This window comes from Denticeps clupeoides, chromosome 12 (genome assembly GCF_900700375.1).
Source record: "Denticeps clupeoides chromosome 12, fDenClu1.1, whole genome shotgun sequence".
Classification (NCBI taxonomy): Eukaryota; Metazoa; Chordata; class Actinopteri; order Clupeiformes; family Denticipitidae; genus Denticeps; species Denticeps clupeoides.
Genome location: NC_041718.1, coordinates 16,102,879 through 16,247,057, shown reverse-complemented (window position 1 = coordinate 16,247,057; position 144,179 = coordinate 16,102,879). Strand labels below are relative to the sequence as shown.

Genomic DNA, 144,179 nt, shown 5'->3' with positions numbered 1-144,179 from the left:
GAAAAGTCAGACGGGACTTCCTGCATGGTTCTGTTCTCCGTGTATGGAGCTGCTATGCAAATGCCTCCCCACAGCCTATGGGCCAGCGAGGAGTGTTAGATGTAATCTGTGCTTTAGTCTAAAAAAAGCAAACCATCCTTTATTCCCATGATCCTAAGTTGGGATGAAAAGACAACAAAATAAAATTTCCCTAAGAAAATGGAATTCCCAACGCAAACAGGAAAGACGTGACATCGGAACTGTACAGAACCGTTATTTATTTTCTTTATGCTATTCCTGTTTGCACGCGGTGTCCTGTGAATTTGGGCCTGTCCGCCGCCACCAAGGCCTGCTGCTGTATAAATATGATAATTGTTAGTGTAAGTAGGCTAATGTGAGCTGTCAGCGCCGGCCACGGCCAACTCCACATGGAACTAATGAGAATGAGACGTCGCCTTGCAAGTTATTTGGGCCCCTAAAAACATTTTTAAATGTCGCAGCGTTCTGAAAACGCACTGTTTGTGTGCCGTTACCATAACGTCTTCATAATTTACCTCATCCGCCATTTCATTCGGCCATTTTTAGCACTTTTGTTGAGGATTGCGCTCTGAGAGAAAGAAGCTGGCAAATCGTACCCCCCTGCTCTTTTTTTTTTTTTTTTTTTTTTTAAATGATTTACTCCACAATCGTGTGGTTAAGCCTCCTGTGACCTTTATCCCCCATGCTCAGGTCCAGAGAGGTGTGGGTGGGACAACATGTTTTTCGCTCTATGTTCCTAAAAGTGGTCAGGGGTCATCCGTGGCACTCTGTTAATTGTGGTCTGGAGAAGACGGGAGAATAAGGGCCTTTACTCTGAGATTTGCAGAGGGGAGACTCACGTCTAGCTATTGTGACGATAAAATACACCAGAATCCACCTTCAGGCACTTTTACGAGGTAGCCTGGTGGCCTCATTTTTGCAAATGAGAAATAGGTGAGATATTAATTTCTCTGATTGTTTTTTTTAATGTGGAGCAAATGTAAATTATTTAAGAATCGAAAATTTTGGGATACATTTGCAGGAATAAGTCTTCAATGTATCATTAAAACCCACATTACATTTTTTTTCGTCTTTTAAAAAATTTATTGAAATCCAAATTGTCATTTTACAATGATAATACTTCAGCGAAAGCTTTCAAACATTATAGGGGAACTGGGTTCTAAATCAGGTTCTCCGATGAAGTTAGCACGCTGTTAAAAGACTGAATGATGATTGCGTTATTCCTGTTCAGTGTTCTGACTTAACTGAGACAGAAACGTCTCTGAGGAACCATGTTGAATATTTCACTACAATAACTTTTTTTAGCCACGCCGAGCATGTGTTTGAGAGTTATATAATGTGGTTTGTGACACTGAGAGAGGGGGGGGGGGCGGGTCCAGCGTAAGGCGGCACACAGTCCTGCCAAATGGAAACACCACAGGCAGACGAGGTGTTCAAAGCACGGTAAAACCATGAGAGAAGCCATGCAAATGGTTTTGGTGGAGAAACAGCTTTTACAGTGTTTTCCTTTAACCTACTCGCTGAGGGCTCATTACAGCAACAGCAATACTTGTTTAAATCATCAATATTATTGCAGGTATAAACACCAAGCTGGAACTGAGATGCCATTTTCCACCAGCATCAACAAAATGCTAAACCAACAGTGGAATCTCTCAATGGCGCGTGGTGCGCTGTTTGTGCCAAGGCACACTTGTCGGGCCATTTTATTGTGTATTGTGTTGAGTGTGGGTAGGTGTATATCTGATTACCAGCCCCTTTTAAAGGACCGTCTGAGGTGTGCTTCAAATGTGCCATTAAACTTGAGGGCCAGGGTGTCAGCGTGCAGTTTGGCCTGTAAAAATTGTCAGCTGTCCACAGTCCAGTTGTAAATTTCCCTTGCAGACATATTATTCCTCAGTAACGTCCTCAGTAAAATTCTATAAACCAAATGTCAAAATGAGTAGAGATGAAAAATTCTAATTATTCTCGAAATGCCAGGAACCCCATTTTCCAATGGACACATTTAAGGGCAAATTGTGCCCATGTGGTGTACAAATGGGCACATTTTTAAAGTAGCGATTACTTTAAATGACTACTTTTGCGAAAGAAAATTGTGTAGAACATGTCTGACAGTAAATTAATGAAATGAATGAAACTGATCAACGTTTATGGAAATAAATGATTGATAAATTGATATAAACTGGTAAAGAAACATTTTGGCTTACTTTTCTTTATTTCTATGGCTGCCTCAAAACAAACTGCACACATTTGGACCAAAACAGGACTGGCTTTGTTGTTTCAGTCAGAAGATTAGAAGTTTTTGGTTTGCACTCTGCTGCAGAAATTATGCAAAACACTTTTTTTTGCCTTTTGTTTTTTTCCACGAGGAGCTGCACGTTTATAATAATAATTTTTGTGGCCAGCTTTTCCAGGATGAGTTTGCCATTATACGTGAGTCATCCCGAGAACTCCACCCCACTGTGTGCCACAAGCCTGCATGTATGGGCAGATCTGTCCAGCAGAAAAGGCGGAGAGATGCAGGGAGATTTTTCCTCTTGCATTTAAAATATATTACTTGTTATTGTATTTGTTACGGTTTAGTTCCGTTTGCGTTTACAGAATGAAATACTACGTTCTGAAATGCAAACAAACAGATTATTTCATCTGATGTCAGTATTAGGAGGGACAAAATCTGTCGATACCCTTTGTTTCTATTGCATCAAGCTGACCACGTAAACCTGTGTGAGAAACTCCTTTCTTTTTTAGAGCCGAAAACAAAGGCAGGAACTGAAAGCAATTTTCTCCAGACAGCAGTAATGTTAAAACACTTAGACAGTACATTTTCTCTTCTGCTTTAAAAAATCTTTACATTGTACTTTTGAGTTTTTCTTTTTTTATTATTTCTAAACATGTCATGATCACAGGGAATTTGTGGTGTCATCATTATCACAAACAACAAATTAATTTTTAATTTTCTTATCTGAAATTCCCACAGCTGATTGGTATTAGAATGATAGCAGCTATAAATTCCCTGATTATTTCTGTCCGTTTAACTCGTGTTCATATTTTGACCAGAAAAGGTTAATTGAGGTTTACAGACATACTTTTATACATTGTGAATAATATTTATATATACAGTTTAGCAACAGCTTTCAAAATTTACACTGTTATAACTATGAATAAATATGTTATACATATATTTTTTATTTCATACTGCCATTGAAAAAAGTAATAGACTTGTAGTTTCTTAGTTTCAATGAGATCTTCAGGAATAAATTATATCACATTTAATGCTGCATTAAATTCTGTTTGGTATCCTGATGCAACATCAGAATAACAAACAGAATTTAAAAAGAATGAGTGCGTGTGTAATACAGAGAATAGACAGACGAGTGTGTGGTCTGTGTACCAGGGGTGGATGAAACCTCCTGTGGCTTATTGAAAACTTAATAAACTGAAGTGTTCCCAATTCGTCTAGGTGCAAGTGGCTAATTTTCGCGGTAAGAGCAGACTGCCGTGCGTCGAGGAGGCTCTATGTAATCATGTCCCCAACACACATACATCTCGTGTTAAGGGGCTCAATTATAAGACATAACACGTGGGTCATGTTTGCTATCATCAGAAATAAACAAATATAGACAATAAATTACTTTTTGTGAGTATGGAATTATTTGTGACACACAGAAGATAAACTTAAAAGAGATTTTTTATGAACTTGGTTGAAGTGGGAGGAGCCAGTGGGGATGATTGACAGCTCTTTTCTCATTCTGAACACTCCTCATGCACTACAGCTTATATAGCATCAGGAAAATCACCCTCGAGATCTTAACAGCGCTCTAGTGCACTCTGGCTGTATCGATACTTATCGACTGTTGTAATCTGTTGCAGTGATGTCACTACCGATGTCACCGCCTAGACCTGTGGAGGGGTGAGGGCTGCTAGTATGAGAACGTCACGTCAGTATTGACGGGCGGAACTGATCCTAGGCTGCAAATCATGAACATTTCTGTAATATTGGTAATAATTTAGTGTGCATTAATGGAGTCTTAAATCACTCGGACCTGCGGGACAGAAGTACGGGCCTAAATCAACTCTCTGAAACACAAACCGCTCCTTTCTCCGTCGCTGCCTGCTGGCTGTTCCCACCATGGCAGCTGACGGCCCATCGGCTCTTTATTTCAGTTTTTTTGGCGACTTGCTGGAAAGGAGCGGGAAGCCGAGAAGATGCTTCGAATTAAACAGCGAGAGCGTGTTTACGGGGACGCCAGTCTTGTGGCGACGCGCTTCTTCCTTAAAAAGGCCGCACTTGGGTGAAACAGATACCAGCATCTCAGCACGGCCCAATTCCATCCTCCCTGGAATGAGGGGCTTTCCCGTTTCCTTGCATTTTTGGCCCGCTTTCCATCTCCCTTATGTCCATACAGCCCACATAAGCTGCCTGAATCACCAGTGCTGGCCAACACAGGAGAGCAGGAAGCCCGGGACTTAGCATCTGCAAGCTAATGTCTTTAGTCCAGGATTATTACCGTGGACAGGGCCAAGTTGTAAATCTCTTCACAATCTCTTATCACTCACTCACTCACTCACTCACTCACTCCACCTCTCTCTCTCTCTCTCTTTTTCTGCAGTGATGGAGACTGCTGTAAGCACTTCGTCTCAGGCTCAGGATGAGTTTGATCGCAACGTCCCGCGCATCTGCGGGGTGTGCGGGGACAAAGCTACTGGCTTCCACTTCAACGCCATGACTTGTGAAGGCTGCAAAGGCTTCTTCAGGTAGACTGTCACGCTCACACACCCGCCCTCCTGCCACCCTGCCAGTGCTCTTCTTTAAGACACGTCTCAAGGGCATGGTTCCTGTCTCGGTGCCGTGTGCTGTCTTGGTGCCAGCTGCCTTTCAGTGTACGTAGGCAGCGTTTTAACCCAAGTGGAGTTTTAGAAGACCAAGGCAAGCCGACAAAGTCACGTTTTCCAAATCTTGCTCTTTAGGAACTGTATAGATTAGGTGGTTAAAAACCACAATCAAAACCGTTCATGACCTGACTCACATGCCCCAACATGAGACTCAGGATGTGCAGGCAATATGAGTTCTACGAATAGATCAATTTGACCTATTTTCAATAAAGTTTTTTTCCATAAAAATTTCAAAAGCATGTATCTGCAAACCGAGTAAACATCATTATGCTAAAAAGAAAAAGAGTAATTTGGCCATATTGAGTACATCATGTAATTCATGGGAATGGAAGTTTTTAAACCGAATTGTCCTATTCATTTTGTATCCAAGATGGTTGCATCCGGACAAACCACAAACAAGTATTCCACATTATACCGAAGTGAAATGACATTGAATATGAATCATCTATATTTTAGCAGTATAGCAGAATTATCTTTAGTCACATGCACAGGTCAGGCCTGTATGATAAGTTATGGCTCATTCTGGACTTATTATTTCCTTTATCTTTAAAGTGTGATTCACTTGCCAGATGTTTTAACAATCACTTTTTCTGATGTCAACAAATAATTCGGAATTGATTTATTATTGGAAACTGATGAACATAGACATTTTGTGCTTCTTATCCTGCTGTTTCTTTGCTCTGTGTTGTAACCCGTGTGTAAATCACTGCTGCCAAATGCTTTCTGTTCATGTTTTGGTTGAAGATTGGTGGGGTTGCACTGGTCTTATCTTCATTTTTATCCGCGGTTTTGTAATGGAAGTGGTTGCTGGCAGCTTCGCACATTTAATTACTCGCTTCCTCTGGTCCTGAAAAATGAAACCCCACGTTCCGCCTCCCCTTGTGATTGATAAACAAAAAAAGTAAAGAGACGGACGGGCAGACAGCCAGTTGACCGCATCTAATCCAGCTGTTGTAACCATTTACACACTTCATCTGCTTGCCCAACAGTTTGCTCCATGTTTTAAGGCAGATGAACTCCGAGCCACCCAAAAAGGGCTGAGGCGCAACTCACTTATCAAATGATAGAGCATGTGTTAATTACATCCCTCACTGCTGCTTCACAAGCTAATTTAGTGTAAGCTCCTACCCCAGATCAGCCGCTGACTGAGCTGTGGGCGTGCCGGAGACCCAGTGAGACCCAACTGAATGTTTTTTTTTTTTTCAATGGACAACATGGGCATGTTCATACAGGTCATGTGATGTAATTAGCACAATTCCATAACTTTTGTGGGCCAACATTTCACAGGCTTTTTTTGAAATTGTTGCGTTCTACACTGTTGGGTCTGCAGCAGCCTTCTAAAACATTGCAAAGCATGTTTTAGGTATCTTTTGCAGGGGAAATTGCCATGTAATATCACTGTAATTAACTTCTCACTGTAATTCATTAAAAGCCATCTTATTTCAAGCAGAATAAAACAGCATTTAGCAGAATGTTTTGTGACTGCCCATGTATCAAGAACATCAATATAAGTGGAAACATATTTAATACTGTATGTAATAATATGTCCATGATATGTTGTTTAACTGAAAAGCCATTAGACTATTTCAATAAAGCTTTTGCCAATGGGAGAGAAAATACACCACCATAATGAAATGTGTTGTTATTGCACACTTCAGCTTTAATTGGATTTACATCCAAATCAGGTGAATGGGGAACAGTTTGTTTTTCAATTGAAGTCTGGACATCACCAGCCTCTGGGTTACATCCCCAGTGATGCTCTGCAGATTCAGATCAGGTGACTGACCTGACCTTTGCATAACATTCCACATTTTTGCCTTAAACACTTGCTTTCACAGTATGCCTCAGGTCGTTGTTCATCTGCACTGTGAAGCTCCATCCAATGAGTTCCGATGCATTTGGCTGAATATGAGCAGATAATATTTCCCGAAACATTTCAGAATTCTTTTCAGCAGTCACATTATCAATAAGTAGAAGGGAACCAGTTCCTTTGGCAGCCATACCAGCCCGTGCCATGACACAACCACCACCATGCTTAACTGATGAGGAATTATCCTTCTTACCTCTTCTCTTCCTATCATTCTGGTATTGAAGTTGATGTTCGTCTCTTCCGTCCATAGGATGAACTGTAAAGGCTTTTTTAGATGTTTGACCAACTCTAATCTGATGCTTTCCTATGGCAAACTCTCTGAATCACAATCTCATGATTGTTGACTTTGACACACATGCACCCACCTCCCGGAGAGTGTTCTTGATCTGGACAACTGTTGTGAAGGGGTTTTTCTTCACTTTGGTCATCAACCACAGATGTTTTCTGTGGTCCTCTGGGTCTTTTGGTGTTGCTGAGCTCAACAGTGTTTCCTTTCTTTTTAAGAATGTTCCAAACAGTTGATTTGGCCACACCTAATGCTATCTCTCTGGTTTCATTTTTCAGCCTAATGATGGCTTGCTTCACTGATCGTGACAGCTCTTTTGATCTCATATTGAGAGTTGACAGCAACAGACCTTTTTTAAAGGGATAATGAGCAAATAACACATATAGCTGAGCAGCCAATTGTCCTGTTACTTTTCATCCCTTAAAAAGGGGGAAGCACATATACAAACTTCCTACACCATTCACCTGATTTGGATGTAAATATCAAATTAAAATTGAAATTATGCAGTTAAATGTCCCAATTTTTCTGAACCTGACCGTATGAGCTAGTTAATGGTGTCACATTTGTGGCAGAACTTCAGTAGTGACAGCAGCTACGATTGGAAAAACTCATGAGCGACGTATCCTATTGGTCAAATGAGCTGGAAGGTTGAAATAGTGAAGTTGTGCTGAATGCTTGGGGGTTGGTCGACACACTAACACAATTCACAACCTCTTAAAACCAGACCAGGCCAGTTTTGAATGCAGGGTGTGTGCGCACACACATACACACGTACACACACGCTTACACACACGTACACACAGATAGTGCTTTTTGTTGTAAATGTCTTACACTGACAGATGTGGGTGTTTGCTCATTGGGGTTGAGTGGAGTGTGTATTTTTGCTCACTGTGACCTTTCCCCCTCAATTGCTGACACTGTTACCAACCTCTCCCTCTCTCTCGCTCCTCTCGCTTTCCTCCCCCAGGCGGAGCATGAAGCGGAAAGCTAGTTTTACCTGCCCCTTTAATGGCAACTGCACCATCACCAAGGACAACCGTCGTCACTGCCAGGCCTGCCGCCTCAAACGCTGCGTGGACATCGGCATGATGAAAGAGTGTAAATATTTCACTGTCTTTACTCTTACTCTATCCCACTTCCACTGCTGGTTTAGCATTTGAACGCAACATTAACCCCCGTATGTTATAGGTGCACAATAAAATATATGTTATTTCCCTTCCCACTTTATTCCTTGACCTTGTCTTGATCCACTTTTTCCTCTCTCCTCCCTACCTCTGCTATTTCAGCTCTCTACTGACCTAGCCAGGCTGTTCTCAATCCATAAACTCCTAAAGCCTGATTGTGTCTGTGTGTGTGTGTGTGTGTGTGTGTGTGTGTGAGACAGATATGTAAGCTCTTTACGCTCTTCACCTTTCACCTAAGACACCTGCTGGTGGTTTGGCAGGACTTCAGTCTGTTCCGTTTGCTTTCTCCCAGCCTTTGTAAACAGAAGGCGCTATTTGTCTTTTCTTCCCCCCCCCCCTGAATCCGGACATTGTCCCTTTGTCGGGTGCATGTGTTGCGTGTGTGTGTGTGTGTTTGTGCGTGCTTGTTGAATTCCTGAGCTGGTCCACGTGCGCGCTGCAGGAATAACGTGAGGCAGGCCGTAAAACGCTGTTGTTTTTCCATTGATTCAGTCGCACTCGGCCGGCAGCTCCTGCAGGAGAGGGAGCGCGAGGGGAGCAGCGCTGCCGTCGCCACAACAACAGCGCGTCTGTAGGAACAGTGTGCCCCTCTGTTCACAACGGGGGGTCAGCAGCACAACAATTAGATACATTTTACTGCCGTCCTGATAAAGACTGTTGATCTTTAATTCTTCATGTGTGGTTAAACGTGTACACACACACACAGCATCCACGCCCACAGAACCATTTCTCAGAGCGGTGCTCATGTGTTGCTCCAATATAATGCCTGCCGTAATTCATACCAGTCAGTGGGCTTAAAAAACATTCACTGGAACCCCGTGGGTAACGGCGGGTAACTCATTTTCCACTTGTCCCGCGTCTCAGTTATCTTGACAGATGAGGAGGTGCAGAGGAAGAAGGATCTGATTCAGAAGCGGAAGGATGAGGAGGCCATGAAGGAGGCGCAGAGGCCTCGCCTGACCGAGGAGCAGCAGAACATCATTGCCCTGTTGGTGGAGGCGCATCACAAGACCTACGACGACTCCTACTCTGACTTCTCGCGCTTCAGGGTCCGTCGCCTCACTCAAATTTTTGTTATGATTGGCGCTGCGTTTCAAAATTCTATGACAGAATGAAAGATGTAAAGAGTGTGACGTCTAGAAGGAAGAAATTATAAAATGATATGTATGATCAGTATTCCTTCTATTTTTTCTTTCTTTCTGTGCAAGACTGATTTCAATTGGAGCTTCTCACTGGTATCGAAACATAAAAACAAGCTTACAAAAAAATGCTTTATGTTCCCGACTCTTGGAGAGACACGAAAATGATTCATAGAATTTATTATTCAGGCCTTGCTTATCTTGGATATGCATAATATTTCATTTTTTGTGGTTTCCAAAATAATTTTTCCAAGAAGTAATTGTTTTTGCAAGGTCTAACTACTCTCTGTATCATTGTGTTTTACTATAATGTGTATTTGTTCATAGTATTTTTCCCATCAGATAACATTGTGCGACCCAATGAGAATACAGTTTTACATTTTTTTTGTTCAGTACTGTAGAGGAAAACACATTTTGATAATAGCGATTACTCTGCACACTAAAACATCTGGATCGTAAATGATTGCTGCTGTTGACTGCTCTTGTGGTGACCAGTTTTGTTCACCAGTTATCATTTTTTCACTTAGCTGAAAACTAAATGTTCTCATGTACGGCTGTCGCCACTCTGTGTCTGAGTAAGAGATGCTCCTTGGTGAAAGGACCCTCCACTGATAACAAAACCTTTCTAAAATACGCATACAGTCTCTACTATAAAGAAAAACATGTGTGTTTGTGTGTGTGTGTGTGTGTGTGTCTTTAGCCTCCAGTAAGAGAGGGACCAGTGACACGCAGTGCCAGCCGTGCTGCTTCCCTCCACTCACTGTCCGATGCTTCTTCAGACTCCTTTAGCCACTCTCCAGGTAAACCCACACACACAGAGGTACTCACTCACTCACGAACCACTTTTAGACAGTCACGACCACTCCAGTTGTTGTTATGTATGAAAGCATGCCAGACTTGGAATGCTGGAAAATTTTATCAGGCAATTGTCTGGGGCCAGGAACGTTTCCGCATGCACGCGAATGTAAATGGAGAGTTTGAAGGAGATGATGCCCCAGCGGTAGAAGAAGAGCATGAAGCAGTTTTCACTTGACTTCATTTTGCATCCAGAGAAACTGAACTTGTTCTGAAAAGAAGTTGTTCTTTTATTCACTAAAAAAAAACCCTCATTTATCCAGTGATACGAATGAACAGTGAATCATTGCCATCTAAGAACACACTGAATCTTCCCTTCTTTGTCAAGATGAAAGGTTGTTCTGATGCAGGCTGAAGTGAGGAAGAACGCCTTTGCTTTTGTTTACCGGCGTGGTGGAGGCTGCGTCTGCATTTAGTCATAGGGCGCGGTACCTGGAAGCCGGAGGGATTCTCTGTACCAACAGCAAGCGCTCGGTTAATCATAGTAATGGTTATGATGTGCTCTGGGAACAGGAGATACTCATGTTTTTTTTTTCAGCCCACTTTGTTTTTGAGCGGAGTCCGCGTGCGTGAGTGTGTGCATGCGCGTCTGCGCATCCCACTGCTGTGTCGGTATTAGTCCCTGTTATGGCCAGGGAACATTAGTCTCTGACATGGGTGTATTTGGAGCCCCAAATTTAGGAGCTAAAAGCTTTTGATACGTGCGAGTGTGTTTTGATCAGAATGATGTTCTTGTTGGAAGAGGGATGGAATGGCCTGTAATTGATGTTCTTGTCTTCTCCTCTTTTATTCCTGCTCTTTCTGCGACTCTCTGCCCTTCCCAAAAGACTCTGGGGACAGTAAAATGAATCTGGGCAGCCTGTTGATGATGTACCAGGAGCAGGGCTCCAGCCCAGACTCCGCTGATGATGAGAACTCGCGCCTCTCCATGCTGCCTCACCTGGCCGACCTCGTCAGCTACAGCATCCAGAAGGTCATCGGCTTTGCCAAGATGATCCCCGGCTTCAGGTACATTCATTATTATTGATCATATTAAACCCGCCAGTAGGTTTAACAGGTATCGCATGAGACGGGCGGCCAATATACTGAATATCAACAGGTGCCGGCACAGCCCTACATATGATATTACATTTTACAAAACACACAATGTCTTCTTTCCCTCTGAAATTTCAGACAAATGCTTGCTAAGCAACACCGAGGAATGTAACTGTTTACAGACGCACCTGTAAAGCAGGCTGATATCTGTTTACCCAAGTAAAAATAAGTTTGCTTTAGTACAGTTAATTAAAGTTTAATTAGCTTATTATACGTCAATGTACTCATTATTACACTTCTAAATATATTTACACTTAAATATATTTAAGTACAACTGAGACTGAAACATGCTTGTTATTAGTATGTTTTTATACTATATTTAAAAAAAAAACTTGGTAGTACATGGTAGTACATGAAAATCCACAAAGCACTCAAAGTACACGGTTATTAGTATATTACAGTGTATTTGAATGCACTAACTTGATTTAAGCATTTGTGTAATTAGTGTACTTACCTGTAAAAGTGCTGAGACAGAAATATACTTGCAATTAGTGCATTTGTAATATATAAACATTTAACACATTTACTACAATTTTACTTCATAAGCTTAGGTACATTTTTAGAACATTAAAATATTTTTTTAATACTAGATAAACTCTGTTTTCACGGTTCTTAAACTCACTGTACAATACTTAGATTTCTTTCTTTCTTTTTTTTACGATCGCATTATGGGGGGTCTGTGTGAAACAGTATTTTAATACATTGTATACTGTGTTGTACTGACAATAAATCTCTTTTAAATCTTGAATCTTGTTTGGGGCACCTTATAAAAGGAATATGTGGTCTCTGGTGAAATAATTAAGTAAAGACAATAATAATAATAATTGATAAAAACGATTTACTGGTTTAGTCCTTTGTAGATGTGTTTCTTCATTTGTTTTGAGAAAAAGTGTAGTATTTGCATAGTATGTTAATTTAGACCGTAAACACCATTTTATCACCATTCTTTTTCTTGGAAAAGGAATTGTGGGAATGTTGTTGTGGTCAGGTGTGCAGTTAGAGGATCTGTGTGCTTTCATTATGCTGCTGGTCTGGTAAAATGGTTGTTTACATGTTCCTACTTGACTTACTTAACTCACTGCGTTGCCACGTCATCCTTTTGCGCATGATGGTGTTAAAGTTGTCACGGCAACCATAGGAGTGAGGTCTTTGTCGAACAGTTTGCCCATCATCCACCCCCAGATACCCAGAAGCTGGGGGTGGGGAGGTTGGAGCAATAGTGTGAATGAGACAGGAAGGGACAGCAGGAAGGGGAACGTAAAGCGATGGAGATGTTCGCAGAAAGTTTCCCATAGGTCTTCCGTCCACCATATATCGTATTTCTTTCCTAGGAACATTTTTTTTTTCTTCTATATAGGCTAAAATATGCAATTATCCATAAAAAACAATGCAAAAATGTAAAAATACTGCACCATGTAAAATTGTTGAATAAATCTGCATCATTTACAATAAAAACCTAATTCAAAATAAAAAAAGCAGAAGCAGAAATGAACACTGATGATAGTTTGAATAATATAAGAATTAATCAGGTTTCTTTGTCTAGGTCTGTGTAGAATAAATCTGCATCATTTACAATAAAAACTAATAAAAAAAAAAAAAAGCAGAAGCAGAAATGAACATTAATTATAGTTGAAATATTAGAACGAATCATGTTTCTATGTTTAGGTCTGTGTTTGTGTGTGCCTGAATGTGTGTGTGTGTGTGTGTGTGTGTGTGTGTGTGTGTGTTTGTGTGTGTGTGTACGTGCTGGCTAACACCATTCTCTGTGTGTAGAGATTTGACTGCTGAAGACCAGATTGCATTGCTGAAGTCCAGCGCCATTGAGGTGATCATGCTGAGGTCCAACCAGTCGTTCAGTCTGGAGGACATGTCCTGGAGCTGCGGAGGGCCTGACTTCAAGTACTGTGTCAACGATGTGACCAAAGGTAAACCTCCTTGTCTTCTCTCACCTGGAATTTACCTGAATGATTTTGTCAGGGTTGAAACCTGTAAGATCGACTTGATAAGCATCTGCCGCGTCTCGGCACATTTGCTCATTTCCTGATGCTGGGTGTGTTGGCGAGCGGCACTGCTGTTTTTTTAAAGGTTTGTGAGATTGTGATGGTTTCGGGTCATAATTCTGCCTGGAAGATTATTTCCCTCCTTCAAGTCCCCAAAGAAGAGCCGTGACCCCAGGAGCACCGTGACTTTTGTCATCCTGCACTTCTTGGATAATTTTGTGCGTAAGTGGAACATGTAGCAGGTGACTCATAGAGCTTTTTTTCCATTTCACTGTCCCTCACGTCTTCTCAGAAAAAAAAAAAAACTGCGTCCAAACCAGTCTCCCCAACTAAAATGAATTCCAGCTTAAACAGATTGTGGCTGGCCAAGGGATGGAGCTGGCCAATGGAAGCAGGCCGGCGGTGACCCCGCCTGCCTCGGCTCAGGCCACGACTTGGCTGTAGTGACAATTTCTTGCACTGGGTGTCTTCTTTTTTTACTGTTTACTTATTTTTTCTTCCACATTTTCCTCTGCGCTGCTTATGCTGGTGGGTTTGACCTCCGCCCAGATGGTGCCTTCTGAGAAGTCACGCTTTTTTTAGCACAGTTTACAATTAAAATAATATTCTGCGTACATGCTGTGCGTACATACATTGACCTCGTGCTGCAGGTCAGTACAGCCGTGCCGATATCGACCAGTATATTACAACCACAAGCTTGTTATTGCTATCGAAGTACAGCTTAATAGTTAATGTTTAATATGCATGATAATGCCGGTATAGATTCTGAAATAACAAATCAGACTGCCTATCTCTTCTCTGCGGCATTTTGTGTCTTGTCCAAAGCTTTAGTGAGCTTACAAATGGCCAAGATGTGCATGTTTTTGCGAGTAAATAGCCAAAAACTGTTGCAGTTAAATGCGTCTGCAGTGATTTGGCTGAAATAGAGCTGCGAGCGGAACTAAAAACGTGCCGAGACGGTCTGTATAGTCAGTGTTCCCACCTACGTCCGTTTTTTTTTTTCCTTCCTCGTTGATCTAAGCTCCTTTCTCCCAGCTGTCGCCATTCTTTTGGTATGGAGGCCGTGTTTATATACATCTCAGTATTTATGAGGGAGCAGGCTGGGGTTTTTTTGTTCTGCACGTGCTTTTTGGTGGCCCTCCTGATTTACTGTCTGTTTTTAAAGAGCGGCTCATTCGCGCCCGCTCAGTTTAATTACGACGATGGACTTGCGGTGCACTGCAGGGAGCCGGCGTGCCTGCAGAGACACCCGTGGCAGAAGCGGCCCAGTCGCCGGCCTTGTGCCTATCCTGACCACTGGAGTGCCATTGAGGTCTCATCAGCGTGAAGTGCCCACTCCAATGCCTGCGGGGATTTGGCAAAGCCTGGCACTGGCCTCGCTCAATGACCGCTTTCTCTCACAAACTGGTCCAAATAACCAGTCGGCTTGGCCGCGGCACCTCATCACTGATTGGAGCTTTATTTCCCTAACAGTGTTAAGTGGTGTGCTTTTTTACTTCCTGAAAATATTTATTTTGCACTAATTGCCTTATTTGCAAAAAGTCAGCCAGTGGCCATTTGTCAGTTGTTTGTAGGACCCTTGGCAGTGGAAAGCGGACGCTTTTCTCACACAGGTTACTCATTTTTACAGCCCCTATGGGCAAAAGGGCAACAGGGGAGTTACTCAGGAATATGATTAACTTTATTGGGATTATTATTTTTGCCCTTTCAAATGGACACAAGCACAATATGACATGGTTGCTTTTAAAAGAAATGATAGTTTATTAAGTTGCGAAATGGAATGACACACCTCATCAATCCTGAACAGCAGCCATAGTGGAAGGACATTAAGGACATTTCTCTGTCAAACGATAAGACATAAAATATTAATTTATATGAACATTAATTAATAAAATCGAATGTACAATGAAGCATTTTAGAAATAGAATGAAAATGTTAATTATTATTTGCATTTTATTAGTTTAATTATAATTATTAAAATATTTGTCAGTATTTTATCAGGCATGTAGCTTTTCCACAATATATGCAAGCTGCAAAGTGCAAAATGCACAGTGTAAAGCAAGCTAATGACCATACATGTTAGCAGGAAGCCCTAAATATATCAGATGTCCACAGTCTTGTATCGAGGCTCCAGGAGATTGCTTAAATTTTCATTTCACAATCATTTCTATTACACATGTAAATAATGAAATCAGAATTCCGCATAGTTATTATAGTAAATATTAAGTAAATATTCTAGCTTTTTTAAAAAAATAATATCTCAATAATATATTGTTGCTTCTGTTAAATTGGTGGTGCTGTTGAGCATTTTCTTTAGTGAGGTCAGTAGAGATGAGAATCAGCGTGCGACTACAACCTCCACTCCTGTAGATGGTGCTGCACCATTTGATAATTTGAATTATTGCTAGGCATTTCAGGCAGAGTGACATTGGAAAACATGACAGACAGATAACAGAACCTTGTATTTCAGCTCTGTTACATTTTGAGTGAACTATCGCAGTATGTACAGTGACACACTACACACCCCTATTGTTCACCATACTTGTTTCTGACACGGGACACAAATGTTTGAACTGCTCCGACATGGAAAGTTCTGAAAACAAGTGGTAGTAATGGATAGAAAGCCTGAGGGATGAAGCGACGATGACTGTGATAATGAGTGCTTATGAAATCACCACAGTCATAAAGTGTATACACAAGGAAACTCATCAGGACAACGCCTGTGCTTGGCTATTCATAAAACATAACAAATATGTTCCCCTGAAATTCCTTAATTGCCAGTAAACGTACAGTTTATAAGACGGTGGCATAGATGTAGAGGATGTGGTATATAAAACACAGATGTTGTGTTGTGCAAATTGTCCACCTCAGGGAAGACTTTGAATGTATGATTTTCTCATGCATTTCCATGCATTGACAAACAGAACATGAGGTTAACTGTCATATTATCACATTTTCAGATTAAATAGCATAGCTCTTCCATTCTTGAAAGCTTATTTCAGTATCATGTAAGGAAGCACCACTAGATGGAGCTGTTTGAATGAATTTTCATTTAAGATCCCATATTTTGCTTTTATTTTTTGCTTTTATATTGGTCTTAGTGGTTCCCTAATACTATATCTGAAGCCTTGGTGCAGAATTACAGGCACTTTTAGCCAGTCCCACAATGAGATTTCCCCAGAAGGCGTTGTTTTGGTATTTGTAGCTTTAAATGCAAATTGAGGAGGAGAGAGGCGAGACGAGGACGGAACTTCTTCCGAGTCTTGTGTGACAGAACTAAAAATAATATGCTCATTTTTACACCGAATCACCAAGCAACTGCAATGCTTTGCACATTTGGAAGCCATGATGGTGGAGTTCCTTTTTTCGGGGAGGGGTAGGAAATTCTTTGGGCGGACGAAGCATGAGAAGGGGGAGGTAACCTTTCCCCTTATAGCGACATAAGGGGACAAATTCCAGAGCCAACTGTCTGAGCTGGTGCTCTCTGAACATCACAATTTCTAGCCACTGCAGAACCACAGACAGGCTATGGGGATCACATATTAATAGTAAATAATCTCACAGAGAGATATTTTTATAAAAGGGGACCTTTATGTTTCATTAAGTTCATTTAATTTTTTGTCTAATTTCAATATGTTATTACCCATAACATATCTGTACAAATGTAACTGTATGAGAGATTGGCATTAAGCACTATTACATTAAACATGTGATATGGTTGTGGTTTTTCTAATTTATTTAATGAGGTATCACATGCTGAAGCCCAACACAGCTCGCTGTTTTGTGTGTCTGTGTTTATCTTTTCACTTTGTCCACAATGCATCATGCATTTTTTGGGGTTCTGTTTCCCCCAGAGGCCTGGCTGAATGGTGTGTGTGTTCTTTTATTCTCGCTGGTGGGTCATCAGTTCAGCCTCTTAATAACACATCCCTAGTACACAGCCCCCACAAACCACAAATGAATGAAAAGAAAAAGAAAAATAAGTACTTTTGCAAAATGGCGTTATATTTTCGAGCAATGCATTCAAAGTTTCCTTTCATGCTGCTGCCAGACATGAAACTGCAGTTGTAATTGTAATTGTATCAGTTTATTAGTGTTGCATTAGAGATACAGACAGGGGCACAATGTATCTCTAATAACAAACGATAAAGTAATCTTTGTTTAATTTCAACTGAGCAGGTTTGTATGTATTCTTCTAATCTTTTGCCTTCCAGAAGATTGTGCACATATGAAGTCAGGATGACCCTTCCTTCGGTTGTCTTTTGGGAATTACAAACTCTTTTCTTTTTCTTTTTTACCTCCCGTCAGCCGGCCACACTCTGGAGCTGCTGGAGCCGCTGGTGAAGTTTCAGGTGGGGCTCAAAAAGCTCAACCTCCATGAGGAGGAGCATGTGCTGCTGATGGCGATCTGCCTGCTCTCTCCAGGTGAGTGTGTGTGTGTGTGTGTGTGAGAGTGCGTGATTATATATAATCAATGTAGAGCTGCCTGACATTTTGTTGCTAAGCGGTGTGCAGTGAAAACCTACAGGAGCATTAGATTCTGTGTGAGTTGTAGGCTTGGGTTCAATACATTGACATGGCATGGCATGTGTTGTTATTAAACTGGTGACCCCTGGGTTGAAAAGTATGGACTCATACCCAGCAGTATTGCATGCAGCTCTGATTACACAAAAGAAGATTTTCACAATAAAAGATCTGTTATGTGATGCTCGTGTGTCGAACCTGCTACACTTTATCTGAAGGAGAAAAGAGTGTGATGCACCGAAATGTGTTGCATCCTGTCCTCTGAGCTGTGATATGAGCTGAGTGGTACAGCAAGTGGCAGCACGGTGCAAGTGTGTGTGAGCGGGAGAGAAATAGAGGGGGGGGGGGACACTGAAATATTTATGAACTGCATATCATAGTGGCCCGTGAATGATAAAAGCCTGGACCGATTCGTAGGGTGTTTGCGCAGCTCCTGAAGAGAGACGTTCTCTTGTTGTTCGTAGCCGTGGTTACAGCTGACCAACCGGGGGGAGAAAATTTGAAAGATGAGGATGTAGGTCGAAATGTACAGCAGGGGCGATCCAGTTGAGGGTGTTAGGTTTCAGTTTGCGTCGCAAGTTGCGTCAGAGTGTGACCCCTGACCCCTGAGAGCTGTGCTAATATGATCCATCACAGAAGCAAGGGCGGGGCCTTACTGGGACATCACAACATGTTGACTGCACCAGTCAAGACAAAAACCAACAAATAATGAAGATGGGATTTGTTTTGTTGCACAACACCACATTTTCCAAAACTCTGCTTCTGTTCTCAGCCTATTAGTTATTATTACTTATTATTGTTCATTAATAAGGATTATACACTTCTTCACCCAGTGTTTATAGACCGAAGCCACAACCTTAGCACTGACATGCAAAGTGATTCTCTGGCTCCAGTGGCACCTCGCAGTGAACATGGTGTTCTTGAAGTCGATGTGATGGAAGCATTAAAAAATTGTCATGAAGGAGTCACTAAAGCTGAAATAGCTGGAAACGTTAATGCGGGTCATTATACAGCGTAGGGGTGTGTATTGGCAAGGCAAGGATCTCACGATACGATATGTGTCACAATATATTGTGATACTGTATTCAATGCAATAGTACAATGAAACTGTAAAAAGCGCTGAAATACGAGATGCTGTGTTCGGTCCGTCATGATTCCTGCGATTTCGCTCTGTCTGAAACGGGAGGCAGTAAATCAAAGTACCGAACTGTACAGCACCATCTACAGGAGTGGAGGTTCATAGTCGCACACGGATTCTCGTCCTTGCTGACCTCACTAACGAAAACGCTCGACAGCACCACCCAGTGGACTAAATTTGCATGCAAAAAATATCGATATTTCATGTCCCTTTAGCGAAACAATATCACCACGTAAGATATCGCGATGTACTGCTGTATTGATATTTTCTAACACCCCTAATACAGTGCATCACAGTTTGTTGGGTATGAGGCTGCAGTGCTGCAGATCAGTCGGGATGCCCATGCTGACCTTGTTTTTTCTATTTATTGATGTAAATCCTGAGCCCTACACTAGCAAACAAGCCCCACAATTTATTGCCAGGTTACAAAGAGCACTGTAAGTGTTAATGGTGTGTTTTTGTGTTCAGACCGGCCCGGCATTCAGGACCACGCGAAGGTAGAGGTTCTGCAGGACAGGCTGTCCGAGATTCTGCAGGCCTACATCCGCATCAACCACCCCGGCGGGAGGCTCCTCTACGCCAAGATGATCCAGAAACTGGCCGACCTGCGCAGCCTGAACGAGGAGCACTCCAAGCAGTACCGCTCGCTGTCCTTCCAGCCCGAGCACAGCATGCAGCTCACCCCTCTGGTTCTGGAGGTGTTCGGGGGACAGGTCACCTAGCAACTGCGTCTCCATGGCAGAGGTTATGGGGTTAGAGGAGGGAGTGGCGCGGAAGGTGGCGTTGGGGAAGGATTGAATGTATGGACAATCTCTCAAAACAACAGTATATCTCGCAAACTAATACAACACAACAAAACAAGGATTTTTCAGGCTGGGATTAGATGTGTGTATGTGCGTATGTGTCCCTGTCTACCTTTGTTGGAGTGTGCGTGTGCGTGCATGTGTCTTCAAAAAGCTGGGAAAGAATAGGAAAAGTACCCCTTCCCAGTGGGAGGTGGGTGTTTCTGATGAGAATGGAAACATTAGTCAGGGAATTGAAGAATGTATAACTGTACATACCTTCTTTACACACGGAGCAGAACGTAAACTAGCGTACGCTCGCAAGGGCAGTCCCGCTCCTCTCCTGCGCTCCCGTACCCAAAGTGTCTGTTCACTTCCTGCAACTCTCAGTACACACACGTCATGCCTTTAGACTAACAGGTTTCCTCCTGGAAAGCGCTGCTGGTGTTTTTTTTGTTTGTTTTTTTTAAATATATATATATATATATATATAATTTTTTTAAAAAATCAACAGCCAATCAGCTATCAGTTCAGTTTTTCCTGGGCATTTTTTCTGGGTTGACCCACGCCTCTCGGCTTTTGCTACTGCTGAGCTCTTAGCTGTTTCTGGAGTATGGGGACTGCAATATCTCTAAGCTATCCTACATGTATGTGTGCGAGTGTGTGCGTGCGTGCGTGTGTATGTATGTATATATATTAATCTATAAGCTCTCTAAATGATAGCATAAACTGTAAATTTGGTATAAGCTCTTTTATAGCACACTTTTTGTGCTGTTTGCCAATACTGCATTGCCATATCTGTTGAAATCAGGCTGGCCACAGCAGCCTGGTTCATGTTCGTGTACTATAACCACAAACCAACCATAAGCTGCCGTACAATTCTAAGAATTGGTTATTGATTGTATGGATTTCCTCTGCTATAGCACTTCTAGCCTTGCAGTTTATAGTTTTCTTTTTTTTGTTTTTTATTTTTCCCGTACAATTCCATGAATTGTCTTGTGGGGGTTGAGGAGTACAGGTCATATTTAGATCTCCTTTGTAATCTGCTTTAAATCTCACCTCCTCGGAAGCTGAAAAAGATGATGATGATGATGATGATGATAATAATTTGAGTGAAAGACTCATAGAGGACGTAGAACTATATCCTCTCTTTCGCTCTCTCTCTCTCTCTCTATCTCTATCTCTCTCTATCTCTTCTCTCTCATTCTCATACTATTTCTGAGTTTCACCTCTTTACTTGCTACCTCTTGCGTTTGGCTCTGCACACTGTAGATTAGATCTCCTTTTCTGTGTTGCCCTCTTGTGGCAAGCATCTGTAAATACTGTTATCTCGATGTCGCTGTACATAGGGCTGATTTTAGATCAACTAACTAATACCAAGAAAATCCTGGAAAATATATATGCAAATATGATACAGATTTATTTTGAGTTATTTTATCAACACTATGCTTAGTGACCTGTATCTGTGTATTTACAGTTTATATAGAAACACTTACCTTGAGGGTGATCTCAAGTAGCCATTCAGAAGCCTTCACATTGTCGCATAACATACGTGTCATAATAAGAGTTTAATTCCAGCGTTAATGTGTCCTAACACCTATTTTATGCATGCCACAGCATGGTTATAAGGCTTCAAACGAACCAGTGTAAGCATGACTCTGCTGCTCTCCTAGCATTTATTGTTTTAACCTTTCTGAACATGTGTATGGCAGTGCTCCCGAGCACACGGAGAACATTTCAAGAAGGCTTATTGGATGGCTACGCAGACCGGCGCTCGGCGCCAACGGCAGGTCAGTGTGTGTTGTGTGTGAGTGCGCGTACGGAAGAATGAGAATGGTGTACATTTTTCCCAGAATGCCAGGGCTCAGGTTTGGTGTAGTTATTCATGTGGGTTCTTCCCTTGCAGTGTGATTTTAATTTTTTTTTTTATTTTTAATTTTTTTATAGGAGAGTTGAGAGGAGGGCACGAGGTTGCTTGTATGCTTGCTATAATATGACTAGATAATTAAAATAACTACCTGAAACGTGGCGGACGCGACTCACTCTGATGTACACGTGTGCCGTGTGCATGTGCACAGGAACACTGACGTACTGCTAGCGCTGACGCTGTGTTCTTGGAGGGCTGGAGCGTACTCCTTCCTGATGGCAATGTGTTTCTGTTTTTCAAAGAAATACATCATCAGTATATTAAAATGGCCAGTTAAAAATATATATACATATTTTTTTCAAATCACCCCGTTTTTATATAGAGGGTCCATGGGGAAGAAAGAGCATCCCACCCAGAACCCATAATGTCGCGTTACTGCTTATGGTGGGGACAGGATGAGGGGCGGGGCAATATGGCCTAAAATTAAATCTGTTTCATATTATTACCTCAGCGTGTAGAAAAAACAAACATGTAAATGGTTCTTAAATAAAAAAAATAATAACAACATAAATGTTTATATATGTTATGCTCACAACTTTCTGTAGAAATGTTAAGTACATTTTATGTCTTCACTTTAATGATCCATATTGACCAAAACGGGTCATTTTTGACTTAACAAATTTTGCCTGTGATAAAGTGGGCTGCTGTTATGTGGTAAATTTGCTGAAGCAAAAAATCAAACCAAATGCAGCCAGATCAGTAATTTCAAATACGATATAAATGAATAAATGATCTCCAGTTGTCGAGTTGTTCCTTGGTGTCAATGTGAACTTTGGGGTCAGGGCATTTTGACTTTATTTTCACATTAAATTTTTTTCCATTGGAAAAAGAATTGACTAGCTCAGTAACTATCTGCCTAGACTGACCTTCACAAGGTTTTAACAGAAATAAAAGTCCTCCTCACTGGTAAGGCATGGCACGGGAAATTATGGCTGTGGGGTGGAATTTCTCTTTGTTTACCGGGACGGCAAAATTACGATGACTACCTGCTAGGTTCCCTGCCCCTCCCCTCCCTTGTGACATCACTGTGCATCAGAGAGTGGGCGGTCCCATCTGCCATTCTCCAGAGGTTCCGGCTTCCTCCCGTTCTTTGACCTGATTTGGCGCGTGAAATTCGCATTGCTTGTAGGCTCTCATACGGTTATGCTGGTCAGGACAGGTTATCACAGAGGAAGTTTTCCAATTATGAGAATCCAGATGGGACTGGGTTGTAAAAACAACACCAAAAAAGGCAGAAAAAAAGATAAAGCATGTTTTTTCCTGTTTTTTTTTTGTTTTTTTTTGGCGTTTAGATACGTTTTACACAGATACTCACACTCCCATGTGTACACTCAAAAAGAGAGAGGGAGAGGGATGAAGACTAGTGCTGGTCAGCGGGTCGTGTTGCAGCAGTCGGACAGCCCACAGTAGACTTATAGTTTACTACAATAGTACTATTGAACTACAATAGTTTCAGTTCAACAAGGAGGATGTTTGTGACAAAGGATCTGATATAAGATGTGGGTACTTAGTGTTCTTCGTTAATGTTGAAATCCATTTATTTGATGCTGGGTGATTTGATTAGTTTAGAACTTTTCAGTGTCTCTCCCCCTGCTCTCCCTCTCTCTTGACACTGACACCAGTCTGTTATCATTCATCCTTTCCCAGTTCTCGTCTCGTTCCGTCTCCATCCTGTATTTATTGTCTCCTCCTGTCTTTTTTTCCCTCTCAGGTTTGCACAAATTTAGCTGCTTAGTGTTTTTTTGTCTCTATAGGGTTTTTATTTGATTCAGAAACTGGAAGAAAAAAGACAAAAAGTTGAGTGATTTTTAAAAAAAAAAGGATTTTTGGCATGAAAAAAATATTTAGATATGAACCGAGCATTACCTGGAACTTTAATGTAATTAAGAAATTAATGTAAACAAAAAAATATCTATATATTTTTTTGTGTTTTTAATTTTGTTGTGTTTTTCATTTGATCTGTGAATAGTTATACATGGAGTAATTTTTTTTTTGCATCCTACAGTACACCAGCAACCTTACAAAATTTGTTTATTTTTTACAATTTCTATAAAGCAAAAATAAAGGCCTCTCAGTTTAAAAAAAAACATGAAAGTGTTCAAATGAGAACCTAAAGTTGATCTCTTTTAGGAGTCCAAAATGGAACCATAACAAACTACCTCTCTGGTCTACAGACAAGCTTCAGCAAGAAGCTTTTTTTTATTTTTTTATTTTTCTATTATTTCTAATTCACATGTATTTATTGATGTCCTGTGAGAAACACGGATGAATACAGTACCTCATATGTTATCATATATGATAAACCTGCAAATTGGGAGGTTCCACATGAAGTCTGTTTTTTCCAGTTTTTTCTTTCTTTTTTTTTTTTTTTTCTTTTTGAAACACTTTTTGGTGTGCTTCAGATTTTCTAGCGCACAGTTACAGGAGCTTCCCGTAGTGTGCCTGATGAAAAACACTGAAGCCTGTGTTTTGGTATTATCACTGTTTAGTATTACACAGTGTTGCTGCTTGGGTGAGACCCACGATTCAGGTTTGACTCCTCTTTTGATAGAGACCGTTTGATTAGTGATAGTGGTTTTTAGCTGCTCAGCAAACTTTCCCTTTTTCCTCCTCATGCTCAGATTTCAGACATGGTTATTGTTTTTTTTTTATGTATTGCAAATTGCGTAAAATCATTGTCCCTTTTGTCTCCAAATGCTAAATGCTTCTTATCTGAATCATATTGACTGTAAATGCTGTAGGATTACCGTTGTGCCTTTTTTTTAAAAAGAAGGTTCAAATGGACGTTCAAGAAAAGACATGAACTCAGCTTCAATGTTAATATGGATAATTTTCTACATTATGCATAACAAAGCAGCTATACCACAAACCTCCTGAACAGGACCTCACATCGTATGGCTTACTGTGAGTATCAGAAGCCTAATGGTGGCCTGACCTTTTCCTTTACTTTCTGATGTGCATATCAGCTTCTGAAGAACTACTACAGGGAAAAGGTCCTTAAAAATTCAAGAACTAATGTAGTGTAGGCAAGACACGTTAACTCTCAACTAACAATAATCCTTATGTCATGTACTGGTACAGGATGTGTGACTGGGATTGAGCCCAGTTCTGCGTAGGCCAATGAGGGTGCACCTTCTCGCTTCAGCCCACAACCTCTTTGGTTCGATTAGTCACACCGGGCCTCCAAAGTTGAATTTTTTTTACCTGCACAGGTCTTAAAAGCTCATTTTGTGACCACCTTCCTCAGTAAACCATTAGCAGTTTTGAGCATGAAACGTGGGAGTACAGTGAGTCTAAGCAATGATGTATTTAATCAGGTGAGCTGAAACAGAAAAATCTGTAAATATTGTAGCCCTTCCATACCAGGACGGACCTGTAAAGACACCAAATCTGATCACTTTATTTAAATGTTGAAATCCTACCCCCCAGAGATAAAAAAAAATAAGTACTTAACTGAGAACACAGTGATTAAAAAGAACATCTGCCATGGATGTGAGATCCACACGCAGGCTTGCTTCCTTGTGCTTGCCGGCCAATATGAGGATATTGCTGCAATTATGTATGTAATTGTTCATTGACTAAAAATTACTGCTTTTTTCCTTTTCCTTTTTTCCTTCTTCTTCAAAGAAATGTATTGTAAATTCATGTGTCCAGAATAATGTAATGATATGTTTGTCCAATGTTTTACAAATCAAATAATAAACCGCTGTATATAGAACTGCTTTTTTGGCATCTTATCATCATTGTTTCATTTCAATTTTTTCTAATTACTTTTAATAAATATTTTAATAAACACATTCTAAATAATACAATGAATTGTATGTATCATATGGGAACCTTGAGCTTTTTAGTAATTAAACTACAAAAAAAATTTGCCTTTTTTTCACAAAATTCAATTATTTTGAGTCTTTGTTTTGGTGCAGGGCTAATTTTGTCCAGTTGATGGCGCTCTTTGTCCACTGATCATTAACCACACATGCTATTGTGTTATTTATGCAGTACAGGAGACCTACACAGACACACGCACACACACACACACACACAGACAGGAAGTTCCGTTCTCTACACAGCTTTTAGAAGACGCCTCTGCTCAGAGCAAATGTTGTCATCATCACTCCTCCGATTCCTCCAGCTTGTACTGTAGGGGTGCAGATGGAAGTTGACACTGGTGATGTCAAGACGTTTACAGAAAAGTGTACTCTATTTGGTCTGGTGCAAATTCTGAGGAGTTCTGCATCCTCAAATAAGAGCCTGATGTTCGTCCAAACATCAGCTACAGGGTTAAAGCTGCATTTGACTCTTCAGTCAGCATGTGCTTCACGTAATCGGCCATAAAATTACAACTACCAATAAAATATTGAATAGCATGCCTTGCTTTGTCCAGACAGCTCCAACTTATCAAGGCAGCAGAATTTTCAAGTGTGAGGTGGAGCTCCTTCCTAGGATCCCACACATGCTCAGTCAGACTGAGATCCGTAGGCCAAATAATCATCTTAAACTCTTTCTCATGTTCCTCTAACCTGTTCTGAGACTTTTTTACCCAAATTAAATTCTGAAACAGACCTCTCTCATCAGGGAATGCCACTGCAATAAATGTGAAGTAGCACGGTCTGTAGCACCCGTGGGGACAAGTAGCATCCACATGAATGCGGGACCCAAAAATGATCCTGATGCTCTCATCCAGAGAGGCTTACACTGATCAGTAATTTGAGGGTGCAGTGAATCTTGTTAAAATGGCACCTGGAAGTAGGTGAGATCATTAAGATCATAAGCAATTTGCACGTTTTTCTCCCTGAAGCTGATGTGTTAGAAGCAGTAAGCAGTGGGGCAGTGGTGGCCTAGCGGTTAAGGAAGCGGCCCCGTAATCGGAAGGTTGGAGGTTCAAAATCCTGGTCCCCCACGGTGCCACTGAGCAAAGCACTGTCCCTACACACTGCAGCCTGGGCGCCTTTATTATCACTTTATTATTAAAATGGCCATGTGTGAGGATTTGGGTAACTTTGAAAAGTTGTGCATGGTTAGATGGATGCGTCACAGCATCGCCAATCTCGAGAGGATGCAAGGTTTGAAGGCCAGTGGCACACAGAGTCAGTGTGATGCTTCTACTGGGTCCGTCGTGCATGTAGATGTTACTTTGACGCTGAAACATCCCTCCTAAACATTGTTGCCAACCAAGTACACCCCTTCATGGAAACATGGCAGCGCCACACACACACACACACACACACACACAAAAGAATTGTGGGGCTCCACAGAAAAGTGTGTTCTGGTTCTAGTTGCTGTGGTTTCCCATAGAAAAACACAAACATGCTTTTGTCAAAAATGCCCCCAATATTTTACTATAGGATAAATATATTTAAATCAAGTATGCTTATTGTACCCTTGTATTTCCAGATCAGTTATTTTTTAATTATTTACAGATTACTTGACTTAGTTAACACTGACTCAACACACACACACACACGGGTGATGTGTGTTATTTACGTCACCTGAAGGTTGTTCTAATGATATGGTTGACAGATGTAATTGGTGTCTCGCTCTCTCTCTTGCTCTTTTCTGTTATTTTTCTTCCTCTGTGCTCTACAGATGAGCATTTAATCAGCAGCTCTCGTATGACCGGAAGCGGCACACTGTTTGCTGCAGAAATGTGATGTTGCTGCAAGATCTAATTTGCCTCTTTGGACGGTCAGATTTGCCCTGTGGTATCTCGGTGCTCAGAACGGGGCCCGAGGTTTTATCAGGGCATCCAGTCGGCGTCGAGCCGTTAGCGCTGTGTCCTGCGCCTCGTGGTGTTGCGTAAGAGGACAGATAAGCGGGCATCCGTGTTACAGGAGCGCACTTGGCCGCTCCCCAGAGACCCCGAGGTGCCACCAGTAGGCTGAGAAAATAGATGTATATATTTTTCTTTGCGCAGAATCAGTAAAATGCGAGTCCCATGATGTCAGATCTGTGATGGATGTCAGATCTGTGACTAGATGGAAGGGCGCAAGGTCAAAACAGTGCCGCCCAATAAAAGGCAGAAAAAGTTTATCGCACTAAATGCGACTCTCTGTGGCACAACAAGCTTTTCTGTTTGTCAGCCAATAAATGAGGCCAACTGGTGCCGGAGAGGGAAAGAAATCTGCTGGTTCTGCATCATGCCATTAACTGTTGACAGATGGTTTATAACGTCTGGGGAATAAAATGAAGCCTGGTTTTACTGGAAGTTCATTCTCTGATATGCATGAAGCGCTGTTGTTGTTGTTGCTAAGCAAGATCATCGAATGAAGAGCAAGGAGGGTAACAGATGCTGGTCCCGTCAGAATGTTCAGAATGGCTGGCTGAATGCTTAATGTGCAGTATCAGAACTCCTAAAAGGCCTCTCAACCAATCATAGCGCTCGATTTGATCTTACGATGATCTAACATTGGAAGGTTTATTGTCGCAATGCACAGAAATTCTTACTCTACAGTTGCAGATGAGGGCAGAGTAGTGCAAAGGATCATAATGTGCAAAAATAAGACAAGTAATCACAATGGGTGGGGACGTCATCCAAGCGTTTAAAGTCCCATAACTATAAACCATCTCATTTCATTTTTCTCTCACATTGCTATTTATGCAAGTGTGCTTGTGTAAAACACCCCTGATTCTTCAGTAAATTACTGATAACACTTAAAAGCACATATTAAACATGTCATCATGCTGTTGAAAGTGGTCAAGGAAGACAAAAGTTTAACTGATCAATCATGATAGAACAGCCATTATAAAAATTAAATAGATTTAAAAAAAAAAAAATAGGGAGTAGTCTTTATTAATTTTTTCAGTAGCTGGGGCCTAATTCAAGTGGATTAAATCGGTCCCCAAATATTAACTTCTTATCACAATAGCAGTGGTTTAGCTGGAATCTATTATTATATATTTTGACGTGATTCATGAATTTTTCCTTTGACTTCAGCAGGAACACTAGAAGAAGTAGTGGTCCAGAAAGCCGTAGCCGTATTTATTTTTTCCCCCGGAGGGAAATATCCAGGCGTCTGTTTTGCCTGTGCATTCCTCAAAACCAAATCAAGCCATCCTGTCACCAGGGGCGACTGCAGCTTATAAGGAAACTTAACATTTTTATCATATTTTTCAGAGGAGTCTTCCAAGTAATTGTAAATCCAGCGGCCACAGGCCGAGGCAAATATTAACTAGGGAAGAATTCGGATTGTTTTATATAGGAGAGCTGGTCCCAGATGTGGAGAATCAGCCAAATCCAGGATGATGTGTGGAGCCACGTGAAGGAAGCAGCTGGGTGTGATCCGTCCACCGGGCCTTGGTTTCTTCATGCAGACCTGTAGCCTTAGCTGTCTGGATGTGGATTTTGTGTATGTGTGTGTGAGTGAGAGAAAAGAACTGTCTTATTTTGCTAACAGGGTGGTGCCCCACTCCACCGAGTTCCTCGGGTTCACACTGGGACGGACCATAGGAGGAGGGGTGTAGGGGCCATCGTGAAGGATGAGCCGGACGGAGCGCCTGCGTGCGTACGTGCTTGTGTTTGGGTGAGGAGGGGTGGAAGTGTGTTAAGTGCAAGTGATAAAGTACCCTCGTGCGGATTCGGGCGTGGCCGCTGCCTGACGTTGGGTTATTTCTGTGCACCGTGACGCCACTCGCTGATAGTGCGCAGCTCGTGGCCATCCTGATAGTGGGGGCTCCCCCCCCCTCCAGAATCAACTGTAAGCTTTACCCGGAATCCTGCTGGCTTAATAACAACCTCAGGCTCTTGGTATCGCCCCGAGCGACGTGAGCCACGGCCCAGGGTTCCGCGCATAGCGCTGAGAAAACACCACGGATCAAGTGCAGGGTGTGGTGCTATTCTTTTTACACAGACCAGCGACAGCAATGCAGCAGTGAGTTCTATGAACTCCCTACACCGTGCATTAAACTTGGTGCATTGGGCCTATGAATAAAAGTCAATTAATGCAATGAACTAACTTGCATTTTATTTACTGCCTGTGTGGTGTCCAATTAATGACACAGATTCATCCTAGACATAGACAATGCCTACACAAAGTTGGCGATGAGCAGTGAAGGAGATTTGGGGTCCATTTCACATTGTTTTCTAATGGAGGCACGTGGCTGCCAAGGCGCTCGAACATGGGAGAGGTGCTTGAGGTGTGTCTTCTTTTACAGGCACCAAGAGAGTGGAAATCCAGAACATATCTAAACTTGTTGTGCGCAATAATCAGGCCTTAGGTGGAAATAATATAAAATCTATTAAGGTGTATTTGTAATACACGTGGTACACATGTTACCATGGTACTCACAAACATGTAAAAAAACAGACTTGCATTCTGAAGCAGCAGAATTAGGGTAAATTTGATTCCTGCGCTCTCTGTATTGATTCCTTGTGCGCCGGTTCGGACTTTTCCGAGTCTGTAGTCCCTAATGTAAGTCACTCCCATGTGATTAGTGTGGGAGCAGCGTGTGTGTTGGAATGGGGGAATCTCTGGAACGTGTTTATTCCGCCCGGGCCCGCCGACTTAGACTGTATGGGGCAGAAGCGCACATGAAATCCCTTTACTGGCCTTGCCAAGCTCTTGCATCAGTAGCCAGAGCCGCCTTTCTCTCCATGGCAGCATTTTATTAAACAAGTAATAGCATAAACATGCAATTATCCACCCTCCCATCCCCCTGTCTTTGTGTGTTTACATGTTTCTGTGAGTTTGGTTTGGTTTTCTGAACTGGTGTGGAAACCACCTACCCTGTGGGCAATTTTCCCAGCTCTACTTCATGCTTTACATGAAACTTTGGTTTGGGTCAGTATTACATTTAGGGTCAGGAAGAATATGGTAACGCATAGATGACAAGCTCCAAATACCTGCTCTGTTGGTCTGTAATGGCTCAGTATTGATTCTAGAATCTGCTGTATTTTAGTTAATTACACAAACGATGACAACCCCACCCTCACATGCTGATGTGCACGGTGTGCGGGCGGCTTGGCTGCTATTTTGCAGAAGTGAAATGTGACCGAATAAAATATAACTCTGGCGTTTTATGGAAAATACAGTCTGTTGTGAATGCACTAGATGTTTTAGGTCAGAAACACGTTGTGCCCAGCAATGCTTCTGGTTCTGCACACATCGTGACATTTTTGAAAACGTAATATCAATCACGATAGTAAAGATCTTGGTTTATGGGTGCGTTTTAAGGGGCATGGGAAAAAATAAAAGCAGCAGGATAAATGCAGGCCTCCTAACATGAACACAGTTTCAGGGCAGCTGAATTTTTCATACAGATTCATGACGGATTGATAGTAGAAGTGGTTAAATCGCTACCAGGTACATAAATAAATGTCAAAAACGGTTATTTTGCCGGTAGCTTAGTAAAAACATTGTTAAGGAAGCATGTTTCCTTGGGAATGGAGACTTTAAAACATTAATCAATGCTAAGTTTAATGCAACCAATAAAATGATGACTTGATCTAAAGAGGACTGGATGGGGGTTCATTTCTTTCTCACAGTCCTTCTATCTCCCTCACTGCCCCTGGCTCTCACCACCCCTCCTCCTTAATCTCCCTCTTGCCCCACATTGTTTCAAAGAAAGGAAAGAAAAACAGCTAGACTTCCTCCTTATTGGGCTCTTACTTTCCAAGTTGGAGTTGGAGGCCAGGAGAAGGAGGAAAAGGATGCATTGTGTGTGTGTGTGTGTGTGTGTGTGTGTGTGTGTGTGTGTGTGTGTGTGTGCGCGCGTGCACATCCGCGTGCATGCGTTGCTGGGTGGGGATCCCAGCAGACAAATAGTGTTAGAAAGACAACAGTCGCAGCCAAAATATTTCCTGATTTTTTTTTTGTGATTTTTGACCCTTTGGCCTACGTGGCATGAACAGCATCAGTCATCAGTGTGCAGAAACTGATTTGCACAAAGACTGGCCAAGTGCCCAACACAAATACTGCTGTCCATCTAAGTACATTTACATTTACGGCATTCATCAGATGCCCTTATCCAGAGCGACTTACAATCAGTAGTTACAGGGAAAGTCCCCCCCCGGAGCAACTTAGGGTTAAGTGTCTTGCTCAGGGACACGATGGTAGAGAGTGTGATTTGAACCTGGGTCTTCTGGTTCATAGGTGAGTGTGTTACCCACTAGGCTACTACCACCCCTAAGTATTTGTATCTAAGTATTTTGTATCTAAGTATTTGAGTGTGAACACAGGGCAACCCTATTGTAGTTGTTAGACATTTGGGGGTCCAAGCATGGAATCATTTGTATTTGTTAGAATTTTTTAAAGCCATAAATCCAAACAAAGCAACATACCCTCTACAGGCCACCCTAAGGTCAGTGCAGTGTTTTGATCCAGGAGTCATGAACAGTAAATTAGTTTTCCCCATATCGGTTGCTTTTTTTTAAACGTTTTTTAGGTATTTTGCATAAATAGAAAGACTCCTTCAAAGACATGCCACAAAAATTGGTATTTGCCGTCTTGGGGCCATGTAGACGAAAATGATCTGTGTAATTTATACCAGGCAATATAATCATCCAAGAAGGGCCCCAAAAAAACCCCAAAAGGTAAATGTCCTAGAGCCATAAAATGTGGTGTTATGTTATGTAATATTTCCGCCATTCATGATAGCAAAGTGACACATGTTCATAGACCCTGTTGCCTAAGCAGTTAACCTGGCCATATAGCCACCTGCGGCTGTATTTACTAAGGTGCTTATGTAAACTGTGAGCTAGTTACGGTATGAAAGGATGATATAAGCAGTTGCACAGCGGTTTTTGTTGCTGCACTGTAATACTGCAAACACATGGAGCCTGGAACACATGCACAACCGGGCGAGGTGAGGTGTAAAGATCATGTACGAAATAACGACTGGAAGAAGACGAGTGGAAAATATGTCGAATTCTTTAGTTATGATCTAAATCTGCACTGCATTTGCTGTAAACCTCAGCTATAATAAACCATTGTGCTCACTGTGGCCTCATTCTCCCTTCCAAATTTAGTTCAGTGTTGTTTGCTTGCATAGTGGCTATAAAAAGGATGGGATATTTCCCCCCCCACAGTTTATTGCAGTGCGTCGCAGCATAGAATCAAGGGTAAATTACAGATTTTGGGTACTGAAGTTCTCATGCCTGATGAGTTAGAACTTGGTTACAGCTGGGAGTCTATTTGAGTGAATTTCTCCCACAGAGTGGTTTGGTTCTGGCACTGAAATCCAGGTTCACTCCACTGCATTTAGTCATCGCTGTAAGATGAATAGGGCGCACATAGGACAACTGACTGACCACTGAATCACAAAAAAAAGAATTCTGCCGTGCTGGACAGTTCACTATTATATCAACCAGGTGAACTTTATCACGTTTTGACCTGTGTTGCCCTGTATCTTCTGCCAAAAAATAGGCGTGTGAGCGTCAGAACCTGGTCATGGAAGAAGGTGACCCAGTCTGATGGAAGATGTTCAGTCCATGTGCATTGCTGAACTAGACATGATACAAGGAAGCGCTCTGGGAAGAAGGGAAGGCAGCATGTGACGATTTTGGCAATGATCTGCTGGGGAAGACTGGGTCCTGCATTCCTGACACGTACCACCAAACTACCTACATTGAGCAGCCGCGCTTATCCAGAACAACAAGGGAAAGTCGCCCTGGAGCAACTCATGGTCTTGCTCAGGGACACAATGGTAGTAAGTGGCCAAAAAAAAAAATGCTGTTTCTTAATTCCCCACCCATCCATCATGTGTGAGAAGTTAGTGTCATGCTGCACACATGGCTGGCTCACAAGGTTTAAGGCTTAATATTATTGTTATTATATGGCTGTCAACTCCAGGAAAGAGTGGCAGGAGTATGTTCACTGAATAATAAAAATGCATCTGTTGTGCATTTCAGGAGAGAGAGATATTCTCGGACCCAGTGCTTCAAGAAATAAATCGCCAACGTGTTGTGTTTGGTGCTACTCTCCTGGAGCCTCAACACCACCTCCACCGCCTCCTGCCCAGCAACGTCTGTACTTCCTCAGGAAGCTGAAGAAGGCCAACCTCCCTCCTCCCATCCTCACATCGTTCTGCCGAGGGACCATTGAGAGTGTTCGCTGCTGCTACATCACCGCCTGGTACGCGAACTGCACTGTCGCTGAGCAGAAGGCCCTGCAGCGGACAGTGAAGACAGCAGAGCGCATCATCTGGGTTCCACTTCTACCCATCTCCCAGCTCTACGAGAAACACCTCATCCGTCGTGCTCGGAACATAAGGAAGGAGTCTCACCACCCCTCACATGCCCTGTTCCCCCTCCTACCGTCTGGCAGACGGTTCTGCAGAACTGTAACTGCCAGACAACTTCCCCCAAGCAGTCAGAGCTCTCAATACACTGGCATCACCAAAAACTGATAAACTCAACAACTATACACTTCCAGCTTTATGCACCTGATCTTTGCACATTTCTGCTCTTTTTGCACATTCTTGCACATTTTTCACACGTTTGTCTTGTCTTGTGTGTCCTGTTTGAAATATGCAACATTTCCACTAACAAGCATCCTACATGGTGTTGTCCAGTTATGTCCTGTTCGACCTGTTCATTGTACAGAAAAGTTTTACTTTTCTCCTTTAGAGATACTGTACAGTATTTAGGTTTTAGTTTTAGTTAGCATAGTTTATATACATATATATTTTTCTTTTATGATTGCACTATGGGGGCGGTCTGTGTGAAACATTATTTCAACACACGGTATACTGTGTATACTGACAATAAACCAATCTTGAGTCTTGAATCTTGTAAGTGGATCTGTAACTCCCAGCTCTCCTTGTTTGGCATCTAGTTCACCTCAGCGGTGAGTTAAACATGTTGTTGTTCTCTTGTCTTTTTATTAGGAATGTGCACTGTAGAGAGGATTTATTGTAGTTGCTTTATGAGGTTTTTTTATTGTATGTACGACACGTTTGGGGTTATACGAGGTTGGGCTGATACGTCAGTTTTTTCACAAAATGTTGCTGTCCACACTAATCACTCTGGAACCCGTTTTAGTAAAATAACGGATCAGGGTCCCCTGTGTGGAGCCAGATCAGACGTTCTCATGTGGACAGGGCCTAGATTATTTGCATCATTATGAATCACGCATCACTCTTTGAAATCTTATTCCTTATCCAGATGGTGTAAAGGTTTTTTTGGGTAAAAATCTTGTAAAATGCACATGTATCAATTCAGAGGTCAAAAGGCCACCTGAGGTCTATCTGTGCAAGTTCCCCACCTGCCCCCAGGGACCATTTTTGACTTGTAGAGTAGCAACTCTAGCCTCAAGACTTCAGCAATTAGAAGTCAAAGGGCAGTCAGAGAAGTGCAGTAATTACAGACGTTACCTGTACCTGCAGGGTTTTTTTGGATGGTGGGGTATATGTGCTCTGAATTTTTGGGAGGGGAAACCCCTGGGTTTGTTTGGTTTTTGTTTGCATGCACTGGTCGCACTTTAATGGTGATCTGGCCTCGGAACTACATGAGTACAAGCTAAGCTCTCTCTGCATGGCCGTGTTGTGGTGGTGACCTGCACCTGTGCATCTGGGTTTGTGAGACAGTCTGCCGGGTGTCCGGTGGCACAAGACGCAAGAGAGTTTGCACGGAGAGAAGCATAAAAGCTGTTTCTGAGAAAAGCCACATAGGCTTGCCCGCCTTCACAGCTGTGGACACCTGGGCCGTTTTTTTTTTTTATGTCTGTGTGTGTGCTGCAGGGAAAGAGAAAGAGAAAGGTAGAAAGCATTTTTAAAGGCCTGTGGTCACACAGCGACCTAGTTAAATAAGAGACTTAAAAGGAAATGTAAGAGTAAAGAGACCAATGAAGACAAAGATAAAGAGATTGTGGCATGCACACAGGCAGAGCATGTACAATCTCCTCAATAAAGGAACAGCAAGGTTTGTGTTTGTATGTTTGTGTTTGTTTCTGAGTAAGAAAAAGTTTAAGCGAAAGGTGCAACCATGACGTGACTTTGTGTGTCATTGCACATGGGAATGGGAGTGAAAGCATTCCAGGTCTCAAGGCAGGCTTGTGTACCTCCAAAGGCCCACAAGTCGCCCCAAAATATTCATTCTGTGGGATGATAACCTCTGAAGACCTTTATGAGATTATGTTACAATATTAATATTACTTAGAATTAAATACTTCTCTACATGATTTCAATTGGAATTATCAGTTTTGGCATCAGAGTCCACAAGAATATCTTCTCTGCAGGAGGCTTCAGAGATAAAATTCTATTGTTCAACATTAAATAACTATCTTTGTTCCTATCATTCGCTTACTACTATGCTATAATAACAATAATATTATCACTATTATTATTATTATTAACATTAAAAATAAGACATACATACATAAGGGCCAAAGGGCTATTTGACCAAGAAGGAGAGTGATGGAGTGCTGCGGCAGATGACCTGGCCTTCACAGTCACCAGACTTGAACCCAATCGAGATGGTTTGGGGTGAGCTGGACCGCAGAGTGAAGGTAAAGGGGCCAACAAGTGCTAAACACCTCTGGGAACTCCTTCAAGACTGTTGGAAAACCATTTCAGGTGACGACCTCTTGAAGCTCATTGAGAGAATACCAAGAGTGTGCAAAGCAGTAATCAGAGAAAAGGGCGGCTATTTTGAAGAAACTAGAATATAAAACATATTTTCAGTTATTTCACCTTTTTTTGTTAAGTACATAACTCCACATGTGTTCATTCATAGTTTTGATGCCTTCAGTGAAAATCTACCAACGTAAATGGTCATGAAAATAAAGAAAACACATTAAATGAGAAGGTGTGTCCAAACTTTTGGCCTGTACTGTACATATCTACTGTACATATCTACTTTTAAGTATTGCATGGGTTGATGACCATTTTTACTGAACATCAATAGAAACTTGCACTCAAAATAGGTGGTCTTGTCACCATCACTGCATCATGTTATGATGCTCAAAAAATCGGGGGTGGGAGACGGTGAAAATTCACACATTCTACACAAGTGTTTAAATTTAAGTTCATATATATATTTAAATGTAAAAATCTGAAATGCTGCCAAGTGAAGGCCAGAACAGCCATTTGTGGGCAAAGCAAACTGGACATAATGTCCCATTTACAAAGCTGTGTTGCAGTAGAAACTTTATTTAATAGCTGATTAATATATTCAGGATGCAAAAACATTACACAGAGCACAAGATAATAACAATAGAGAGAGGATTGTTGCGAAAGGGAAGAAGCTCTAGTTGCCATTGACTGCGTTATACATGCCAATGCTTCAAGGCCTAAATGTGTTACATTAACACAGGTGCCTTGTCTTGCGGCATGTGCAAAGACTGACACACCAGTAGGATTCACATTTCTTTGTTTTAAAGGTTTCCTCTCATGCCCCATCTAAATGGTCTTGAAGTCTAAAAATTACCCTCCAATAGACAGCGTTACTCAAATTAAGTGAAACTGGAGCATCGAGCTTGTTTTGAAAATGTAAGGTGTGTAAAGTACAGATATTCATATTAAAAATGGTTAGCAGCAAAGTAAATATACAGTTTTTGCACTTAAATTAATCTCTGCTTAAGGGACCAATGAAATGCTCAAAGTGAAATATTTAACAAGTCAATTAAAAACAGGCAGCCTAAGGCCTCTCGTCGTTTTTGTAGAGCGAAGTAAAGTAAGTTAATGTCACTTGATCTGCCAGAGAGTCAGGTGACTGTGAATACAGCACAGTGAGAGAAGAAAGGAAGGAGTTGGGAGCATGATGTTTGCGTCTGAGACGAGCGCGTATGGGTTCTGGGACGATGCAGGTGTGTTGCCCCCCTGCTCTCCCCCCTCCCTCGAACCACACTCACCACATGCACACACCGACACACACACACTCGCACATGAATTCGTATGACATCGCCAACTCGGCAGTCCCATCTGCAAAGGGCCGAACTCTCTCACTCAATCTCTGTGTCCTTAAAGTGCATCTACTTATTTTGGACATGCATGCACATGGATGTCATGACTTCACAGGGTGGAGGTGGCCAGAGCAGGAAAAGTGCATGCAAAGTGCTTGTGCAATCTTTTCCTTCTATATCCATAGTCCAGAGCAGGGTGGTTGGCTGCGGCACTAATGCTAAAGCATCCAGGTGGGAAAAAATACATGCTAGCTGCGTCCTCCCACGGCCCGTACCTTGGTTAGAAGCGATTGTATTTCTGCTGGAAGACCTCTGAGGTAAAGAGCTCCCTGCTGTTTCCAAGAAGAGTGCGTGTTACATGCTATTGCCTCTGCAGTGTTGAGATATAAGAGCCTGAAACCACATACAGGTGCTACCTGACAGTCTACCCTATATCCTCCACACACACACACACACACACACACAGAAACACACACCACACAAATAACACACAAACCGTTCTGCCAGGTTATACTGTGCTTTGTCTCTCTTTCAAAATGCATTCTACCCTAATTCAGCTGCTTTCAGTTCAGTAGGTGTACACAGTACAAATATGAAATGTGTTTAATCAAAAAGTGGAATAGGAGAGACAGAAAAGTTTTAGATAAGATGGTACTATACAGTATATATTTAATTATAGTATTTTTATGTATATTTGTTAATTGATAGTCTAAAATGACTTAAACGTCATTTACATTCCTTTGCAAATTGTTCCTTTTTTCTGCAATAGATGCAATGGATGTTTTGTATTTTTCAGCAATAAATGTTTTTTCATTATTATTACTATTAATATTATTATTCCAATGATCTGTACGAACAGGCCAAATCCATGCTCTCTGTCACATGATAAATAACTGAATGCTCCATTATGTTAAAGATCAGTTCGACAGTGAAAACGTGTTCAAACCAAACAATATAATTTTTGTTGCATATTGTAAAAAGGCCCATTTAACACAACAGGCAGACTCTTTTTGTTTATCTTCATATATCAAAATGCCCAGTCATATGATTCTGTTCTAAATTGAATTTCAGACGAACCAGTTCATATATCCTCAAGGGTCGATATCACACTTCATCACACATTTTTTAATCTTGTGACAGAAAAGGATTGTGTCATGTTTATTATTACAAATGGGATGGGCCTACTTAATATTGTGACGCCAAAACAGTCCTGACCTGGGAGAGGTCAGGAGGCTATTTCTTGTCACATTGTTGTGATTTAATGTGATTATATTACATTACATTATGTTCATTTAGTTGACACTTTAATCAAACAGGTCAAGCATCAGGGCAGTGGGAGACAGAAATGTGTTAAAATGGTGGAGTTCAAAAGAAAGAGTTATGTCTTCTTGCAGTGCTATTTCTTGTTAATGCTGGGTGTGTGTGCATTAATTCTCTGGGGAAGATATGGAAAAGAATCAAAGACAGCGATGCTCTGGCCAGTGTTCTTCTGGATGACCTTTGTGGATCTACTGATGTGAACCTACTGATTGTACCAGTACCCCTTCATGGCTTATTTCAGCTGGATCATGCACTCTCCAACACTGCATAGGTCGTTCAGGGGTGGTTCGAGGAACATGACAGTGAGGTCAAAGTGTTGACTTGACCTCCAAATTCCCAAGATCTCAATCTGATCAAGCATCTGTGGGATGATCTGGGAAATGCAGCTTACTGAGAACTATATAACTTGCTGACTTAACTCTGCAGCCTCTGATCTGTTGCGGGGTCTTGTGGAGTCCATTTTGTCTGTTAGACAGGTGGTTGGATGGGGGTGGTGGTGGCATTGCGGGTAAGAAAATGGGCCCCAACCAAAAAGGTTGCCGGTTCAAATCCCAAACTGCCAAGGTGCCACTGAGCAAAGCACCGTCCCCAAACACTGCTCCCCGGGCGCCTGACATTGCTGCCCACTCAGGGGCAGTGGTGGCCTAGTGGTTAAGGAAGCGGCCCCGTAATCAGAAGGTTACTGGTTCGAATCCCGATCCTCCAAGGTGCCACTGAGGTGCCACTGAGCAAAGCACCGTCCCCACACACTGCTCCCCGGGCGCCTGTCATGGCTGCCCACTGCTCACTGAGGGTGATGGGTTAAATGCAGAGGACAAATTTCACTGTGTGCACCGTGTGCTGTGCTGCTGTGTATCACATGTGACAATCACTTCACTTCTCACTGCTCATCAAGGGTGATGGTTACACTGTAACCTGCAGTGTTTCACAATGACAACCACTTCACTTTCACTAATAGACTAAACCACAATATTCATGTAGTTTCACAAGAAGACTGTCAACACAGGTTTTCTTCAGGGTAAATATTTTTTGGTCAGATATTTTTTCTCCAATGCTATCTATATGTTCACGTATAAATCATATTCTTAAAGAATCTCCTGAATCATTTAATTTGAATTGTCATGAGTTGATTATGAGTGTTTTGTCCACTTTTGTTCCCTTTGTTGTATAATGCATGAGTGTCTCATATCTTGTGTCTTGTGATGTGCAATGCAAAATCATAAGTCAGCACTGGACTTTTTTTTTTTCTGAAATCCTTTATCGAGTTAAATTTACTTTTGCTGATTATTTCAGGCCCCGGATACGATGAATGTTTCTCTCCCTGGTTTTAGGGTTTCCACAACACTGCTGATTACTTTTTGGAACTTGTGAGTGTTGTTTAGGAGTCCATTCTCCCCTTTTCTTCCCCCACTCGCTCACTCCACCCATCTCTCTTTCTCTCTCTCCAGCTGTTTCTTCTCCTCATGGTTCACATTTTTTGGAGTTCTGGAAGTCAGGGACCTATTACTCTATTTCCTGTTGTGTGTGTGTGTGTGTGTGTGTGTGTGTGGGTGGGTGTGTGAGAGAGTAGTGGAGAAAGAAGAGAGAAAGTGTGTGTGTGTACTGAGGAATCTATGCAGCAGTGTGTTTATATTCCAACAAATAGATAATTGTGCAACTGTGCATGTTTACTTGTGCATATATTTGTGCATTAGTGTGTGTTTGTGCACTTATGCATTTCTCTGTGTGTGTGCACATGCATTAAAACCCATCTATGTGGTTGGTCTTGTGTGTTATTAGTTAGGGTGTCCAGAGGGTTATAAGTTCTGATAGACAGACAACAGCTGCATGTGCATGCATGCACACACACACACACACAATTCCCTTAAGCTATTTTTCTAGGTCCATTGCTGTGATATCCACTCCCTCCCCTTCGGAACCCCCCTGCCCCCTCGTGCCTCTCCATGCTCGGTCTATTTATAGCTTCATCCCAACCAGAGAGCAACAGGGAGGATGGCCTTTCTGGAGTTAATTAACACTGGAACCGCTGGAACAGGCAGCGCATTCTCTCCCTCATTCTTTTCACCTTCCTTTACTTCCCTTCGCTCTGCTGTTTGGATACCTTGTGGGAATTCCATTATCTAGTTTCCCCCAAAACGTTTCCCTCCCTGCCTCCCACGCACAGCGGCGCACACACATATAGGTGTGCACATCGCACTGAAGTAATTAGCATGTGTTTTGTCTGGCTAAATTTGGTTACTGACCGAGCAGGAAATCCTCTATACACTTCCTGTCCCTGGTGAAGTGTTTTTCTCTCGCTACCTCCCTCTCTTTCTGACTTTCTTCCTTTCTCCAACACGCAAACGCTCGTACACGAACCAACATGGCAAACGCAGAGTCCCTCACAAAGACAAGCTTCGCGTTAACTAACGGAACCGGCGTGGGGCGAGCTAAAGTGTTTCGGTGACCTGACAGGAAAACCAACATTCATTTCCTTCCCAGGCACACACTCACTAAATCTGTTTTCAGCCCCACGACTTGCTGCTTTATTTACTGCGTCGGATACAGAGCAATGTGTCACAAATGAGCTGAACATATCAAAATGTGGCCATTAAGCAGATTAAAATGAGATGGAGCAGTCCGTTTTCCTGGTCACTTACATTTGGGAAAATCCACACTGTGGGTGATGTTTTTTTTTTTTTTTTTTTTTGTCTAACATACTAAAATTCCCCAAGCACAGCTAAAGAAATGACTCACGGCATGATGAAAAACAGAGATTTCTGTTGAATCTGGCGTTAGACGGACGTGTGTGTGCTGGCAGTGGAGGAGGGGGGATCGCCGCGAGCGGCAGCTTGGACTCCTGCCCCAGTTCTAAGGCCCTTATCGTCCAGTTCTTCCTGTTTTTGTGTCCTGCGAGATGGGGGTTCCTGTAGGAGCATCCAGCTATGCGGTTCAGTGCGTCACAAGCGTCCTGCTAGCCCACTACTACATTATCCAGGAGCAACATCCCATCTAAATGGGTTTTGGACTGTACTTAACCTTTTTTTTTGGTTTCAAACATTTTAAACACCACTACTACTGTGGTACTAGTGGACAGTGTAAATTGTGTAAAGTGGCTTTATTTCCATTGTACACATGCCAGGCATAAGCACTCCACAAGTGAGGGTTTATAAAACACAAGCATAAAAACCATAATTATAGTACGACAGTTACAAAATACACCAAAAATCTTGTACTATTTGTGAAAAGGATTCCAGAAAAACTCACATTTATTTAGGAATGTATGGTGAACTGTCAGTGCTTGTATGTATTATAACATGTGCATGCCTATGAGTGTTGAATTCATTATTTTGCCTGAGCCATCTCTGCAGAATCGACTATAGGTAGCTTGAGGTATACATGCTGCGTGCATCTGTGGTTGGCTCTGCATGTGCATGTGATCAGATTACACCCCACTTTCTCATCTGCTTCTCCAATATTTCGTCATTCCTCCACCTCTTCATCCTCCACCTCTTCATCCACTGGATCCTGTAATGGCCTTGGTTAACTGCAGATTTCCAGATGATTCCAGAAGCTTCTGTGTTGGTGTGTTCCTCCCACTCGGGCTTCACAATAGCGCTGACATCTCTCTTCCCCTTCCATGATTTCCTCCCGAAAAGAAGGACTTTCTGCCAAAAACATATTGCCTGCGAGTCTATGTGTGTGTATGTGTGCAAATTATCTGTAGATTGAGTATGTTCACCATTAAGGTGCTAACAGCTGAGTATGTAAGGGAACAGACATGCACATACATGCATACACACAAAGTAATGAAGCTACTTTGACCATTTGGTCCAACTCGGTCCATTCATTAGTCTCAGACAGATTAGTAAACATATCTGATTTCGACTCATGGCCTTTTTACACCATAAATACTGTTGCATGACTATTTTTCTTGTTGGCCCTTTAAAGGTCTCTATGTCTGTCTCCACTTCCTGTGAAAAGAAAGGAAAAACATCTGGGAATGAATGAGAAATATTTCCCCGAGAATGCAAGACCAGCACAAGACCAAGTGATAATGCAGGACAAATGTGTATCGAATTGTTGCTTTTTTCCTTCCTATTTTTCCCAACAGCAGTTGAACTCCTCCTTTCTGTGTTGGCCAGCAGTGTGTATTCAACTAAATTCAATTAAAGTGGCCATATTCCTGCAACTTAAGGTTTCTTATAAGACACTTTAAAAAGTATGAAAGTATGAAGTACTGAAGCAACTTCAGTAGACACATTATTGAGTTTGATTGTGTCATACAGTATGTGAGATTACTGACTTATGCTCTATTAGTCAACTGTTTTGAGCAAATTGGGACTTTTTCTAAAATGCAAGTGTCTAATTTTAGAATCGGAAAAAATGAAGAGACGGCAGCAACATTTTCTCTTGAACGGTCTTGTCCTGTTAGGATGAAACAGGAGGGTTAAGTCCAAGTCAGCGGTTTCAAAACTTTCCTTGTTTGGTGAGAGCTGGTTGATCTGATCAACTAATTTGATTTGGTGCTGAAATTCAACATGGACATGGAATGGCCGCCATAGAAACCATAAGGCACTTATTTTAAAGTGGTCAGTTGCTCCCTTAGCAAGGAAGTTTTTGTCTGGAAGTAGGGTGGATATTTTTACATCATTAAACTGCAAATGTCCTAATAATCTTTGCCCACAGATTAGGATTACTTGGAAAATGGCCGCCCCTATTGATTTTCCCGTACAAAACAAAAAAAGGTACTAAATGACAACAAAGAGATAGAACGGCTGACTGTCACGTTTATAAAAGTGAAAGTAGATTGAGCATGAAAATACGGGCCAGCAGACATTGTTCAGAGAAGTTGTTGGATGGCTGTCTCTGGCCATTTGTTTCAAAATGAGTCCTTATTCAAAAAGCTGTTTGGCTAAATATGCCATTTAGCATTGAGTGTGTATAGATAATGTTGTCGTATTGAGAAATATTTAGCAGAACTGCCATCAGCTGTGGCCTCTCCAACACCGACTTGTCTAAAGGGCACGGAACAATGATGCAGACTTAAGACGTCGGTCCCTGGGAATTTTATTTTAAGATCGACTACACAGATACATGTCGTTTTTTGAAGTGGGTAAGAGGTGGTTATGGCCCGAAATCATGGGTTGCCTTTTGTAGGTTTGTTGCCATAAAGGGCTGAGTGGAATTTGGTGTGGTTATTGGAGGAACGCGGCCAACTAGACCACACCGCAGACAAAGTTAGCCAGAAGCTTCATTTCCTCAGCGTCTCGCTACCTCTCCTATCGCTCTCCTGAAACAGCGTCGGCTCACTAACGCGGCAAGTGCCAAAAATCCAAAACACGAACTCAATTCGTGCTGGCTGTACTTTACTGGTGCCATTTAAAACACTCAAGGCTAAGGGTCTTGCTCAGGGACACAGTGTAGTTAGTGGGGTTTGAACCTGTGACTTTTGTGTTCTTATGGATTAAGTGAAATTTACTCCAAAAAAGTGTTTATTAGCTGTAGCTGGGAGCCTGGTTATACAGAATCCCCTGTTATTAGCGATACAATCATGCCAGGCAATTGATCTGCTAACCAAGTCAATCCACATTTTTACAAATTCAGTTGTCATCATTAAACCATCCAGGTATTCATCATGTAATTAATGATCACAAGTCACTTAGAATAAATGGATAAATGTAAACGGTCAAATGTTTGACGGCCACCACCCAACAGTGGGCTAGAACCAAAGGGGATGTATTCTGGAGATGCCATGTAAGACCCATTGGATTGGGAGTGGTTGTAAATCGGAATTGCATTCATTGGCCCAGTATGTGAGCGAACAGATACAAGGAGTTTGATTCCGGTAGATTGTGTATCTCAAACACACCAGTATAAAACAACAACTATATACAAAAAAGGCAAAATCTTACATGCAGAAAGATACAAGGACTACATAAATAATACCATAGGTGCACATAAAGTGCAATTGCAATGTGTTTGACAATTCAGCTATTTTGGAGGGTGACGGGGAGTTGAGGGGATGGTCACATTCACAAGAATTAAAGTGCTCAGATTTTACAGTGTGTATTTTAAAGTGTATTATGGCCAAAGAATATTCAGGAGGAAGGTAAGAGACTTTGCATTGGGCTTTATCGATGGGACAGCTTTTGTTTATTAAAAAAAACACTAATACAACTAAAGGAACTGATTGGGTAGTTAGTTCTTTCTCTCCAACACACAGATACAAGCAGTCATTTCTAGATCATACGAAGACAAACTCGTGACATTAGCAAACACTCCCCATGCACAGTTTACATCATAACACCAAACTGTGCTTGATGTCTAAACTTCACACAGCATCAGGGCAACATTTTGTAACAGGAACCATCCAGTGCTGTACTTTTCTCTACAGGTTTTGGGAACAAAATGAGGTCTTTGACAGGAAGTGGAAAGGTTACGGCGATGGTCTCAACAGCCCCCCCCAAACGGCGTCATTCTGAAAGCTGGCACCCCCGTTGCACGTTCGTTCCTCTCGCTCTCATTCCATTCTCCATTCATTCTTCGTTCTACTGCACCAAGAAGAAAAAATCGTGGGTCCTGAAATTTAATTACCCATGTGAAATATGGCTCCTTGTGTATGCAATTAGACGGTGGCAAGAAAGCCTCCCTTGTGTGAAGGTATAAGCGTCCAGCGGCGCAGCGTCCTCCATAAATCCCATGCTGTGCTGTGTATTTTGAGAATTGCTGCAGAGACGCATTTTGTTTTGTTATTTATATTTTGAGACTTGGCGTCCTGGTACAGTTCCTGCCATTGTGTGAGACTGCCTTCAGCTGTACCGAGACACCAACTTTCTCTCTCTCTCTCTCTCTCTCTCTCTCTCTCTCTGACTTTTGCTCAGGTTTTTTTTTTTTTCTTCCTTTTCCTCTGTTCAGCGTTCGCTGGCTCAGGCTACCGAGGTTACAGAAGTGTCTCAGCTGGGATAGAAGCAACCCGTGTGTGGGAAAGGCAGAGTTTTTCTTTTATTTTTTAACAGCGGCCGTACAAGTGCATGTATTTAATTTCTACCCCCTCCCTCCATCCCCAGACAACACGGTGGACTCTTAATTCGCGCGCGCGCACACACACACACACACACACACACACACACACACACACTCACTCAGCCTGCAGAGAATACAGCTCTCTATTACTCGGGCACAGGAGCTCTCAAAGCCTGGATGATCAAAAGAACAACAGGTAAGACACACTGGCTTTATTCTGCGCTGCGGGGCATCTTTCAGTCTCGGATGTTCACTTTTCACTGGCTCGTAATTTCGCCTGGCAGCGTTGCAGTGGCTCTGATGGCCGAATCCCTGTTGTGCTCTTGATTTCTTCTGCTTGGGACTGTTTGACATTTTGCACAAGTGCCTGTATACCGTAGATGCTCGGCACTTTCCTAATATAGTTCTGAATTCACTCTGGCCTGAATAGATACCGGCTACACACAGGCACTTTAAAAAGGGTCCAATTTAACCTGCGATTTGAGGAAGAGTATTTCATTTTTTTTTTTTTTACATTTCTGCCGTTGTAACCAGGATGTTGAATTATTGTGCAAAGTAACACATGGTCTCCTAAATGACGAGGAGCCATGACAGGCCGTAAAAAGAATGTTTCTTACATAAATAATCTTGGGCCTGCTAAACGGTGCATGTTGTGAGATGCTGGGTATGGTCATTTTCCCATGCAACCCACCCACTGCTGCCGCATGCTTCCAGCTATTGCTCACCGCAAGTATAAAGTCATGGTTTTCTTTACACTGGCGGAGAAAATTAAGCAAAATTTTGAAAGCTAAGTAGGTGGCAAGAGCAAAAGAAAACCCTTTTTTTTTTACAATAAGGCGCACCGAAGTCATGCATGTTACGCCAGCTGTACGCCTGTGCATGGGACGCCAGTGAAGTTGTAAACTCCGCAGACATGCTGGCTGTCATCACCACCAGCTCCTATTTCGTGAACTCATTAGGGCGGCTGAATCCTTCTTCCTCATTCTTTCTGCACTGATGTAGAAAGAATGAGAAAAGGGTATTATTACTTACTAATTGCATATGTCCTGTTTGCACAGTCCTATTTCAAAGAATAAAGCATTTCGCATTGCACTGAATTGAAAACGTACATATTTGTGTTCGGTGGTAAAGGTCACTTCCTGAATGCATTAGACCAGTGGAGTAATATGCAGTGCCTATGGTGATTGCATTTAACATGCATCCTATTGCATCATTGCTAAGGGATGTTCTCCTACTAAACCTCCACGTTCATTTGATTTTTTTTTTTTCTCACCCCGCCCGCTCCATGTCTGACCGTGCCACTCCAGATCCTGCCGAGTGAATAAACAAGCGACACAAAGGACAATTGTGTGGAAGTCAGGAGTTTTTCATGAGTCGTGCTTAAGCAAAGAAGCTGTTTATACGTATGCTTTGGACTTGCCCCCGTTTTTTTATTTTACCGTGTGCGACTCTCTTGATTTGGACCGAAGCGTGAGGGGGGGAGAGAGAGAGAAAAGGGGAGAGGAGAAAATGAGAAACATGTCCACCACCCCTGTGATCTCGGAAAGTTAGTCATTCAACAGGAGTGGCCCTTCTGGTCCAGGGAACATAAACAGGCCAACAGAGCCTCGCATATGAAAAGGGAGCGAGAGCGTCATGACGGCGGATGAATTGTGACAGAAAGGACGTCAGTCCACGGGCCAAATAACCTGATGCATACGTAAAAGCCTGCAAATCAGATTTGTTTAGGTAATAAGTCACATTTTCCCAGATATTTTTTTTGTCAGGTTGACAGAAGTCTGGGTAATGGGGAATTTTATGGCTCACGGTGACAGAAAATAAGCCTCGGAGCAGACAGATGTTGTTGCTTCAGGGGCAACAGCGAGGCGGTGATTGAGCTTACAAATGTCCACGACTGAATTCATTCTGGAGGTATTTAATCAACCGAGGCATTTTCCACTCTCCCGCTGATAGGATGTTTTAGTGCTGACCTATGCTGGTGACCATTAAAAAAAGGCAAATCCAGGTCTGTTCAGCACGGTCGTCAGAATCGGCAACGTCCCACATTATCTGTCCTTTTGGAAATTTAGGGTAAAGAGGTTTATTTTGGGACATGCCAATTATCTTGTGCTTTCTCCCACAGTCCATCCTCCAGTCCATCTGTCCTGAGTCATAAATGACCTTCTCAGTAAAGTCAGAGATTTTTCGTAGACGTGAAGAACGTGTCATTTGAAACCAGTGCTTCATGGCGACATTTTCACAGTTTTTAGTGTCCATAATTGGGTGGTTGACGCTAATTACAGCTGATGGTGCACATCCATACCAGGCAACTCCAGGGCACCAACTGCTGCATGTCGCTAAGCCTCAGTTGACCGAGGCATTGTGGGAAGGTTGGTTTACCAGAAAAAGTTATTGTGAGATCAACTGAACAAGCGCCAAGGCCCAAACAGGTTTTAGAGCTTTTATTAGACACGAGAATAGCCAGACTCTGTGTGATATTGATCAAATGCAGAAATAACGGTTGTAAAATTAAAACCCGCCGGCCACCAACAGGCTGTTAACACCAGTCCAGCGTCTGGGCCGTTTGTGTCCAGTTCAGCTTCTGAGCACTTCTATTTGTACCAGTAAAACTCGATGCAGTGTGACAGTGTGTGGCACACACGAGCGGCAGATTTAAAAGAGCAGCGGTGCGCTGACTGAGTGGAACATTGGACAAATTCTCCATTTTCTGTTTTTTGTGACATCACCTCATTCTTTCCAGTGGAAGCCATCGCAGCGGCACATCTCAGCTCTTTATGCACATGTTTGTCTTGTCTTGTGTGTCCTGTTTGAAATATCCAACATGTCCACTCACAAGCATCCTACATGATGTTGTCCAGTTATGTCCTGTTTGACCTGTTGATTGTACAGAAAAGTTTTACTTTTCTCTTATAGCGATGACCTGTACAGTATTTAAGTTTTAGTTGGCATAGTTTTACTTTAGTGTGTATATAAATATATATTTTTCTTTTATGATTGCACTATGTGGGGTTGGGGGGTCTGTGTGAAACATATTTCAACACACAGTATACTGTGTATACTGTTGTACTCGTAATAAACCAATCTTGAATCTTGAATTTTGAAAGAGCCCTGTGTCTTGTGGGAATGTCCTGGTCGTGGACATTCGTTCCACACAGTTCCTCGTTAGTCCTGGTCCACTTAACACTCTGTATGGGTTGTTCCGTTCATAATAGGCCTTCTAGTACTTCATCAGCTTTTATCTACTGGTGAGGCACTGCAGGTTCACAGTGAACTAAAAGTGACTGCAAATACAGAGGGTTTTTAAAGGTCCGGGAATCTATATTTGAACAAGAAATTACATACTAAGCTATTTAGTCTGTTTATGACATGTCATATTATAAGGAAATTGAATTTAAAACCATTTAAACCATTTTCTGTCATACCATGTGCAGATGCACTGGACTTTCAGCTGCACTTATCTGATCCACCCATCACCCATCCACAAGATGGAGATAGACAATAAAATCAACAATAAAATCCACAGCACCTACAAAAAGATGATATTGTTATTTTAAGATACTCCATTAAAAATAATGCGCAATATACGAATCTCATTTGTATACTGAATGCATTCAAATGCCTTCTGTCTGTTTAATAACCCCGTGAACAGCGCTGCAGCCACGATCGCCGGACGCAGGTTGTTGTTTGAGATGGTGGGCATTCCTACTAATAGCCACGAAGCTGTAAACGAAGTGAAAATGAGACCGTATGACTACCATAACCACCGAGGGGGAACCCCTCCAACACAGAGACAAATCTTTCCCGTCCTGTCTTCTCGTTACTTTTCCACCGCCCACCGCTTCTCAGATTTTTTATATATATGTATGTATGTATGTATTATTGTTTTCTTTAATGCCTGAGAATGAAAGAGCTGTTAATAAAAGAGGCCGCCCTCCCTCCTTCTCTGGGTGTTTGTGAAACTGTGTTTTTAAAGGGATGCACCCTCGCCTCTCCACCCTCTTCTGGTAATTTGAGAGGAAGTTTATAATGCCTCTTCTGTGAACCACTCTGTTCTCAGGCATGGCCGGAGCCATGCGATTCTGCAGATGATCTTGTTGTGAAGTGTGAACCTGGTTAGCCTCAACCCCACTAACCCAAAGTCTCTTGGTCTCAAGCGTTTTTATTTTAAGGCTTCTTTGTTATCATTACATGAGATCTCCAGATATCTTTTGCTCAATCTTCCACTCCCTCCGAGTTCCCGGCTTTTACATTTTTTTTCTTTCTAATTTCCAATTTGGTTTCACTCCCTGTGTGAAAAGTCCTCCGTCCCTCCCTGACATTTTCTCTCTGACCACTCTCTCACTCCCTTCCCCTCCTCCTGACCTGCAGAACAACGGAGCCAAACAGCCCGAGACCACAGGGATTATCTGGTCAAATGTAGAAGAGTTCTGTTTTCCAGGTTAAAACCAATTTCTTGTGAGGCCGATAAGGGAAACACGGGGCGAGTTTGTTATCCTGCTGCTCTTTAGTGAGACACTGATGAGGTTGAATGATATAATGAGGTATGAAATCCAATCAGGAAGCCGTTTTTTTTTTTTTTTTTTTTTGCCCCGCTGGCCCCCGCGTGACGTTTCTGGCGTTCCACAAGAGGCTGAAACCCATAATTAAAAGACAGCATGAACGGTCCAGGCCAGTAAATCCCACAGCAGGCATTCGGGGTCTTTCGCCGAAGCCGCCTCCCTCTCTGCAGACATCGGTGAAGACCCCTGTCCACCTGCCCGGGTCCGTCTCGCGCCACCTCAGGCCAGGCTGTCTGCTTCCTCAGTCATTTATCTTCCAACTCCTGCGATTCTCCTCTTTCACAGCCTTATCTCGCCCCTGCACCGTCTGTGCCACCAGTTAACAGGGGGACGCTCTAATGTGTGTGTGTGTCTGTTAACGTTGGACATTGGCGGTTGCTTCACATCATGATTCGGTGTTACTTTGGAAAAATGCCTTTAAACTAAAAAAAAAAAAAAAAAAAAACGTCTATAGGTGCGGCGTATGACCCGACCTTTCATCTTCATTTAAGTGTGTGCGCAAGCATATGGAGATGGTTTCGTTTCAAAGTTCATGAACGAATATCACACCATTCACACAAAAATATTTCTAGATTCAGCAACAAATGTAACAAGATTCACAGATATAATGTACGACTTACAAGTGTATGTGACACTGTTCACAAATGCATTTCTTGACTCCTGCATTTACAAACCACTGTATATATTTGTGAGTACCCTTACATTCATTTCTGGATTTTTTAAACTTCCCGACGGCGCTCAATATTGACAACATTGCGCTACTTTTGCACATTCTCGCGGCCTCTTGGAAGGAGTTGCGACAGTTTTATAAAACGAATCGGGACAAAAGTCGCAAATATGACGCAAATCCAGTGTTTCTGCTGAATTTGAATGAAAATTTCCCCGCTCGCTCATCTCAAGCGTTGGTCACATGTCAGCCTGGTGTCTGGACACACCCTGGACAGAAGAAGGCGATCTGACATTCTCTCAACAGGTTACAACCCAATGAAACCACTTCATGCTGCGTGTATTCGCGTCTGAATGCGCAGGGTGACCACGGGCGTGTCCCAATAGACCATAACCAGCAGGTAAACGCGCAGCGGGACTCGTCCACATCACGCAGGCTTGCTTGATTCCTTTTCGGCGAGTCTGTGGCACAGCGTGATGAATCGTGCTAAAGCCCCAGGTTCAAATCCCACTTACTACCATTGTGTCCCTGAGCAAGACACTTAACCCTGAGTTGCTCCAGGGGGGACTGTCCCTGTAACTAATGGTTGTAAGTCGCTCTGGATAAGGGCGTCTGATAAATGCTGTAAATGTAAATGTAAATGATAAACTTTGGAGACGTTTGATATGTCTAACTTTTGAAAAAACACATTTGTGAATCGAACGCTGTCAGGGAAGTTTCAAAAATTCACAAATAAATGTGAGGGTATTCACAAATATATACAGGGGTTTGTAAGTGCAGGTTTGTGAATAAATGTGACCACACATCTGTGCGTCGTGTAAACCTTTTTTTTTTTTGAGTCAAGAAATATTATATTTTTATGAACGGTGTGATTTTTCTTTAAGAAATTTGAAACTAAACTGTCCCCATTCAAGCACAATGTATGAAACTTTCTAGAAATGTTTGCGGCCCAATAACTTGATATCCCTGATCCCTTTGGTCTAAAACAATGGCGGCGGGAATGCACTCACAAATCTCTATTATTGCATTGTATTGCATTGTATTGCAATGTATTATTTTACCTTGTGGGGCTAAACACCACCGACACCCCTGCGAGTAAAGCGCCTCTATTTTAATCTTCCACCGGACGTGATTCAGACACGGGGTTGTGCAACTCGCAGTAAACTCAGTCATATGAACACAGCACGTCGGCTCGGTCAAGTGGCTCGACTTTTCAAAAGAAGCTGTTTATAACGTTGTTACGCATTATAAGTAGCGGTAGTAAGAGTAGTAATAGTAGTAGTGATACGCATGCATACTAGCTTGGTGTGTGCAAATCTGAAGTCGGCAGGTGGAGCCACGCCCGTTTGTGTGTAACAATGTAAAAGAGAGAGAGGGAGAGAGAGAGAGAGAGAGAGAGAGAGAGAGAGGGAGAGAGAGAGGGGGGGGGGACGGGACGTAACTTTGCTCTTCGGATGATGTCAAAGCGGCCGCTCGTTTTCTCGTCACCTTCCGCAGAAGCGACTTTCCGGGCGATCGTCTGGAGGTTTTAACGCCGGGCGACGGCCCCGGAGCGGAGTTCTTTTCCCGGGAGCGACCGGTGCTTTCTGTGTGTGTGCGTGTGCGCGACTTGCGTGATTTCTGCTGAAACCGCGTGTGCAACCGAAGCTTTTTTTCCCCCCTCTTCGCCCGGGACGCTGTTCCGCAAGCATATGATCCGCGCGTCGTGAATCACCCCGGAGAGAGGAACGGAAAACGGCCGCTGTTGGGCAACTTGGCCGCAGCGACCACCGCCCTCCTGCTGCTGACGCCCGAGGCGATGTTCTGCTGAAAGCCCCGTCCTGCGCCGCCGACCCGCTCACCTGAAAGCATCACCTTCCTGACGCGCCCGTTCCCGTACTTCGTGCGTGACGTCACGGAATGAAGCCCCGTTCGGAGGAGTGACGCGTCCGGGGAAAGGCGAGCAGTAAGTGTGTTCCCCTCCATCCGAGCGCTCCGTCACAAGATGCTTTAAAACCGTCCGATGCGGGTATCGAGAGTTCAGGTAAACGTGCACGTTCCTGTACCGCTAATGTACGTGCTGCAGTAACAATTTGTAATGCGTGTTTGATTAAAGTCAGTATACCTTTCTTATACCTTTCTAAAGACCTAGATATTTACATTTACAGCATTTATCAGACGCCCTTATCCAGAGCGACTGTAGTTACAGGGACAGTCCCCCCCTGGAGCAACTTAGGGTTAAGTGTCTTGCTCAGGGACACAATGGTAGTAAGTGGGATTTGAACCTGGGTCCTCGAGTGTGTTACCCACTAGGCTACTACCACCCTTGCACCCTATATTCTGTGTGTGTGTGTGTGTGTATATATATATATATATATATATATATATATTTACTTTACTTTACTTTATTTAGCAGACGCTTTTATCCAAAGCGACTTACAAGAGGAAGACACCAGCAATTCTCCTTCGATTTCTATAGGACATTGAGTTTACAAACTAAGAGCCCTGATAAGGCTCAACTTGTCATGCTCAGAGATTGTTAGGTGCTAGACGAAGAAAAATTATAATGTATTCATACATTTTTGTATTGTTTGTGCAATGTGTACGCATGTGCGTGTGTAAGTGTTAGATTTGTCTATATATATAACTGAACAGGGGAAGTCTAAACATCCCTCACATACACTTATACACACCCTATAACACATTTCTAGATACGCTCTATATGACGTGTATGCGGCTGCCATCAGCTCGGTAAAAGGATGCTTTAAATAACTGACGAGTAGTAAAGTGCATTGTCGAGGATAACTTGTCGCTGAATTGGAGCTCCGGCGTCAGTGACAACAGTTGTGCGCTGGACGCAGCCACCGACGATTGGAACTCGCTGCCAGTATTGTCCATGCCGATGCCACCCGGAGCAGCGGGGCGGACTCGAGTTGCGTCAGATAGAGTTACACTGCGTCTCGCAGGGTGTACCGAGTGAGGTCATGGAAGTTGAAGAGTTTAGGGTTTCGTGTTTGAAGATAGAGTGGGTGTTATGATCCCCTGTTTGTCTCCCCCCTCCTCTGGTCAGGCTGTAAACGTGGCCTTTTAGTGGCTTTGTGTCTGCATGCGGTTGGAAGTCAGCTCTGTTTTCTTCGGCGGGGTCCTCCGTCCCGCGGCCGATGTGCTCAGATTAGATCCTGAAGCCTTGCGGGGTTACGTGGAGTAAAACCATAAAATCCTGGTCTGATGCCGAGAGCTGGGTTATGCCCCGCGGCAGAATGTGTGGTCCCACGCCAGGCCGAGTTGTAACTCCTCGCTTTGAATATGCAGTGTTTACAGCGATCCACAGGCCTAGTGCATTGTAAAGGTGTACGGTTAACTCAGATAAAAGAGTTCCGTGCGGATTGTGACGCTGCCGCTTCGAACGCGGAAGTGTGGAGCCTACTGTAAATAACGACGGCGGCGGCGTGACGGGAGGGGTGGGCACGGTGCACCTCACTCCTCGCACACCTGCAGGGCGGCCGCAAACACCGGAATTCCAGGAGCGGGATCCGTGGCATTCCTGATGTGCTTCGAGTTGCTTTTTTCAGCAACAGCCGTTTGTTATTTAAATTTTTTTTTTTTTCAATCCTAAAACACAAAGGTAATAATTAAGTGTCCGAGCCGAAACCATATGTTCTAAAAATACTCCTCTACGCATTGATCTTTAGTCACACGCGCGCCACTCAAAGACGCCTTATATCCGACAGCAGGTTGCATATGCTGAACATGTATTTATAGGCACAGATTCCCATTCACGTACACAAGCGATGCGAAGGAGAGCACACGCGTGCGCCGCACTCACAAGTGTTCGCTTGACAGGCCGGCACTATTAATAGGGCACACAAACACGCGCTGCATTCACACGCGCACGCCATGCCGTGCCACAGGTGTGTGCACGGGACAGCGCTACGATCATCGCGCCAAACACACCACGTTACACAGAAACGACACATGCGCAAGTCACTATAAATATGGCAAGCTGGCAAAGGCAGGCACACACATGCTGGCTCTCGCTGCCTCACACACACAGATGCTGTAAGGAAAGGGATGGCTTATCCAGCTGTTCGGAAGCAGAGGGACTGAATGTCCCTGACAGCTGTGGATTCCTGCGTTATGAAGAGGGTGGGATTGGGAGGAAAGCAGCGTGTGTGTGTGTGTGTGTGTGTGCGCGTGCATATCGAAGAGTTCCATAAGAGTTTTCAGGCTCTCGAGGGTGGAGACGGACAGACAGTTGAGAGGGGTGTATACGGCCAGTTTAGCATTTCGCGGCTGAGCGCAGTGCTGAGGAACAGATGTAGCCTCGGTAAGGTGTATGCATGGTGGTGTGTTTTGGGGTGGGGCTGATGCTGTGGGCCCATCCTCTTCTTTTCTGTTAAATAATTATCAGCACATACTTATTGCGTTAGATAAATGTTAGTATTTTGGTAACGTTTATGCAACGTTATTTCAATGCTGCAAAATTGTTGTTTCAAAGGTCACCTCAGTTCTAACTGACATATAACAAACCTGGGACATTGCCAGCCAAAAATTTCCAAAGACCTACTCATCTTTTGGGCCTTTTCTTCTAACTATTCTTACTTAGAGACAAAAAAATGACAAATTAACACGAAATTTGATTGTTCTGTTAATGAAAAATAACAAGGCAAAACGCCTCTATGTTGAGAACAGGTTGCATGCTTCTTTTTTCACAAATACACACATTAACTTTACAGAGCAAGGAAAAGACAGGTAAAGTAAAGACTCTATTAAAAAAATTCTATTTTTCCAGTATTTGATTCTTTTAAAAAGCCATATTCAATAAAGGTTGTTGATTGGAATAAGATGCTATAAAAATTTCAAATATAAAATATTTGAACGAAAATGTTTACAGCTTTCACAATTTATGTTAAAATCACATTAAAGTTGTCTAAAGTTTATTGAAATACTGAAATTATGCCTTAATGTTCCAAATGACAACTTACTTGATTGTTATACTGCAATTACGTCTGCTTTTTCTATAATAATTCTAATCTATTAAAATACTCTTCTCCAAAGGAACACTTAAATAACACAGTGTAACTCCAAGTCAATCACACGTCTGTGAAATCAAACTGTCCACTTAGGAAGCAACACTGATTGGCAATTAATTTCACAGGCAGTTGTGCAAATGGAATAGACAACAGGTGGAAATTATAGGCAATTAGCAAGACGTCCCCAATAAAAGGCGTGGTCCTGCAGGTGGTGACCACAGACCACTTCTCAGTTCCTATGCTTTCTGACTGATGTTTTGGTCACTATTGAATGCTGCCAGTGCTTTCGCTCTGATGGTAGCATGAGACGGAGTCTCAGGATGGAACCTCAATGCGAGGTGTCCAGAGCATGGAGGCGCTACCAGGAGACAGGCCAGACATGGAGGAGGCCGTAGGAGGGCAACAACCCAGAAGCAGGACCACTAACTCCACTTTTGTACAACGAGGAACAGGAAGAGCACAGCCAGAGCCCTGCAAAATGACCTCCAGCAGGCCACAAATGTTCATGTGTCTGCTCAAATTGTCAGAAACCATGAACCAAACTCCATGAAGGTGGTATGAGGGCCTGACATTCACAGTTGGGGGTTGTGCTTACAGCCCAACACCGTGCGGCACGTTTGGCATTTGCCAGAGAACAAGATTGGCGAATTTGCCACTGGCGCACAGTGCTCTTCACAGATGAAAGCAGGTTTACACTGAGCACGTGTGATGGATGTAATAGTGTCTGGAGATGCCGTGGAGAACATTCTGCTGCCTGCAGCATCATCCAGCATGACAAGTTTGGCAGTGGGTCAGTAACAGTGTGGGGTGACATTTCATTGGGGGGGGTTGCACAGCCCTCCATGTGCTCGCCAGACGTAGCCTGAGACATTAGGTACCAAGATGAGATCCTCAGACCCCTTGTAAGACCATATGCTGGCCCTGGGTTCCTCCTAATGCATGACGATGCTAGACCTCATGTGGCTGGAGTGTGTCAGCAGTTCCTGCAAGATGAAGACACTGATGCTATGGACTGGCCGCCCGTTCCCCAGACCCGACTCCAATTGAGCACATCTGGGACATCATGTCTCACCATCCTCCAACGGCACTTTGCACCACAGGCAGTCCAGGAGTTGACAGATGCTTTAGTTCAGGTCTGGGAGGAGATCCCTCAGGAGACCATCCGCCACCTCATCAGGAGCATGACCAGGCATTGTAGGGAGGTCATACAGGCACAAAGAGGCCACACACACTACTGAACCTCATTTTGACTGGATCAGCCTGTAGTGTGTTCTTTCACTTTAATTTTGAGCATGATCCACACTCCTAATCCAGACCTCCATGGGTTGGTCAATTTGATTTCCATCGATAATTTTTGTGTGATTTTGTTGTCAGCACATGTAAAGAACATTTAATTAAACCAGATCTAGGATCTTGTTTTTTTAAAGCATGCACGTCGTCGTTTATTACGCAGTCGAAACCGCATATTTTACACTTGATGGTAAATTTGCATCTTAATTTTAAAATGAAACAAAAGAGCCTCCCCGGAACGGGTCGGGGAACTCGGGGCGACGGAAATAGCAGAGCGCGCTTGCGTAAATCGACCAAAACGAGACAAACACGAGGCTAACTTTAGCAACAGGAAGCGGCCGCTCTCCTCCCCCCCCATCGCGCGTGTATTTTAGTCGAGCACTTCCTGGTTAGCAGCGCGGTCGCCATGGCGACCCGCCCCGGTTTCGGCGCGTGGAGGGGAGACCGGAACGGTAACACGCGACTTCTGCTTTTTTTTTTCTTTCTGCCCGAAATTTAAAGATCTGATCTATAAGGTTTGATTCTTTTTTTTTTCTTTCTGGAGGGTGGCGGGCGGGTAGACAGGAAACCAGCCAGGGATCTTTTTTTGTTTTTCGTGTTTTTTTGTTTTTTTTTTTCAAACCCTTTTGCAGAACAGAAATGACAGATGACAGAGATAAAGGAACACTCATAAAACCTGGTGGCTATATTTAAGCTGCAGGAGTTCCTGTTAAAAAGCTCTGGCCAGCAGTGGCACGCTGATGAAATGTGTCTGTGGTGTGATGGTTTCGACTCAGGCCCTTATGTGGCCATGCGCCTTGCTGCAAACAGGAGATTTAGTGCCTTCCATTTTCCACCCGACAGTGTGTGTGTGTGTGTGTGTGTGTGTGTGTGTGTTTTTTTTTTGTCCTGTGTGGGTGACCTGGCCCACCGATGCACCGTCCCCTGTGATGTGAGAGTGTGGCGCGGGCAAGCGAAGGGTTATCTCATTCGGAACCGGTTGTGTGCCATGTAAAGTACCCACGCTGATTTGTTTTTTGCCGGCGGTAAAAGGATCGGGAAGGAGCGGGGTCTGTTTTCCGAGACTCTTGTTGCTGGAGGGACGAGGAAATCGAAAACCACTGTTCAATACATAATGTGCTTTTCTCTTTGACTGGAGGGGGCGGGGTCATGTGACCCTCAGATTTGGCTGTCACTCTTTCTCATGTGTACGAGCCGCCCGATGCTGTGCGTGACTTGAACCCTCCTCGGTGGCTGGCGTGCCCTGGCACACTGCTGTGAATTATTGAACGGTTTAACAGGGACCTAATCAAGTTAGCGTCTAATCACAGACGCCTGGCCGCATGTGATGTAAGTAATGCACTGACGTCCAGCCGCCGGCCTCGTTCTTGTGGAAAAAGAAAGAGATCAGCGGGAAATAAGGACGAGAAGAGAGGGGGATACCAGACTGGGAGGAATATTTCCGTCTGTCAGATGATCTGCCTGAGTAAATAGCCGTGTTTGCTGTTGTGCATACCGACTTCTGAAGGAAAAGTTGCTCCGGGACTTGCCTGTTTAGAGGATATAGACCCACGAAGACAAGTCTAGTTGTTTACCTCTTTTTACATTCTCAAATCTATATTACCATAGGTTTTCTACAATTAAATAAAAAAAATTGTTCCCTGGCTAAGGTACATTATAGCAATATATGCTGATATTTTGAATGCCAATCCCTGTAAATAAGGAAAGGGCCCTGTCAAAGCCCACTAATGATTTAGGCATTTTAGGCTCTACTGTTATTGAAAGTAGAACTGGAACCTTTGGTTCCGCCGGGTTCTGTAGTCGTGGTGATCCCCTCTGTTCGCGCTGCAGAAAGAATGGAGGGATTTCTTTTGTCTCCCCCCCCACCAACCCTCGTCCGTTTCCAGTCAGCCAGCTTGGCTTACAGTAAAGTTGAGGTTTATTTCTCCGCTGGGATTTGAATAATTTTACACTCTGTTGGCATCACGATGGTACATTTCCTCCGCCGGCCTTCTCGCCGTCTTTGTGCCAGGCGCTCTCTTTCTCTTTCTCTTCATATCCTGATTAAAAAAAAAAAAAAAAAAGAGCCGTAGAGGCAGGCGGCAAAACCAGTCCTTAAATGCTGACTACGCTCAACCATAACAAGCCGAGTTTGTGAATCATTCGCCAGCATTCACTACCACACACATGTAAAAGAGTCGTAATCATTCGTCTGGTGACGGGACGTTTCGGGTCCCCGCTGAGTCACGGCCGATTTGTGAACGAGTTTTGTATTAATTGTGGGAGAGGCCGACCGATTTGACCTGAACCTCCCCAACTTGCCGCATTTTGCCCGTACGTGAGGGAGTCGGTGGTGGTTGGTGGCGGGTTTAGTCTAAATTTAGCAGCGTTCTTGCAAGAAAGAAAAGAGAGAAGAAAAAAAAAACTTGATAAGTGAAAGATTCATGGCTCTGACCCCAATTCCTCGCGCTTTTTCTAATCCCCTCGTTCCACCCCCTTCACTTCCTTCATTCTTCTTTTCACACTCCTCCTTTCTCCCACACTTCACTTTGGTAACGCCGCTTTTGCTGTTCGTTGGCCGGTACTTGTTGTTCCCCGGCTTTGGACCCGTTCCAGTGTTTCTTTAAACAGGAGGATGGCGAGCAGAGTGTTGATCGCAAGCTAACGCACACGCACACACACACACACACGCACACACACACACCTTTATTTGGGTTGTTTTTATTGGCCCGCACACTTGTTAGGTACTTTACAAAGACTTCATGCACAGTATTTGGTTCCGTTTAGAATTTATCGCAAAGGCGCGGTCATATGAACATCCTTGTTATTAATTTAGGTTGCCCCCTGAAGATCTGGCCTGGCGCCCTGGTCTTGGCTTTCATTATCCCCACACATATTTTCCATGAAATGATACCCCCCCCCCCCCCCCCCCCCCCCCCCCCCACCCCCCCCTAGCTGCGTGTTTGCATCCTGTAGTTCTCCATCTCGGAATATTTCCTGAATGGGACTGGCGTAACCGTATAAGCCGAGGTGTCTGTAGTGTACAGTGGCCCCTGCCACGACACAGCGCAGTGATACCTGAAGCGGGTCACCTGATAGGCCCCTGAGAAAGTGGCCAATCGGGGGCCGGCCTGAGATCAGCCCGGAGAGGCGGGCTGACTGACAGATGAAGCGGGTTAAGGTTTTGTTATGGGAATGTTAGGGGAATATTACCAGGGGGTAATAAAAGAGAATGTAGGAATGAACGCTAACTACTCACTGCTTCCCTCCCCTCCCTCTCGCAGTGGATGTTGAAGTGGGCAGCGGCAGCGTGTTCCAGGTAAGACAGGCCTCGTCACCCATGGACCTGCGCGTGGGACAGCGGCGAACCGGCAGCGAGGCGGCCATGTTGTCTCCTCACCCTATCTTCTATGGACCCTTTAACGGCCAAGTCTGCTCCCAGTACTCCCAACAGCATATACAGGTACTGGCAGCAACACGCACACACTGCATCACACACAGCCACTACCAATCTGGTTACTAAGCCGTTACCCTGACACGTAACATGTTGAATTTAACACACTGAGTTTTTTTCTGAAGTGACCCATACATACAGTACAGTACGGGCCAAAAGTTTGGACACACCTCCTCATTCAATGTGTTTTCTTTATTTTCATGACCATTTACACTGGTAGATTCTCACTGAAGGCATCAAAACTATGATTTATGTACAACTATGATGCTCCATTTTGACCTTCAGCCTTGGTTTTTGCACTGCATTATATTTGATGTTCATCATAGCTTCTGTCAGTTAGAACGTCCACTGGTACAGCACCTCAGCCAGTATTGTGCAAGTAAAGTCCGTCTTCGGTCAAGCAACAAAATGCGAGCTACTCGTTGTTGACAGTGACCTCAAAATGATGGTTATGCATGTCATAACATCATGTAAAAAGACCACAAACCCCATTTTCCGGTAATAAAGACAAAGCAGGAAGTAGTGACGCTGGAAGAAGTGTAGTGACGCTGCTCTTTTCAGCTCTTGGTAGCACGGTACCGTTGTGGTTTTCAGCAGCATCTGAATGTTTGATTGGCTTTTTGCTAATTTTTTTTGCTTTTATATCGGTCTTAGTGTAAAACTGTATCTGAAGTCTCTTTCCAAAATTCAGCCATGTTACAGAATTACAGCCACTTTGATCGAGTCCCACAATGAGATTTCCCCCAATTGCATTTCGTCTTTAAGCGAGTGTACCTTTAAGTGCAAGTGAAAGTGAAGTGATTGTCATCGTGGAACACTGCAGCACAGCACACAGTGCACAACGAAATGTGTCCTCTGCTTTTAACACCCTTAGTGAGCAGTGGGCACCCATGACAGGCGCCGAGGGAGCAGTGTGTGGGGACGGTGCTTTTGCTCAGTGGCACCTTGGCGGATCGGGATTCGAACATTTTGATTACGGGGCCTCTTCCTTAACCGCTAGGCCACCAATGCTCCATGAATGAGGAGGAGAGCAACAGGACCAGGAGGAGAACGGTCTATAGAATTTGAGGGGTTTTTCAAGGAAATCCACACCGTTTACCAAACACTATGTTTAGCACAGACAGAAAGTTGTGTGTGTGAGTTTTTTCCAGAAAAAAAAATCGAATTGATCTAATTTTCTTCAAAGTGTTACCTGATGGAACTAAAAAATACATTTGTACATCCAATCATTTTCACATTTAATCCTCCACCAACTGTAATGCTTTGCATGTTTGGAAGCCATGACGGTTGGTGGGAGGGGTGAGAAATTCTCTGGGTGGAAAAAGCATGAGAAAGGGGAGGTAACCTTTCCTCTTATGACGACATAAGGGGACAAATTCCAGATTCGACCGTCTGCTGTGCTGCTCTCTGAACGGCGAAGCAGAATGGCCAAAACACTCTTTACACTTATCTCCATTTCTAGCCACTGCAGAACCAGAGACAGGCTATGGAAACTCATATTAATGTTAACCTCACAAATTTTATGATAGGGGACCTTTAATGTACAGTAACATGCATGAATTATAATTACTTGTTAACATGACTTTTTAATTATGTAAAAATAGAAAAAACACCAAGAGTGCCAATCTCATATTATCTTAGATTTTTCCCTCTCCGTTAAACATAGGTCACAAATGTGGAAGGTCACAAATATAATGTTTACTATTCTGAAGGTGTGGCCAATTTGTTTGACTTCCTCCGTTCACACCTTGTCCTTGTTCTGTAGTCTGTGTTTTAATGTCAAAACTGTGCACAATGTTTTTAAAAAATCATGTATTTCAGTTCGCCAGGCAACAGAAATGGATGGAGCGGGAGAAAGAGAGGGAACAGGAGAAAGAAAAGGAACTACAGCAGTTGTGGCACAAAGACAAGAGCAAGCAGAGTACGTCACACCGACACCTAGTGATTCGGAATACAGAAATCTATCTGTCTGTCTGCTAACTCGCTGTCTCTCTGTTGAAAGTAAACCATCACATTTGCTTTTTTTAAAACTCTGTTGAGGCAGAGGAAAGCACTGGAACGGAAGAAAAAAAGGCCAGCTCTTATTTTGACACCTGAACTCCACTCATCCAGCTTTAGTGGGGAATTCCTGGCTGCGTGTAATGACTGTGATTCCATGGAAGTGTACATCCAAAACAGGGAAGCAGACAACAAGCCAACAACAACATTTTCTTTTTCTCCTCCTCCTTTTTTTTTTGGCCCCTAGCTTTTTTTTTGCTTCTTTAAGTATCTCAAGTGTCACAGATACTGAACATATAAATATCTGAGAGGAAGAGGGTTATTGTGGAAGAATGCTGCTGAAGAGAACTTCAAACCAACAAGCCAAATTCCCTTCAGACCTCAGTCACGCGAACCGGCCCTGCATTCCCACCCTCTCTCTGCCTCGCTGCGGTTTCCATGCAAGAGGCGTTCGGAATTACACAGCCCTGAGTTGCCCCGTTCCATTGTCTGCTCCATGTCCCAAAACATCCCATCTCCAGAGATATCTTTAGCTGCAGCTTTGGTCCTCTCATATTCGACGCATGTTGTCATTTCAATGCTGCATATGTATGAATGTTTTATTGATGACTTTTCATTAGCTGTGTCTGCGTTTTTTGTATTGTCTGATTTTTTGGAATGCTTTGTTATACTGTGAAATGATGCAGTTATTGTAATAGATGTGAAAGGTTTGTGAACAACAGACATTTTTTGTTGTTTCTGCACTCTGTAGCTGTGCTGTAGTTGGGCCTTCATCTCAGACTCTGTTCTGATTGACAGGTGCAGTAGCCAGTGCGGCAGTAAAGCAGAAGCTGCAGCGGGTTCTACTGAAGAAAAGAGAGCAGGCCGCTCTGGAGAGGACCACCTCTGCCCCTCTGAGCACCCCGCCCCGTGGTTACAGGTCAGAATTAACACAGTTCTGCTCAACCTCACTATACCATCATGCCATGGTTGATGGAAGAAATGGAATGGTGGAATGGTATAATGTACCAGCTTCATCTGATGTAACTCCAGAGGACCTGAACCAGAAGATAGTGTACCGAGTTCACACTGGATTACACTCTGTTCTAGAATCAGTTTGAAAACATTGATGCTGGTTTATAAATCTACAAATGGATGAGGGTCTGGTTACCTCACAGAGATGTTAAATGGATGTCATGTGGTTTTAACTGGATCCTATCATCTAATTTCATCACGCTTCTATGACCAGATTTGTTTATTTTGTGTTATTTTTCCATTTCATATTTTTAAAGCACTTTGAATTGTCCCTGTGTATGAATAATTATACATACCTCGCCATGAGGAGCCATAAATGCTCTTAATTACTCAGTTATTCAGACATTGCTGTAGGTAGATGCACTTGTAAATTGTATGCATGGTGTGTGTCTGTTTCAGGGATCTGGGCTCTGACCCAGACAGACTACCCAAGTGCCCTGTGGTCAGCCCGCCCACCCCCCTACACAGTGAGGAGAGGAAGGACAGACCCCTGAGGAGGACAGGTGAGACGCTTTGAAAACACATGTAGACACGCACAGCAGATACACATTTTTTTTGCCTATTATAATTAAATATAGCTTAACACACACAAAAAAACACACATCCTTGTGGAGTCTGACTCTTAGATCCTGCGACTGATAGAGCTAGCAGTGTAAACTCAGGAAGCCAAACCCATTTATAAATCGTCACTGCCTGCCGGACAGAGCAAGACACTAATAGAAAGGGAACAGAAGAGTTACATAACACTGGTGTTAAAATGGACCTGATGAGAACAATGTGGCCTATGTGTAATACCAGGGCTCTATGTGTATGTGTGTGTGACTGTCTGAGCTGGTTTCTGTCACATGTGGTATTTCTGCTATCTCATTGTTTGCCAGCTCAAGTCTTGCACTCTCAGAACCCTTAACACAGACACACACACACACACACACACACCCTGTTCTTTGTGCCTGACGGCTGGTAACAATGCATGGGTGTCAAGCCTGCTTGTGTCCCGCTCAGGTTACGTCTGATTAATGTCTTTGTGAAGCCGTGTGAGCGCTTGACAGAATAAACACATGAATGAACTTGGTCGCCATGCACTGATATCTGGACCAAGTATCTGATATGATTTCATAATGATTTACTAATTGCCTGCAAATGACCCTATTACTGATATTTTTGTTCTCATTCTCGTAGCTTAGTGAGTCATCAAATGTCCTCACAGAGACTGGGAGACCATGAATTTTAGTGACAGTGGGGACATTTTTCTGTTAAAAACCGGAAAAGGATCAGAGTGACTTTACTCTGCTTAGTATGTTGCATGCAGAAGGAATTTTTATTTGTGTTATTAGCACACATTTATGACTTGTAACATACTAAACAAGCCAGACAGGTACACTCATGCATGCACAAATACAGACTGTACGTATGAGATAATGGGATGAATATGTAGCCTAGAATAATAGTACATAAAAGGCACTTAAGAGATCTCTGGGGTTAAGTGTTGGAGAAGGTTTAGGCATCAATAAATATTGTTATGTAGCAGTAGTTACACACTTATGACACCTGTGTAATGCATTTTGTACTTTGGCCTCCACTGTGACAAATGTTTCTTTTTCTTTTATTTCAGCATCCGAGCCCATTTTGAAAGTGAAGACGAAACTGAGGAAGGGCAGCAGCCGGCAGAATCCACTGCGCTCCAAACACAGACACACAGATGCAATGGGTACACACATCATCTCACAACACCCATGCTTACCTGGTGACTCATTACCATGGAAACGCTCCTATTCAAATTTTGACCTTATCCCCCGTCTGTGTGTGAATGTTTGTGTGTGTGTGTGTGTTACAGCTGACTCCTCTCCCAGCAGCAGCAGCACTCCTGTCTCTGATTGCAGCTCTTCCAACGACAGCCTGCCACTAGATAGTGGCGTGCTGCCCCTCCCTACCACCCTGCCACATGAGGTTAGAGCCTCTTCTGTAATATTTTCCATGCCCGGCGTAATATGAAACAGCATGAGCGTTGTTTATGGTCAGTGCCAAGGCTCTTATGTTTAATCAGAGACATTTGATAAAGGCGGTTCAGCCCGAGGGGCCCATGGCGCACGTCATTTAATCAGCGCGTGGGTAATTTAAACATTAAGCGAACTTAATCACTATGACTGAACCCTATGCTTCGTCCCCTGTGGCCCTGCAGGAACTGGCCGGCTTTCTGTCCTCCCGGTTACAGCCAGTGCTCATCCTGGAGCCGTCCGGCCTGCTTCACACACAGATCCTCACAGGTTAGACTCATGCCAATTGACACTTTTCATGTGCTATACTGCCCCCTGCAACTGTGCTTAGAAATGACAGCTCCTACAGGACCGGATTGGTTTGTGCCAAATGTCCTCACGTCCTACATTTCTTTCATTCCAACCTTCTGCGTTTTCAGCATGCCACATCAGTCTACTAACACCACACAGTGCCACACGCAGCGCGATAATGATCACCTGAGCCCGATTCCAGCATGAGACTGGACAGCGAAGCGCTGAGGAATGGGGCTGAAATTACAGCTTATCTTTAACCCTGCAGTGTTGAAAGAATTTATGGAATATTTTCAGACTGTGGATATCTGACACTCCAATAATGAACCAAACAAACACATACACACACATATATAATGATTCTTACAGATTTGTGTAATTTAAGGATATGTAAAGCTCATAAAGATATATTATAGTATATAATTTCCAATTCTTTCAGTTGTCCTTCCATTTAATTTAGTGTGGAATAATAGCGTTAAGATGCACCCTGCACACTTTTTGTAAATTACATTGAAGATTTAAGTTAAGGATTTGTATATTTATTTACATATTTATTAGTGCTGCACGATTTATCTAATCGCAATCGTAATCGCGATGTCAGTCTGTGCGATTACATGAACGCAAAAAGCTGCGATTTAAATTATTAGAACATGGATTGGATTGGCAACATATCACTCATTCTCTCAAAGTTTGCGAGCTGACTGAAGTCTCACTTCAGTCGAATCTGACTTGTTCGGTCACATGACTTTCGATTCAGTTCAATGGAGACCTCAGATTCGTGACTCGCATAGACATCTGGGTAGATGTCTATGCGAGTGCCATATGCCATATTGCGATAGGCTCTGCTGTGGCGTGAAGCATATACATGTCTATGGAGAGAAGTGCATAAAAATGCCTCACTCTTGTGCTGCTTGGGGCTGTACAAACCGCTGTACGCTCCAAACCAGATCCTGGGGGATTACATTTCATAGATAAGGCTGGACAATTGTTTTGAATATACTTGGCCATTATAAAATCCCGTTTTGTAAGTCTTAACCTTAGCTAAGCTAGGCTAAGCTAGCGAAGCTATGCATTCCTGTGTTCAAGTCAGCCTCCAAACAACGTTTTGGCTAAACGTAGGCATTAACTATGTAGACTTTTCTTAGCTGTTTAGTTAACTCTTCTCAAACTTTGAAGGTTTCCTAAAGAAATTCACCTCAGTTTACAAATCTTAACCTTAGCTAAGCTAGAAAAGCTATGCATCCCTGTGTTCAAGTCAGCCTCCAAAAAACGTTTTGGTTAAACGTAAGAACTATAATACAGGATTTTATAATGGCCAAATATAATCAAAACAGTTGTTTAGCCTTACCAGGGTTTGTCGTTCGACAGTAATATAAAGAGTTTTTTGTGATTATTTAATTTAGTAGAATATTGTATTTTGAAAGCACTGGGCATTTCAAGTTGTTATATGTAGTTTTTATGTTTCACTTTGAAATGAAACCTTTCACTATTAGTAATTTGTATGCGACTTTTCATTGATATACAAGCAAGTGTCCTTTATCATATCGCAATATTGATCTCAATAATTGCAATATGTCTTTTTCCCCAAATCGTGCAGCCCTAATATTTATTTGTTTTTCCCTTTTATCCCCATTGATGGGCTTCTGCATACTCATTCTTTGTTAAACTACTGATCACATTTGAATCACAAATCTAATTGTCATCAGAAACATATAACTAATAAGGGTAGTACCCACAAATAAATTATGTCATAATAATAAAACTTCCCAAATAAAGGGAAATGAATAAATGCCAATCTGATTATTTCATCAGCAGCTTCATCATGTTGAAATTTAACAGATAATCAGATGGCTGACACAAAAGTGTCAGCCTAAATCCAACCCCTGTTCATCACTTGTCAGACTTTATTGGGCTCTGTGTGAAGCACTAATGTGTAAATAAAACACCATGTTTGTGCTCCAGTGCCCAGCCTGGCCTCAGTGCCCATGCAGTACCCAGCTCTGATGGACCGGCTGGTGTCCACCACAGCTCACAAACCCCTGAGCCGAACCCGATCCGAGCCCCTGCCCCCCACACACGCAACCCCCACACAGCTCACGCTGCAACAGCATCACACACGGCCGCTGGATAGACTGACGCAACACGCCCCCCTCAGCCAGGTACTGAAAACACACGCCTACAGAACTAGCCGTACACGACAGAATCTGTCACATGACCTAATCCTTCTTCTGATTTCCGTCTCTCCTTGTCAGATGGCCGGTAAGCCCAGGTTGGGCCAGATCCTGTCTGAAGATATGGACCCAGAAGAGGAAAGTGCCGACAGTGAGGCGAGGGAGAGAGACACCGACCGAGAGAGGGAGAAGGAGAGGGAGAGAGATCGAGAGAGAGATAGGGAGAGAGGACTCCGCAGAGTCGACCCGCCCAGCATCACCATGAAGGAGAGCCAGAGAGAGCACATCAGCCTTCAGCAGTCCATAATGGTACGGAACATCTAACCCTTAAAGGAGATCCATATTCAAATAAATCATGTCCTGGAGAAACACAATTTACACCGTGTTTCATTAGGGAAAGAGAACCTGTAATTACTTAGATAAATGGAGCTGTAATTTCAGGAAAGTAGAGTGCATTTTACACCACAAGAGGGCGGCAAAGCATCAACAGATAAGAAGGTAGAAGCCGGAATACATGATTTGTAAAGGAATTCTAATCCCTTTTAACACTTTTGGTTTAGGAAAAATGCATTTTGAATGTTTTAGATCTGTGACTAAGCAAGTGCCAAATGCCAAAATTAGAATTTTGGTTAAACTGTCAAAATTTTCACTCACCTCATGGTCCCTTCTTTGGTGGTTATTCTTTTTCAGAGGCAAAGGCAGCTTTCTCAGGCGATCACCATGCCAGTCCCCATTATTTTCAGCAGCACCCACCGACCCCTGGGTCGTGCTCAGTCGTCCCCTGCATCTACATCTTACCCGGTCCCAGACACCACTGTCCCAAGTCCAGTTACCACTGAGATGACCAGCAAACTGAGGTTCACTACAGGTGAGAAAAGGGGCCGGTCAGGCTGGGGTGTGTTGTGGCGTGTGTGTTGGTACTCACCCAGCATATTGACCTACACTTGTGTTCGGTGTGTGTGTATTTGCACAGGACTGGTTTATGACTCTCAGATGCTGAAGCACCAGTGCACCTGCGGTGATAACAGCTCTCACCCTGAGCATGCTGGGAGAATCCAGAGTATCTGGTCCAGGCTGCAGGAGCGCGGCCTCAGGTCCCAGTGTGAGGTACAGCACCCCGACCACCAGGCAAATTACAGAGCAGACCTTTCTAAATACTAACTGTTTATAAAGTAAAAGAATTTATGTTCTGCAAAACCAACAGTAAACCACATGATTGTTACAAGAAAATAGATTTCACCCCTTCACAAACAATCTTCTTATCTTTGTGTTTGAACTTTAAAAAGCAAGAGAGATTAGGGTACACTAACATATGTTTAAAAAAACTGGACGCAGTGAAAAGATGAAACACAATGTAACCTGTAGATGAAAACTGGTGAATCGAAAATCACCAAACTTAAGGACTGAAACACCAAGAATGTCTTTTCACTTGTAAATGAAATGTAGGTTTGTTTTTACCTTCTGGTGATAACATGCATGCAGGCTGCATGCCAGCTACCTATCAGTAATGCTAACCCTGACATTTCGTGTGTGTGGACTACTGTTAAACACTTAGTAAATCATCTTTAAACTGTCAGCCCCATCACTGATGCTCATGAAAAAATGTTTTCACCAATTTCACAGTAACACTACAACAGATGTTACCAGAAAAAGTGTTACTGGACATAGAGCTGAACAATGTACATGTCCCTGATGTATTTTTGCAGAGCTACACAGACATACAGTTTATATGTTACTGTGTGTGTGTGTGTTGTTTAGACTATCCGTGGAAGAAAGGCCACGTTAGAGGAGCTTCAGTCGGTTCACTCTGAGAAACATGTGCTTCTCTTCGGCACCAACCCCCTCAACCGTCTTAAAATTGACAGGTGCAAAATCACAGGTATGTAGGGGCCCCTGACACACACACACACACACATACACACACCAACAGGCAAATACACCACTAAGACCTAGTTTGATTATTGAGCTTAATTTGTTTCATATTTAGGACTTTTATCACAGAGGATGTTTGTGATGCTGCCTTGTGGAGGACTGGGGGTGAGTACACACACTCACACACATACACACACATAAATCATCACTGCATCAGATTTTGGATGGTAAAGAACCTTCATTCAAGTTATAATTGCAGTAAATGAAATAATATGATTCTTCATCATTTAAATATTTGGGGAACTGTTTGGGAACGGCATAGTTGATGGAACAATTGGCTGTGTCTCCCAGTTCCAAGAAGGGGAAAAAAAGAGGGAAGGAGTAGAATGCTCGATGAAGAAAGCATGACAGAACCCTGGCTCCTGCTTGGCTTGCTCATTCCTGATTGGCTCTTTGCGGCTGATTGACAGGTGGACAGTGACACGGTCTGGAACGAGATGCACACATCGACGGCCTCACGCATGGCAGCGGGCAGCGTCACAGACCTGGCACTCAAAGTAGCACAAGGAGAGCTTCGGGTGAGGCTCATTGGACCACACTGCAGTGCTTTGCTGTAGAACGATATCGTGACTTTTCAGCATTTTTGAGGAATTTGCTTAAATGGTGTGATGTTCTCCATTTCACAGAATGGATTTGCAGTGGTAAGGCCTCCTGGGCACCACGCAACACACTCTCAACCAATGTGAGTTGTCTTATACACACACTCACACACCCACATCATGCTCCTACTCACGAATATAGCCACACTTGCATGTAAAAATGATAAATAAATACATAAACAACAGAATGGGGTGGATCTTGATCTTGAAATGTGTATGTGTGTGTGTGTGTGTGTGTGTGTGTGTGTCACTAGTGTTTATTTATGATCTAGTAATTGTCGATTATGGAAACAAAACAGCTGTGTGATTTATATCTCTTGAGGTCACAGAGTTGATTTGGATCCGTCTGTGATGACTTTGCACTCGTTTGCACGATTGTGTGTTTGCACGATAAGTAAGTGTACGTGCATATTTTTTGCCATTTTGGGCGTGTGACTTTTCTGGATGCTGATCTTGTGATTTATTGTCACTGTCAGTCTGTTGGAATGGGCAGTGTGAGTGTGTGTTTGTGGTTTAATGGATTGTGTGATTTATATAGCATATTCACAGGTTTTATAAGAGTTGGAAGGATTGATGAATTCGCTGTTTTAACACACACGCATTTTTGACATTTTGTATGTGCATCATCAATCTGTTGCTTATTCTCTCACCTCACAGTCAATTTAGAAAAGAGATAACAGGCCCTGTGTGCTTCTTTCATGCAGGGGCTTCTGCTTCTTCAACTCTGTGGCTATAGCAGCAAAGCAGCTCCAGCAGAAACTCAACGTCAGTAAGATCCTCATTGTGGACTGGGTAAGAGAACGTGTGCCGACACACACCCGCATTCTACCCGATAGCCCTTCTTCTGCCCACCTGCTCCATTTCCTCCACACTCAGGACGTTCACCATGGCAACGGAACCCAGGAGGTCTTCTACGACGACCCAAGCATTCTGTACATTTCCCTCCATCGCTACGACGATGGCACCTTCTTCCCCGGGACCGGCGGGCCGGAAGAGGTAACCCTCTTCTCACCCTCCGGGTTTCACCTTAGGCCCAGCGTCCACCTACAGGAAACTTGCTATCAGGCTTTTGTTTATGAAAACGACGCCCACGCCGGGTTCTCTTGTTTGGCTGGAAAATACCCTGGCGGCCCGCGCCCGTGTTGTTTTCCTGACGGCCCCCTCATTCTTTCAGTTTCGTGATATTGCGGGTTGAAAATAGCGCTCGTACGGGCCGCGCCGGGCGGACAGTCATTCTGAAAGCGTGTTCTCCACTCAGAGCACGCCCTCAATTAGTCACACCAACCGCAGGAACGAAGACTGGAGGGAAATTAGCGTTTGGTTCTGAGTAATATGCAGACATGACTGAAGTTCACGTCTCTTGATCCAGATAAACTTTACAGATAGACGCACGCACGAACAGACAGCGGATCGGTGGCCTGCGATGATCGCTATGCATTTATATTGCTCTTTTTTTCAATGATTGACGGATATTTCAATTGGAAAAATGGAAGTCATTATTTCATTAATTAGCAGCTGCCATTAATTTTGAAAATCTTCAAATCTACGTGCCAGAGCTGAAACCTAATTAAGTAACCGGACAATTACAGCATTCGAATTCGAATGAAAGCTTGTCGAGATGATTAAAGAAATTGCTGGGAATTCTCCAAGTCTGAACTCACAGTCGCAGCTGGTCTCGTATGAACAAAAAGTCCAGGCTTGAAACATTTTTCAGGTTCGTCGCATGTTCATTTTGCAGTTTGGGGGAAAAAAAAAAAAGACCTTGACTTTCGGTATTTACAGGAAGTTGCTGTTTGAGCACATTTGATCTGGGCGCCGTGTGTGTTTGTGTATTCGTGTGTGTGTTTATGCGTGTGAACATGTGTGCCCTTGCCTGAGCCTGTAAGTATGTTTGTGCAAAAGTGTGTGTTTATCTGCGTGAACATGCAATATGGGCCTTGGTAACCATGTGTGAGTGTGTGTATGAGAGTGTGTGTGCCACCATATGTGGTTTTGCGTGTGAGCAATGCTGTATGATTTCTGTACTCCATCTACTCCATCTCTCTTAATGCATTTGATTGAGTTTATACGTTCGAAAGTACGTGTGTATAAGACGTGTGTTGCTTCCGGTCTTGCAGGTGGGCATCGGTGCTGGTGTAGGATTTAACGTGAACATGGCGTGGACAGGAGGCCTCAACCCACCCATGGGAGACGCTGAGTACCTGGCCGCGTTCAGGTACCGGAACACATCCAACCCACTCACGTCCTGATAGCGGTTCTTGCTGCAGTCTTCAGGTTTCGTAATGAAGCACTCTGCTCTAATCGACCCTCATCTCCTCCATGATGATGTCGACTACTTCCTGTGCCTGGTTACATGCGAGGGTGGGTGTTTTGGGTGGGTGGTGCAGCAGTGTGGTGCTCTGGCTCGGCCTCAGCCTGTTAAAGCTCCATGTGAGGTCTGAGCAGCACAGATGCTTACTGGGTGGGCCGCTGTCACATACAAGCTCGATATTTCATAAAGCCAAAGATTAAAAAGTGCACACATATATGACACACACACACACACACACACTTCAAAACTGCAGATTTCTATAGTTATGCTCTGATAACGCTTTAATTGCATTAGTTCACTGTCTATGCGACTGTGTTGGAATTCCTCTATCGATGGAATTCACTCATGTTCTGGTTGGTGGAAACAGTCTCAAAAGTTGCACAAAAATCTGTGCAAACTAAACTGGCTGCTGTGCATAAGAACCTATAGGACCGGTTCTTGCTGTGTAGACCCTCATTACAGACCAAACCTTTTGTGGGTGTTCATGACTGTTCCAGCACGTTGGGTAGGGAAGGAATAACTGCACACACAGCCAGTAATGGCAATGCTGGTGAAGAAGCAAATATGTTTTGGGGGAGACTGGGGGTGGTGGGGGTGCTGCATGTTTTGAGGCGCGCAGACAGCAGGCTACGACGAGGGGGGGGGGATAGGTATGAAAGTAGGGGTGCACTCGGCAAAAGCAGAGGCTCAGTAATGAACCCAAATGGATCCCAGATGGAGGCTGTCAGTGACGTGCGAAGAGAGACGAGCCGAAAATGGGAACCAGACGCCGGGAGACGCTTTGAACTCCAGGAGAGAAAGAAAGAAGCGAGACTGACAGAGAGAGACAGAGTGAGAGGGAAAGAAACGCAAACTCCGGCGCTCAACGGGCAGGTCGGTGGCTGCTGTACTGCAGACCTACACAGGCCACTATACACAGGGTCACACTTCCCTCGACCTCCGACCCCACGGTAGTCTTTCAGGGGCCGGCCGCCATGTGAACACCTTCTGTTCAGGCTGCACCAATTAATTCTTCAAATAAGCTACGTGGAGTGGAAACCATTTACAGTACAGAACGCCTCTGTGGAAAATGTGTATTATGACCGCTGAGTTTCATTCACGTTCCTTTGAACTTCTCAGTTTAATTTTATTTTTTCTTTATAAAACATTCTTTAATATCTACCATTACTCATAAGGTTAACCGTATCAAGCCTTATGCACTAATGTTCTATAAAGGAAATATTAAAGTTAAGAAATTTGATCTTTTCATTATGATATATAAGACATGGGGCATTGAGAGTTTTCACGTTTCAATCGTTCACTTGAATTGTTGAATTAAATGCAGGACTGATCTATCTGCTTGCTTGGTGTGGTTTGTTAGCAGATATGGTCTCAAGAAGATTGTAACACCGATCATGTATCAGGAGAGAGATCTGACCCTCTGGGTTTCAGAAATTCTGTTTCGGAAATTATTACACGTTATTACACATTATTACACATGAACATATTGTTTACACATGTAAGTTTTGTCTGTTTATCCAGAGCGACTTCCAATCAGTAGTTACAGGGACAGTCCCCCCTGGAGCAACTTAGGGTTAAGTGTCACATAATGGTAGTAAGTGGGATTTGTATTACCCACTAGGCTACTACAACACCTTAAATCCTGCAGACATACTGCAAACACATTCCGCAATTCCAATCCATCTAAAATTGGTTTTACATAAATTGTCTACATATTGAGTACTGTTTCCTTGCCAGTCATTGCAGCTTGGATCATTGTCTTGTTTATCACATGCATACTACCTGTTTATGCCCTCTAGGACGGTCGTGATGCCCATTGCCCATGAGTTCTCCCCTGATGTTGTGTTGGTGTCTTCTGGCTTTGACGCCGTGGAGGGACATTCAGAAGCTTTGGGGGGCTACAGAGTGTCGGCTAAATGTAAGTTCTCCCTCATGACAGTACATACCGTACAGAGCAAATGAACTTGGAACGTGGCCCTCAGTTGCAGCTTGTAGGTCCGCCTCCCCGCTAACCCCCAAATGCATTGTATGTAAGGATGCATGCTTTGCACAACTCAATAATATATTCATAATATGTATATATTGTGAGATCTCTGCGGTCAGTTGTGAAATTGCATTGTAGCCAATTTTCATATCTCTGCTATGCATTCTGGGAACTCGGCTTTGCTCTTGCGATTTTTTTTCATAAAAAAAAGCTGAACTTTGTCCAATGGGATGAATAGCTGGTGCTTAAACAGGCTTCGGCATGTCTGAAATGTGGTCAGAACTTGTGAGTGTGTGTGACAGATTGTTGCATCTTGCTTCAATAGGATTTATTCGCTCACAAGGACCCAATCTGTCCTCAGCACAAATTATCCAAAAATTTTCATTTGTCTCCAAAGACTTTAAAATGGTTTGCATCATGCCATTGTATGGTGCGTTTCACACGGCAATAAAAGCCACAAAAACTTTGTCAAAACTCAGTTCTTTTAAAAAACTATTCCAAAAAGTTTTATTTATTTGCCTGTGAAATCTGATGAGGGAAATTTAGTAGTCATGATATGTGTTTGGTATCAGATATCCCTCAGGCTACACAGGAAGTCCTTACTGATCTGCTCTCCTTCTCACCCTCATATTTACACATGACCAGGCTTTGGTTTCCTGACCCGGAAGTTGATGGAGTTGGCCGGGGGTCGGCTGATCTTGGCTCTGGAGGGGGGTCACGACCTCACAGCCATCTGCGATGCATCTGAGGTCTGCGTCAGCACCCTGCTCGGCAAAGAGGTTGGAGCCCCGCACGCCCACCATCTTACCAACACACATGTAGATCAACTGTTGCCAACATTCAGCGTCAAATTGGTCAAATACATTTTTCTGACTCATAAATACATTTAATAGTAGAATTAGCTGAAGCGGTTAAAAGGTTGGGAAAGTTGCTCTGCACATCTGGGCGCCGAGCCCCGATGGACGGGCACAGATGAAGAGGCATTTTTAATCCCCGCCGCAGATTCTCCGTTGGAAGGGGTTTAGAGCCCTTGCCTGATTGACCACAGACCGTTCCCTTGCCGTTTTGAAGTCGCTCCAGCATGGATGTGCCGTGTCTCGGGTCATTGTCCCGGTGGAAGATGAATCTCATCACAGGCCCGGAGTTTGCATCTCATGATGACAGCAGCACTCTGTACCATGATAGCTGGTTGCAGCCAGACCACACGTGGGCATAATATTAGTTTTCAAGGGAAAAGCCTGGAAAAGGTGCAGGTAGTTTTCCTTTCTTTGTATTTAACAGTAGTTTGCTAAAACACCAGGGTTCAAGACACTACTGGATCTACAGCTCGATGTACCACACTTTCATATGGAGGACATGGTGCAAACATCTTGTAGTTTTCTTGTTGTATTATGAAAAATAACTAATTAATGGGTATGGATTTTAATACCTGGGATACTGCTGGCATGAGCATGAACGAAAAAGTGCATTTTTAAAATAATGTCGGAAGCATAACTACAAGAGAACTGTGAATTGTATGTTTCTATTCAATCATCCCATGTGTGGCCCTTGGCTTTCTTGGCCCTCTGAAAAAAAATATTGTCCCCACCTGCACATCGTCGTTTTTCATGCATATTCAATACAGTCCAGATTTTTTGTCTGGTCTTGATAAATTATTGATTATTGAGATATTAAGGTGAAATTAAAACATGCAATATACAGCACTTTTTTAAAAAACTAGATAGCTAGATAAATAGACTGATAGATATTTTCTCTTCCCCCCCCCCCATTCTCAGTTGGAACCGCTTTCTCAGGAGGTGTTGCAGCAGAGGCCGTGTGCGAATGCAGTTTGTTCCTTACGTCGCGTGATCCAGGTTCAGAGTAAGCGTGTTCACGTTCCTCTTTCATTCCGCTTGCTGCATTCGTTATTTGCCATGCTGATGTTTGACCTTCTCCCTGCAATGTTCTCCATCTTGCAGCCTCTCGCTCGCTCTCGCTCTCTCTCTGCCTGCCCCCACACTCTCCTGCATCTAATTAACTTCAAACCTTCCTCTGGTTTTTAACCTCCACAACATCCTCCTCCTGATTGCGCACAAATGTCAGCCCAGTGCGCTTCAATTAATTACAAATATTTGCAAAGCCGCAAGAATTTTAAGCTCTTGGTTTGGGGGGGCAGGAGCGAAAAGACTTCAGTCGCATGTTCACCCAACACACATTTCCACACTTTTTGCGCCGAACACACAGTTGAGCTACAGTACACATGCAGGTATCCCGTCTGTCAGCCAGCTCACTGCTGCGTGTGTGTCTGTGTGTGTGTGTGTGTGTGTGTGTGTGCTTCAGGTCAATACTGGCGCTCTGTGAGTGTGTTAGCTCACACTGTGGATCAGTCGTACCTGCAGGCCCAGAGACGGGATTCGGCCAGTGATGCGGTGTCTGCCCTGGCTTCACTGTCTGTGGCCGTGCTGAACACCAATAGGTAAATATATATAAAAATAACTAAAAGAAATATAGGTTTCCAGCCTGGATATTTAGGACCCACCCACAGAGCATTGGGAACCATGCAGACTTGTCCTTAATGGCCGGTTTCTTTCGATAACCAACTTGCTGAATTAGTGTGGATGGTTTTAATTATACGCCATGTTTGTTTGTTTTTCTCTCCTCTATGTTCAGTTCCCCCCGTAATGAGTACATGGGATATGTCCGAGACCATCCCATGTGAGCCAGTGATCTCTGGGCTCACCAGTGCACTCATTCATTTCCCTCCTCACCAGAAGACAAGGCCACTTGACTTCATGGGTGCGGAACCTCCTTCAGTGCCTCCCCATAAGCTTTAATCCAGCGCTGAGACACAATTTCATTTCCTATTTTGAATCTATGAAGGACTTTTCTGAAGAACTTTTCTATGCTTTTATTCCACCCTCTCCACGGGGTCTCTTTGGACCCGGGTGCTCAAGGTTTCTGAGCCGTTGAGCATGGTGTGACGTGCTGTTTGTCTCTCTACCACAGTCCCGGGGTTGCAGTAGGTCTGGGGGCCAGACGTTGACTGTATTTCTGCAAGGTGCTGCGCTGGGGAAGTGGCGCACGCTGAAACGTCTCCGAGAGGAAGGAAAGAAAAAAAAAAAAGAAAAACCTCACAAGCTGCAAAAGTCATGGAAGCCAACTGGCCGCTAGTGATTATGGCATTAACGTGATCGCACCAGTTCAGAAGTAGCGAAGGAAGAGCCAGTATTGTGCACTAGCATTTTTCCATAGTGCCTTCCCCACTGTGAAGTTCACAAAAGTGTGTTTATTTCAGTCAAACAATCCTTTATTGTGTTTTTTGCGTCTTATTGAGCTGTCCTGGGGCCGCTCCATAAAGCTCAGCATTGTTTCAGACATGAAAGCCTTTTGTTATAAAGAGAATTTCCATAATACTTTTCAGGAAGCACTAGTCTTGTAGGGCTTTTTTTTCTCCGCTTCGTCATTCCTTTTTGCTTTTAGGAGAGTTTTTGAAATCAAAAATTTAATTTGACTTCTTACATTATTCAAATCGATTTTCCTTCCTTTTTAATGATTTATTGTGATACTGTTGCCAATGATATCCATACTATGAGGCAAAAGGAAAAAAAAAGTCCGATATTGAACCAAAAGGAGTTGCGTTGAAACGGCACGCTGCACTAAGAGCAGCGTTGCAACCTGTGGATGTATAAACTGTATGTATCTGTTTTAGGCTGCATTCCTTTTTTCCCATTTTACTTGGGATTTTTTATCCTCTGAAGAGACCAGTGAGCATTTTTAGCTTCACAGATTACATGTGCAAGTAAATTGTTCTGAATATTTATGTCATTTTTTCCCACTGATGGACCAATGTGTGATTTTCATACTGTTGCATTTTTTTGTGGTGTTTTTTTCCCATTTGCATGTTGCTGTGTTGGGTTTGGTGATTTTATTCTTTATTTAACATACGTAGTCTTTAATACCTAACTGACAACGTTCATTGGACATTAATTGGATGTTGTTACCATGACCCTCAACATTTTTTTTTCTACTTAATCTGGAGACATTCCTGATCTATGGAAACAAACCTATGTCAGTTCTCAGTAGGCAGGGGTTAAAAATTAATTCTAACATTCATTTACAGCCACGTACTCCGTTCAGTTGGTGAGAACACAAGGACTTCCTCCAGTGAGATGGACCCCAGTGGTGGCCATAATCCCACCTACCTGAATGTAGCTTGAACTTCCACACAATTTTTTCCTCAGACCCCTGTGCTCTCCATGTGTGATGATTCACGTTACATTAGCCATTTAAATAAGATCCTTTATAAGGTGAAGGGCTTCTAGTAGTTCGTATGAATCTGTAAACAAATTAATTAATTACAGTTGTAATGAAATGGAAGTATTTTTAGGTCCCATTCTGTAGCTGTGCATACGCGATGGTGATTTTGTCCAAGCGCACGAGCAGGTCGTGTAGCTTTACATTCAAACAGTCTGATGAATTTAGGGAGACTATTTTTTTTTGGTTTAGTTTTTTTGGTGTTATTCAGAAATTGCCATTGTCCAATATATTTTAATGCAGGATCCCCCAAAACGATAGTGATCATACTGAATATTTAAAAAAAAAGAATGAAAAAAAACTATTTTAAATAACTGCATAATCTATTTACACATCAATGCACCCAAGGACACTGAAATATGTTTTGAAGAGGAAACCTAGCACTTTTGAGTTGTGATGCCACATCTGGGTGTGCTCAGTGTACAGAACATTTGTAGCGCTGAAGTGTTGTACAGGTCGGTATACAAAACCCAGACCAATTCTGCAGAGCTGTTTTTCACCCGTTTCGGCCATGTCTTAATTACACTTTCGTCTCTTGTTCTTCATATTAAGCTCGGATTGTTTGTCGTGATTTTCTTATCTGATGAGTTGTTAAAATGATTCCTAGCTATGGAGACCAAAAGCACCAGAAAGTGCCTTAAAAGAAGCTGACAAGCCTGTGTACAGGTAGCCTTAAAACTGGAAATGGAAAAAAAAATTGAAGAATATCTTTTAATAGTTTTCCATGTCATTGGATTTCATCACTGTATTTGTACAGACGAGATTGACTGTATTTTATACTGTTTTTCTACTATATTTCTTGATTAAAAAGAAAATACATGTCTGCCCTTTAATTGTTGAGTCCCTATGTTTTTTTTCAGTTCAGAATTCCCTTCTGTTTCTGCTCTCTGTTAATCTGTAATGATTATAAAAATGTATGAAAAATGTTTAATTTGAAACATGCAACATTCAGTCCCAGATGAGAATAATCGTGTCAAAGTTCATATGTTACACACACATTGTTTTTGAAAACGTCTTGGAAAAATTATTTTATAATCCATGTTAGACAAAGAATTAAGATTATCGTAACAACATAGATGAACATAATTTTCCTCTAATAACGAAACGAAAGAAATTTTGAACAACGTGCCTACCAGCATGCCTAAAGAATAAAGTTTATAGAAATATTCACACACGTATTTTACATCATGTCTGTTTAGCAGTGGTAGCTTTCATTTCAAACACACCAACACATTCATAATTTATCATAAGGTGTCAGATATGAGGAGTATGCATGTACTGCAATGTTCATACATTACTGGCAACCAAACCTGTTGGCTGCCAGGAAAAACATCAACTAAAGAAAGAAAGGAGAGGATCAGTCCATAGAACACGGGGCCAATCATCGCTGCTTTTCTACAAATAGCAATACACGTCCCTCCTGTGTCCCCTTTCTAAGTCTAAGGAGGGGCCCAGCTGGGACAGTGATAAAGTCCAGTCTCCAGGTCGAGAGTTTGAGGGGCTCAGGGTCCCACCTGCCGTTCAGAAACACAGAAAGGAGAAAAGGACAGAGGAATCGGTCACTGGCAGCAGTGAAAAGGTACATTTCCTGACGTGTGCAGGAGGGTGGATAATCACTGAAAAAAAAATTTTTTTTTAAATAAAAAATAAAAAAAGTCATTTCTATATCCAATCAATATCAAAAATATCATGAAGGTTTAAATATTGAAAATATTCAGAAGTGCGTAAACAAAGTATGGGCACCAACAAATAAAATGTTTATTTTCCATGATGATTAATATTATTATACATTTGCTCAGAAACAAATGCATTCAGGAATGAAGAATGGAAAAAAATGCAAGAATTCAGTCTGTGCCTCTGAATCAGAAATTGTGTACGTTCGCCTAACGTTTGCACAATGCTGCTCTCTTATCGAAGAGTTCATGATCACGGCAGAATTAGATGTGCATACATAGGTACGCCACACATTACCATGTGGGCCTGGAGCAAGGAACATTTTACTTTTTAATACGTGACATATGCATTGTGAGCATAAACACACCAGTGCGCCCGCTGCACACGGAAACTCGTTTAACGCCACACAACTGGTTTTAATCTAGCGGTTCCTGGTTGTCTGGGCCTAGCAGGAACTCAGAGCTGAGACCACATGAAGACTTACAAAGAGGGGTCAGGGCTTTTCTCTTATTTCGTTTAAAGGGAATTTCTGAAATCGTCTGAACTGTATCGTGATGTATTTTTAAATCTTCATTATATTTCCTGAAGATTTTTGTTTACAATGACACCTACAGAAAACTGCATTTAAATTAGATTTAATATTGTTTTAATTCACGTAATTTTTAATTCACAAAAATTATCCTGAAAAATGTTAAGGAATGCTTAGAATTATTTCCCTAGATGGTATACTGTGTATAAGGTAAAAATCTGAATATTAAAATATATATTGTAAATAACTACAAAAGTCCCCAGATTGAAAATCTGCTGGTTTGCTGGTAATAAAAGAGTAATAATACTACTACATCTGCTGGAAATGTGCCTAATTCATGTAAGAAGACCCATTGGAGATCAGAGTCCATACCTCGATGTGTGCTGCTGGTGTGGCGGGTTTCTTCTGGACGACTGAGGGGTAAGTTGGGCTGAAGCTGGTATAGTCTCTCTCGCTCAGGCCTGTGTGACCAGCCAGGTGGTGGGGAAAAAAAAAAAGTTTATGGAGAAATTTAGGGGTTCGGGACATAAAACGCACAGGAGATTGTTTGATGCTTGGAGGAGATGTGGCTTCAGCTACACTCCCTCACGGAGCGCAGAAAAAAAAAACAGCGGAAGTAAGCAGAGTAATTGCAGCCTGGCAAGCTTGGGGTGTGAAGTCCAGGAGGGTTGGGGTTGTTAGAAGCAGGTTATGGGATGGGGAGCAGGGGTACGGGCGGGAGTAATTAGTGCCCTGAGGACATGGACCAGGCCCCCTCCATCCTCCAGACGGAGAAGGCGTAGCTGAGGCGCTCGTGGGCCAGGTAGTTGCAGCTGGCCAGCTTGCTGTCCATCTCGTCGCTCTGCAGCACCTGGTAGAGGAAGTCGATGTAGCGCGAGGCCAGCTTCAGGATCTGGATCTTGCTCAGCTTGTCCGAGGGCAGCGTGGGGATGATCTTGCGCAGCGAGGCGAAGGCGTCGTTCAGCGACTGGGTCCGCTGGCGCTCGCGCACGTTGGCGATGACGCGCTGCGTGTGGAGTTCCTCCAGGGGGGCCTCGGGGCCTTGGCCCGAGCCCGAGCCTGTTATGACCGTCGCTATGGAAACAGTTCCCATGGCCGCGGATGCTGATGCCACTGCAGGGCTCTTTTTGAGCCTCTTAGGCCCAGATGGGATGAGGCTGGTGGGACTGGCTGAGTCTTTCTCTTCACCCCGCTCACCCAGACTGCAGGGTTTCTTGGGGTAGGGCAACCTTTTCCTGCCCAAGCTGCACTTTTTGGAAGCTCGCTCCAGCTCTTCCTCACTGGCCCCAAGACCACCTTCTGGAGATTCGGTACGAGACACCTCCTCCCTCATCTCCTCAGTCGCTCTGTAGCCCGCACAGACGCTCTTTTAAATTCTCTCTCCGTTTGACTCAATCGTCTACGGCCAGATAGCCCGATTTTCCGAAATCGGTCAGATGAAGCCGTAATTTGAGAAACCGGTGCGTGAGGAGCAGCGGAGATCCATACCAAACTGCAGAACTTTCACGTTTCTTCGTGTCCTGTCCCCCCTGTAGCTCTGGTACAACCTCCTCACTTCCAGCCTCCAGTCCCAAACTGAGGACAAAACAAACCTGGCCGGTGCCTCATGTGCCTTTATACTGCTGAAGCACAGCATTCTTGGATTGGCCAGATCCCCTTTCTAGGAGGGGTTTGGAGAAAAGCGCGAATCAGGAAGTGGATTTGGATTGGTGGTAAGTGGGAGGGGTGTCAGTGGGAGAAAAAACAACCAATCAGGGCAAGCGGTGGTAAGTATACAGAAGTTGTCAGACCTTTATAAGTTCCAGATTTCTCCCATGGCACTTTGGTATCCCAGTCCCACTTATCTCCCCCTCCCCACCCAACTCAACTCAACCCAACCCAAGCCGCAACCCGCGGCTGTCTGAAGGTCTGAGGTCAAATATTCTCGGTGGAAATGTTATATGCAACGTCATCGCATTAATGTCATCAAAATTTTCAGCATTTGTAAATATCCAAAAATATATATGGACATCTGTCACTACCAACGAATTCAGGGCGTGTTTGTTCGTGTGTTAGCACAACTCAGATTCTAGCCGGAAAAACGTGTTTGTGTGATATGTGTCAGACGAGACGCTTGGTGAACTTCATGCACCTTCCCAGATGACCAAATGGCGTTAAGCAAACAAAGCCTGGTCTGAGATCAGCTCCGGCAGATCATTTCCAGTCTTGCACTTCATGGCTAATGCGGCGTGCATCACATTTTAATGTGATTACATCTTAATGCTTGAACAAATATGCACTGGAGAAAATTATGATGGTCATCAATTAATCCCACATGTGATGGTACAATAGCACTCTGTTAATATGTTTTAATTACTGCCGTTATTGCTTTAGGCAAAATCAATGGCAATAATAACTAATGACCTTAGAAAGTAAATACTTTTAAACGAGAACATTTAAATAAAGCTGTGGACAGATAAATTGTCCATCTGATGAAGGACTCCTGTCTGACCCATGCAACTGCTAGTTTGCCATTACCTGCTTATGATTGTCCACAAAATATGGGTACCAGGACTGTATTAAGAGGTATTATAACAGATTTGTTTGGAAGATGGACTATGCAGAGTTTTTTTGATTGTCTTTTCACTTCATGTTTGTTAGACAAGGTTTCCTTAAATTTGTTGGATTTTTTTTTTGTACAACGATGTCAGGACAGAACGTTGAACTGTATGCTTAAGACGATGGGCCAGATGTGCCTGATTTTTAAAATAAGAAGTCATGCAGATTTAACAAACAATTAAACACAGACTGGTGGGTGGAATTTAATTATCGCATGTGTGCTAAAAAATCTCCAACAATAAAACCGTGGTGCTTTACATGCCGTGGTGGGCTTTTTAAAAAATAATAATAATAATATGAAGAGGATCACATAAGATGGCTTCGTGCCATGACTGGAATCAAATCACATTCAATGGCATTCATCAAATGTTTGGGTTTCAACAATAATCTAAAATATATAATCCAGCATTAACTTTGAATGCACATTTGGAATTGGACTTTTTCCCTTAGTTGGACGTCCACTTTATTCAATTCAGTTGGACATTTGTTTAAAGTATGTGTTCAAAGATCATTGACACAAAGCAGCTGCCATGATGTTTTTCATCAATTCTGGAATATCTGGAGAAATGCATGTGCTGGTTGACACTGCATTCAGCTTTAAATCTCAAATTCAGTCCATCCATTTCTTTTTCTTTTTTTTTCATTTCACTCTTCTTAGAATCAGAACAGATTTCTTGGAACTCTTGATGTTGCATTGTGCAGATGTTTAAAGTAAATCATGTAGAAGTTTTGGTGAATTGAATCACGGTAGCGCATCACCAGACTATTCATGCCGAGAGGAAGCGACGGTGTAAAGTAACACGTAAAAGAACTGGCATTTAACAATACTGGAATACACAAGTAACTCAGCACGACATGAAAGCCATTTTTAATCAGGAAAATGTGGGAGTCCTCCATAAATAAACAACCTGAAATGCACACGCATAATTGGCCGTGATGCCATGCTGACTATGAGGGTAGAGACCCTGAATGACCCATGACCTTAATCGCTTTGTGACCTCAGCAGTTGAAACAGATGCCAATGATATCATTAAATACACACTCCCTCTCTCACTCTCTCTGTCACTCACACACACACATACATCCTAGGACAGACACCCAATGATAAGCAAAAAAAACCCCTGACTGTACATATCTCAATCAGAAATGGGAAGAGACGACAACCTACAATTGGTACAAAAAATACTCATCCACATGTGGGTAGGCACCACACCGTCAATCGTGTTCACTGCATCAGACTTGCAGGAGCTGCAGGTACCAAGTGTTTGTGTGAAGACCTTTTTTTTGTCACATTCACTAATAGACGTGCATTTGGAGTTTTTATTTTTTAGAACGTGCAACATTACAATAATACTTCACAAAATTAACAATAGGTGTTTTTTTATATGACTACCTGCAACTAAATGTAAATTAAATGCAGAAATGACAAGATCCTTTGTGGTGCTGTGGTTATGAACAACAATCTTATTAACAATTGTTCATGCGAACACATGCTTGGGCACAAACACACACAGACACAATGATGTTCTCCCTGGAGAGCTCACCTCTGGCTCAGAGCGGCATGCCATAGTACCACCATCATGGAAAGAAATGAAAGAGTGAAAAAAAAGTGGGGGGGGGGGGAGAAAGATAGAATGAAAGAACAGCTAACAGAAACAACATGTAGCGGCCCTCACACAGAAACAAGAGAGAGAACGGGAGGAAAAAGAAGGGGGGGGGGGTCGAGCGAAATGGAGAGGGCGAATGAGGGAAGGCGAGAGGGAGAGAGAGAGAAAGAAAAGAGGGGGAGTAAAAAAAAAAAAAGGCAGGCGGTGGAAATGGCTCCAGATGTGCGAGTGTGGAGCCTGTTTGATCTTGCGCCTTCCAGGCTGATTGATGTAGCACATTTCATTTCCTCGTCAGAGCTGTGACATCATGTTTCACCAAACACTCACAATCTTTAATACTCCTCCTCTGTTCTATATGGCCATTAACCCCAGTGCTGCTGAAAACACACACACACACACCCACACACACACACACACATCCAATGTCCTTTGATAACCACAAAAGTGCCTTTCCCCCTAAATCATCTCCAAATAAATAACTTACTTTGGAATTATGGAGTTAAAAAAGATGAAGCAGGCTTTGCATGTGCATGTGCATGCATGATCATTTCTTCTTCAACTGGTCAAAGTGTGTCGGATGTTCATACTGGTATTCATCCAGTGTCAGCAGTCAATCCCAAGGTGAGCAAACACCATGACGTGGCACACATCCCAATAAGAAATATGAAAAAAGAAATTGGTAAAAGTTGAAGTATTGACGTCAATGGGCTCTGAAACATACTAAAAAGCGTAAAAACATGAAAAAGCAGCCCAGCACAGGGCAAAGTGATTGGACCTCGGTTGACATTAACACAATAGTGAAGAAACAGAAAATTTGTTGTGTTCACAGCATGAAGAAGCGCTACAGAGCACAAAACAAAGTGGAGACGAAGAAAAGATGCTCCATTGCACACACCGCATCTAAAACTGTTGCCTGGTTCCTCTCGTCTTACAGCTGTGTTGTGCCCTCTGATGGATTCTCATTTATATGTGTAACTGTAAGTCCCATGCAATCAGGTTGAAGTTGGTCTTGATGTCTGGAGTGGGGGTCATGGGTTAAAAATTATGACCTAATGATAGAATTGAACAAAAGCGTGAGGAGCAGAAAAACCAAGTAAACTACACATACCTGAAAGTTCTGCCTAATTACAGTTAGAGGCTTTTGGACTTCTTTACTTCCCATCTCTGCAACACACAGACACCGGGATTCACCAACATCTGGGAGCCATTTCCCCTTTAGAGGGGGTGCATATGTTTCCCAGGTTGGAGTGATGGTTGAAGGGCATTGTGGGTATTGATCTCTGGGCGCACATGGGGCATCTGGGTGCCCCTTAGAAGGTCACTATGGGACTGGCATCAGCAGAGGTACGACACCCACATTGTGCTGGGAAGTGATCCTCCAAGATCAAAGATGTGATTGCCATGGTTACGGCAACAAACCCAAATAAAGATGAGTCACCGGGCAGGAGGAGAAGATGGGAAGGAGTGTGTGAGTGTGTGACTCAGTATGTAGGCACGACCAACACAATAGTCCGGTGGCTCCAAGTCCACAGTTTTCCTGTCCAAACGTCCTGCCTGCACTCTCGCCTGGGCTGATGTCTCCACGTTAGTCTACAGTTTATGATAGTGATTAGCGAGTTGCTTGTGATAACGAACATTTCAACCAATCACAATTCCCCTTCTTACATTTACATTTAAGGCATTTGGCAGACGCCCTTATCCAGAGCGACTTACAACGTGCTTCCATGTTACAATCAATGAAGTGATCAATTCTGGTTCACTAGGACCCCCAACTATGAATACAATCTTTTTATTCACTATGTTGCAGTTTCAATACATAAGTAGGACAATAAGAAGGTTACAGGTTCATCTAAATATTCTCTAAAGAGGAAGATCTTGAGCTGCCGTTTGAAAATGCTGAGCAACTGTACTGTTCTGACCTCGAGGGGAATTTCATTCCACCGAGGGGCCAAGACGGAGAAGAATCTAGATGAGTGTCTTCCTCGTACCTTCAGAGATGGAGGGACCAGGCGAGCAGTACTGGAGTTTCAGAGAATACGAGGTGCAGTGTGAGGTATAATAAGGGCTGTGAGGTACGTTGGGGCTACTCCATGTTTGGCTTTGTAGGCTTTTGAATCTGATGTGTGCAGCTACTGGGAGCCAGTGGAGGGAACGTAGCAGAGGGGCGGTGTGGGAGAATTTGGGAAGGTTGAAGATCAGTCGTGCTGCTGCATTTTGTATTAGTTGAAGAGGTCGGATGGTGCAGTCAGTGCAGTAGTCCAGTCGTGAGATTAGTGAGGACTGAACCAGTATCTGGGTGGTCTGTGTTGACAGATAAGGACGTATTTGTCTGATATTATCGAGAAGGAATCTACATGAGATTCTACATGAGATGACATTTAACTGATGCTCTTTATCCAGAGCCACTTGCAGTCATTAGTTGGACACAATGATGGTAAGTGGGCTTTGAACTTGCGGCATTGTGGTCCACTAGGACATTTGTGAGTGTGTTGCTTTAGAGCAACTAAGGTGACCAGGACAATGTGAGACAAGTGGTACATCCTTGTGTGACATTGTGAGACAATTGGACAGGTTAACAATGAAAATGGATGAATGTTTAATTCCCTATTGATTATCTCTTGATTATCAGGAGTTCTGCACAGATTGATTGACGGCCATCACATCCTCTTGATATCAGCGTGGACAGACTGTTTGCGTGGTGCAGGGCTTGGTGCGTAGAGGAAGTTTACTGAAAATGACCAATAAAAATGCAAGAGATTATCCCAACGTGCAGGACGTGCTGTGTAGAGCACTGGGTCACCATCTTCATTAGGGCAGTGAGAAACATCAGAGGTTAATTAAGGTCAGACTAGCTCTCCAGGAGCAGGGTTGAAGAACCTTGAACCTTGCAGTGATGCACTGACGATCCTACACGTGTGTAGGAAATGGTCTGAAGAATGCCAACCTGTTTATCTCACCACATCCAGTCAGTCCAGCAGCTGATGAGCGAGGGGAGAGTAAACACGGCCCAGCAGATGGTCTCCAGCATGCTGCTCAGGCTCCAGCATGACATGAGGAAAAGGACCCCGTTCCCCCGAGTCGCCACAAAACTGTGAACTTCCTTCGTCACTCTGTTCAAAGGGGCACGATCGCTGAATCTCCCCGGTGTTATCAGTGAGTAAGTAGCTTCACAGCGTATCTGCTGGGCCCAGGGGGCCAGGCGCATAAGGCATCGGCTGGACGCAGGATACACATGCGCCTGATAAAGCCGAGCCCGCCGCAGTGGAGGTATGCATGCAGGGGTTCCGTGGGCCGCTCGGAACAGCCAGCCCACTTCAAAACCCGCACTCCCTTCACCCCCCCCCCCCCCACCCTCCCCAGCCCCCAGCCCAAAACATCAATGATTTTCTGCTAAACCGCTTCAGATGGGCCCTTCTCTCTGATCTCCGAACAGCGCAGAGCCAAGGAGGGGGGCACCGGCGAAAACAATGATCGGATCTGATGCCTGGCACAAAGGGTTAATACCCTCCGCAATTCCAGATGCCGTTAATGGAAAAAGAGGGAATCGAAAAACGAAGCGCTGTAGCGAGGGAGAGAGGGAGAGCGAGGACAGGATGAAAGGCGAGGTCGGTGGACATGTGTTTCAGTTTGTAAATAGAACAGTGAATTGCTATGGATATTGCTTAAATATCTGCGGCTTCTTTCTTTTCTTTTTCTTTTTTTCCCTCCTTTTTCCTTGAGCATCATTCAGCGGAAGTTTCCTCGGAAATCATTTTGCAACTGGCGTCTCTGAAACGCCAGCGAGCCTTTTTAATGTCAGCGCAGCCATCTGGTCCTGCGCTCTTTCAAGATGTTTTCTGTTTCATTCACTCTTCTCTTCTTTTCTGTTTTTTTTTTCTTTTTTGCCAGTACGGCAAAATATCTGCGAGCCTGAATGAATTTACTGTTCTTTACTTTTACTTTTTTTGTATGTATGTAAATACAACGTGCCATTTTCAATGTGTTCTTCACTGGACAGCCATGCATACCTACATCTGACCCATGACCTTCCTTCCATGGTGGGGTATTCTTCTTACACCGTTTAACAATCACAACAGCACATATGCACATACTTTATTAAAAAAAAAACAGCTCAGACATCATGGCACTTCTGATCCAAAACCTTCACCTTGTTTAAAAATCGGTGATGAGGGTGTTCCCCTTTAATCTTCCCTTATGTAAATGTTTATAACGACCATCATCCGGCTGTTGCTATGACCACCACGCCATAACTGTGCCAATTACCATAACACACAGAGACATATAGGGCCTGTAAACTAACTGGCACAATGTAATAAAAATACATAATTAACCAGAATTATGCAGTAAAACAAAGCCCGGTGATTAGAGCAACCGCATAATGATTGCCTGTCTGTAAGTAGCCCTTATCCGACCACTAATGAACGCTTACCTTGAACTTAAAGAAGTTTCCCATTCCCCCTTTTAATGACTAAACGATGAACGCTTACTGTTCATTTAAAAATCTGTGAAATCAGCAGCTACTCTGTTTTCATTATGATTAGTCAAAAATAAGAAATCTTAAAATACTGTAGAATAACACACTAATTTAGCTTATTTTAACTGTCTTCTCATGCAAGCACGTGTATTTTTATTTTGAAATCATTTAACAGATTTTAGTGCAACTAATTAAGTATGATATTATATATTAATAATACACGAGCAGATCACTGGATTATTTTAGCCCGCTTTAGAATAAGTATGAAGTGAGAAGGCTCTTCAAAACCCCTCTTGGTCACAATCAACCATTTTAATCAACCAGTACTACTGTACACCTTATTGAAAACACCAAACGAGATAAATTAGTTGATGTAACTGATTGTGATAATTACATCTGAATGAACACATCAACACGCTCTTATCTAAAAGTATTTTATTATTGCGTCTTTCTCCATAGATATAGAGACATTTAAATGACATTGCTTGTTTTATGACATCAGGGTAAAGAAACGACACACAGAAATGATGTATGTATAACAGCAATAAGCAAAAAGTTTTTTATAATAATCCTTATACACTACCGCATGTTAGGGATGTAAATAAACAAAATCAGTCATGAGCAAAAGAAATTCCATGTGACACTGGTTAGTAGGTTTAAGCCAGCAGCCTCAACAGGCACAAAAGTGTGTCATGATCATTCAGGGACATCCAGGATGGTGTCTAATCATTAAAGTGAACCAAGACATTCAGTCAAAAAATTCTGATATAAAATTCTACCAAAGTGTTTCAGGGTTCTGCTAATTTTGGCTCTTTGCTCATAAGAAATACAGAAAAGTCATAGATCCATTTTGAAGAACCCCAAAAGATCGTAGTTCGTAGTTCGTAGTTCAAACAACCAACATGTCATTGTGATGCTGTAGAAAAAAAAATACGGTCTGCATTTACAAACCTTAAAATCTTGGTTATCTTCAATGTCCCGTTCAGAGATGTGTTCAACACCTGTCATGTCACACATAAAGGTAATAAAGTGCAATCATGTGCCAACAGGAGCTGAGGCGAGTGTGTTCAGGTAAAATCCAGCAGTAGGTAGTAGTAGACTGATATTGTGTGGAAATGTGTGTGTGGAACAATAGAAAAAGAACATCAGCCCCCTCTAGTGGTGACAGTAACTGTAACACATTCAATGGCAGCGCAAGAAGACCACTGAGGCGCCAGACTGAAATGATCTGAAATTATCTGTGATAATGATAATAATAATAACAATAAAACAGGTGAGTGGAAAGCAACTCACACAAACAGCACGTTGTTGGAAAAAGGCTCTGTTAAAAAAAGAAAATAATTTTACACTGCAAAAGTGCCATTAATACATTCATAAAATTCACACATATATATTAAAGTAAAATCATCTCTTCCCACCCGGTGAAGTCTGATGACTCCTGAGAAATGAAACTTTGTTTATGTGATGCAATAAAAATCTGTAGCTTCTGCCTCGTTGTTTTCTCTGGAACTATTGTTCTTGCCCTCTTCCACAATGAACAGTCCACATGGATACCCCAACAGAGAGTGTGTTTGTTTAATGATGTTAAAAGTCACTCAGAATGGAGATGTCAGCGAACTCTTTGCGGTAGCGGTGAGAGCTCAGTGAGAGCAGGAAAGACCACTTCAGAGACATGAAGCTCCACACACAGGACAGGTACAGACTGTTGGGGTCTCTCAAAGCTGGGGGCAACAAACACACACACACACACACACACACACACTCCATGAAATTACAATGCCTTACATTTTTCAACCTCCCCTGAAAAACCGTGGACATCCCCTGATGGCTTGATATAAACAAATGTACAACACATAGGTCAGGATGTCCCTAAAGTGGATTATAGGTTTAAATGTGTTTTAAAATATCTCTGTAAAAACGCAATGTTTCTCTTTCGCTTCTAATTGTTAATTTAATTGCATAATCTATACTGGGTGTAGTAAATTAAGTATGTGTGTGTGGGTGTGTGTGTGTGTGTGTGTGTGTGTTTGGTGGGGGAAGATGCTTACAGTCTTTACGCACAACGGCAACCGTTAGGAAGATGATGAAGGCAATGACAGACAGCAGGCAGAAGATGATCCCGATGAAGAGGAATAACTTGAGTCCCTTCAGCCAAGTGCGCCAGTAATCCTGCAGATACATGAGGTGTGTGACAAACGTCCAGAGAGCCAGAACGCCTGCGGGCAGACAAACACACACACATTAGGGGTGGGATAAATATCCAAATGGTTAAACTAAAGGATGACAATTAAAAATGTACTCGTTCTGGTGAAATTATACTTTTGAGTTATTTACATTTGCAGAGTGACTTACAATCAGTAGTTACAGGGACAGTCCCCCTGGAGACACTTATGTGTCTTGCTCAGGGACACAATGTGGGGTTTGAACCTGGGACTTTGTGGTCTTCTGGGTCATAGGTGAGTGTGTTACCAGGTTACTACCACCCACAATGTTGATGGAATACATCACCACACAATCTATTGAGCTATATGTGGACAGCATATCGATATTTTATGATATTGTGGGATTCTGTGCCATTCCTTGCATACACACCATGTTACGGAGTCCCTTTACGTATCTAAACACGTCATGAAGCCACTGCTTTAAAAAATGTATGGCTGCTGCTGAACCAGGTCCAACCTGTTCTGACAGCATGAGCTGTTTGGTAAGTGTTGAGTGTGTGTGTTTCAACAAGCGTGACTCTGACACAGCACATTATTCTTCTCAAAAACAAGAAATCAAAAGTAATCACTCAACTCATTTCTCCGTTTTCCCGTTCTTGCAAAGTCATTGCAGAAAGACCACTTCCCTTCTGAGTTCTGACCCCTGTCATGCTCTCTCCACAGCACATCACACATCCCTCCCCACGGTCCACAGCAAGCTCCTGAGTCATTCTAAACAGTGCTCTTGTTGTCATGGCAACTTGGTGCAATGCCCAGAATAGTATCAAAATGTCACAAGAGTGTAAGCACGAATACGTCCTGCCAGATCAGCAGTTATTGGTGAAAAATGTGCACGCACACACACACCTCTCTGCTTCATGAGGTAAGAAGGACTGGTAAAAACTCTCTCTCTCTCACACACACACACACACACAGTAGTAAGTGATAAGCATGTGAATTCCTTCCACAAAGCAAAAACTCTCGTGACTGAGAGGGAACTTAAGACAATGTCAAAGTTCACCTTACCAAAGGTCAACTAATAGATGATGCATTGAGCAGAAATTACACAGCCCCTATAAATGCATGGAGTCTGCTTAATCCAAGGCACTCAGTGAAAATACATTTAATATGCATAGCACTGAAAATTCGTCACCGAACTGACCAGGCTGACAATTGTCATTGTGTCCAAGATGGTCTAGTGCATTCTAATTATCAAAATCCATTCAAACACAATATTTCATGCATGATCTAAAATGCCAAGCAAGGAAAATGCTAAATCTAAATGTCATGATATAATATGTCATGCATGATCTAAAATATTATATCTTGATAACCTGGAATGAACCATCAGAACGTTTATTTAATGTTCAAAGAGAAAAGTAGTAACCAGAGTAAATGTTTATAACATTAGTAAAATAGGTTACTGGATAAGCCTGTCAAAACAGGCAATTATGCAAAGTACACGTTTGCACCCTCAAATCTATATGCACTATGTATACATATTCAGTACTGTATGTGCAACAGTATTAGGCAGTAGTCATCCCAACAGCAACTCTGAAGCAATCCTTTTCTGAACATTCTAAAAGTGTAAAACGCACAAATAATAATTGTTAAAAATTGAAACAGGAAATAATTTGAGAGAAACTATTGATATCTAGAGATCTGCTAGGTGTTTTCTTTATTTTCATGACCATTTACATTGGTAGAGTCTCACTGAAGGCATCAAAACTATGAATGAACAAAAACTATGAGTTCCCAGAGGTGTTTAGCCCTTGTTGGGCCCTTTGCCTTCACTCTGCGGTCCAGCTCACCCCAAACCATCTCGACTGGGTTCAGGTCCGGTGACTGTGGAGGCCAGGTCTCCACTTTTTGTTAAGTACATAACTCCACATGTGTTCATTCATAGTTTTGATGCCTTCAGTGAGAATCTACCAATGCAAATGGTGGTGAAAATAAAGAAGACACATTGAATGAGGAGGTGTGTCCAAACTTTTGGCCTGTACTGTGTGTATGTGTGTATATATATATATGCACACACATTACATCCAGGGCAACCAACGAAATAGCACGGAAGCTAATTAATATTTGCAAAAATAACAATTAAACAAACATTTAATAAATATCAGCCGATTTGTGTCCCACCACAGTACCTGACAATCCGCCCATTGCCGCAGTCCATGGTTGTTCGTACGCGATGTTCCACACCAGGAACGCGGAGAAACCCATCGCCGTGCCGAAAGCGGCGTAGCCGAGGCTGATGTACGTTTTATTCACCGCCATCGGAGAGTCGCGGTCAACACGCAAAAAAAAAAATAATAATAAAGACAAATGATAAATACAGAACCTCGAGCTAGAGCTGGCAATGGCAACGTCCTGCCCGCGACTGCATTTTAATTTGTGGGTACCCTAATTCATCGCCCTCGCTTTGTCTGCGGGGAGGGGAATGGTGAAATAAAAAAAGCTCCTCCTCATCTAAAGCAGGTTAAACGCGCCTCGACATTGTATCTGGTGACGACAAGTGTACTCCACAGTCGGCGTACAGATGTACACAAACAAGCGACGCGGCCGCCGCGGCAGGGAGCAGCGCCCCCTTCCGGGCCGGAGGAACGCTACCGCCGCGCCCGCACCTGCGCTATTACGCGTTTACTTCCAGAATTCGCGGAGAAAGTACACGGGACATTGTTATTATTACGTGCTGACGTTTTATTAGACGCGTTCAGTAATCGTCGAGCGCGGTGATTGAAACGATCTGGAGTTTTTACGACACCCATGCAGGCTTTAACAATGGCCGAGTGGCACCTGGTGTAAAAATAACGCACCGACGCTGATAAAAGGGTGCCCGCTTGCCGTTTTTCTCAAGGTATTTTCTAATGAATTCCTGAGGGATCTTAAATGTCTTTTTTTTTTTTGCAGTAAAGCACCAGACCTTTAGTCTGAAAGGTGAGAGCAGTTATTTGCTACGTTATTGCTGTTGGCTAGTTAACATCACAAAGTCGCTTTTTTCCTTTTGTAGAACTGGACGCTTTTATTCAGAAACTGCAATATACATCAATACATTAATACACATGTATATCCCAATATGGGACACTTTGTTTTGTTTTGCAACGAGAACACTTTCAAGGTACGTTAAAATATTTCCTCACTTACAGTAACGTAAATGTACAACACAAGAAGGGTCTCAAAAAGCTAAACATTCAGGCACATGATTGTAAAAAAAAAAAAAAAAAAAAAACAGAGCATTAAACATGTCCCACTGTTTTGTGCTGTACACAATGTAGTACGTCGTCCATTTGGCTCATACAGCACCTCTGAAGGAATTGTTCAGATAGACAGACGTGTCCTTTTGAACAATTTTGCCCTTGTGTTTCCTTATTCTGTGGCACTTTAAAAGGGGAGAGGACTGTCACACTGCCACTTAGTCAGAGTCTATTTCCCAGTAGGTATGTGTCACGTGTATTTATGGTCAGTTTGGTGAAATCTTGTTTAAAATAAATAACACGTCCATGTGAGTTTGTTAGTTCGTGTCCTGGCAGTTTCCAGTAAGATATATTTCTACACATAAAAAGGATAATGACAACGTTAAGCCACAATATCTTATAACTGAAATCAGTGAAAATCTGCTCTTTAAAAAAACAACATCCCGTGGTTGTGCTTTACTGTAGTTGTGCCGTCTGCTGACTGTATAGTTGTAACAGGCTCTTGAATAGATCACAATGACATACAGTACTTTCACGAGGAATTCAAGTAGGATCTAAACTTAGCTGTTAGAAACAGGTTGACAGCTGAAACCTGAATCGACCCTGAAAATGGCAATGACCCTACAGTTCAAAATCTGTTGAAACATGGCTGACACAAAAGTACATGTCTGCAGCAGAATGCTGAAAACTCTTAGAAAGGAGCCTAAAATGGCATGTTTTTTCTTTAAAAAGAAAAAAACATTCATATTTTAGTAAGTGCATTCATACACTGGAGTTTAGAAAACCTGAGCACCTTTCTCCAGCTGCACATGGACACTGCAGCCCTCCATACAGTCGAATGCAATCATTTAAAAGAAGAAATCTGCTAACAGGAAGGATTCGCAAAAATTAAATGCTCAATTAAAAAACTTTCCTACACTGGATCCTGTACCAACAGCTATGCTGCAGTCCCTTTTGCAATCTGAGAGAAGCTATTCTGTGACTTTACTGCCTTTCCAACATAATTCTATCACTTTTTGGCATTTTTTTAATCGAAAAAGTGCTGTGAAATAGAACAAGAACTTAAAAGCTTTAATACAGCACTATATGGCAATAACCCTTTGTTCCAGTTCTTCATACTGTGTACTGTAAGTACAGAATGTGCTTGAAAACACTTTACCGTGTTGACTATTGTAGTAATTTTGCAGAAAGAGGTCAATTGTTTTGTAGAATGTGCTTCACGAAGAGGAGTCGTTCAGTGCCACCACCAGAACGGTCAAATCCAGTTTTTCTTTTCAGTAAAGAACTGTTGGGTGCTACATGATACTAAACTTGTAAGATCCATTTTATAGTGTAAAATCTTTGTATGGTTTTATTTTCCCACCACAGGTTTCAGGATCACCAAAGGTCTTCTAGGTTGCGTATGTCTCTGTGAAATCCCACAGTCTGTGTTCCAGTCTGAACTTGTGTCATTAGTGCAGTCCTGGACCTTTAGTGGTTATCTGTGGCTGTAGGAACCTTCAGACACAGGATACATACTTTATTCTTACATGTTCCGCCAAAACGCCTTGAATAATGTGATTGTCATCACTGGGTGCAACACAGGACGAGCACAAGTGCAATCTGTGGTTCATGCTTCCGATGAAGCCTGGGGTTTGAGTTGGGCCTTCTCCATGGCTGTACCATAGGGATCAGATCGCTTGAAGAATCCCAACTGAAGACAGAAAACAAGAAGACAGTGGTTGCAGTTCCTTTTCTGTATATGTAATTTTTAATGATATGTACAGTACAGGCCAAAAGTAGGACACACCTTCTCATTCAATGTGTTTTCTTTATTTTCACGACCATTAGTAGATTCTCACTGAAGGCATCAAAACTATGAATGAACACACGTGGAGTTATGTACTTAACAAAAAGTGGAGACCTGGCCTCCACAGTCACCGGACCTGAACCCAATCGAGATGGTTTGGGGTGAGCTGGACCCCAACAAGTGCTAAACACCTCTGGGAACTCCTTCAAGACTGTTGGAAAACCATTTCAGGTGACAACCTCTTGAAGCTCAGAGAATGAGGTGTGTTTGAGAGAATGCCAAGAGTCTACAAAGCAGTAATCAGAGCAAAGAAACTAGAATATAAAACATGTTTTCAGTTATTTCAGTTCATAACTCCACATGTGTTCATTCATAGTTTTGATGCCTTCAGTGTAAATGTTCAGGAAAATAAAGAAAACACATTGAATGAGAAGGTGTGTCCAAACCTTTGGCCTGTACTGTACATTGTACATGTGTACATGTACATATGTACATTTTAATGATATGTACATTGTTTTTTGCAATCAACATTTGACTCACCTTGTACAGCACATAAATAAGTAATGCCAGCAACAGCAGTCCAACAAGTATGGCCAAGATAATAATCCATAAAGGCACAGCATAAGGGCTTTCTGTGTTGCTCCACACTAATGGGGTTTCAACCTGCAATGTAACACACAGCAATGAACCCTGACCATCAAGGATGAGCAAGTAAAAATGTCATTCAGCCAACATGGATACACAGACAGGCAAACTGACAAACTTGCCTTTACAGCCCCACTTGGATATTTTTCAGGTAGTATAGCATACGGGATGTTCTCCACTTTGAACTCCACCATACACTCTAGTACGTACTGTTTAAATTCTCTCTGGAAGGGATGGAAAATGCAACACTTGAAAACATTGCAGAAATTAGAAAGTAGAAATTAACGGCTTTAATCTTCTTATTGAGAAGAACAAAAAATGACCCGGAATCACCAGGGCAAGAGAGGCACGCTAAATGTCTGCCCACATGAGGGTGGTAGTGGGACAAATAAAAGGCAGCTATACACTTTCCCTTTTTAATCACTTTTTTATGGTCACATACATGCACAGTGGCAGGCGGTTGGGCCGAGGGCATGGCTGAAATATCACCATCTGGTGGCCACGCCCTTACGGTACACAAGCCTCCATCTGTGGCCAATTACACGAATGAGGAAGATTTAAAAGAAGACTGGCTCTGCTGTGGTTAGCCTGGGATGTGTGAATATCTGGCCGAAATGCTGTCTCATGCAGGCCTGTGGGACTTTTCCCCAAAGCCTTTCAACAAGTCTGCCCAGCAATAAATGATTTTGAGCTCATGTTCCCCACGTCTTACAGTGTTCAAATAAAATAAACATTTATGCATTTATAAATAAATTAAGGTCTCAAAGTGGCAAAAATAGCATATTGCATGTTCCACATTAAAAAAAAAAATCAAGCCAGCTTCCCCCCATACAGTAATTCCAAATGTTTTTTTACGTTCAAGAACAACACAGTGATGACTCTCACCTCTATGAAGGTCTCAGCATGCAACCGGGATCGTACTTCCATAACGGCATTCTTCCCTTTCTCCAGCAATCCCACATCGCACTGTAGCCTCCAACACTCAACTGTCCAACATGACTAGAACAGGAGACACACAGATGAATCCTTTTTCATTCATTCCCCCTGTGTTCTTCCTCTGCAGTATGATGAAATGTTTATGAAGGCCACACAGCTAGTACAAAGAACGGTCCTGAAGACGTCCAGAAATGCATCCCTGAATACACTTTGGTGAATAGTACGACGTAGACCTATCAGGTTTCTGCAGTGCTCCTTTACAGATGACAAGCATCTTAACAGATAGTATCCCCTGTCTGAATGTTTACTGAACAAACAGGCCCTCCAGCTTCACAGCTACCCTCCCAGTAACCAGAGAGCTCTACAGCTGTTAGAAAGAGAGAAAGTGGAGAGATGACGCGACACAAACACAGAGTAAACATTCCCTGGAGAGCTCATGTGGGGCTCAGATGAGCCTTGTATTTGAGAAAGGAAGAACAGATGAGTGGTTATATGTGAAAGAATATCACTTGAGTTAACAGTCCATGCACTATCCTCAGTTAGAGGTGGCTGTGGTGTCTATTGAGCGTAATGGTGTATTATCTGATGGTAATTAGCTGCTGCTCCTGTTTGTGGATAGCATATTAGTGTTGCATAGTAGTGGAGTTGGTTTGCCGTTTTTTTATCCTTAGCTGCAGACTGGGACCCACATGTTCACAGACTGCATTGTGGCAACCAACTTGAGACCAGATAATGTTCTGTCTACAGGCAAGCCCTTCTCGTGGAGTAGCCAGTTCCATGGGAGGACCACATAGAGGCTAATGAGTGCAAACAGGCCAAATACCAGAAGCTTGGTAGAAGCTCCTCTGCATTTATCCCATCACCCTGAGCCATGACCGGCGCCCGGGGAGCAGTGTGTGGGGACGGTGCTTTGCTCAGTGGCACCTTGGCGGGTCGGGATTCGAACCGGCAACCTTCTGATTACGGGGCCGCTCCCTTAACCGCTAGGCCACCACTGCCCCAGTGAAGGCAAAGGGGCCAACAAGTGCTAAACACCTCTGGGAACTCCTTCAAGACTGTTGGAAAACCATTTCAAGTGACGACCTCTTGAAGCTCATCGAGAGAATGCCAAGAGTGTGCAAAGCTTAATCAGAGCAAAGGGTGGCGGTTTAGAAGAAACTAGAATATAAAACATGTTTTCAGTTATTTCACATTTTTTGTTAAGTACATAACTCCAGAGTTTTGATGCCTTCAGTGAGAATCTACCAACGTAAATGGCCATGAAAATAAAGAAAACACATTGAATGAGAAGGTGTCTCCAAACTTTTGGCCTGTACTGTATATAGACATGAAGTATACACTAAAAATAGTCAACCACCGCTGTTGTGTGTCTTTTCCTCATTCCAGTTGTTAAAAACATTGTTTGCTATTTTAAACTAAGCTGTCTTAATTTATGCTTAAGAGTAAGTTTTTTTCTTCACTTTACTATAATGCTACTCATAGCAGGTTTATTTGCATTGCGGCAATACTGTGTCAGTGTTTTTTATTTCAGTGTAGGTATTGCAGAACTGTAGTGGTTACTGCAGCAGTAGTTATCAAGTCTCACCAGGTTGCTAAGCTGTGAAAGCCGGTCTCTGTGCAGATCTCTTCTCTGTCTGCGCTCGCCTGACGAAGCCACCACTAAAGGAGGTTTGGAGGGGGAGGGCTGAACCTGCACACACAAATTATATTTCATTGATGACAACAAAGCACATGCGCTCCTGTCCTGGAATGCGACGTGTCTGCGTCACCTTTAGGTGTAGAGGATTGATGGTGTGTTTACTGCTGCAGTTCAGAGGGCCATGGGTAGCGACCTCCAGTGGATACATTAATCCGTGACCTTCCAACTGACGAGGACACTGCAGCACCAGTGTGGTGCGGCCAAGGGCACTGGGGCCATTATTCACCAACTAACACAAACACAGCAAGAGAGCCAGATACACTTTTTACACAATTCAGCGTGGTGCATCTGAGATATGTGGCGCACAGCATGCCAAATCACACTCACTGTACCTCATAAACATGCTGTATCTGGGGGCCAATGTCCTGTTCTTCCTGCAGCCTCTGAGGCCTTCGCCAATCACCAGGAGGGAAAAGCAGCATTTCTGGATGAGAGACTCTGCAGAAAGGAAAAAACGAAAATGGTAAAAAAAGTTTTCTGTGTTCACCTCGCTCTCTCGCACAGCTTACCCCATCAGTATGACATCTGCCTTCACTGACACCTGTAGTGGGTAAAACACTACCTCGCTGTTGGAGTTATTCTCATTTTTACTGCAAAGAAATAGAAATATATTAGACTGCCAGTGAAGCTTATTGTTATAGACAATGATTTTGCTGTGTCACAGCATGCATTCACCTTCTAATCTGCAGCTCGAACTGGATGGTTTCGTGTGTGTCCTTTAGATTTGGGACAATGAAACGAAGACCTGCCCACAGCTGCAAAAAAAAAAAAGTGAAAAACAGAGGTGAGCGGCACCCAGCAATTACATGGCAACGGATAAGGATATCAAAACCGTTAAAAAATAGAACAGAGATAGAATGGACGTTTTAGTATACAGACTGAAGACAGGCTATGCTTACACTTGTTCCGGACTTCATGGGATTTCCCAAGTCACAGGTTACAGAGTGTGTCTCATTCACGGCTTCGTAACTGCAGGTCAGCTGTGTCAGGGACTGAGATATCCATAAACAGAACAGAAATACGTCTTCATTCAGACCAGCACTGCAAATTTTCCTTTTATCTAATGTAGTAGTAATGTAGTAATGGGATGCCTTAAATACACACCTGGTTGTTTCGAGCGATGCCGATGTATTCAGCCTCAGGAGGGAGGAGCACATAGAGCTCTGCCTCGTAAGCCCCTCCCTCTCCGTCATTAAGGGCATTAAACACCAGAGTCAAGAAATTCTCGTCACCCAAATAAACCTTCTCTCTGTCTCTGCATACACATATAAACACAAGCACAGATAACATTAAGTTTAAGTCTTGTCCGTCCCAAAAACCTGTCCCAAAATTGATAATGCAGCCAAAGGTTAACAAAACACATTCCAGTGGTACCAAGTGGTACAAATACAGCAACAGAGTCAATTCATAAAGCAGAGTTTCATAAAGTTGAGTTTCTTGTGTTTCAGCATTCACCAATTCTCAATATTATCCCATAATAAGTATATTTTATGATATGCTGGTTTTGCTTTTGACTACTTTGTCAAGAATTGCTACAAATGCAACGACGAGACTGCCTGTAGACATTATTTACACCTCAACAAAACAATGACAATGACGTTTCTGGTTAATCCGGCCATGAATGAACACTCTCCGTCCACACACAGCTGACATACCCAGAAATAATCCTGGTATTTTGTTGCCAGAAGCTACTGACCTGGCAGCGTGATGCCATGATTGAGTTAAGGCCACTAACAAGTCATAAACGGACACATTTTCCACAAACATGCTAAATGCAGTCGTGATTTATCTCATCGTTTCCTGCACAGCGAAGCACATTCCCATGAGCTCCGGGCTTTACATGCACTTCACCGAGCATGCATCAGTAAGTTCCACAATGCCCTCTATGTTCTTAACCTCTTGTGCTACACAACCAGTAATAAATTCACGCAAGTGACAGAGTAGTGAGCCCCCGAGGTTTGCCTTTCCTGTCCCGCTCATGCACTGAAATGTCTGATTATAGCAGCTCTTCCTTCTCTCCTCTGATCCTTTGCTCCTGTCTATGGGGGGCACGCAGCTGACTCCAATTACCTGATGCAGCAAACCCCCCCCCGTCACAGAAGGACAGAAGAGAGCTCTGTACGAGTGGCTCTCGTACGCAGGAGTTATCAATGAACCTTCAATCCTGCTTATTTAACTAGCAGCTGGGCCGAAGGAAACAGAGGTTGCAGGGTTGCACGTTTCCCTAATGCAGAAATGTTTGACCCGAGCGCCTCCTGAATTTAAAAGCAACAAAGAGACAAAAGTAAAATGAGGCCAGAGCACACAAGCAGGAAGCAATGCATTCGGAGTATATAAGCCTGTATGACAAGACCATGCCAAGCTTTCTGAAATGGAATCATGGGTCATTTGCTTTGTACAAAGCAGACCCCATTGAAACTCTGATACGGGACACACACCTACGCACACATACCCTGAAACAGGAAAAACATCCGCCGCTCCTCATGGCAAGTTAAATTCCCCATTACTTGTGAAATCTCCGACATTAAAGGGGATTTAGAGTTTTACATGTTGCCTTCTTGTGAACGACTGCCTGGTTTGAGTTATGGCCAATATCCTCTCAATGATAAGAGAGAGAAGGAGAGGTTTTGATTGTTTATGTTGGAGAGAGTCTGCAGGTCTGGTGGCGACTGAAGCAAGGCAAGGTTTAGAGCGCTGTCTCACTCTCGCCCTCACTCAGGAATGTCAGCATGCATGTTTAATTGGACAGTGCCATAGAGAGAGAGACTTCAAAGAGATTCAGCAATTTCACCGCCAACCTACGCCCTGGCCCGGTGCCTCTGTTTTTCTTGAGCGTACTCATCCTCTCTGTCCCTATCAGTCTGTCACCCCTCTCTCTAACTGTCTCTCAGACATGCTGGCACACATCAGATGGAAGCTTGAGTTTCACACCAGCCACACTGCATGAAGCCCTTCAGAAGTCCACCCAAAGAGAGATCACAGAAGAAGGCCTAGGGAAGACCCTTCAGGAAATAAAGCTATGGAGGTTTCTGCCAGGTTTAGCCACATAATATATGACAGCCTTACCCGTTGACTATGAGCTTAAGGTCTGGCACACAGATATTGTCCTCTCCACAGTCTAGCTGGATCTGTGCCTGAGAAGCAAGAAGAACAGCTTTAGTACAACCTTATAAGAGTCTCACATTAAAAGACACTACAATAAATAATCCACATTAAGGACCAGCGCAGCCTTGATAGGGGTGTTAAAACATGGCACAGATGGAACCCCTCCAACATGCATGCCTTTACAAAAAAAAATAAGTATTTTCTCAGAACCACTTGTGTTAATAAATACATACAACCTCAGAGTAACCACAATCGGCGAACAGTTCATCTTAACAACACTCAGTAAACCCAATCCTTGCATGTAATGTAAGCCAATATAGTCCCAATGCAATCTGAGCACCACATCAAGACTACCATTATGCAGCTGCAATATAATGGCATGCCTTATTTCTATTGCCTGTAATGCCCTTTGGTGCATACAACAAAATAGGATCAAGGCTAGTCAAAAAGAAGAAAAAAAAATATCTTTGAGGAGGTACTGCATTGGGATTTGGCACTTGAGCATGCTCTTTCCCAAAGCAATATTTCAAACGTCAAAGCAGCAAAACAAGAAGCCTTCCTTTTATAACTAGGAGGTGAAAAGAAAGAAAATCAGCATTTGGTACATATGCACTGATTGTAAAATGTTTTTAAGGCATTTTATTTTTCACACAAATGATGTAAGAAGAATGACTGGCAAGTGGCAGATTGCGCACATTTATTCCAATTGCATCACTGAGGGAGGAAAACATAGAAACTGAGACTGTTCCATATGAGGCCCGAGTGCAACACGGCCATCAAAGCAAACGAGGCCCTTCTCTGTAATCAAACGCACACAGAGCAGAGTGGCCTGTAATTACAGACCTTCAGATCTGAGGTCACTCGTCTGAACACACGTGCCGCTGCAGATCATTCTCAGGCCGTAATTTGAAAAACGGATGCCGTTCATTCGAGTGTTAAATGCACCGGCCCACCTGGACAGAGCGAACAGAGTGGCACATGTGGACCCAACTGAGAAACAACGGGCAGAAAGTCTTTCTACAAAGGGGCCTGGACCACCTGCGTAAAGCTGGCGTAGAATATATAATTCAAGCACGTGTGGCTCCTGAGGTAATTGGGCAGTTAGCATTCCTTCATGCATAGACTCTTGCATGTAAACACTAAACAGGCTCACGGGGCAATATATAAACCAGCAACAGTGACACTGGGAAAGGCATGCTGAATACGCCATGAAAAAAAGCCAGTTGGCCATTTTTAATGAACAGAAACAGAAACATTTGTCCTGGTTAATATGATGGGGCCGGAGGCACAAATGGGCTGTCTCCATAATTATGTCTATTATACATGCCATCATTATGTCAATTATAAATGGCCAACAATATGGGGTGAAACAATTGGAAAGAGGCTTGATTACTGGTGCTGCAGTAGCAAAGAACCTGTCAGCATCCAAACTCACCTCATGTACAACCTGAATTAGGCCCCACAAGTATGCAGTGTGTCAGGTTGCCAGATTGGGCAGATCTTTAGAAACTGATTGCTTTGTTGTGGAACCATATTTCTGTTATTTCAGTATGTTGAATTGTCAAATACATATAATACAGACATTTTGGGGTGTTTGTGTTTTGTTGCATTTATGGATGATTATGAGCTGAAACACTGCCGGTGCTATTTTGTGTGGCACATTGTGTGACGTGTGTGCTTCTGTGTGTTCCCTCCGGAGTTTGGTTTCTGCTTGCTACTTCGGTGCCCCAATATAAGGGAAAACAAAATGCTAGGGGTGCTACAGTGTGGTACAACCAGTGATTACGGTTACTATACCTATGATCACTATAATAAATGTCTACCACGCAGTGAAGAGAGAGCTTAAGCAATCTATGACATTTCCGGCCAAAGGTATTGTTGCGGCTGAGTACGTGTGATTTTTACTGTGAGCTGGAACGGTTCTCACACGACTCGGATGGAAAGCCCTGTGTTTAGCATGTAAGACTGGTTAGAAGGAAAGGATGTATAGTGGTATCCACACTAACCACAGTACAAGGACATGCTGCATGTAATCAATATGCCTGTCGCTCAACGGAGAGATATTGAGTGTGGTCAGTAATGAGATTCGGAGGCGGTGGGAAGTGAAGAATGACATGAAGCTCAACTTACTGTGTGAAGTTGAGAAATATACGATTTTGCATTCTTATGGAAAACCAAAGGAGTGGCTGCAGGCCTAGCTGCATGCCATCTCCTTCTGCACTGCACCACTGGAAGACTGTACTAATTCCACTGTGTTTCCAGTGTGTGTACATTTCCCCATCACACAGTATGAATGTCTTCTTCTGTCTGCATATGATGTGCTCCAGAAAGTGATTCAGTTAGTATATCAGATGGTCGTAGTTCATTTTTTCCGAAACGTGTATATTACACTAGGAAAAGTACCAGGAAAGTGTGTACTGAGGCTTCGCAGGTAACCAGTAGAGGGAAATATTGGTCACACAGGGTGTGCCTGCAGGGTTGCCATGAAGATTCAAAAATGGAACAGAGTTGATCTGTTCTGGGTTCAAAAAGGTTTATGCTATGTTTTGGTTCAAACGGCAGATGTATTTCCAAGATTGATGCCCAAATTTATACAACAAGAATAATAGTGTAAAAAAATTAAAAAATAGCGTAAACTCTCTCCTTCTCCTTTCTTCTCTCTGTTCATTTAAAGAGCTCCAGCACTGCACACTACTAGCTCATCGTAACTGGTTTCTGAAACACATGGAAGGCATTACAGGACGGACCAATGCTGCACGCCCAGTCAGCATGGTGATCCTTTGTTTCAGTTCCGCAATGAGCTTGCAGTCAGTCAACGGCGTGATCAATCACTCAAGACAACAAGGTAAAGAGGAGCACATCACAACATTACCAGCTATTCAGGTAACTGGTTTCTTATGAGGCCAAAACAGAAATGTGTCAGAAATGAGTTATACAGCAAATAAAAGCGTAACAGATGTAGAAGCAAAGGAGGGAGATAAGTAGAGCGAGAGAGAGAGAGAGAGAGAGAGAGAAAAACTTGAATCCAATTAGAGGATGTGGTAAATATCACATTTCATGAGGTCTCCAACTAGGTAGTTCTTTGCCCAAACGTGAGTGCATGCAAACACTTGTACGTGCACACATACCTGCAAAACAGACACACATGCAAACACGCATATTGGGTACACACGAGCGGTTCACATACATAAGCAAATCTGTACCAGATGGCAAAGTTCAGCAGCCAGCCAACTACACAATCCCACCCAAAAACATCAGTGAAGTCTCCCTCAAACTGCACAAACTATCAGCGTTGCTCAAATATTTCCAACCAGCTTTATGCACTAATGAGAATCATTCTCACTAGAAAGCAGTTCATTTTAATATATGAATGTCTTTAGTTGGACAGCTTGTACCTTTTGCACTATGAGCTGCAGAGTCTGAAAGTTGAGGATGGGACGCAGACCATGGGCATCTGTAGGTGCCATGGGATCCAGAGAGAAGCCAAGGCCAATGACAATGGGGCTGAGTTTGTCTCTGAACTCCTTTTCTCCCTGAAAATGGGGAAAGTAAATTCTCAAGGCACATTAATATGAATAGGGCAATGTGTGTTTGGCTTGATGTGGTGTGTGTGTCTGCTGGTATTCCCAGTACTGACTCGCAGGTAGATCTTTTGCTCATCACATATTCGTCCTCCATTGGTGATCGTGAGTCTCTGGACGAGGCTGTGCTGCTGAGTTTCGAAAAACAGCGCCCTCCTCACTGCACCCTTCTGTTTCACACTGTCCAGATGCAACTCCACCACGAACACTACAAAAACACGAACGCATCCACAGATGCAAATGAATCAACACACATAAACATGCACACACCTAGCTAAACCAACGGCCACACACCGTAGAATAATGCATGCACTCAATTATGTAAATCCAGATACTCGTAAAGTGCCCTATAAACGGAAACACACAGCACTTCAATTTATATAAGTTTACAGCCTTCTATAAAGAGCTGACAGAAGCTCGAAATGTGTTTTTTTCCTCACTTGGTACAGATTTTTTTCAAGCCTGAGAGTAATGAAGTGTTTTTATCTGAAGTTATTTTATCTTCAGATTGGTGAACTGAAGGATGGTTTGTATCTAGTACACAGATGCACAAACTCACCCAGCTCATCAGGGAGGTGCTTTCCATCGGCGTAGAGACAGAAATTTAAGCTCACACTGAAAAGACAAAACAAGAGATTGAGAGAACAAAAGAAAATGATTCTGACTTTTGAAAAACTGCAAACACGACGATTTGGTTTTCCAATTCCTCAATAATTTCAAAGCTGTGCTATACCCACAAATCTCTGCCCTCAGAGTAATACGGAAATGCATAATGTTTTTATGAGTTTCATTGTATTGCTTGTAGGCTCATATTTTCTGTTTTATGGTTTTATTGCATCTGCGATGGTTACAAAATTATAGTCCAGTTTAGGGGTTTTGTCTAAATGACACATTTTGTCTCAATAGATTTCTCAGCTTTAACAATCATCAAAAAAAATCATTTGGCAATTCACATTGGACTTTTACAACAGACTCTGTGGACACTGAGGATAACAAACACATTGCTTACTTCACAAATTGTTCTCTAAAACAAGGCACACCCTTGTCAAGGTGTCTCCCAAAAGCTTACATAAAAATCACATAAAATGTCCCCCTCGAGAACCTCTCACGATCTGAGCAATAGCACATTTTCCACCAAAAAATCTTGACCAAGGTATGTGGAAGTGTGTGAAATGGTGTGCTATTTCGCAACAGAGTTTAAAACTGCAGGTGCCAGAGAATGTGTCATTGAAAGCGAATGTTGGTTCTCTGGACAACAACAGTCCCACCCTGTCCCCTGCGTGAGCATAATTAAAACGTAAAGCATCAAACATCTAGCAGAACTTTGTATCACTTCTCTATGCCTTTATATTTCCAAATAATAGGCAGCATTTTCTTGTCTTTCTGCAAACAGCAGAAATCTGGGACATCTGGGACCAGTTTTCTAATGTTACATAACATTTAGTGTGTGACACACACAGGGAATATATGTCTTTCCCTGACTCATGCAACCTTTCCACCACTACGTCAGTCCAGGACATTATTACACACCCCTCCAACCAAAGTTCTTCATCTCTCAGCAAAGTGCACAGAAATCATGGGGAAAAAGCAGAAGGCCTCTTTTAAATTTACTTTTGAAGAGTCCAAAAATAAACCCACGTCTCACTCCTTAGAGCAGGAAAGAGTTTCACAAGTCCATAAACAGTGAACATTTCCCTGCACGTTTCTACTTGGAACGATTGCAGGAACATGTTAACATGATCTTTGTTATTTTCCAAGCAGATATTTAACTGTGTTTCCTTATTGTGGAACAAGTTAACTTGAAGCCTGGTAATTGTTAAACCAATTGAGATCCTTGTTAAAATATGATTATGGTTTAAATTGTTATCATGTAGTCAGGTTAATTTTATTTCCCCTGAAACTCAATAATATCTACAATCACACATACCAGGATGAAGGAACTGTTCCATTCTCATTGACTACTATACAATTCTTCTCCTCTGGGTTGATCATGGTTGGTTGCACGGTCAGAAAGGCTGAGGCATTAACGATGGGCCTAGCTCTGAAAGGGAGAAACCAGTGAACCATCAGGCATCTGGCTACCAAATCATAAAACAGACAAGTTTAGATTAATGATTAAGTTGTAAAAAAAGCAACAGGGTTTGAGGCATTTTTAACTCCAAAACCTCACAAAAATACCTGTACAGCGCTGCCTTGTCTGCCCCAAAAGCTCCAACCAGAAGATCTAAAGTGAAAAACAAAGACAGCTTGACATAATTAGCAAAGGATAATATCTGGGCTTATTGTAAAATGTCCCAGAATTACTCACCAGGGTAACCATTCCCATCAATATCCTTGTTTCCTCTGAGTGAGTAACCGAAACTCATTGGTATTGTGTTGGTTGCCCAGTGGCCAGCCAGAGTTTGAGATGGTGTGTTCTTCAGCCCGTCTGGGTCTCCATTAAAGATGTAGACCAATCCTTGCTCATCTTTGCCTCCAAATGGGCAACCAATGGCTACATCTAAAAATGACATTCTGTATAGTAAACCCATAGGGTCTTCAAGATAATAGCATGGACCATGACTGACTGTCCAACTGGTCAACACAATGTTCATGCTCCTCACCATTGTAACCATCTTGGTCCAGATCTCCCAAAGGAGAAATGGAGGCGCCAAACCTGCCGTAGGTGTGTGTTCCAGTCAGGTGAGGGGTGCTGGTGCTGGGTAGGAGGTGCAAAGGAGACTGCTGGAGGTATACATAAACACGACCAACCTCCTCCAGACGGCCTCCAGAACCAAGGAACATAAAGAGGGGAGAGCCCACCAACAGGTCTACGAGTCTGATGGAGACAGAGGGAGGGACAAGGATATGACTCTAATATTTCTAACAATTTCAATGGGTCCAAGTTCATGGTAAAAATATCATCATGATATGTTTTTATTTTATTGGCTAGCATCAGTAGAACCATGTGGTTTTTATTGTATATCCTGAATTTTCGCAGAATAATTTATGACATTCCAAAAGTAGCATTCAGAAAGTGCCATGGGAAATGTTGCCATGACAATGAAGCTGACAATGTAATTCTTCGAGGAAATGAAAGTGGCTCTGAGAGATCAATACTCCAAGCCTGGCCAGATAGGCAGGGGATATAGTAAAGGAAATTTAGGCGAGATGTTATAGGGGCCGTATCAGCCCAGAAACCCCTTCCTATCTCTTCCGTCTGGGCACACACACACACACACACACACACACAAATCTTTCTCCCCCTCTATCCGCTAACTCACCCATCATTGTTGATGTCGGCTGCTGCCACAGCATATCCGTAGTAGGAGCCCATCTGGAAAACATTAAAATATATGAGAGTGGTCAGAGAAACAATGACTGCTCTCCCCTCTGCTCGCTCTGATGCTGGTTTCTTTCTTGTTCACTCGTTTACATAAATGTCCTTGGTCAATAATTTTCTCTCTGGCCATGGAAGTACAAAACACATGATTAACTTCGACAGTCCTTCAGGTGATACATGTTGAACTTGTGAAATATGTTTTGGCAAGTTTGCGTAGATACTCTGGCTCAACATGGTCATGCAGAGTGTGTGTGAAACTGGATGGCCACTGCAATTGTTTCTGATGGACGCCGGCCATCTCATGAGGTAAAAATGAGTTGGGAAGAAGAGGGCTGAAGCAACATAAACACACCTGCTCACCAGTGAGGTTCAGCAGAGACTTCAGGTCCGTCCCATTCAAAACAGACACCTGTTGAAACAGAAAAAAAAGTCAAGTCACAGGATGTGTGTGTGTGTGAGTGTGATCCACATAACCCTGTAAAGCGTTTCCTAATATCCTTTAACAGGTTACATCACAGCAGCCCTATGAGTGTATGTTCTACATAGCTGGTGAACGTAATACTAACTAAGTGCCAAATTTTTCCCTTTTAACCTATTTGGTCAGCCTTCAGTCCTCAAATGCCTCATTGTTTTGGCTTTTTTCTTTCTGTCCTTCAGGCCACGCCCTTTGGAAGTCACCTATAAATCCACATGCAGTGCCCACTGAGTGAGAAAATAGGCTGGATTCCTTACTAAACCATACAGCATGACTCCTTTGGGGACCCCAGTCACGAAATCTAAAAGGGATCAGACAAAAAAAGTATATTGATTTTTAACGAGCAGTTAAACTGGAGGGACAGAAAGAAAACGGGGACAGAGACTAACCTTCAGTTTTATCTCCACTGAACTCCCCCACGGCCACTGAGTAACCTGAAAAATTGAACACGGACCAAGGATTACACATAACTTGATATTATATTAACATTCCAATTTGTTTTTTTGTTTTTATATATATATTTATATATATATTTATTTATTCATTTTTTCTTACAAAAGTGGCTAACATTCTCACCCAGGTAACTGTCATCGTAGCTACTTTGCACCTGTCGGGTCTGCACCTGCCCGGCAACAGAGAGCAGGAAGTAAGAGGAGTAGTAAGCCCGTACTATTTCCTGTGTGGTGGCTGTTATCAGCTGACCTGAGAGTAGAGGTGGAAGAGCAGAGCAGACATCTTGAGGTATTATTACAAGGACCATGTTGAGACAATGTTGAGTTAGTTCTCACCTTGCCAGTAGAAACTTCCAGGTCCTCCGACAACAACATGTCCCTCCTAAAGCAGAGAATTTAAGATGGTACAGAGCTTTGCAAACATTTAATTCCTAAACAAGAATGTCCAGCCATGCTTTAAATAGTACCTTCATAGCTTAAGATTTTAGATGCAACACCAACATAGTAATATTCACAGCGAAGGTCAAGATCAGCATTTGGATCTGAGTTGATCTCACCTGAGTGAAGTCGGCACTGAATCCACCCTGGCAGTAACCCTGACCAGCAGGGCCATGTCTCTCTGGGGTCAAATACAGGATGAGACGAGACACTTTCACTGTCTCTGTACTAAACTGGTGTGGCTTTATGGAGTAGGGTAGAATGAAGCAGGCTTTGCTTGCAGTTCCATACCTGTGCGACAGGGGGCGTATTCAACTATAGTAGTAAAGTTGTCCACAGCCAGGTAGCATGTTCCAGTGACATCAGAAAGGGGGATATCGTTCTCCGTTCTCCAGTAGTACCTCGGGGCACATGCCTGTTCCAAATTCAGATAAAGCCATTCGGTTAAAGAACAGCGGGTCTTAGCTTCTGCTCCCGTTAGTATCACTTCTCAACCAGTGGTTGAAAGGTACTATTAAGAGAGAATGACACAGATAGAGGTCAGTCTGCAGAGCTGCATAACGTACCAGGACTGTGTCACCATGGGAACGGACTGTGGCCCCAAACCACTGGTGCGATTTGAACTCCACCTTGAGGTCGCTGCCATCAACATGGTAACTGCGATCACCTAGGAGGGCAGGTAAGAGACACGCATGCATCACAATTCCATGAACAACCACCTGTATGGGTCATGCTGCACAGTATCTAGATATTTTTCCATTGACAGAACAATGACCCTTTCCATTGGAAGAATAATGGTTGTATTTGGTCCCTGAAGTTCATACAAAATTTATTAATTTAATATGCCTTTAATATTGTTTGGTTACCATGGAAATACAGTGAACAGGTATATTAACAGAGATTAAAGGTGAACGAGTTCAGAACATTGACTGAGGAGACTGAAACATGATTTACTGTAAAATTGGTGACTTGGTCTGGAGAAATAGCTCCATGTCTTGTAGATTGTTTTGTTTTGTTTATGGCCGACCATTGCCAATTGGTCTCACTTGAACTGTTTGGTGAAGCTGGTAAGTGGCAACCACATCTGTTTATAACTGTGAAAGATTAAGGGCTATTCTAAGAGGAAAGCCAGTATATGACTTCAGGGCAAACCCTGAATGACGCGCGTTCCAGGACTTCTGTGGGTGTCCCCTGTGTGCAGCCAGTTTCTCTTTGAAGCACTGATCAGAGTAGCCAGATCGCATGTGTCCATGTGTTTATAAAGGTGTGTGTGTGTTTATGTGACAACCCTGAACTCTTCAATGTTCTTGCTCCAGCTTGATGCTTCAAACAACTGGGAAATATTTCAGAGGTTTCAGATCCAAGACAGTATTTGATCTTTCCCATAGTAAACCCAAGAATGACTGAAATCTAAGCAGAAAGCAGACAGTGAAGCATTAGGATGAGGAAATATAAATGAAACATGCTGCAGTTTTAATGCTCTCTAGAGCTTAGAAAACATCCAGGCCCTTGACCTCTGATACATTTAAACTGGAATGAAGCAATATCACTCATTCATTTGAATAGGCGCAAAACATTAAAATGGGGAGGACTTTTAATTCTAGTCTTTATTAGTGTTAGAAAAATACATTTTAAAATCTTTGCCTGAAAAACTGTGTTAACACTGTCAGGCACACAAAAAATGTGTAGTATTATAACATGAAGGAAATGTATAAGATTGGATGTACAGTTGACATTCATCTGACTAATGTGATTTGTTGATTATGGAGTTGACATCCAATTAACAGAGTTAACATGATCCAAGTTCAGATGCACCAAAAAACCCTGTGTTGGACATATTTTGTCCCAATTCTCAAGAGTGAGTGACATATATTTAGCTTGGAAGCCCTGCCCTTTGGCTTCATAAGAAAATGTGTGTGTACACATGTGGTCTCAGCAGCATGTATTTATTTAACGCAATTTGCGACCGGAAGTTGTTGCCCTTATCACTTCCTGAAAATCAGATGGCACAGTGATCGCTTTGAAGGATGGGGTAGGGTGAAGGGTGTAGAGCTTGAGCGCTGCCTTATTAACAAAGCAGCAGCAGTGCAAGCCCCAGTGCATACTCCGGGGCGACTGTTGGAAAACAATTAGCCTAGAAACCTGCATGTGCGCTTAACACAGACTTCTGCATAAAGGCAAGTTACCAAAACTATGGTGAGGGGGGGGGGGTGTCATACAATAAGGGAAAAAGACGCTTCAACAACTAATATAAGTCCTATAAACTAGAACATTCCAATACAAACAGCCTCTTCCTAGACTCATTGAAGCCCAGCACACACGCAAAATCCCCAACACAGGTCCACACACACCCCCACCCAGAAACATATGTCAGAAACGCACATCCATTTATGTCTGCCGCTAAAAGTGGTTTCAATAAAACAGGATTACATTTCATTATATGGCCAAATCCCTAGTGAGGTCCTGTGCTACTGACTCTGCAGTTACAAAACCTGCATGCACACACACGCACACACACGCACAAACACCCCGTTTTCCAGAGACAAAACCCAAAAACAACAGCAAATGTGAAATATGCTCTTAACGACCTCCAAATGTCCTGCAGATAGCATGCACACAGGAAGAGTTAGCCTGAAATGGGACCAGTACCTAAAGACGTATATTAAAGGATTTATGGCGGGAGTCAAAAGCATAACACGACTCACACTGGAACTTGGTAAAGTTGCACGCTTAATACAATTTCAACTTTTACATGGTACTACCTGCACATTCCAACAATCGCTGTAAAGTGCAATACATATATAAATACTGAATACAGAACACTTTCCTAACACATGTCTCTTGGCTATTGAGGATGAATGTGTGGGACCTTTTCACCCCAGCAGACCTCCCCCACCATAAAGCAAGGAGTAAAATTCAGACAGGACAGGGCAGCCCCCAGCCAGACTCCAATAAACTCCGAGCACATTACTGCAAATTTCCACAGCTTGGATCTTGATAGAGGCATAAAGAGGAGCCTTTTTCTGCGTTTAATCAATAAGCAATCAGAAATAATTACAGTTAGAGAAATCGCGTGCTTATTCAGTGGACTCCAGACGAACGTTAACAATCATACTGACCTTCTTTGTCAAAGTCGATTGCTCTGCAGTACGATTGGCCAAGATTCCACGAGCAGAGAAACACAGATCCTCCTTCGATGATTCCTGGTTGGGTGGTGTTGGCTTTAGGAGCTCCGATAAGGATGTTGGCACTGTCCAAAAATGAATGAAGGGCAACATCAGTCAATCAATATTCCCATACATTTTTGGGGAGGGGGTAGAATTATAAACTGTACCACTTCAAGAACAAATTTGACAAATTTTGGGGCTCAGCGAGGTTTCTTCTGTCACTGAAGTGAACAGTCGTACCCTAAAAACGTTCATGCAAAAACACACTGCCCAATCGCTGTGGGATCCGTCACTTGCTCCAGAAGCAGAACATTAATGGTCCAGCCAGGGACTGCTGAAGCTGCAACAGCCCATTTAATGGTACGGATGGAATCCGTTCTGACTTCTGAAAGAGCTGGTTTTGGCGCAGACTCTTTTGCATAGGTGAGCGGTTGCCTGGCACCTTGGAAAACCAAATAACATTTTACAGTGAAAAAAAAAAAAAATCTGTAGCAGTTCCTTGAAGATTAACTGAGGCCATCAAAAGCCCACAGGTGTCTCCAGGCACTAGGTGTTTACACCAAAGCAGCAGGGACGAGGTGAGATGAGGAGATGGTGTGATGGCTGGGCTACCGTGCCGAAGCTGCTTTACTCCTTACTCTGCTTTACCTGCTGACTATGGTAGAGTCTCCTGGATCCAGCTGCCAGGAACTAATGATGTCATTCCCCGCATGGCAAGAGAGAGGGACCTGCAGAGCTGCTGATAATAGCAACACTGTGCTGTAGGCCCATAACTCATACAGCGAGGAACAAATGTCACAAGGTTTCCTTTTCCAAACAAAGATGCATTGTCCTCAATACTATAATGTATACATATTGGGAATCAAGTTCCTTGGCCTACTGTACTGTGGCCTACTCAGAATAATGCAGAGACTGCAGTGTGTGTTCTAATAGTTAATAACGACATAAAAGCTTCACCGTTGCATCACAGACATAGTCAGAATTGATTTATTATAGACAAAACTGGTATAAATGGTCTTTCTGGGGCACCGTTGCCAGATTGGGCTGTTTCCTACCTGACTTTGCAAATCAATAAAATGCTTTAGCGGCTTGAGCAAAATTGACATTGCGCACATACAAAGGTAGAATGACAGTAATAATAACAAAATGCTAGTTCAACACAAAGTCATTTATTTCACCAGCAAGAGTTAAAAATATGTATAAAGAACTTGAGGCCCACAGGGGGAATACAGCTGAATTCGATGAGATCCTGGACAGAGAGAAAGTGTGGCAGAAAATGTAAATATTAAAGTTAAAGTTAGTTAAAGGATTATAATTTGTGAGGATTCTGAGAATTAACCTCCCCAAATTCATGACCAGCTAGATCTGGTGCTGCCGAGATGAGAAGAGCGAGAAAAGAGACGTCACCGAGACTCAGGGCAGCGGAGTGACAGAGCGCCTCCTCCTCCAGACCAGAGCCCACAGGAGCAGTTTCCCCTCAGAGCGATTAATGACATTCCCAGAGCTGGGCCAGTCTTCTACTCTCCTTCTCTCCAGCTTCACAAGCCATTTGTCCCAAATTGTTCAAAGCACAGTGGCCCTTGATATCACTCGATAGTGGCATTTTCTATCAGACGTCATCCTACCGTACCACATGAAGCTACACGAGGTGCGCCCAGCCCCGCTGACAACACCAACGCAACTCTGTTCTGCCTTGGGGGAGCAGCCGCAGCTCCAAATGGCTCTGGTTTCTGTCAGCACTAAGTGGCCGGCTCGTAAGATTTACATCCGGAACAGTCCCGACCTGTATGACGAAACGCCAACGAATCAAACAAATACTCAGTGACCCCGAAGTCGTCTGCCAATGGCGGTCTCCTCCCCCTGGAGCGCGTGGAGACGCCAGAGTCCCTCGTCCACAGCACCGCCATTGTGGGAGCAAACCAGCGTCAGGCCCCGGTCTGTTTTCGTTGTCAGGCCCCTCACAATAAATTTGCTGTGCAGATTTGCAGCGGACAGAGAAGGACCATTGTAACGTGCCATTAGTATCAAGCGGCCATGAAACGGCCCCCGACTAATGCCGACCTTGAGAAAACGGCCGCAGAAGCCATTAGGTCTCCATCACGCTCCTCCGTTCATTCCGAACAGGCCGCATGGACGAACGGCCTGAATGCGGAGCACGCACGAAATGCCGGGGAAGCACATTTTCTGGGAGGAGGGAAGGAAACAGCACGTTCCCTCGCCCTGCAACCTGTCCCGGTATGTGTGTGTGCGCCGCGCAGCGTCCAACCTGCTGCTTATTCTAAACGCTCGGAAACTGGCGGGCATGGAAACTCGGTTTGCCCTCCCCTTCCAGCATGGCTGATGAGCTCACAGAACACGCTCATTCAATCGGAGATGTCTGTTCTGCTCCATCTCGCTCTGCTTTCTCCTTCGTGGGAAAGGCTCCTCAGACCCCTGACCACAGCTAGCGTGGCCTCTTACGCAACCGGCGCAATCTCCGGGAACCGTGATAAGGGCCATTTCTGATGCCCGCTTTTCACCGTAAAACTGTGGAAAAAACTAAATGAGGATGGATGACCCGAGAAGGGTGGTAGTAGCCTAGTGGGTAACACACTCGCCTGTGAACCAGAAGACCCAGGTTCAAACCCCACTTACTACCATCGTGTCCCTGAGCAAGACACTTAACCCTGAGTGTCTCCAGGGGGGGGGGACTGTCCTTGTAAATACTGATTGTAAGTCGCTCTGGATAAGGGCGTCTGGTAAATGCCGTGAACGACGCATGAATGGCGGCCAGCGCGCGAATAGTCGGGTTCCATCGTGTGGGTGTGATGCACTAATGTCTGCTGTTGCCTGCAGAGCAGCACGCTTTTCATATAAACAGAGACGCCTCAAGACGGCCGGGCGGGGGGCCTTTCCGGGGGTAGAACTTAGCCCGGCCTGCCGACTCCGGACCCGTCTCGCGCTGCAGCAACGCGGGGACGGCGGCCAGGGAAAATAAATCGATATCAGTAAAATAACACGGTAAATCTCTGTTTTGCCCAGACAAACACATGACTTCTACGTCTAGGCACACGAGAGCAGTTTTTCTAGTATTTCTAGAGCCGTGCAATAAGGAATTTATTAGCATGACACCGCGAGCCGGGGGTCATGGAGGAGGAGTGCGCAGTAGCCCACTTTCGGGCCAGAAAGAATGAATCTTCCCTCAAACTCATTAAAGAAAAGGTGAAGTAAACGAAATACCATTTGTAAGCCGCTGGCACCACTTACAGTGTACTCTGAGAAGACAAAAAAACACGTGCTTTATATTGATTTTACTTCTCGGCGTGACATCATAGGCTGATGACAACTGAACAAGAGCGGAGTTCAAAAGTTGACGAGTTTTCGCAGCGAGGAGATTAGGGTGCTCTTTCTCTCCATGTCAATACGGGGTCAAGTACCGGAACGCGCATGGTCCTGGATAATAAGTGAGATTAACACAAGGGCCATGATTGTGGTCACATTGTAATGACCAGTTTAACTACCGATGAGTAGTAGCCTAGTGGGTAACACACTTGCCTATGAACCAGAAGACCCAGGTTCAAATCCCACTTACTACCATCGTGTCCCCGAGCAAGACACTTAACCCTGAGTGTCTCCAGGGGGGGACTGTCCCCGTCACTACTGATTGTAAGTCGCTCTGGATAAGGGCATCTGGTAAATGCTGTAAATGTAAACAGTAAAAGTGCATCAGCCTGATCTCCACTTGAGGCCAGCATACAATCATTTCATAATGATCATTATGATGATGAGTGTCACTTGGACCCAGTGGGTCCAGTTGATGACTGGTTTCTGATGAACTTCAGTAGCCATTAATGTCTAGCAGCGTAATATCTAACGCGTTTTTATGGAACGAATGATGTTATTTAGCGCACGTCTGACCTGGATGAATTGAGGGTGTAGAAATCCACCGAGAAGCCGAAGAAGCTGCCGCCGGGTCCGCTGAACTCCTCCCGGTTCTCGGCGTCCAGGTTAAACGCCGCCGCCGCCGCCGCCGCCAGGAGCACAAGGAGGGACGCGCACGGTCCGGAGCTCCCGGGGAGCGCGGAGAACTTCGCGGGTCCGTGGAGGAACGGGCTTTCCAAACCCATGTCTCTGTTGCGTTGCTACTGGAAGGGCAACTCTCTCTGCGGAAGTTCGTTTTATTGCGGCCAAAGAATAAAATGCGGGGTTCTAGCTCGCGAGCGTCCAGTAATATTTCTGCATGATGAATCGCGGCCAGCCCCTCGCATCCCCACGTCCCGCTCCGCCAGCGCGCCGTACCCCGGAATGAGGGAGGGAGGGAGGGCCGTCCTGCCTTCTGCAGGAGAGGGGGCGTCAGCGAGGGTCCCCCGATCGCCCACCGCCACACGGCTGGTTGCCACGCCCACAGTTTTCATGCCAATTCAAAGTAGGTTTTTTTTAGGATTTTTTTTTCTTTTTTTGTGTGTGTGGCGAGCATATTCCTTGTTTCTCAAAAATTATGAACAATAAGTGCAGAGAAAAAAAGAATTATGGAAGGAGTAAGTAATAATTACCATTATTATTATATAATCATGAGTGTACATGGAGTGTACATGGAGTGTATGTGTGTGTGTGTGTATATATATATATATATAAAATGCTGTTATAATAAAATAATAGTAATAATAATATCAAGAAGAACAACAATAACATTAATAATAATGCACAGTCAACCTAATATACTCTTTTATTATGTTTATTGATCTTGTGCTGTATTTATTAATAAAAGTTTAGTTAATGGATTCCGTTTATCGCCAGTGGATTCGAAAGAAAGTGAAGTGATTGTCACATGTGATACACAGCAGCACAGCACACAGTGCACACAGTGAAATTTGTCCTCTGCATTTAACCCATCACCCTGAGTGAGCAGTGGGCAGCCATGACCGGCGCCCGGGGAGCAGTGTGTGGGGACGGTGCTTTGCTCAGTGGCACCTCAGTGGCACCTTGGCGGATCGGGATTCGAACCGGCAACCTTCTGATTACGGGGCCGCTTCCTTAACCGCTAGGCCACCACTGCCCCATTCATATCGATTCATATCGATCTGGGCTCATTTCCACAAAAATCAGTTGATTTTAGTGCTCGATCACAGCGTTTTTTAATTATGGGAACAGCAGGGTTAATTTTGTCACTGTGGGAACTTCCTCATGCGGTTCCGTTCCGCCCTTTGGTATTTTTCCCCTCGCGACTTTTTGAGACGGTGACTTCATTAAAATCATTCCGTATGCAGCGTCATCTTCAGCCACTAGCTGCACTCTGGCCTTGAAACCCTGCCATTTCACTTTTACCCATGACGAAGAGAAAGACGGCCTACAGTCACCGGCCATTTGATGGAAAACAGCCGCAGCTACACCTTGTGTCTACGACTACAGAGACTGCAGAGCTGCTGCAGCCGCGTCCTGTTAGCGTTGGCCTCCTTGTACTTCATCACCACTCACTTTTTGACCACAGAATGTCTCCTGGGCGGCTATTTGTGGGCAGTGGATCACTCATATCATCATATCAATGCATCACCTACTTCCATAGTGCTCACACGTCAGTGCCAGAGAATGATCTAGAAGCTAAATAACATGGGGTCAGCAGAAGGTCATCAACTGTTCAACAGCACACTAATAATCTTATAGCTACTCGTTCTCTCCATCTTTACCCTGCTGAGTGAATAATACAGACCATTGTGAATTTAACCAAAAATATTATGAACGTTAACACAGAAAGGAAGTAGTTGGTAGCTACTGTTCAATCCACCCATTCATCCATTTTGCTTGTTTGTGTTGAGACTAATTATGAAAATGAAATCATCACAAGAATTATTATGTTTTATTTAGTTCGACTGAACATTTGTACATTTTTCATATTTCCTTCAACTCTGTACGATTATCTGAGCAGTAAGGCAAAAAGAAGGCATGCAGCCTTCACCCTTGAACTTGGGCTGCATTCTCCAGCCTCGGATGGTGGAGTGACAGCAGTCACAGAGCACACACTTGGAATCTTCACATGGCCTCACTCACGCAGTCTCGCAGCCTCTGGATTACGTCTGTGACTGGTTACTGGGAGGAGGGTAGCCGCCGGTCTGGGTCCTGCTGGATCGATGCTCATGAGTCAACATCTCATCCATGGTCTTTGAGATTTGGCTTATCACCAGCGAGTCACTGGTTTTCTTTGCTCCAGTAGAACGCTTTTGTGTGTCTCCACACGTTGTTCTCGTTTTCTTATTATCTTTATATTTTAAAACTGCCAATCTCTCCTCAGCTTCATTATATGTAATGTATCTAATTTCTGATTCCATCTGCCTCTTGTAGCCAGACTGGCAATATGGAAACTTTGTCCTCAGGACCTGAGCCATAGTTATATGAATCACATTAACTTCATGGATTGGAATATATTTCAGACTCCAAATTTCCATGGACTGGTTTCATTTTTAATATGGAGTGAAATAAAAGGGATGTGAGACAATGATTCCCTTTCACGCCCTCACATATGACATACGGGCGCTTTTATGAACATCTAAAAATGGAATAGACAGAAGTTGATTTCAGAGCATCTGGCTACAGTTCTTGTGCTGTGTACTTTTTTGTGTGTTGTAATTCAGACAATGTGTGAGTGTGTGTGAGTGTGTGTGGGGTAAACAACTGTAGGTAACAGCCCACTCCGCTGGTCAATCACACACTCCCTCGCATAAGAACTTTGGTCCAACATCCAGGTCACAGAGAGAAGGACTTTGACAGACGCATGGGACATAGGAGTTAGTGGCTGGTATGCGTGACTCCAGACATGCACACACACACACACACACAAACACACACAGAATAGATTTATCTTGGATGCTGGATCTCATCCAGCTGCCTGTCCATCAGACATAAAGCAAGAATAACCCCTGAACATCAGGTCCATCACGTACACATATACACATACTACACCTAGACTCCAGGTCAAGTTTATGAACAAGGTTTTCCTGTTCATAAGCTCACATCACATCATAATTATTCACTGATCAGCCATAACATTATGAGTAGGCCCCTGTTTTTCTGCCAAAAATGCCCTGTCCTGTCATGACATGGACCCCACTACACCTCTGAGGGTATGCTGTGGTATCTGGTACAAGACGGCAGTGCTGCCATAGACCAGACATTCTTTTTCTTTTCCCTGCACATCTCGCAGATGCTTGACTGGACTGAGATCAGCAGAACATCTCACAAGAGCTGCAGTTGTGCAGATGGTAGGACCCAGCCTTCTGGTTATCACAATCTGGCCTGACAACATTTCAAATTTACAGCATTTATATCGAGTGACTTACAATCAGTAGTTACATCAGTGTGTCCCCCTGGAGACACTCAGGGTTAAGTGTCTTGCTCAGGGACACAATGTTAGTAAATGGGACTTGAACCTGGGTCTTCTGGTTCATAGGTGAGTGTCGCCCACTAGGCTACAACCACCCCAGCCTTACGGTGGGAAATTTTCGTCTGAATCCAACACAACAACGTCTGTTCACTTGCTGCTGACGTATCCCACTCCGTGCCAGGTGCCACCGTAAGACGATCATCGGTGGTGTTATAATATTATGAATGGTTTCTATTGGAACGGATTAGAATCTAAAGAAGAACTGTGAGAACAGCCACTGTTTACATTCTCCCAGGCAGCAGCGTTTCCATCTGGTCTGAGCAAAGGGGAAAGGAGCTAAAAGGAACAACTTCAGGTTCCAGAGGTCTGGCAGCCATTACTGATTTGGAACAGCGAGACGGAGGCTTAACCGCTGAGGGTGACTAAGTCATACGCCCACAGACGTAATCCAGCACCTCCCCTCTCCCTCTCGATTTCGTTTCTCCCCCCCCCTCCATCAATGGGATATCCAGAAGGAAAAAGTGGGATTGCTATGGTTGCTATGAAACAGCGAGACACGGGGAAAAAAATGATGTGGGAGATGGGGAGAGAGAAAAAGAAGCAAAGCAGCTGTCAGTGTCTGAACTTAAACGAACTGTTGCGTCAAGCGGGGGAAAATGCAGGAGATGATTATGGAATGGGGGGGGTTCGAGCCCCAGTTTTAGATTCAGACGCGGCGTACGGGGTTTGGTTACATGTCGCAGTCGGGCCACCGGGGTGCTCGTTCGGGGTCTTTCGTTCCTCTGATGAGCCGAACGTGGGGCCGGATTCCAGGGAAACTGTACTTAATCCAGCTGCTAGAATACATTGCACGTGTTTCTGAGGCTTGTGTCGAGGAAGAGCCTGAACATGCCAAGGCCCTGGAAGACAAGTGTGTGAGTCAGCACGAGAGCAAGAAGAAGAGAGGGGTGGCTCAGGTGAATCAGATAGAACGGGTGATAGACTTGAATATGAAGAACATGAATAATTCCATGGAGAAATTAATGTGTTGGGACACTGAGGTGAAATTGCTGCAAACCATGCAATACGACCTCTCGGTCCTGCTCCTGTTTATTGTCCAGCTCAACCTTCATGGCCTAATATTGAAGGTGGTGGCTTGTAAGCAACTTGGTTTGTAATGAGAACCCACCAGGATACAACACCCAGTGAGTGAAGATCTTTTAGTGTGATTCTCACACTTTTCTGGGACCAGTGGGAGGGAGGATTTTTAAAACAGACAATATTTACATAACTTTATAGGTGGAGAGGATTGGTTGCATTATGGGCTCTGACTGTACAGTCTGTGCTCTGAATGAATTTGATCAGTGGTGCAACGGCCCATGTTCAGTTTATCCTCTGTGGAAACACATAATTAACAATATAGTTACTGTTAACAAATCAACATAAATAATCTCTTATAGTAATCAAATTTGGGGCAGTGGTGGCCTAGCGGTTGAGGAAGCGGCCCCGTAATCAGAAGGTTGCTGGTTCGAATCCCGATCTGCCAAGGTGCCACTGAAGTGCCACTGAGCAAAGCACCGTCCCCACACACTGCTCCCCGGGCGCCTGTCATGACTGCCCACTGCTCACTCAGGGTGATGGTTGAGCACTGTAACCCAAGCGACAATCACTTCACTTTAAATTCACTTAAAAAACCGTTTGAAATGATCCCCTAGGCATGTTTTCAGCCCCTTATCGAGGACCGGTGCTGCAGACAACAGAGAATTGGAGAATAAGTAGCCAGGCCCCTTACTGATACTCTTGTTGATTTTTGTTTTGACCTCTTTCTCATATGCGTGCTAAAACGAATCGAGCCTTTTATCACATTTTACCCACCCACTCTTTCTATCTATAGACAGGAAAACATGAGACCGGTCACGTCCAGCTCCCACAGGTCATCCAGAGACACGCATCCCCATTCCTCACTGGCGTATCCAGGTCTGCGAGGACGCCGATAACACTGGTCATGTGCCCGTCACTACACTTTACACGTTTGAAACTGGAGGACTGATCTATTTTTGCTTGTCTCTTGTTTGCCCTCCAGACAGAAAAGGTCAAGGTGGAGAGAAAGGAAATGTGACGGGCTGGGCCAGCATCAGATGCAGACGTAAACGTAAAAAAGGCATTACGGTGTTAATATTTACATTCACTTTTCGTGGGAACTGTGTTGCTTATCAGCCTTCACTTCGGAGAAAGGCTTGCTAAACTAAAAAAGGAAAGAAAATGAGCTGGCTGGATGTAAATAGTTGAATGTTGCATGTTGAGATGTGTGTTACATTGGGGTTAGTGTAGTGTAGGTCTCCATTGCGTGGTGCCAGAGAGTAAGAGCAGCCTGCGTTCTCGCTAGTCAGTAGGTAAAAAATGGGCGTGTTGAACTGTTAACTTCGGCTACCAGCTTGTAGAAATAAAAAGCTCTTGATCCAGCCAGAATGAGCGCCGAGCGATAGCTCGCCTTGTTATTAAAATGTGTGCATGCACACAGCTCTTTTTTTCTTTGTCAAGAATATGTTGCTTATACGTTTATGAACATCATTGTCAAAGTTGTCCGAAACCCCAGACATTGCTTTCATTGCCGGTGCAACCTGACCACTCATTTACCGCACAAGTTTGTGTAAAAACCCGTCATGTTCTGGCAAAGATCTTCAGCTCCACGTGCACCTAATGCGGCAACTGGTGAAATGGCAGATATTACAGGCCAAGATCATATGAGAGCCAAAATAATTATGACTTTATTTTGGCAAATCTATACCAATGTTTGGAAGGGTGGTAGTAGCCTTAGTGGGTAACACACTCGCCTATGAACCAGAAGACCCAGGTTCGAATCCCCCTTACTACCATTGTGTCCCTGAGCAAGACACTTAACCCTAAGTTGCTCCAGGGGGGGACTGTCCCAGTAACTACTGCTTGTAAGTCACTCTGGATAAGGGCGTCTGATAAATGCTGTAAATGTAAATGTAAATCTTGAGCGGGCCAGATGTGGCCCGTGAGCCATAGTTTGTCCACCCCTGGTTTAGAGGCTCAGACATACACAAGTCTTGCAAAAATCCAAATATTTAATAAATCAAACAGAGATTTTTTTTTAAGAATATTTATTTCATATATTTTTTTTTTTAATTATTTATGTCACACATAGAATACCCAAATCTGGCAACACTAAGTCTGAACATACATTTTTGTCCTTGATGTTTATGGTCATGCCTGTTTCACACTTCATATAATGGCTTATTGAGGACATATAGCCTATAAAAAAAACATCTGGTATGCATATAAATCAAAAGTAGATTATGCAAAAATGTCTGTTAAAAATAGACATTCAAAACACAACTTTTGTCTGAATACCAATAAAAATATTTTTGCTGCCTCAACATATCTAGTGCAAATACCTCATGCGAAAGAATATATATTTTCCTCAATATGACTTGCAAATAAGTACAAATTGGCATGAAACTGTAGAATTTAATTTAATTACACAGTGTTCCAGTATATGATTTTACTCAAGGGAAAGTGTCTAATGATCTTCGCTGGACCCCCGTCCAGCTCTTAAAATGCTCAGAATAATTACATCAACTGCTGAGGCCCCCCTCCACCTTTGACCTCTGGGCAGTCCGTTCCACTACAACCAACCCCCAACACCCACGCCAATGGCCCTGGTGGAGACAGTCTGGCACAAAGGAGTGTTTTGTGGGGATGGACCCCACCGAGCAGGTACAGTGAGGGAGGAGAGACGGACACGCCCCCTCAGCTGGCGATGAAGCGGCAGATTGTGTGTTTGTGGTGGAGGTGTGAAGTGACGCTCTCGTGACTCATCCAGCCGAGCCAGGTGTGTGCGGATACCTGCCGTGTGTTTACATGCGTCTCCTCCCCTCCCCCCGGCTCCCCTTTCCTCCCCGAAAGGCTCCTATCAGAACCAGATGTGGCCAGATATGCAGGCGCCTGTCCGGTGTGTTTATGGGTGTGTGTGCAGTGTGTTATGGTAATCATTCAGTGTTATTATACAACGCGCAGTCGACGTGTTTAACCACAAGGTGCGCCGCAGCCGCAGCAAGTCTGTATTTGGACAAATCAGACGCGTTTGCTTATGTTCCAGACGAAAAAAAAGGACTTTGGCTATGGGTCACAAACACATTTTTAAGATTCACTTTTCTGGGAGCGGTGTAAAAAATACATCAATCACAACCATCTTCATGAAAGAGGAATCTCTCTCGTTTCACAGCAAAGTAAACCGTCTTAATATTTACACACAGGTGACCAGAAAGTATATAGATAAGCGCTTTTGAAAGCAAATATGTACAACAGTTTATCTCAAATCTCATTTTTTCTTCAACCCTATTAAATCTGTGCCTGTGAAACTGTAAAACACAACCTCAGACTCATGCTACAATATTATTATCCTCTTTTATTATTAGTAGTATTAACATGATATTTAATGCTTTATGCTAACTCTATGTAACATATATAAGTGAAGTGAAAGTGATGGGGTTGGGTTAAATGCAGAGGACACATTTCACTGTGTGCACTGTGTGCTGTGTATCACGTGTGACAATAACAACAAAATGTATTTCTTATATAGGCCAAAATCACATACAGTATGTCTCAATGGGCTTTGACAGGCCTTACAGTTGACACCCCCCACACTTGACTCATCTGCACACAAGGAAAAAACTCTAGGAGAGAGAAAAAAAAAGAAAGGAAGAAACCTTGGGAAGGAGTGATACAGAGAGGGACCCCCTTCCAGGGTAGAGTGCGCCTGCAAATGGTGTCAGTGCAGTGCAATCACTTCACTTTAAGAGGTTTGCATAGTGGTGGGGTGGCAACTCTGAATTGTCTGTAGACAAATGAGTGTGTGCGACCAATGTCCCAGGACGGGCTCCGTAACCCTGAGCGACAGGACGAGGAGGTTCAGGAAAGTCAGTGATTGACAGAGGGCAAGGTAAAAGAGAGGACTTCATTACAAAACCAAATTGCCTGAATCGTGTAATATGTTATGATGAGAGAATTTAGACCATGTTGATGTCTTGCAGGAAACTGGATTTCTGTATGAAAGAGCAGTTTCCGACAGGACAGCAGGACATCATCACGGCTGGACCCATCCTCCCTTCACCTGCCAGTATACTGTTACGTCAAAGGCAGCACACAAAACACAGATGAGAGCCTGGGCAAACACGATCCATCAAGAGTGTGTTCGTTTTCACCATTTCCTCTCAATCAGTCGCTAACTAGGCAGAATAAAAGACTCCCGAGGCACTTTGGCCGTAATTAGGGTTCGGTACGCCAAACACCAGGCCGGCCTGGCTGAAGCCGCTTTTTTCTTTACTCCAGACCCAAGAGCTGCTGCATCAGCAGACGAACATGCAGCTCCTCGCCCACGTGCTATTAAAGTCGATTATGAAGATTATGAAGGAAGAGAGAATCAAGGGTGGAACTCGTGAAAAGAATACAACAGCATTAAGGACAGCAACACGTACAAAAATACTTCTTTGCGTTTGCATTGTGGTGACATGATGTAATTTTTTTTTTTTTTATGTTTTAGGGAAAACTCTTAGGAGCGAGTAAAAATTTTCATGTCCTCAATATTGAAACTTGAACATCCGTTACAACCTCTTTTTGTTTGACATTATACTCATCTGTTCGGGTTAAACATCATCGAGGAAGAAGAATTCAGAGGCGGTCCAACAGACCACCTTCACACACAAAGCCGCTCTGTGTGCAAGCTCCTTTTCCCAGGGCTGCGGACACAGCGCCGATGCGCTCTGCCGGAAAGCCAAGCAAAACAGCACGTGAATCCAAGTCATTCACTGGCACCGGAGACCCCGGAGTCACCATGACTTCATTCTCCTGACACGAGGAGTCGTTGTTGCTCAACCCGGCACCGGGGGAACAGCACTCCCTCCTTTCTTTTCCTCTATTTGTGAGCTCGTAAATACCGGCATGGGTACTGAAACTGAGATTAATACATTTTATTAATAATGATTGTCATTATGATAGCACCCGTACAACATTTGCATTAAAAGAAATCTTTGCAAAAAGAGTTCTTTTAGAGGGCAGATGTTTCCAATAGAGGGCAGTCACAATCATAACAGAGAAAAAAAATTATTGGATTATTTAATCTAAACGAATTAACAAACAAATTAAAAAATTTACGAAAATGTGCACTTTAATTGTTCATATAATTTTTCTGTAACACATAGAAATAGAAACACAGAAGAAAATGTCATAGTTTTTAAAAACGTTCCTCATTTAAAAAAAAAAAAAAAAAAAAAAAAAAAAAAAAGCAAATCTGACATTTGACAAACCAAAGACATGAAATAGAACGCCAAAATAGAAGATTTATCCTCTTCCCCCGCCTCGTTTAAACAGGATATACAAGTGACATTGTGACAACAGAACAAGAAACACTGTGCTGGTGTGGGATTTCAGTCTGTGCAGGAACACGGCCAGATCTGCAGGGAACAGAACTCGGTCTGGTGACTGGTTGCAACACGGAGTCATGAGGGGCTCGGAAATAAGACGCTGCAGTCGGGGCAGGGCTGACATCAGCGCATCAGACAGCGCGGAGCCGGGCACACAGGAAGCAGTCTGCTGGGAGGGGAAGTGGCCGGCCTTCACACAGCATCGGCGCGATTTATCAGGTTCTCCATGACCGTTCCGGAGAGCAGAACCAGATCATGGTGCTTAACCCAGTCCTCCTCCCTCACGCCCCAAACCGAACCTTCAGGCTGAAATGAAAAATTAGTCAAAAATGTTTTTAAATAATCAACTTATATTATAAATAACATGCATATTTGAAATTACAGCGCTACACTTTCCTGAAAAGGATGCATTAGGATTCTCAAAATGAAGAAACATACGATGAGAACAGTCTAAAATGCCAAAGATGTGTGTTTATTTGCTCAGATTCCCAGAATTCTCTGTCCATGCCGTGGTGTCCAATGCATAGCGGTGCTGAAACTCCTTATGTCATTCTTATGTTATGTCGTGATTGTGCCTACAATGCTTCTGATTGTGTTACATGCAGGCCACAGAATCAGCAGTACAGCAAGCTGAAACGAATTTCAAATTTAGAAAAGAAAGAAAGCACCATACCTTTTCCTCAGTGTCATCTCTGAAGACGAGAATCACGTCTCCCTTTTCGAAGAGTAGCAGCAGCCCATCATCGGACTCCTGGCTCTCCAGAGCCTTCGCCTGAAATCAGTAAAATGTACACCCTGTGAACTTAGTTTTCAGTAGAGTGCATACAAACATTTGCGGTCGTATGACACCTGACTACTGAATTTGTCATTTCCTCTTAGCAATAAATCTAAGGTTAAATCTATTACTGGTCCAGACTCGCAGCTCCCAGTTCCCTGAACAGCTCACATTCCCAAGTCCTGCACTCTCTCACATTCCTACTCAACATTGCGGAGTGATGCAACAGAAGCATGCAGAATGGAACGCAACAGATTTCTTCCAATAAATCACCAGCCCAGAAACGAGAATATTCATCATATTTACCCGATAGAGGAAACCTGGAGGATTCGTCCCGTCTGAGTTGGCATCGGACTCTTTCGTTGTCTGCTCATCAGTCGGATGGGGGTCCGGGGCTGCAGCGCTGTGAGAGACGCGTGGGGTAGGAACAGGTGGGGAAATGGGTTTGCTGCCCCCTGGTGGTGAGTCAGTATTCTCCCGTGTTGAATGTTCCCCATTTGTGTTTGCAGGTTCATGACTTTGAGGCAAAGTTCTCTCTCCGCTGGCATCCTCCTGTGATTGGACAACGGTCTGGTGTCCATTCTCACGGGCTGAAAGACCCTTGGCCTCCTCCCCCTCTGAACACACGGAGAGCCTCTTCGGTGAATGCGTGTCGCTGTCAGTAGCGCTGCACTCTGAGTCTGAGGCAACATCTTTCTCCTCTGCGGTCTCATCGGGATCGTCTGCTGCGGCGCTGCTTGGGTCATCTGAAGTGCTGCTGCTGGGTTGGGTGGATGTGGTGCTGTGGTGGTCCGAGGGGAAGGCAGTGTTGCAGAGAACTGGACCAGAGATGACCAGTGACTTCCTCTTCTTAGGCTTCGTGCTGCAGACGAAAGTGTTCACAAAGCTAGTCAAGAATTTAGCATGACACAAACTGCATAAACATCTGCATCTATCTGCATTAAGACTGAGATGACTATGACATTATGGTACTAATCAACAAGTAGTATTACAAAAACAAGGGGAACGTATGAGGAAGGGAGGAAACGGGACCTGGTGAAAAAAAACGAAATATTGATATGGAGGAACCCACTCTGTCTGGGTGACAAACAATTACACACCAACAAAAAAGGCTGAGCAGATAACCTGCAACTAGTACTTTGTCTATGTATTTGTTTATGTCGGTTTATGACACGGCTCAGCCGTAAAAATGTACCAGTTGAGTCCCTTAATGATGAAGGTATTGCCGGAATGCTGAGTGTCAAGTTTCTTCATCACGTCATAGAGGTCGTGGTTCAGCTTGAAGACACATGCAACAGAAGAACAGACATTCAGGTGTACATACAATGTTTTCAGTCTATTAAAAAAATAAAATAAACTAATAATAATAATAATAATAATAGCTAAACATCGATGAACAATGCATAAAATAAATACATTTCCCTCACCACACTCATCTCTTTATAGAATACATCTCTCAGGTTGGAGATGTTCTGAAACACTTTAATGTAACACCCAATTCGGCTGTGGGAGAAGCGTAAAGAAAAACATGGATTCAGTGACACTTCCTTTATACTAATTCTCGAATACATAGCAGTGGGTGATGAGGATCAGGCTTATCTGATAGTTGATCGGAATGAATGCTGTACATTACTAGTGCATGTACATGCACGCAACCAAACTGGTGTCCATTATGGCTCTACAGAACACGGTTTCTTCACAGCACTTGCATTTCACCTCACACTAACTCTGAGAATGAGCAGTCCAGGGCGGGAGCACGGTGGGTTGGAAAAGTTTGCATGTCAGCGTTAGATTTATTTACCTCTGGTGGAGAACAGGGAGCTCTTCCCTCAGCTCGTTGTTAATCTCTTCAAAAACACACTGCACTTTGTTAAACTCTTCCTCAGCCTGGAAGATTATGGGACAAGTAGACCAAAAAGCGGGGTTAAAAAAAACTTAGTGGGGGGGACAAAAAAAAAAAAAAAAAAAGTACAGCAAGTGGCCTTCACGGACCTTAATTATTTTAGCATCGTCTCTCTTCTTGGCGTTCTGCAGCGCCTCCAGGTGGTGCCGAGCTGAATCATAGTCAACCAGCTTCCTGCCTCTTTTGGCCACCCTCTCCTGGACGCAGATAAAAATCAGACCAGTGCAGGTTTTGGCAGCAAAGCAAAATTACCGAAGAAAAATATGAATATAAACGGCAGCGTGCATGTTCAAACACACGACTACAGCCAGCTAATCCAGCAGGGCTACGTTAGAAACTGAAACGAGTCTCGACTCGCCAACGGCTCTCAACAACAGTTCTCAGTCAACAACGCTTACGGTACATCAGCAGACGCCACTGCCAAGACACTCCGGCCGGCGCTGACAGCAGAAGTGTCTGGCTGCGGCTGAAGGAGGTATTTAGAGGAACGGGGAACCAAGTCGCACATCCCTTTTAGATTTTAAGCATGGACCGAGCTTGGAGTGTTGCTTGAAGTTGCCAGTAATGTTTAGACCGCAAAGTGGGTTGGCACTTTGCTGATTATTTTTGTGGTCGGCTGTTTCTGTTTTGAGGACCGTACAGCCCGCTTGCAAATCTCTTTCCGTACAATGCAAATGTAGAAGACGGCGAAAATTCCAAAAGACAAGTAATGTGACAAACCGCCTCGAGCCAGTGTCGCAATCTCTAACTGGTGTATGCAAAAATGACCCAATACGCAGGATGGATTGTGCAAGCAACCAGTCATGACTTTGTATTTTAATTACACTTATATGCTTAAAATGCATAAAAAAATATATATATATATATATTTGTTTTTTTTTTTTTTTTTTTTTTTTTTAAATGCACAGAAACCATAAGTCTAAACCAGGGGAGGGCAAACTACAGCCCACAAGCCACATCTGGTTTGCTGAAAAATTGTTATAAGTGAAGTGATTGTCACATGTGATACACAGTAGAACAGGACATGGTGCACACACTGAAATTTGTCCTGTGCATTTAACCCATCACCCTGAGTGAGCAGTGGGCAGCCATGACAGGCGCCCGGGGAGCAGTGTGTGGGGAGCAGCGTGTGTGCTTTGCTCAGTGGCACCTTGGTGGATCGGGATTCGAACCAGCAACCTTCTGATTACAGAGCCGCTTCCTTAACCGCTAGGCCACCACTGCCCCAGCAATAGAATTGCTGAAATAAAATCGTAATTATGAACTCATCCTATAATGCCTGGCGTTTCACCAGGTGGCGCAATAGGCGCAGATCCAGCACATCCAACCCGATCGTTTCCTTTTCTTTCTTAGTTTAAGCCTTTCTCCGTTCCCACTAAAAGTGAATGTAACTATTAACCCCGTAATGCCTTTTTTTAATGTTTATGTCTGATATGGCCCGGCCCCTCTGACAAATTTTAAAAATCAAAGTGGCCTGTGAGCTTAAAAGTTTGCTGTAAATGAGAAGCGTACGAGAAGCCAGTTAGAGGGTACAGGACTCCAGGTCTATCTCGGCTAGCCCGCACCCCCACGGCTTTGGAAGCGCGAGGCCACCGCGCTACCCGCTGCCTTCAGGCGTGGCCCACAACGCATGTTCAGCAGCTAACTGTGGCCACGAGAAGGCAGTAAAATGAGTAACACTACGCATCGGTACGAGAGAAAGTTAAGACGGAAGTAGAACTGCCATCGGCTTGGCTTGTTTGTGGTTCACCAACTTTGACTTCCGGAAACTGGCTGCTGTAGTTCTCCATCGTGCACACAATCTGGTCGTTCAGTTTCTCTTCGTAGTCGTTCCACAGAAGGTTCTCGCTCTGCCAGGGAGACGGACACAGCAAAATGAGCGAAAGGTCCATCTGACCCAGCAGGGAGTGTTACAGTGAATCAGAAACACAACCAGATAAGCAGTGTGTACATTCATTCATTCCAGAGAGTGGAGTAATCCTCCCAAATGCTCAACATTTTGTGGCCAACTTTTTTTTTTTTTTTTTTTTTCCCCAAAAATACTACATTTTACGTCAACGCGATGCATTTAAAAAATAAAAGCAGATTGAGGTGTTTATCAAGATCTCCAAACACTTGATACCTTAAAAAATATCCAATAAGCTGTTACACAACATGGGCATGAGGCAACACAAGCCCAGTATCAGTGGAAACTTGCTTCTGGTTCACCCACCTCCATGATGGCAGGCAGGTCCTCCACTCCGTGCCAGTCAGACTCATAGATGTCTTTGAGAGTGTGGGACAGACGTCGGGACATTTCGTGCATCGCTGTCGTGAAGCAACACACTAGACATCAAAGTCTGCCTGATATGAGGGGCAGTTCCAACGATGGTCAAAATTGGAAATATTTACATATATTTTACACACGTGGACTGTCCACGCTAGCGTCGTCAAAAAAACATATTATAAAAAATTTAAAGTTAAATCGGTCTCTTCAAATGAAGGCATGATACGGAGGACTCGTTCCAAATACAGTGACAGATGATGGACGAGTGACTATCAGAACGCTCTTTAGCCACGTTTTTCAAACTGGTGCTAAATGCAGCTCAGAGATTAAGGTCCGATAAAAGGAGAATGAAAGAAATGCTCGGCTTATCCGTATCTTGATTATGAGAAACTAACTTTGTATTCATATTCATAATGACAACTCTCATGCATTGTGTCATATAAATATCGACTACGTCTTTGACCTTAAAAAGATCTCATTTTGTTGGACTGTCCCTTTAAGAGAGAAGTTTCATTTGCATCTAAGAAATTACTAACACGCCAAGATGTTATTGTTACTCTTGCCAAATGCTGTTGCTCCAGGACTTGCTTCATTGTGGCGCTAGGCATGCTGGGAAAGAACCAGACTATTATTTACTTAATGAATAACACGCTGATCCTCTATTAGAGGGGGGAGGAAGCGCACTGTGCTCTATTCCCACTGCAGGAAATAGTGTTTGATTTCGAGCGCGCCATTTTGACAGAGCAGTGGCGGTTTCCACCAGAGAAAATTCGGAAAAAACGTCTCTTCCTTCCTCCAGCCGCTTTAAAGCCGCTGGCGTTCACCTGACCTTTCACAAAAATGGCCCACTGTTTAGACGACGTGGTGTGACCACCCTGTCTACGGGGGGGGAGCCTGAAACCAGTTCCACATTCTGACCCGGAGCAAAAGTGCAACTCAACTCTTTCACTTCCTGCCAGAATAAAAATACATTTCCAGAATGAAGGTGGTCCGTTTTAAATCCCGAGCAGAAACGCGTAGAACGGTCTGTGGGCATTTGAGGCAGGTCTCGCCGATCACGCTTATCGCTGGTTGCGTGTTGCTCACATACCTTTCACAGCGTTGTAATAGGCCTTCACGTCCTTCAACAGCCTGCTTCCGTCTGCCTGAAAAAAAATTGCAGTGCTTTAAGTCTCTTGTATTGATGAGAACCAAAAAGCAGTCATTTAGTCTGACGTTAGATTCATAAAAAAAAAGCCACAGAGCTGTGAAGCGTCTGTGGGTGGAGTGACTTCCTGCGTGACAGGTTCGCCCCATGCGCCACCTAAACTCAACACCAGTAAATTCTCCTGCAGACCCGGGCGCGGGCCGGCCGCCTCGCTTCACATCACAAACATCTCGTTTCCAGGAGACCAGGAGGCGTCCGCGAGGCGGATTTCACAACGCCGCAAATCCGGGATAAGCCTCTTGGAAACGCCGGGACTGCGGCGCAAGTCCGCTCGGTAAACCGACGGGCACGTAACAAAAAGCAGAGGCGATCGGCCACCCTCCTGCAGATCCCACCCGCATCTGAGTAGGCGGGCAACTTCATTCAGCACGAGCGAGAGTTCTACACTCTTTTCCTCTTAAAACTACACATTGTCACAAGCCAATGTGTCACGGGCAAAGGCTGTACGGGCCCTGAAAAATAACAACGACATTGTCAATGCTATTATGGAATTGACGATGTAAGAAAGCACCAGCATCGGGGTTGAAATGAGATGTTGCTGATTTAATCTACTCTATATTGTTTGTACAATTTATATCCAAGCAGAATAAAGGTGTGGCTTGATGAAAATAAAAAGCTCTTTGGTGCACACGTCGAACAACTTGCTGATTTGTAATGTTTGCAATTTGACGTGTCGAGATTTATATTCAAGCCCATTGAGACATACTGTATGTGATTTTGGGCTATATAAGAAATAAATGTTGTTGTTGTTATTATTATTCAAACCGTCTTATTATTGCTCATTTCATCATTGCACCACGGTCCCCATTTTAGGCAATACGATTCTGATTGAGGCATGCCATAGACGGACGCTGAGCTCAATTTCCAACATGTCACTCAGCCTGCATTTTCATCCTCATTCGCTGCACTGTTTCACCAGGAAGAATTTTGGCATTCTACTGCGGGCCCGGTTCACTGATGAAGTCTGTTTTAACAGCGGTTTATCAGCCAGCAGCCTTGACCACCGTTCTTATCGCGGCGTCTGCACAAGGGACTCATAATACGACATTTTACAGCGTTAAGCCGGAGGTCAGCGGCCCGGGCAGGTTTCTGCCGGGGTTTACCTGCTGCTTGCTGAGGTTCTGGGAGCACTGCTCAAACTGCTCGTCCCTGGTCTCCATCGTCTTCCCCAGCTTCTGCAACACCTGCCACAGACGTGAAGGACATGAATTTCTCCCGATCACCCGCAGGCCGGTGCTACGGCACACATTCACCACGGCCCACGGCGACGAGCAGCGGCGGGAGGAAGTGCAACAGGGACAGGAAGTGACAGTCATTGTGTTCGCCCAGCTGCTGTGCGAATGAACAAAACACACAAGAACCCAACACGAGTGCACGAGTACTGAAAAAATGGAACCGAGACGCTTTTCACTCAGAAAGCAAATGTTTCTTACACTTCTAACATTTATGAGATGCCCTTATCCAGAGCGACTTCGAAGTCCCCCTGTCCCCCCTGGAGCAACTCGGGGTTAAGTGTCTTGCTCAGGGACACAATGGTAGTAAGTGGTATTCGAACCTGGGTCTTCTGGTTCACAGGCGAGTGTGTTACCCACTAGGCTACTACCACCCCTGCATTAGACATATGAAGCATATGAGTTTCTTGAAAGGCGAATGTTCTGTGGAGTCGAGGATCATGCTGCCATCCACATGCCCTCGTAACCATCATCATCATCATCATCAGGTCCTCTGAAGAGGAATAATCGATCAGGCTAAGGGAGGTGGTGCCCGGATGTCCCACAACTTTGGGAGAACCTTCTTACAACGTTCCATCTACCGTGGTGATGATGATGATGATGAAGGTGAGGCTATTTCAGAATTGTAATAATTATTCCGCGTACCTTCTCCTGGGCTCTGTTGAGCGACTTCTGGAAGCGTTTGGCGAAAATGCCCGCCCCGGCGCCCAGGTTGGCGCCCAGGTTGGCGCCCAGGTTGGCGGACGTCTTGTTCTCTGCCATCTTGACTCCTGTCTCGCCGCCGCGCGCAGCTCGGGCTTTTATGTCCTCCTCGTCTCAAAAAAAAAAAAAAAAAAAAAAAAAAGTTTTTAAAAAGGGCGGAGAGACTCGCGGAATGGGTGTCAACCCAGCACCCAGACCTGCCGGAGGGTGAGGGGAAATGCGTCCGGTTTTAAAAGCGTTACGAATCAAACGTTTGCGCAAGTATAAACGTACAACCCTCCTCGCCGGGCTGGTTGGTTACAGTTTCATAACCAGTCGTGCTTTTAAAAATCAGATTCATGTACGCCATCATTTAAAGCGACCGCTTGGGCAATCGTAGGTGACGTCACTGCCAGCCACGTGCACGTGCAGGTAGCAACGTCACCGCGAATTTGCGCAATCCGACCACACCCTGCTCTCACGGCAACTTTTCCATCCGCTATTTTCAATCCCCAGACGAATTGTTGCCCGTCGAACTTCGAACGCCAGTGTTGTTTTAAGCACGTATGCAAAATGAGCACGGAGGCGTTTACATGTAAAAACTTTTTTTTTTTTTTAACTTGCAGCGGCGAAAGCTACGTATTCAGCTTCATCAGCACTTTTATCGAAGATCGAACCAGGGAGGCGTGCGAGAGCCGTGTGGACTGGACTGCGCATGTCCATGTCCGTTCTCCTGTAGTGTCCACCGTCCGCCGGTAGGTGGCGACAGCCAAACAGTACAAGCGACCGCGGTGATTGACAGTTCTGACGCTGCTTTTAAAGTCCGGTTTAAATGGCATTTGACTTCACACACAGGATACAAGCGACCTGTCCGTCATTGGGCACGGTCACCAGCCTATTTAAAGAGCTCTACATGGGCATCTGTATGGGTGGTAGTAGCCTTGTGGGTAACACACTCGCCTATGAACCAGAAGGCCCAGGTTCAGATCCCATTTACTACCATCTTGTCCCTGAGCAAGACACTTATCCTACTGATTGTAAGTCACTCTGGATAAGGGCATCTGATAAATGCCGTAAATGTAAAATGTAACGTAATGGGCATCTGACCAGTCACTGGCTGACCCACCTCATTTCCCATTCAGGTTAAATGGCTTTGTTCTTGTTGGTAATCAGGATTCATGAGCATTACTGATGGAAAAGTAAAGGCACCTTACAGTATTCTCATGTGTTTAATGCAAATTAAATTATTCAACAAAAAAAAACAAAAAAACACACATTTGATGCAGTGCAGTGTAAAGAAAAAGTAGTTTAGAGCAGTTAACAAGAGCAGATGATAAAGATATAATTCTTTCCATTCATTTTGAAAGAACCAGATAATGCAAGTCCTTACATTTGAGAGAACGAGTGACTACGTGCATGCCCCTCCCCCACCGAGCTGATGTAACACAACAGATGAGCAGCCAGGGCATTATTCTGGGCCTTCTCTAGGCCTTCCCATCCCCCTCTCTTCCTCCACTGCTAGAGTATATATTTACGTTGCATGCCTCCTCTTAGACCTGAAATCAATCAAGCAATTTTGCTGATGGACATCTGGCGATTTGTTGGCCCGACATCACGTGGTTACGGAGTTTTAACTCTTCTTTTCTGACTCAGCAAGCTTGACCAGTGGACCTCACAAACTGCAGATACGGGCGTTTGCTTCATGCTGCGTGTGAGGAACAGATTATCATATCTTTTACAGCTGAATACCTGATGAACACCAGTTCCCTCAGGCCACTCACGCTGGGACAATTCTGCACAAGTGAATTTTATGAATGTGCAAACCTGCAGAGGAACGTTTGCTTTCCATAGACTTTTGATCATACGGTATAAATTGAAACACTGAGACACCCAGACTGTGGAAATGATTTATTGATAGGGGAGAAAAAAAAAAAAAAAAAAAGACATGGTCAGATGCGTACATCCAAACACAGTTAATTCAACAGCTCTATTAAAGCTTTAATCAACCCTATTAACAGTGAACTGGGGACATTGCTGAAAAACAGGACCTTCACATTGTGCAAAAAAAAAAAAAAACCTCCTCAAAATTCAAGATGAATCAATGACCCACATTAGCCGAACAGAAAAGCCAGCATTACAGCACAGTGTTTATCGGCGTAGGAAAGGTTGCATAGCAGATACAGTGGGTACAAACTCAACTGTAATCCATGCCATAATGCTCCAATCGGAAAAAACAGACGGGACACCATGGGAAGTGTGATTTCACAAGCAGGGGCGTCTCGTCTAACCGAAGTGCCCCGCCCCGTTTCCAAGGAAATTCCATACCTGAAACCATTCCTTCTTCTGACAGCGTGCAGACGTCCTCAGAGCTCGCCGGAGACATGGTGGCAGATTGATTGCGTGCTTCTCTGTAGATCCACAATGAGCGCCGCGTCCCGCCACGAACCCACTTCACAGGACCGGCCTGCCTCTCATGTGCAATGGCTTAACATATCGCTTGCAACGTGACCCTAAGTTGGTTAGTGCAAACCAACTTTTTTTTTTTCTGTTTTTCTTTTAAGGACCACAGAGAAGAAAAAGAACACAAAAATACATATCACGTGTGCAAATAAATAAATAAAAAGCCCTCTATCAGAAGCATAAGCCATTTAAGCACTGTTTGTACAAGTCCCACCATGCATTGCAGCTTGTGTAAATGGTCCAACCCAGCAGCGAGACAACAGGTAGTGAAACGTGGTACTTGTATTGATGTGCAGCAAACTGTGAGTTATGACAGAACTATGGCATATGAAGCGTGTTACTGGTGTGGGGGAGTGACACAATGTTTGACAAAACCCACCATATTCAAGCACGGCTGCATTATTGGCATTATTTTTGAAATTCCCAAAGAAAAAGAAAAATCTCACATCTCAACAGGACTGAATTTTGTAAACAAGTCTGACTGAGGATTAAAAGATACAAAAAAAAAAAAATCTAATTAAAAAGTATCAAAGATGAAGGGAATTACACTCAAATATAAAATAAGTTAGTAAAGTAAGCAACTCAGAGACGTGGTATAAATGACGGGGACAGTTTACACTAAGCCGCTGTATGTTGGCGACTCAAGAAAACTTGTCCAAGACCTCTGCCGATTCCTCCAAGAAAATGAATGGGAATTCGATTCAGTTAGTTTCCATGAATAAAAGGAAACATCCGAGGTAGAATAACACAAAATAAAAATTTCCCACCATTCTGGGAACAAAAATGGTGCAGAAATGATACGTGAACAGGAACTATAGAACCATGGCTTGCTGAGGTATCCATTCAACTAGCCCTGGATTCAACTGACAATCAGCTGGGAAATAATGAAGCAAACGAAGCCTGATGATGTGATTAATGTGATTCAGATGCATCATTAGCACTAGAAACGACCTGGATAGGTGACAGAGATGACAGCTGGGAAATCAAGGAACAAATAAATACATCCCAAACACACAAACTCTTCCATCAGTTCAGACTGGTTGGACCCAAAGCAGGAACAGTCCCACACTTTCAGCACACTCGTCACTCACAACGCCGTACACGCAATCTTTTCTTTGGGTGATACGAGGATAACCTCCTGATATTCGTTTAAATTGCAATTACATGCATTGGCTTCTAATGAGGGGATTTTCTTATGTCAAATGTACTGCATGTTAAAATGTAGAAAATAAAAATGATTAAGATGTCAAGGCACAGACGCAGTTTAAAAAAAACAAAAAAACAAACAAAAGTAAAACAGTTCAAATAAAAGGTTTAAAAATTAAAAAACCATCCTAAGTCACATATACCTCATACAATACTCTTCACCTCAGGTAGGTTTCACAAAATCAGACTCTCAGCCTAAACTAGTATTCCTAATGGGAAGCAGCTGGAAGAAAGGGTGTCAAAATCTCAGCCAATCAGAGAGCAGATCAGGCTATTGATGTAAAAGAGAAACAAAGAAGAAGAATTAAGGGTGAACAGGTATACTTACACCTGTACACATGTGCAAGGGGATCGCTAACCATGCCCGTTTAATTGGGCGTCAAGGGGCCGAGATGCTATAAATAGTGAAAAAAGTGTGTGTGAAACCCAGAGTCGCCCCCATCCTGAATCACAGCAGCAGCAAACATCCCCATCCACCATGGCTGCCGGGCAAGAATCACATTCCTCAATACAAAGTCAATACGAAAACGTTCAAGGAGAAGAGAAAAAAAAAAAACAACGTTTCAGTTGTAGTGTGCAGGTGACTTGAACCCTTTTCAACAAATGGTGCAAAGTTCAAAGGTTGAAAAGAAAAACACTGCGGTCCCTTTCTCATCTGTGCAGCGAGAGACGATGAGCTTCAGAAATCTGCAGAGAAAGAAAGAGAAGTTAACAATAAAAACCTATTTCAAAATTACAAATCTTGTCTTCTGTAAAAGAAAATAATAATAAATAAAAATGAACATGAAACAAAATGTGTTGTTATTTAGCATCTGGTATGAGTTCAAAATCTACTCTCAATTCAATGCCAATGCAATGAGATGCTGGACTAACGAAACTCTCCTTCCTGATTATAACACCCCAAAAAGCTCTCAGGCGTGGATATTTTATGGCATAGCAGATGAAAGTGTAGAAGAGACAACACATTTAACTCAAAAGCTTCCGTTAAATAGAGTAAAGCCATGATGGCCAAAGCCACATTTTGCTTCAAAATTACATTTGATAATAACGCTTTACTGAATTATTCTCCTGGAACTTAAGCATGGGGATAATTAGCACTAGACCGGGCCTTCATGCTGCCATTTAATCCCAAAAATTTACAAAAACAAACCTCAATAAATCACCCTCACACACAAACTAATAAATAATAAATAAATTAAATCTCAAAAGTACAGTCAACCGAACAATTAACATTAGTCAATTTTCCATATCTTCGTAAACCATTATACACACAATCCTGGCTAATGAAGTAGTATACACTGTAATGAAGTGTAAGTATATTTTTATATATGAAATATTATATTGGTGTGAGAGGAGTTCTTATGATAAGCTTTTAAGCAACCATAGTTTGTCACCTATTAAGCATAACGCTGACCTGTTTATTACATAAACAGGCTTCATCAAGGACGAGGTCAGTAAGTGCAGTGCTTTTATCACGGTTTATCCGTGTCTCATCACACGCCCACCCGAAGTAACAAAGCTCTTCTCATCCTCCACAGTCGTGGGACACATAACATTCTGTACATTCTGCTTCCAGAACAGGGATTTCCCTGCATCACACAATGACCCATTTTGCTCCTCCGTGTGCTTGCATCTTGCCCTGTGTATTTAAAATTGTAAAGGTCGGGCGTGTTACATTAAAAGGGTATCACCACATATCATCAGCAAACCTAGCGTTCCCATCCATTCCAATTTACTAACTGCAATTTCAGTAGATATTCAAGGTTGGGGAAAAAACTTTATTGGTCATGCTAAATAATTAGTAGTAGTGTTTTGGGAATGTAAGGATCACTGAAGTAAATATCTGATATTCCATCACCAATTTGATCAAGACTGTTTAGGAGCCCAAATCTCCTTACAATTGTTAAGTAGCCCCTGCAGTGAAATACTAGTTCTCAATAAATGTGTATGTTGTTCTGGCTGGGTTGTTAGTTTCTCTTGTTCAGGATTCAGATAACCTTTTTTTCCATGAAAGCAGCCAAACTCCATATGCTTACATATACTACGATGAAGAAATATGATAAGATAGATGCTTTGGGGGAAAAAAAAAAAAAAAGATTATTCTCAAAGAGACTTTGACACAGAACCTCGGAAGACAACAAGAGGGAATGTGTAAAATTTAAAGACAGAGGTGTGGGGGATGGAGAGAGGTTCACACACACACACACACACACACACACACACACACACACACAGAGAGAGAGAGAGGGGAGGGGGTGGGGAGCATGAATAGGCCCTAATTAACCCAACACTGTTCCCCCACCCGGACAGACAAGAATATTCTAGAAAAGAAAATCCCCTTGCCCGAGCCCCATGCATGTGACGCACAAACGAACCCAAATTGCAACCACAAGTTAAATGATTGCATTTCATATAAAAAAAATAATCTATGCGTTGGCTTTATAAAAACACAGAGAACATAATCTGTACCATTATTGATGCGGCACTGAACTTCAAACCCTATGCAGCAAACAGCTGATCTGAGAACAGAGCTGTGTGGAGACGTGCCCAGTCCCCTAAACCCCACAGCGACAGATGCCTGATTCAGCCCCGGGGTAAATGGGGGGTAAAGAGTTCAGTTGTGTAACATCTATCCCATAATGCATTCGGGTAAACAAACGCAGCAGCCTGTGCAGTCCTGCGGGCAGAGGCGGGGAGCAAATAAATAAAAACTCGCACATAAATCGCACCAGTAGGTTTTTCCATAAAGAAAAGTGCGATCGGTAATAAAGATTCCAAAACCTTGTCTGGCGGAAAAGAGGATGAAGGGACATGATGTGACAAAAAAAAAAAATGCAGTGGTGGCCTAGCAGTTAAAGAAGCAGGCCCGTAATCAGAAGGTTGCCGGTAGGGCTGCACGATTTGGGGAAAAAGACATATTGCGATTATTGAGATCAATATTGCGATATGATAAAGGACACTTGCTTGTATATCAATGAAAAGTCGCATACAAATTACTAATAGTGAAAGGTTTCATTTCAAATTGAAACATACAAACTACTTATAACAACTTGAAATGCCCAGTGCTTTCAAAATACAATATTCTACAAAATTAAATAATCACAAAAAACTCTTTTACATTACTGTCGAACGACAAACCCTGGTAAGGCTAAACAACTGTTCTAATTATATTTGGCCATTATAAAATCCCGTATTATAGTTCTTACCTTTAACAAAAACGTTGTTTGGAGGCTGACTTGAACACAGGGATGCATAGCTTTTCTAGCTTAGCTAAGGTTAATATTTGTAAACTGAGGTGAATTTCTTTAGGAAACCTTCAAAGTTTGAGAAAAGTTAACAGCTAAGAAAAGTCTAAATAGTT

At 43.3% G+C, this 144,179-nt stretch overlaps 7 protein-coding genes across 13 annotated transcripts in view; 2 read left to right on the top strand and 5 right to left on the bottom strand.

Moving 5' to 3' along the window:
- vdrb (vitamin D receptor b) overlaps positions 1-33,728 on the top strand; it is a 42,719-nt gene extending 8,991 nt beyond the window's left edge. For 3 of the 4 annotated variants that reach the window (XM_028999181.1, XM_028999182.1, XM_028999183.1), the window contains exons 2-9: positions 4,626-4,770; positions 8,032-8,162; positions 9,113-9,297; positions 10,088-10,187; positions 11,070-11,250; positions 13,111-13,262; positions 17,646-17,762; positions 19,468-25,430. In XM_028999181.1, coding sequence (XP_028855014.1) covers positions 4,628-4,770; positions 8,032-8,162; positions 9,113-9,297; positions 10,088-10,187; positions 11,070-11,250; positions 13,111-13,262; positions 17,646-17,762; positions 19,468-19,721 — 1,263 coding nt within the window. In that variant the 5' untranslated portion in view covers positions 4,626-4,627 and the 3' untranslated portion in view covers positions 19,722-25,430. Of the gene's footprint in view, positions 1-4,625; positions 4,771-8,031; positions 8,163-9,112; positions 9,298-10,087; positions 10,188-11,069; positions 11,251-13,110; positions 13,263-17,645; positions 17,763-19,467; positions 25,431-33,553 lie in introns of those variants that run through there. The other variant, XR_003751463.1, reaches the window with a different exon arrangement.
- Positions 33,729-45,758: 12,030 nt separating this feature from the next.
- Positions 45,759-80,250, top strand: hdac7a (histone deacetylase 7a). 4 transcript variants are annotated; one of them, XM_028999178.1, is made up of 24 exons: positions 45,759-46,065; positions 60,661-60,839; positions 62,652-62,751; positions 63,627-63,747; positions 64,242-64,345; positions 65,455-65,550; positions 65,677-65,789; positions 66,022-66,106; positions 68,090-68,286; positions 68,380-68,607; positions 68,989-69,166; positions 69,272-69,405; positions 70,057-70,177; positions 70,286-70,335; positions 70,641-70,748; positions 70,857-70,912; positions 71,534-71,621; positions 71,706-71,825; positions 72,947-73,044; positions 74,940-75,058; positions 75,770-75,903; positions 76,900-76,984; positions 77,444-77,579; positions 77,774-80,250. In XM_028999178.1, exons 1-24 carry the CDS (start codon positions 46,047-46,049, stop codon positions 77,820-77,822), a joined length of 2,718 nt encoding a protein of 905 aa, XP_028855011.1. In that variant the 5' UTR covers positions 45,759-46,046; the 3' UTR covers positions 77,823-80,250. The 4 variants fall into 4 exon arrangements, with proteins under 4 accessions (XP_028855011.1, XP_028855012.1, XP_028855013.1 ...); XM_028999179.1 differs by lacking the exon at positions 45,759-46,065 and adding an exon at positions 52,532-53,040; XM_028999180.1 differs by lacking the exon at positions 45,759-46,065 and adding an exon at positions 53,034-53,118.
- A 16-nt stretch (positions 80,251-80,266) lies between these two features.
- LOC114801176 (twist-related protein 2-like) lies at positions 80,267-83,211 on the bottom strand. The gene is made up of 2 exons (XM_028999184.1): positions 81,993-83,211; positions 80,267-80,931 (listed from the first exon to the last, which is right to left on the bottom strand). The coding sequence occupies exon 1, from the start codon at positions 82,951-82,953 to the stop codon at positions 82,345-82,347; it is 609 nt and encodes a 202-aa protein (XP_028855017.1). The 5' UTR covers positions 82,954-83,211; the 3' UTR covers positions 80,267-80,931; positions 81,993-82,344.
- Positions 83,212-90,719: 7,508 nt separating this feature from the next.
- Positions 90,720-95,042, bottom strand: slc48a1b (solute carrier family 48 member 1b). The gene is made up of 3 exons (XM_028998784.1): positions 94,651-95,042; positions 92,348-92,515; positions 90,720-92,020 (listed from the first exon to the last, which is right to left on the bottom strand). Exons 1-3 carry the CDS (start codon positions 94,778-94,780, stop codon positions 91,884-91,886), a joined length of 435 nt encoding a protein of 144 aa, XP_028854617.1. The 5' UTR covers positions 94,781-95,042; the 3' UTR covers positions 90,720-91,883.
- A 481-nt stretch (positions 95,043-95,523) lies between these two features.
- LOC114800914 (integrin alpha-5-like) lies at positions 95,524-119,575 on the bottom strand. Its single transcript, XM_028998793.1, has 30 exons — positions 119,204-119,575; positions 115,259-115,389; positions 112,706-112,806; positions 112,431-112,554; positions 112,259-112,320; positions 112,038-112,083; positions 111,826-111,951; positions 111,639-111,683; positions 111,507-111,550; positions 111,127-111,183; positions 110,716-110,768; positions 110,056-110,270; positions 109,761-109,952; positions 109,631-109,676; positions 109,380-109,493; positions 108,012-108,067; positions 107,509-107,660; positions 107,267-107,404; positions 103,833-103,900; positions 101,871-102,021; positions 101,666-101,758; positions 101,442-101,521; positions 101,276-101,356; positions 101,099-101,204; positions 100,837-100,995; positions 100,653-100,757; positions 99,017-99,130; positions 98,254-98,355; positions 98,027-98,149; positions 95,524-97,390 (listed from the first exon to the last, which is right to left on the bottom strand). Exons 1-30 carry the CDS (start codon positions 119,410-119,412, stop codon positions 97,307-97,309), a joined length of 3,177 nt encoding a protein of 1,058 aa, XP_028854626.1. The 5' UTR covers positions 119,413-119,575; the 3' UTR covers positions 95,524-97,306.
- Positions 119,576-128,974: 9,399 nt separating this feature from the next.
- Positions 128,975-137,266, bottom strand: bin2b (bridging integrator 2b). The gene is made up of 12 exons (XM_028999483.1): positions 137,117-137,266; positions 136,343-136,423; positions 135,123-135,177; positions 133,979-134,073; positions 133,521-133,616; positions 131,856-131,963; positions 131,665-131,750; positions 131,291-131,366; positions 131,059-131,141; positions 130,170-130,725; positions 129,762-129,860; positions 128,975-129,394 (listed from the first exon to the last, which is right to left on the bottom strand). The coding sequence occupies exons 1-12, from the start codon at positions 137,231-137,233 to the stop codon at positions 129,281-129,283; spliced, it is 1,566 nt and encodes a 521-aa protein (XP_028855316.1). The 5' UTR covers positions 137,234-137,266; the 3' UTR covers positions 128,975-129,280.
- A 1,779-nt stretch (positions 137,267-139,045) lies between these two features.
- Positions 139,046-144,179, bottom strand: part of LOC114801293 (serine/threonine-protein kinase 35-like) — a 10,610-nt gene continuing 5,476 nt past the window's right edge. Inside the window, exon 3 of the mRNA XM_028999394.1 lies at positions 139,046-141,505. The gene's annotated coding sequence lies outside the window, so the exon portion shown is untranslated. The remainder of the gene's footprint in view (positions 141,506-144,179) is intronic.

Bases quoted from the DNA above. Each gene is read 5' to 3' on its own strand.
- hdac7a (XM_028999177.1), top strand. From the start codon at position 57,804: ATGGCGACCCGCCCCGGTTTCGGCGCGTGGAGGGGAGACCGGAACG. The intron at 66,107-68,089 runs GTTAGACTCATG...TTTGTGCTCCAG, and splicing joins TCACACACAGATCCTCACAG to TGCCCAGCCTGGCCTCAGTG. The intron at 75,059-75,769 runs GTAAGTTCTCCC...ACACATGACCAG, and splicing joins CTACAGAGTGTCGGCTAAAT to GCTTTGGTTTCCTGACCCGG.
- LOC114801176 (XM_028999184.1), bottom strand. From the start codon at position 82,953: ATGAGGGAGGAGGTGTCTCGTACCGAATCTCCAGAAGGTGGTCTTGGG.
- slc48a1b (XM_028998784.1), bottom strand. From the start codon at position 94,780: ATGGCGGTGAATAAAACGTACATCAGCCTCGGCTACGCCGCTTTCGGC. The intron at 92,516-94,650 runs GTACTGTGGTGG...GTCTGCCCGCAG, and splicing joins GGCAATGGGCGGATTGTCAG to GCGTTCTGGCTCTCTGGACG. The intron at 92,021-92,347 runs GTAAGCATCTTC...TGTTGCCCCCAG, and splicing joins TGCCGTTGTGCGTAAAGACT to CTTTGAGAGACCCCAACAGT.
- LOC114800914 (XM_028998793.1), bottom strand. From the start codon at position 119,412: ATGGGTTTGGAAAGCCCGTTCCTCCACGGACCCGCGAAGTTCTCCGCG. The intron at 107,405-107,508 runs GTCAGTACTGGG...CCCCATTTTCAG, and splicing joins AGCAAAAGATCTACCTGCGA to GGAGAAAAGGAGTTCAGAGA. The intron at 101,522-101,665 runs GTAAGCATAGCC...TTTTTTTTGCAG, and splicing joins CCATGAAGTCCGGAACAAGT to CTGTGGGCAGGTCTTCGTTT.
- bin2b (XM_028999483.1), bottom strand. From the start codon at position 137,233: ATGGCAGAGAACAAGACGTCCGCCAACCTGGGCGCCAACCTGGGCGCC. The intron at 135,178-136,342 runs GTAAACCCCGGC...ATTTTTTTTCAG, and splicing joins AGAACCTCAGCAAGCAGCAG to GCAGACGGAAGCAGGCTGTT. The intron at 131,964-133,520 runs GTTGGTGAACCA...ATCTGCGTCCAG, and splicing joins GCCAGTTTCCGGAAGTCAAA to GAGAGGGTGGCCAAAAGAGG.